General features: G+C 39.3%; 1 protein-coding gene across 5 annotated transcripts; it reads right to left on the bottom strand.

Annotated features, from left to right (window-relative positions):
- Positions 1–44,821: 44,821 nt before the first annotated feature.
- On the bottom strand, positions 44,822–107,926 carry TMEM67 (transmembrane protein 67). 5 transcript variants are annotated; one of them, XM_050800480.1, is made up of 28 exons: positions 107,647–107,926; positions 106,924–107,012; positions 104,250–104,343; positions 96,626–96,725; positions 95,110–95,179; positions 94,939–95,013; positions 87,933–87,995; positions 82,435–82,589; positions 82,203–82,311; positions 81,456–81,542; positions 80,632–80,697; positions 77,740–77,896; positions 76,467–76,590; positions 74,556–74,661; positions 71,153–71,209; positions 69,561–69,659; positions 67,383–67,481; positions 66,928–67,014; positions 65,716–65,815; positions 65,482–65,621; positions 63,231–63,371; positions 58,984–59,064; positions 57,809–57,925; positions 53,622–53,738; positions 53,413–53,517; positions 52,685–52,787; positions 47,508–47,650; positions 44,822–46,560 (listed from the first exon to the last, which is right to left on the bottom strand). In XM_050800480.1, the coding sequence occupies exons 1-28, from the start codon at positions 107,867–107,869 to the stop codon at positions 46,480–46,482; spliced, it is 2,988 nt and encodes a 995-aa protein (XP_050656437.1). In that variant the 5' UTR covers positions 107,870–107,926; the 3' UTR covers positions 44,822–46,479. The 5 variants fall into 5 exon arrangements, with proteins under 5 accessions (XP_050656437.1, XP_050656442.1, XP_050656441.1 ...); XM_050800485.1 differs by lacking the exons at positions 106,924–107,012; positions 107,647–107,926 and adding an exon at positions 99,105–101,786 and having other exon boundaries at positions 104,250–104,342; XM_050800484.1 differs by lacking the exons at positions 106,924–107,012; positions 107,647–107,926 and adding an exon at positions 97,041–101,786 and having other exon boundaries at positions 104,250–104,342.
- Between the last annotated feature and the right edge of the window lie 209 nt (positions 107,927–108,135).

Consider the following 108,135-nt stretch of genomic DNA (forward strand, 5'->3'; position numbering starts at 1 on the left):
CTTAGGAAGCATTGAGCCTCCTCCCAGATTGAAAGTGTAAAAAAGAGGCTGGATCGACCGGCACGGTGGCTTACGCCTGTAATCCAAGCACTTTGGGAGGCCAAGGCGGGCGGATCATCTGAGGTCTGGAGTTCGAGACCAGCCTGGCCAACATGGTGATACCCCGTCTCTACTGAAAAATACAAAAATTAGCTGGACGTGGTGGCAGGCACCTTAATCCCAGCTACTTGGGAGGCAGAGGCAGGAGAATCGTTTGAACCGGGGAGGCGGAGGTTGCAGTGAGCTGAGATAAAGCCATTGCACTCAAACCTGGAGGACAAAAGCAAGACTTCTCTCAAAAAAAAAAAAAAAAAAAAAAAAAAAAGCTGGATCCCACGCAGGAGATGGTGGGGCAGGAATTCTAATTATTACTGGAGTTTGGATTATATGATCTGGAATATTCTTTTTGAAACAAAGACATTGTCTCCAGTATGCCTTAGCGCAGGCACACACAGACTCAAAGACTCAAAAACTACTCTGTAGAAGAGAGAATTTCTAGGTTAGAAACATTTCAGCTTAATGATATGGACCAGGACACCTTCGGTCTCTAGTTTAATTCAGTGTCAGATAAATGTGCTTGCTGCATTTGAAAGGCTTAATGATTTAAAAAAAAAAAAAAAAAAAAAAAAAAAAAAAGAGGCTGGAGGGAAATATGTGACTTTATATGCATAGAAGAAATCTGGAAGGGCATACATCAAAATGTTTCAACGTTTCATCTCTGAGATTGGCTACTATGACTGTGATCTGGGATGTCAGATCCAGATGGATGATTTCATTGTTTAATTTTTGTTATTCACTATGTTTCAGATTTTCTGCATGAAAACAAGAATTATGTTTACAAACTACTACCCACCCACCCCATCTCTATCTCTTATCTTTTTTTTTTTCTCTTTTGACAGGCTGGAATACCAGTGGCATCAGGACTGACTGGTGGAGGGCAGGTCAGAGAGCTGTAAGCAGTGTATATCTAGCGGAAAAAGATGCCGAGGAGCAGAGAGCACTACAGACACTATGCTGACACCCAGGGCTACACCCACAAGGAGTTGTCTGGGGACATCAGGTATGGCAGAAAGACCCGAGGGGAAGCCAAGCGTGGTGGCTTACACCTGTAATCCCAGCAGTTTGGGAGGCTGAGACTGAGGATTACTTGAGCCCAGGAGTTCAAGACCAGCCTGGGCAATATGGTGAGACCCCATCCCTACAAAAAAATTTTGAAAAATTTAGCCAGGCATGTTGGTACATATCTGTAGTCCCAACTAGTCGGGAGGCTGAGATGGGAGGATTGCTTGAGTTTTGGAAAGTGAGACTGCAGTGAGCCATGTTTGCACCACTATACTCCAGCCTGGGGAACAGAGAGAGACGCTGTCTCAAGAAAAGAAAGAAGGAAAGAAAGAAAAAAGAAAGACCCGAGGCCCATGGAGTTCATGTCAGAGAGGGAGCAGACTGGCTGGCTGTCATACAACTTGGTTTTAACTCAATGAAAGGAAGAGCTCTGTCACCCTCAGAGCTTGCAGAAAACCAAATGGAGATCCCTGTAAAAAGTGATCTCCTAAGGGAGCCAGGACACGATGATCCACTGGGGTACACAGGAAGCAAATAGGTCTTTTGTCCCTTACACACCTGAGATGTCCCAAGGGAAGAGCAAGGGTTCCATAGTGTGGAGGGTTGACAAAGACAGCTGCGCTCCTTGGCTGGCTCTCAGAGTTATTGTGGTGTGTGGCCGGCTAAGTGGACCCAGTGAGGATATTGTCTTGATTTAACTAAAGTAGTTCCAACAAAATGGCTAAATGTCTAAAAACTGATGACTGCAAAACATCTAAGCACAAGAGAACAGCAAGGAAAAGGCAGAGCCGGCACTTCTCCAACACTGAGAATTAGCTCTTTGTCAGCCACATTGTGAGATAAATTCAAATCTGCTTAGAAGTTGGCTGAACACAGTTGAAGTGCACAGAAAGACTATTTGAACGATGGATTTACATCTGCTGTCACTAACAATAAATCAAGCTGGAAGGGCATACCATGTCTTGAGATATTAGCCCGTCATACTGTGAGGCCGTCATGATTAAGCATTTAGAACATTATTAATAATAGTATAATTATAATGAGGGCAAAGGGGGTGGAGAATGTTAACAAAATAAACTTTGGGATCATTTCATAAGTATTATATCTTTCATCTTTATCTCATCATTTCAATTCTGGGTTTTGTTTTTTGTCTTTTTGTTGTTGTTGTTGTTGTTGTTATTGTTTTGAGACAGGGTCTCACTCTGTCACCCAGGCTGGAGTGTAGTGGCACAATCTTGGCTCACTACAGCCTCTGCCTCCTGGGTTCAGGTGATTCTCCCACCTCAGCCTCCTGGGTAGTTGGGACAACAGGCACACACCACCATGCCTGGCTACTTTTTGTATTTTTTGGTAGAGGCGGGATTTCACCGTGATGGCCAGGCTGAAATTCTGGTTTTTTGTTTTGTTTTGCTTTTTTTCTTTTTTGAGATAAAGTTTCGCTCTTGTTGCCCAGGCTGGAGTGCAATGGTGTGATCTTGGTTCACCACAACCTCAGCCTCCTGGGTTCACTCCCACCTCAGCCTCCTGAGTAGCTGGGATTACAGGCATGCGCCACCTCACCAAGCTAATTTTGTATTTTTAGTAGAGACGGGGTATCTCCATGTTGGTCAGGCTGGTCTCGAACTCCTGATCTCAGGTGATCCACCCACCTCAGCCTCCCAAAGTGTTGGGATTACAGGCATGAGCCACCTTGCCTGGCAAAATTCTGTTTTTGTAAATGTTTTGATATTACTTATATAGAACTCTAGACATATATAGAAGAAGTATTCCTACATATTAGCATGTAATAGATTAGTGACAGGTGTGCCCAGTGCCACATAGGAAAGGAGAGTGGATTGCACCAGTGATTAGACATGGGATCTCACATGCACCAATTGACAGGAGAAAAATACACAGTTTAGAAATAGGAGGCTTGGAGGTAATGAGTTCCTGTCATGGGAGCTGTTCAAACATAAGCTATGATACATGGTCATTTGATGTCATGGTAGAGGGGATTGTAGGAATCTTTGGAGACTTGGACTGGAGGACTTTTAAAGACTCTCCACCCTGAATTCTACATTTCTATGTCTCTTCTGTATTCTCAATGTACTTTGGTCAACTTATTTCATGGAATTTATCTCACTCTGCCTTTCATTGTGTTGGATTTATATGTTTATTTGCCTCTTATGGTAGGTTAAGTTTTTTGAGAGAAAAGGTTATTTTGTGTGTCTCTTTGTAACCCCAAGTTACCCGAAACCATGCTTTGCACATTGGAGGCATTCAGTAAATGCTTGTTAATGTAAATAGTAAGACATCATTATTTTTAGTAAAGCAAATAGTATTTTCTGACTTCTTGGAGAATAAAATGATATATGAAAGACCGATGAAAGCAGTGGAGGAAGTTGTTCACAGATTACCTTTTAAGATTGTTTTCGGTATTGAATGCAGATCATTTTCAGTATTGAATGTACCATCACATATTAAAATGCTGTTTTTGTGCAAAGACGGTGGGACTGCTCCATCTTAAGTAAGATGTGGCATCACATGAAGTTTTACTCTCCCAACAAGAATAAATCCACATGTATTTACTGAGCAGTTCTCCTGTGTCAAGAGCTGTGTTGTGCACTTTGAGGATTACACAATAACCATCAATATGGCTTCTGTCTCAAAACGCCCAGGATTCATTTCAGAAGATAACAGAGAAGAGGCACACATGAAGCCAAGAATGCTGAGATACCAGGTATTACAACATCATAAACTGGTTCCAACTGAATGCTCTAGAAACCAAGGGACAAGAGGATCCCTGCGGGTCAGAACAATCGAGGAAGAATGACTTTAGCAGGGCAGGACTGTCAGGACGGCATCCCATGTGTGGGACCAGCCCTTTCTTTGTGATCCATTCCAGACATTTGTTAGGATGCTGGGTAGAATGTGAGCCACAAGTCAGAGAGCTTCTTTGTTGTCAGAATCATCAACGATAGCCTTTTGTTTGCTGCCACGATTAAGCCCCTAACCCAATGTTTGTATCTATAAATGTGGCAAATTGTGGTTGGGATGATGTTGAAAATTCCTTCCAGCTATTAAAAAAATCTGCAATTATATAAGAAAAGATAATTTCCTGAGAGAGGGACAGATCCAGAGAACTTGGCTTGCCAGATAGGTCTGTCGAGGTATGTCCTTCCTTGCCTGAGGAAGGAAACCAAGCCTGAGAGCTACGTGGAAGAGAACACAGCCACGCTGTCTTCAGGACAACTTGAGCTGCTGTGTGACCCTCGTGAGCCCCCTCTGTCCTGGCTGTGCTGTCGGTGTCTCCAGGATGGGTGGCCCTGCTGAGGCTGTCCTTGCTAACTTGGGTTTGGTAGCTGGCTCTGCAGTAGCGGCAGTGCGGCAGCCACAATGAAAATTGATTTTGTTCCATCCTTCAGTCAAATCCATCTCTGCTGCTAAACATAAGAGCTCAGCTCTTATGGCAGAGACTCTAATATGACAGTTTCTGAAGGGAGGCTTTGCCATTAATGGATTCAAAGAGCAAGCTATTGTGAGCACAGCAGAACTAGAACAAGTAGAGCTCAGGCAAGCAAAATTGTTTTTCTATTTGTTATTATCAGGGATGAGAATGGCTACATAGAAAACCAACGACCAGAGCCACTTGTGTTTTGTTTCTTGTTCTTGTATTTAACAAGTACTAATTGGGCAGTACTTGTTCGTTTATGTAACTGTTCATCGGCTCATTAATTCAACAAACTTGTTGCTGCTCCAACACATCAGGCACTGTGCTATATGTTTGCAATGTAGAGACCAATAACATCCTGTCCTGCCCTCTTGGAGACACCAGTTTATGGGAAAGGCAGGAGAGAACAATGCACTGTGACAAGTGGATGTCAAGGGAATACAGGGAATGGGTGGTGGCAGCTCAAGGTTTGTAATCAGGGAAGAATTCCAGGCTGAAGCCTGTGTTAAACCTGGAAAGTTTGAAGGTGAAATAGAATAAGAGAGTTGAGGCAAAAGGACCAGCTTAGACAGACACAGAGACAAATACGGTGAGTTCTCATATGAAATTTATTCATTCAACAAACTTGTATTGAGCATCTATTATGTGCCAGACACTGTTCAAGGTACTGGGGATACATCACTGAATCCAACAAAGATTCTTGCCTTCATGGAGCTGATATTCTAGCAGGGCAGACAAATAAGAAATAATAAACATAATAAGTGAAGAATGCAGCATGCTAGAAGGTGCGAAGTGTCTGAAGAAAGGGAAGAAAGAAAAAATAGACCACGGTGTGGAGCGGGGAATGCCCAGGATAGGTTCAGGCCTCTAAAGGGCAGGATGCAAGGGTCAGGGAGACCGCTCAGCGTTGCCGCTATCCTTAACCTTCCAAGTCCTCCTCCCCAGTCCTTCCTCCAACTTGTGCTTGAGCCATTTTGCTGAAATGGATTATGTCCCTCCTCTGATTCGAATGATTCCGTGGTTGTCCTCTGGTTTCAGGCTCAGGTCTAATCCCCTGAGTGTGGCTCGCGTGGTCTAACCTCTACCCACATCAAGCTTCTCTTCTGGGGTTGTGTAGCAGGATGAGCCACAGACAAAACTCCTCAGACACCGAGTTAAAGAAGGAAGGGATTTATTTGGCCAGGGGCATTGGCAAGACTCCTGTCTCAAGAACTGAGCTCCCTGAATGAGCAATTCCTGTCCCTTTTAAGGGCTCACAACTCTAAGGGGGTGCACGGGAGAGGGTGGTGATCGATTGAGCAAGCAGAGAGTACGTGACTGGGGGCTGCAAGCACCGGTAATTAGATCAGAACAAAACAGGACAGGGATTTTCACAGTGCTTTTCTATACAATGTCTGTAATCTATAGATAACAGAACCGATTAAGTCAGGGGTTGATCTTTAACTACCAGGCCCAGGGTGTGATGCCGGGCTGTCTGCTTGTGGATTTCATTTCCGTCTTTTAGTTTTTACTTTTTCTTTCTTTGGAGGCAGAAATTGGGCATAAGACAATATGAGGGGTGGTCTCCTCCCTTAGTTGGAGACATCTGTTGACTTCCTCCCCACCATCTCTCTTTTTTCTTTTCTTTCTTTCTTTCTTTCTTTCTTTCTTTCTTTCTTTCTTTCTTTCTTTCTTTCTTTCTTTCTTTCTTTCTTTCTTTCTTTTTTCCTTCCTTCCTTCCTTCCTTTCTTTCTCTCTCTCTCTCTTTCTTTCTCTCTCTCTCTCTCTCTCTCTCTCTCACTCTCTCTCACTCTTGTTGCCCAGGTTGGAGTGCAGTGGTGCAATCTCAGCTCACTGCAACCTCCGCCTCCTGGGTTCAAGTGATTCTCCTGCCTCAGCCTCCCGAGTAGCTGGGATTATAGGCATTAACCACCATGCCCAGCTAATTTTTGTATTTTTAGTCGAGATGGGGTTTCATCATGTTGGTCAGGCTGGTCTCGAACTCCTGACCTCAGATGATCCGCCTGCCTTGGTCTCCTTAAGTGCTGGGATTATAGGCATGGGCCACCGCGCCCAGCCGCCGCCATCTATTTCTCCCCCGATGCTTCCCTTGGGATCCAGTAGTTCCAGGGAAGTTGGAGGCACCCCCAGCACCAAGCAGAGGCCAATCCACAACCTCCACACCTGGCCAGGGTAACTGGTTGAAGGGGGCTTCAGATCTAAAGTGATCTAGTTTGGCTTGTTCCAGGAATGCTGGGGACGCAGGGCGTTTCTCCTGTTCTAGACGATGTGGTGTGTAGATGTGAGACCTGGAGCTGGGGCAGATACTTTAGCTCTCGTGGGGAGAATCAGCTTGCAGGTAAATTGGAAGATGGAGGAGAGAAGCAAGAGACTGGGGAAGCAGAGCCCCAGACCCGTGACACATGCACGTTCCAGGACACAGGGCTCTCAGAGCAGCCTCGGTGTCCCATAGCAGTGGCTGCAAAGCCAAACCCTCGCGTCCCACCCCAGCCCTCCTGGGTCAGAAGCATGGCATGGGGTCCAGCCAGCTGCATTTTCAAAAGCTTCGCCTGCTCCCAAGTTTGATAACCACAGGTCTAGAGCAGTTGTCTTAGCCAATAAATTCACTTTATAGTTTAAGCCCATTTGAGTCAGTTTTTCCATACTTGTGTCACTTGCCCTTTGAACCAGAAGACTCAGGTGCTGTAAAGAAAAATGGGACTTCACTTGTGTCCCTCATGTTCTTGTAAACCTGCTCAGTGCAGGCTGTCCTCTTGCCACTGGGTGAAAATTTGGGCAGGCTGCATCACTTTTCCACCCTGTCTTTTTCTTTCTTTCTTTTTTTAAAAAAATTATTTATCGTGGTAAAATACATGTAACATAAAATCTATCACCTTTAAGTGTATAGTTCCTTTGCACTAAATATATTCACATTCTCATGAAACCATCACCATCATCTATAAGCAGAAAATTTTCACCCCTAATTGAAATCCTGTTCCTATTAAACACTATTTCCTTCTCTCCCCACCCCTGGAAACGACCATTCTATTTTCTGTCTCTGTGAATTTGACTATTTCAGGTACCTCATGTAAGTACCTACAATAGGTACTTATAGGAAACATACGACATTCCATACAACCTTCCAGGTACCTCATATAAGTACCTAGAATAGGCACCTAGCAGCATCATCTGTTCAAGGTTCATCCATGGTGCAGCATGTGGTAGAATTTCCTTTCTTTTTAAGGCTGAGTAACATTCCACTGTGCGTGCATTCCACATTTTGTTTATGCATGCAGGTGTCAGTGATCACGTTTTGATTATTGTGAATAATACTGCCATGAACGTGGATATTCAAGTACCTGTTCCAGTCCCTGCTTTCCCTTCAGGGAAATTCTTATCACAGATTCACTTCCCCAATCTGCTCTCACTCTCTTTCTCTCCCCTTGGAGTGAGAGGTGTCCTGAAATTGGTTCTGGATACTTGGAATACTTTCTCTTGCATCTCGAAGCCTCAGTTCGAACAAGCAACTCAGTATCCTGTAAAGCCCATGAACTGTAGCTAATCACCTGTTATCTCTCTGAAAGTCTGAGTCATAGCCTTACCCTCAAAGAGGAAAGAAACTCACATGTGTTTTAGAGGCTGCCAAGCACTCTGGAAAGGGCTTTACATGTTTTTATCTCATTGTACTGTGTAACGACCTTGTCAAATAAGGATTCTTATCTTCTTTTACAGAACAGGAAACAGCTTCAAGAAGGCAAGTAGTGTGTCTGAGTTCTCACAGCCAGAAAATAGAATCAAAACACAGGTCTGGGTCGGGCACGATGGCTCATGCCTATAATCCCAGCACTTTGGGAGGCCAAGGCGGGTGGATCTCCTGAGGTCAGGAGCTCAAGACCAGCCTGGCCAATATGGTGAAAATACATCTCTACTAAAAATACAAAAATTAGCTAGGTGTGGGGGTGCACGCCTGTAATCCCAGCTACTCAGGAGGCTGAGGCAGGAGATTCACTTGAACCCAGGAGGTGGGGGTTGCAGTGAGCCGAGATCATGCCATTGCCTCCAGCCTGGGTGACAAGAGTGAAACTCCGTCTCAAAAACAAAACAAACAACAACAACAAAAAAACACAGGTACTGTTGGCCTGCTAAGCATTTCCATGATTTCTTCATTCTACTCTATATTTTTTTGTTGTTGTTTGTTTTTGAGACAGGGTCTCACTCTATTGCCCAGGCTGGAGTACAGTGGCACAATCATGGTTCACTGCAGCCTCAAACTCCTGCCCTCAAGAGATCCTCTCACCTCAGCCTTTCCAGTAGCTGGGACTACAGGCACACGCCACCATGCCTGGCTAATTTTTGTATTTTTTGTAGAGACAGGGTCTCACTATGTTGCCCAGGCTGGTCTCAAATTCCTGGGTTCAAGCGATCCTCCCGTCCTCTCCAAGTGCTGGGATAACAGATGTGAGCCATTGCACCCTGCCTGTTATACTCTAGTTTCGTGTCTAACTGGAGAGACGAAACTGTGAACAAATGAAGTGTGGAGGACTGACCACATGTTAACTCTTAGAAGAGAGAATACAGGGTGGACTACACTGTTTTGAGAGTAGCCTATGGTGAAGGTTGAACTTGATCAGGACCTTGGAGAATGAATAACATTTAGATAAACAGAAGGTAGAAGAGAGAACATTCTGGGGTGAGGGGTACACTAAGGCAAAGGTAGGGAGGAGAGCATTCAAAGGACAGACATTGGACCTTCCTAAGTAGTAGGTGCCTGTCAGAGAGAAGTAAGCAATAAGGTTAGATCAGAAGGTTCTGCTCACATTTGAACCAAACTGGAAATCCAAGCTTTTTGAAAGCAACATGGCATAACACATACAGTACGGGGTTAGACTTGGACTTGGAACTCTGCCCTGTCCATGTGGAAGTCATTTAAATGCTCTGATGCTCTGTTTCCTTCGCTGTGAGCTAGGGATGATCATAGCTACTCCGTGCGGCTTTTGTAAAACTCCGTGATGGTGCGTGTATAAAGTGTCTGTCCCAGGCCTGGCACAGAAGTGCTCAGACGTGGCAGAGGTTGTTGCTGTCATCACTGTTATTGTTATACTCAGCAGTGCATTCATTGGTAGGGAAGCACTGGGAGTTCCCAGAAACAGAAGAGGTTGACTAGGAAAATTTGTCTAGCAACAGAATGTAGTCCGGATGGTTTAAAGATAATGTGGGAGGCAAAGGAGACTAGGAAGAGGTTCTTAGGTTATTGGGACACAAAACCACAAGGGGCTGAGGCAGGGTGGAAGGAACTGAAATGAAGAGGAAGAGATGGCAGAGCTCACTGGGGCTTGGAAGTAAAGTATTAAGTAGAGGAAAAAGTCCAAAACAACACCAAGCTTTCTAGTAAGAATGATGAGGAAGAGGATGGTGTCTACTAGTGTCAGACACTAAACATAAGGAGGGAGAGCTGATTGCCTGGGAAGTACAGAGGCCCCAGGGAAGCTATGAGGCTCAATTCTGGGCATGTTGAATTTGGGAGGATGATAAGACATTAAAATAAAATAAAACCCACTTTGTTTTATACATGGGGTGAGTTGGAATTGACACCAGAGTATATGGGGAAAAATCAGAGTGCCAGAGAGAACATAGCAGGAGTGGATTGGGGAGTGAACTGACAACACTCTTCATATAAAAAGTTTTCATTGCCTGAAGTTAGTGGCAGAAAAACCATGCACTTGCTTGACTGAGAAGGAAGCCACAGACCCCCCGGCACCATGAGACCTGAGTGGCCGTCCTTTCTTACCTAGTCCGTGGATAGTACTGCACCAGGCAGAGTGGCGCGTGCTCCATGCTATGGCTGAAGGAGGGAAGCCCGTGTTTATGGAAAGTTTCATGTCTTCACTGCTGGGGAACTCTGATCTTTTGTCTATATATACCTCATGTGTCAGTTAATATAATGCAAAGTTAATACAACAGCACTGATCCTCATGTGACGATGCTGGCATTCAATATATATTCTATTGGAAATTTCCTGAATATTTCTAGTTTGCTAGGATACTATTCAAGACCACTGCAGTATATATTACTTGAAAGAGTTAATATCGGTCCCCCAATACTTTAACTATGACCCATTGCTTTAGAAAATTAAAATGGAATTAATTTGGTTTAACAATCACCTGATTTTATCTTTCTTAGCTTTTTAGAAAAAAAAGCTTATTTCAGCAAAAATTACCTAATGCAAGAGCTGTTCTGTGAGTGAAGACTTTCTTTTGATTTCAAATCATGTCTATTTCTATGTAAATCACAGTGTTGATAATTTCTCCAAAGAGCCAGCACATCAGAATGTGGTCCATTTATTATTTAAATGAAATGGCATGCATCATTAGTTGAGTCCTTGAGATAGGTTCCATCTTATTGCTACTCTGAGTTCAAGCAGATTGTAAATAAAAGTCTAAATTTTATACAAGCAATGCAATGTCTTTAAAAGTGCCTTCCGGGTAGGAAGGGGGTGAAAGGAGAGAATTTCATTCTTGCTTTTGTTTCAGGGCTACACTAATGTCCAGTGTCAACTTGAGCATTTATTTGTATGTACAAACAGACAGCAAACACAAACCTGAAATTTCAAATCTCTAACTTTTCTTTTTGGCACATATTGCACTATCATAAGCTGCTAGATCAGGTAAATGGAAAACCAAGCATACAGAAGGATGTTTTGATTTTTATTTAGAGAATCTGAATAATAACATTTAAGATTTACTGAGGGTGTCCCTTCTATGTACTCCCATTATACCCTAACAATCTCCGGCATAGACACACTGGGGTGTGTCTATGTAACTCTTCTTCCATGAGATTGTTGGTTCTATGAGAGGAGACCACATCTGCCTTGCTCACCATCAGATCCCCAGTATAGTTCTTGTGTCAAATTGTAATATGCATGCAATACATATGTGAATATCTAAATCCATGAACGATGGCAATTAAGCTGTTTCATTTAACTAGTTGCATGGAATTCTAAGATATCTTTTTTTATTATGAAAGGCTGGGTGTGGTGGCTCTTGCCTGTAATCCCAGCACTTTGGGAGGCCGAGGTGGGCAGATCACTTGAGGTCAGGAGTTCGAGACCAGCCTGGCCAACATGGTGAAACCCTGTCTCTACTAAAAATACAAAAATTAGCCAGTCCTGGTGGCATGCATCTGTAGGCCCAGCTACTCGGGAGGCTGAGACACGAGAATTGCTTGAACCTGGGAGGCAGAAGTTGCAGTGAGCCGAGATTGCACCACTGCACTCCAGCCAGGGCAACAGAACGAGACTCCATCTAAAAAAAAAAAAAAAAAAAAAAAAAGGAATGATAGAAGCTTACAGCTATATAGGCCTTATAAGTGATTTAGTGCAGTGGTTTTCAACTTCAGATGCACTTTTTTTTTTTTTTTTTTGAGATGACTGCAGTGTGGTAGCATGATCTCGGCTCACTGCAACCTCTGCCACCCGGGTTCAAGCAATTCTTCTGCCTCAGCTACCCAAGTAGCTGGGACTACAGGTGCATGCCACCATGCCAGGCTAATTTTGTATTTTTAGTAGAGATGGGGTTTCACCATGTTGGCCAGGCTGGTCTTGAACTCCTGACCTCAAGTGATCCACCTGCCTTGGCCTCCCAATGTGCTGGGATTACAGGCGTGAGCCAGTGTGCCTGGCCCACTTACTTATTTTTATTCATTTTTAGAGTGTATATTTGCTGCATACAATATGTTGTTTTGAAATACGTATACATTGTAGAATGGCTAAATCGAGCTAATTAACATATGCATTACTTCACATACTTTTTTGTGGTGAGAACACTTAAAATCTACTCTCTTAGCAATTTTCAAGAATGCATTATTACCTATAATCACCATGTTGTACAATAGATCTTTTTAATTTATTCCTCCTGTCTAACTGAAATTTTGTGCTGTTTGACCAATATCTCAGCCCCACTCTCAACTCCCAGGACCCACCATTCTATTCTTGCTTTTATGAGCTCAACATTTTTAGATTCCACATATAAGTGAGATTGTGTGGTATTTGTTTTTCTGTGCCTAGTTTATTTCACTTAACACAATATCCCCCAATTCCATCCATCTTGTTGACAGAATTTCCTTCTTTTTTCAGGCTGACTAGTATTCCACTGTGTATATGTGCAGTGGACCCTTCATATCTGTGAGTTCTGCATCGGTGGACTCAACCAACTATGGATTGAAATATTTGAGAAAAATATGAATAGTTGCATCTGTACAGAACACGTACAGACTTTTTGTCTTTGTTTCCTAAATAAGACAATGTAATAACCATTTACAGAACGTTCACATTGTATTAGGAGTTATAAGTAATCTAGAGATGATGTAAAGTGTGCAGGAGGATATGCACAGGTTATATGCAAATACCACACCACTTTATGTAAGGGACTTGAGCATCTGTGGATTTTAGTATCTGGGGAAGGTCCTATGGATACTAGGAGAAAACTGTACCACATTTTCTTTATCCATTCATTTATTCATGGACACTTAGGTTGATTCTACATCTTGCATATTGTGAATAATGCTGCAATGAACATGGGAGTGCAGATATCTCTTCAATATACTGATTTCATTTCCTTTGTATATACACCCAGTAGTGGGATTGCTGGATCCTATGATAGTTCTATTTTTAATTATTTGAAGGACCTCCATAGTGCTTTCCGTAATAGCTACACAAAGTTACATTCCCACCAACAGTGTGCAAAGGTTCGCTTTTCTCCACTCTCTCTCCAATACTTGTTATCATTTGTCTTTTTGATAAGAGTCATTCTAACAGGTGTGAGGTGATATTTCTTTGTGCTTTTAATTAGCATTTCTTTGATGACTAGTAATTTTGAGCATTTTTTCATAAACCTATTGACCATTCATTGTATGCCTTCTTTTGAGAAATGTCTATTCAGATCCTTTGCCCATTTTAAAAATCAGATTATTTGTTTTTTCCTTTGAGTTGTTTGAGTTTCCTACATTTTGGCTCTGCCAAGTCATATGTTGAAATTTGATCTCCATTGTTGGAGGTGGGGCCTGGTGGGAAGTGTTTGGGTCATGAGGGTTCTCCCATGAATGGCTGGATGCCATTCTCAAGGGTCTGAGTTCTCACTCTTAGTTCCCAAGAGAACTGGTTGTTGAATACTATAAACACCTCTATACAAATGAACTAGAAAATCTAGAAGAAATGGATAAATTCCTGGACACAGACACTCTCCAAGACTAAACCAGAAAGAAGTTGAATCCCTGAATAGACCAATAACAGGCTCTGAAATGGAGGCAATAATTAATAGCCTACCAACCAAAAAAAGTCCAGGACCAGATGGATTCACAGCTGAATTCTAACAGAGGTAGAAAGAGGAGCTGGTACCATTCCTTCTGAAACTATTCCAATGAATAGAAAAAGAGGGAATCTTCCCTAAACCATTTTATGAGGCCAGCATCATCCTGATACCAAAGCCTGGCAGAGACACAACAAAAAAAGAGAATGTTAGACCAATATTCCTGATGATCATTGATGTGAAAATCCTCAATAAAATACTGGCAAATGAATCTAGCAGCACATCAAAAAGCTTATCCACCACGATCAAGCTGGCTTCATCCCTGGGATGCTAGGCTGGTTCAACACATGCAAATCAATAAATGTAATCCATCATATAAACAGAACCAAAGACAAAAACCTCATGATTATCTCAATAGATGCAGAAAAGGCCTTTGAGAAAATTCAACAGCCCTTTACGCTAAAAACTCTCAATAAACTAGGTACTGATGGAATGTATCTCAAAATAATAAGAGCTATTTATGACAGACCCACAGCCAATATCATACTGAATGGGCAAAAACTGGAAGCATTCCCTTTGAAAACTGGCACAAGACAGGGATGCCCTCTCTCACCACTCCTATTCAACATAGTGTTGGAAGTTCTGGCCAGGGCAATCAGGCAGGAGAAAGAAATAAAGGGTATTCAATTAGGAAAAGAGGAAGTCAAATTGTCCCTGTTTGCAGATGACATGATTGTATAGTTAGAAAACCCCACTGTCTCAGCCCAAAATCTTCTTAAGCTGATAAGCAACTTCAGCAAAGTCTCAGGACACAAAATCAATGTGCAAAAATCACAAGCATTCCTCTACACCAATAACAGACAAACAGAGAGCCAAATAATGAGTGAACTTCCATTCACAATTGCTTCAAAGAGAATAAAATACCTAGGAATCCAACTTACAAGGGATGTGAAGGACCTCTTCAAGGAGAGCTACAAACCACTGCTCAACAAAATAAAAGAGGACACACACAAATGGAAGAACATTCCATGCTCATGGATAGGAAGAATCAATATCATGAAAATGACCATACTGCCCAAGGTAATTTACAGATTCAATGCCAGCCCCATCAAGCTACCAACGACTTTCTTCACAGAATTGGAAAAAAACTACTTTAAATTTCATATGGAACCAAAAAAGAGCCCACATTGCCAAGAGAATCCTAAGCCCAAAGAACAAAACTGGAGGCATCATGCTACCTGACTTCAAACTATACTACAAGGCTACAGTAACCAAAACAGCATGGTACTGGTACCAAAATAGAGATATAGACCAATGGAACAGAACAGAGCCCTCAGAAATAATACCACACATCTACAACCATCTGATCTTTGACAAACCTGACAAAAATAAGAAATGGGGAAAGGATTCCCTATTTAATAAATGGTGTTGGGAAAACTGGCTAGCCATATGTAGAAAGCTGAAACTGGATCCCTTCCTTACATCTTATACAAAAATTAATTCAAGATGGAGTAAAGACTTAAATGTTAGATCTAAAACCATAAAAACCCTAGAAGAAAATCTAGGCAATACCATTCAGGACATAGGCATGAGCAAGGACTTCATGACTAAAACACCAAAAGCAATAGCAACAAAAGCCAAAATAGACTAATGGGATCTAATTAAACTAAAGAGCTTCTGCACAGCAAAAGAAACTATCATCAGCATGACCAGGCAACCTACAGAATGGGAGAAAATTTTTACAACCTACCCATCTGACAAAGGGCTAATATCCAGAATCTACAAAGAACTTAAACAAATTTACAAGAAAAAAGCAAACAACCCCATCAAAAAGTGGGTGAAAGATATGAACAGACACTTCTCAAAAGAAGACATTTATGCAGCCAACAGACACATGAAAAAATATTCATCATCACTGGCCATCAGAGAAATGCAAATCAAAACCACAAGGAGATACCATCTCGTGCCAGTTAGAATGGCAATCATTAAAAAGTCAGGAAACAACAGATGCTGGAGAGGATGTGGAGAAATAGGAACACTTTTACACTGTTGGTGGGACTATAAACTAGTTCAACCATTGTGGAAGACAGTGTGGCGATTCCTCAAGCATCTAGAACAAGAAATATCATTTGACCCAGCCATCCCATTACTGGGTATATACCCAAAGGATTATAAATCATGCAGCTACAAAGACACATGCACATGTATGTTTATTGCGGCACTATTCACATTAGCAAAGACTTGGAACCAACCCAAATGTCCATCAACGATAGACTGGATTAAGAAAATGTGGCACATATACACCATGGAATACTATGCAGCCATTAAAAAGGATGAGTTCATGTCTTTTGTAGGGACATGAATGCAGCTGGAAACCATCATTCTGAGCAAACTGTCGCAAGGACAGAAAACCAAGCACTGCATGTTCTCACTCATAGGTGAGAATTGAACAATGAGAACACTTGGACACAGGGTGGGGAACATCACACACCGGGGCCTGTCGTAGGGTGGGGGGAGGGGGGTAAGATAGCATTAGGAGATATACCTAATGTAAATGAAGAGTTAATGGGTGCAGCACACCAACATGGCACATGCGTACATATGTAACAAACCTACATGTTTTGCACATGTACCCTAGAACTTAAAGTATAAAAAAAAACCCACAAGAAAAAAAAGAGATTTCTCTGAACAAATTGTATGCCAACAATTGGATAAGCTAGAAGAAATGGATTAATTCCTCAACACATATAACCTACGAAGACTGAATCATGAAGAAATAAAACATATGGCCGGGTACGATGGCTCATGTCTGTAATCCCAGCACTTTGGGAGGCTGAGGTGGGTAGATCATCTGAGGTCAGGAGTTCAAGACCAGCCTGACCAACATGGTGAAACCCAGTCCCATCTAAATACAAAAAATTAGCTGGGCATGATGGAGCATGCCTGCAATCCCAGCTACTCACGAGGCTGAGGCAGGAGAATCGCTTGAACCCAGGAGGCGAAGGTTGCAGTGAGCTGAGACTGCACCATTACACTCCAGCCTGGGCAACAAGAGTGAAACTCCATGTCAAAAAAAAAAAAAGAAAAATAGAGAATATATGAACAGATCAGATCAATAACCAGTAAGGAGATTGAAACAGTAATAAAAAAAGTCTCTCATCAAATAAAAGTCCAGGATCTGATAGCTTAATTGTTGAGTTCTATAACCACTTACTCTTATCATTTGATATTTTCCTTTATATTGACTCCCTTTTAGGCATTACAACTATTTTAAAAGAAAACTGTATATCATTTGATAACTGGGCAATCTGTTTCAACTGCTATACATAGATGAAAAATGAAAATAAAAGTAAGGAAAATAAAATGTAATTAAGTTCTAGGTAGATAAAATTGTCTGCTGATGACACTCAGCCTGAAACTTGTATCATTAAAAAGAAGTACTTGGAAAAATGTCATTAAGTTGAAACTTTCTCCTTGACAAAATGATTCAAAGAGAATCGAAACGGGGTGACTTTTCTATTGTATGTGAGTCATATAATAAATTCTGAAATAATTAATTCTGTTATTAATAAATACATCCTGCATTCACATAGCACCTATAATTACCTCAGGAACCATGGTGTTCTACATAACATACTCTGTAAAATACCATGCTCCAGGCACAATTGGAGAACTGCTTGTTTTATGGATATTTTTGCAATGGCTGTCTAATCAGAATGATTAAAGATCGAAATACATTAAGGATAGAATTCTGGCATTAAAAAATCTGTAAAAAATGGGGAAGAAAATAAAAAGACAACTTTCTTTTGATATGCCCCCAAAAGGAAATGTCTACTGAGAACCTCTTTTATTGAGTTTCAAGCTCTTTACAGATTACTAAGTAATCAAGTCTGATGCCGATTACACACCAGTACACACTGTTTCAGTGCTCTCTTCAAGCAGAAGAAGCAAAAACACTGAGTGCGATTAAAAAGGTGACAAGAAAGAGATGGAAGACCCTACTGTTACTTGCAGCCAAGTCAAATGCAATTAACCTATGTTTTCTAAGGCAAAAATTTTTTTCAGGCAAAGTTTTTCTTATCAGACATCCCTCAATGGGTTGAACCAGTGGTACAGGACAAATCATGAAGGGGCATGAAACTGATGTGTGCTTCCTCAAGCATTACTCTATAATGAGAAAACATTTGCTGGAACAAGCCTTATACTCTCCATCAAATGCAGACTTGGCACTCATTCCATTTCTTTTTTGGAGGCTGAAAATGCCTTTGTCTACTGGCGCTGTTTAAAAGTTGTCTAATCAACATCATCATAATGCTGTGTCCCTCCTGCGAAAGCCAGCTGGGATCTCTGGTTCTATCAGGGAGCAAGTTTTAATACAGCCACTTTCCTTTCAACATATTGGCTGGGAAATCTCCCCTGCTGGGAAGTAAAAAGCTTTAATTTTGTGAATCATCAAAGCTTTTTCTTATACATGGTGTAGAATAACCTTTCCTTTGCAGAAGGTCTAATCCAATAGCCTCCCAGACCTCAGGATGTCACCAAATGGCATGTGCGTGCAAGAAGAACAAAGGAGGAAGCCATTCAAAGCCCAGCTGCATATTGCATAACACCTTGAATTAGAAAATCCACGACCCATAAAACGCTTACCTACTTTGTGGAGTTTAAATAAAGCAGAGTGCTGCTCCTCTTTAAAGAACTGCTTTACAGTTATCTTCCTGTCAAAATTCCAATTATTCTATGACTCAGTGGGTAAGTGTTTAGCTTTTTGAAAACTTTTTTTGGGGTAAGAATGTGAACAAGTTTTTATGAGAAGTTTGTAAAGGAAAAGTTTATATAATAATGCTCAGCTGCAACAAATACAAATATATTTTATTTCATTATTTGAAATAAAATACTTTCTTAATGTTTTAAGAATTAGATCTTATCTATGAAATTGATGAACATTTTCTTTGGTACCTCTGAAAAACATAGTAATTCCCTCCTATCTAGGAATTAACTGGTATCTGTGACAAGGTTGGGAGTATTCAATATGCACCTCTCTCAGACCTTCGGACTAAGATTTCTGTATAAGAAGAATCCCAGGCTGAAAATTTTTATGTACCAGGGATTCATTTTTCCTCATTTTTACAAAACCTGTGCATGGGCACTTTTTGTTTCATCTGTACCAAAGACCAGCTGCTGCTCACTTTCTCCACTTCCATTTAGCTCTGGGGACAAGGCTAGATGATACTTCTCAACCCCCCTTGCAGATAAGCCTGGCTCTGTGGCTCATTCTGGCCGAGGGAACGTGGAAAGAAGTGATGCGCTCACCTTCAGCCTGGCCCATAGAAACCTCTCCCATGCAGTCTTCTCATCCACAATCCACTCGCTAAGTGGCAAAGGATCCAGGCAAAGAAGTAGAGGCTCTAAAAACGTATCCAAGTCACAAAATGAACCATTACATGCTAATCATAAATATCCACAACGTTGAACTTTGAGTGAGAGATAAATTTTTATTGTGTTAGATCACTGATATGTTAGAGTGCTATTGTTTTTGTTTTTAAAGTAGCTCTTAATATAATCACCCGGTGTCCTTGCTTCTTTCTTTTGGCCTCCCTCTGCTCTCCTCTTTTTCTTGCTCCTATTATCTTTCCTTATCATATGATTAAGTGTTTCTGATTTAATGACCAAATCAAAATACCTTAGTGGATTTAGGATTAAACCCTTGATGGTGTTGAAATAATAAGCAGACTCAATTGATTTAATTTGGAGAAAAGGTTTCGCCAATTCGACTTCTTAAAACATTTACAAGTTAAATATTTAAGATAACTTTTATTAAACAACTGCCTGGGTGGATGGGCATTTATCTGGTTTAGAGATCACATAAGAATCAAGGTAATTAGGACTAACATGGTGATCTCAGCGCGAATGACCCAGAGGATGTGTACAAGACAAGCCTCTGCTGATAAGAAGGAAAACTAATGTGCATGAACTTGGAAAGACAGACTTGGAAACTCAGCCAACTATCTTTATTTGAATGGCCCTGCGGCTTCTGTTGGGCACACATAGATGTTGAAACACAGGGTCAAACATCTGTATGAGCAGGCCAGAATGAGTATCAGTACTGCAAATAACTGGGTGAAGCTTCCAAAATCATTAAAGTTTCAAAAAAGCTTTTCACAAAAAATCTAAAATGAAAATTCCAGTCTGATTTTGCACAAGCTGCTTTCTTTCAGACTCCGTTTAGTGGTTATAACTCACCCTCTTCTCTTTTCCATGTAGGCGGTTCTCAAACTGGGCTCAGTTAAACCTGTTCAAAGGCTGTCTCAAGAAGTGGGCTCCAGGCAATTCACTCTGGATTTAACCAGAAAAGCTTCATTTTGAGCTGTTTTGCAAACTGGGTTTTAGCATAAGCATTTATTTTTGTGTGTGAGTGGAAAGGTTCCTTGACTTTAAAGGGGCACAAACCATTGCTTTACATCTTAGCTGGACATTACATCTATTGTCAGAGTTTTAGTCTCACAAATACCCAGTGATGTCCAAATCTGAATCTATGGCACATCTCTTTTCTGAGCACCCCCCTCATAGTCCCACTCACATTTCACATGTCCGCTTACTGGATGTCTCATAGACACCTCATCACAATATTCCTGAAATAGAACATATTATGCTGCCTACTCTTCTTCCTTAATTAATGACATCACCATTCACCCGATTACTCAACATAAAACTCTGAATCATTCTGACCCCCTTTCCTCTCCCTCTCTGTATCCAATCTGTCATTAGGTTCTGTTTTGTAAGGCGTCCTAAATATCCTTTAAATATGTCCTTTCTCTCCACCCTCACTACCACTGCCTTGGCGTAGGCCCTTGTCATCATCCTTCATCTGGATCATTAAAATAGTCTCCAGATGGCTCTCATATCACTCTGCTTCATGGCTGCCTTGGGGGTTTATATAAAATACAGCAGAAAGCATAACAGTTAATATTTACGTTTAGCTTTGTAGTCAACCGATGCTTTCATGTACATTGTCATATTTAAGTCTCACAACATTCCAGCAAAAAGACATTGTGATTATTCTTAATTCAGAACAGGAAAATGATGCCTAAGAAAATTACCTTGAACAAGGAGTCTCACCAGGTCATAGTGATTTGAACCCAGATCCAAAGGCTCTAAAGTTTATGCTGATGACTTTAAGCCATACCTCCAAACAGGCATCACCATGCCTAAAAGAGAAAGTGCACAACCTTTAGTCTGAGAAAGCCTCTTTACAGTCATGCCCCACAGAGCATATTTAGTAGTTAATAATAGAGTTCTAGAGTTAGAACTCACATTATAGCGTGAAACCTTAGAGAAATCATGCAAACTCTCGAATCTGCAGTTTCTTAATTTCTTAATCTGTGAAGTACGGCTAATAATAGAGTTTATCCTACAAGGTTGTTGTGGGGCTTAAATAAGGTCGTGAGTGTGAAGCCCTTCACACTTGGCCTGTTCCAGAGAAAGTGCTCAATGAATGTTGGTTCTTGGTACCGATTTATCAGCCTCATCCTGCACCATTTCCTTTCTGTCCTCCACCCTTCAAACAGACCAGACCACATTCTCCACTACTTCTTCTTTGAAGCCTCAAAAATTCAGGTTGATGACTCCCTGACCACTTTATACCACCCCTACAGTTATATACTTGGTCGGAGAGTATAGCCTTTAAGTCAGCAGTGGATTGTTCCCTGGGGTTGGTCAATAGGGCCTTGAGAAAGTCCCCACACAACAGAATGTTCTTCCCACAAACTCTCACTGGTCTCCTGCTTTAGGCTTCCCATCTCCTTGCCCTGCCTCTTCCCCATCCCCTACCATTTCTGACTTTAGATGTGTCCCCTAGGCTTGCCCTGGCTCCACTTCTGATCTCAGCTCCACACCAGTGCTGTGCTGCTGGGCAAGGCTTTGGCATCTTGGTCCTACTGTCTCTGGCGTCTGACCTCAGTCTGTCCTGTTTCTAGCTTTCCTGGAGCTGACAACTCCCAGGGACTGATAAACAATGGTTCAGATGGGATGATCATAGTTCTTATCATACTGTTTCGTGTTATTTCTTTGTCTTTCTTGTCCATTAGGATAAACTCTTCCAGGACAGAAAGACCTTGTCTTTGATCTTAGCAGATCCTTCATAGCACCAGGTTTAGAATAAGTGAGTGCCTGTTGATTGAATAGACTATTCTTTCTCCACATAGAGGCATCTGATAGCACAATCTTCTGAAACTGCTGTTGTACAACCACATTCAAATTAATGGGAGGTACATACAACTGTGGTCATATGTGAAGTTTTTTTCCCCACCAGAATAATATTTTAAAAACCTCACCCCTAAAATAGTTTTAACAAATTATTTTCCTGCTGGGTGCTGTGACTCACACCTATAATCCTAGCACTTCGGGAGGCCGAGGCGGGTGGATCGCCTGAGGTCCTGAGTTCAAGATCAGCCTGGCTAACATGGTGAAACCCTGTCTCTACTAAATATACAAAATTAGCTGGGCATGGTGGTGCATGCCTGTAATCCCAGCTATTCGGGAGGCTGAGGCAAAAGAATCGCTTGAACCCGGTAGGCAGAGGCTGCAGTGAGCCGCAATCGCACCATGGCACTCCAACCTGGGCAACGCAGTGAGACTCTGTCTCTAAAAAAAAAAATTATTTTCCATCATGTGCTGACAAGTTTCTATAAATTCGACTATGTCATCAACTGTCCTCATTAATTTAGTTTCATTCTACACATTTTCACTGTTAACCCTTTGCTTTTCATCAAGCACTTTGTTGATACTAATCCCTTACTTCTGTACATAGAGTCCTTGAAAGGAGTTTTATGTTTGTGTTTTCTTGCTGCACCTTATTGAGTAACTTTTTCCAAGTACAGTATATGCTACATAATATTGCTTAAATTGAAATACACAGACATTTTTGCAGCTACAAAATAACCTCATTTTGTGTTTGATTAAACTATCACAGCTTTCATTAGACACATGTTTCTTTAACCACTGGGCCTTATTTTTATTTATTTGTTTATTTATTTATTTATTGAGACGGAGTCTCATTCTGTCACGAGGCTGGATGCAGTGGCATAATCTCGGCTGATTGCAACCTCCGCCTTCGAGGTTCAAGCAATTCTCTTGCCTCAGCCTCCTGAGTAGCTAGGATTATAGGCATGGACCACCACGCCCAGCAAATTTTTGTATTTTTAGTGGAGACAGGGTTTCACCATGTTGGTCAGGATGGTCTTTATCTCTTGACCTCATAATCTGCCCGCCTTGGCCTCCCAGATTTCTGGGATTACAGGCGTATGCCACCACGCCCGACCTAGTTTTATTTTTTTTACTTTTATGTTATTATTATTTCTCTGAGACAGAGTTTCACTCTTTTTGCCCAGGCTGGAGTGCAATGGCGTGTTCTCGGCTCACCGCAACCTTTGCCTGCTAGGTTCAAGTGATTCTCCTGCCTCAGCCTCCTGAGTAGCTGGGATTACAGGTATGCACCACCACGCCTGGCTAATTTTGCATTTTTTAGTAGAGACAGGGTTTCTTCATGTTGACCAGGCTGGTCTCGAACTCCCAACCTCAGGTGATCCACCCGCCTTGGCCTCCCAAAGTACTGGGATTACAGGCGTGAGCTACCGCGCGCCCGGCCTTATTTTTTTAAATCTGTAAAACAGTAAGGTTGCTTAGATGAGCACTTTCTTTTCAGCTCCACTGCCTGTAGTGTGTGGTTGTGAGATGTGACTAAAAACTCTGGTGTCTCCTTGTCTCAGGTGATCTCAGAATAGAGGAAAATTTAAAAATTCTATTGGTTTACTAAAAAGAAAAATGTACTTTGAAATTATTACTTTTTAAAGGAAATAAACTTTAGAAAAATGCAAATTAATGCAACAACGAGATACCACTTTTTATCTATCACCTAAAAACATATGGGTTAGGGAAATGCGCATTAATGAAATGAGATACCACAAATTGCCTACCAAAAACATGATTATCCCTGGTGTTGGGAGGCATTATTGTACACCACTGGTGGGAATGTAATTTGGTGCAATTTTCATGGAAGGCAATTTGACAGTATGTATTCACCAGACTTAAAAATGCATATAACAGCTGGGCGCGGTGGCTCATGCCTATAATCCCAGCACTTTGGGAAGCTGAGGTGGGCAGATCACTTGAGGTCAGGAGTCTGAGACAAGCCTGGCCAATATGGTGAAACCCCATCTCTACTAAAAATACAAAAAATTGCTTGAACCCAGGAGACGGAGGTTGCAGTGAATCAAGATCGTGCCACTGCACTCCAGCCTGGGTAACAGAGTGAAAGTCTATCTCAAAAAAAGAAAAAAAAAGTATATAACCACCCATCTGCAAGGGGTTAATAACCAGAATATACAAGGAACTCAAACAACCCTATAGGAAAAAAAAATATCTAATAATCTGATCAAAAGATGGACAAAATATTTGAATAGATATTTCTTAAAAGAAGACATACAAATGGCAGAGGCATATGAAAAACTGCTCAAGGCTGGGTACATGCCTGTAATCCCAGCACTTTGGGAGGCCAAGGTGGGTGGATTACCTGAGGTTGGGAGTTCGAGACCAGCCTGACCAACATGGAGAAACCCTGTCTCTACTAAAAATACAAAAAAAATTAGCTGGGCATGATTAGCGCATGCCTGTAATCCCAGCTACTCGGGAGGCTGAGGCAGGAGAATCATCTGAACACGGGAGGCGGAGGTTGCGGTGAGCTGAGATCATGCCATTGTACTCCAGCCTGAGCAACAAGAGCAAAATTCCATCTCACAAATCAAATCAATCAATAAATAAATAGAAAAGCTGCTCAATATCATTGATCATTAGATAAATGCAAATCAAAACTACAACGAAATATCATCATTGATAGCAATGAGATATCAGCTAAAACGGCTTTTATCCAAAAGATAGGCAGTAACAAATGCTGGTGAGGATGTGGAGAAAAGGAATCCCTGTACACTCTTAGTGGAAATGTAAATTTGTACAACTACTATGAAGAACAATTTGGAAGTTCCTCAGAAAACTAAAAGTTGAGCTACCATTATGATCCAGCAATCCTACTGCTGGGTATATACTCAAAAGAAAGAATATCAGTATATTGGTGAGATATCTGCACTACTATGTTTGTTACAGCACTGTTTACAATAGCTAAGATTTGGAAGCAAACTAAGTGTCCACTGACAGAAGAATGGATAAAGAAAATGTGGTACATATACACAATGGAGTACTATTCAGCCACAAAAAAGAATGAGATGCAGTCATTTGCAATGACATAGATGGAACTGAAGATCGTTATGTTAAATGAAATAAGCCAGGCACAGAAAGACAAACACCACATGTTCTCACTTATTTATGGGATCTAAAAATTGGAGCAATTAAATTCATGGACTAGAGAGTAGCAGGATTGTTACCAGAGGCTGGGAAGGGGAGTGGGGGCTGGAAATGAGTTGGGGATGGTAAATAGGTGCAAAAAAATAGTTAGAAAGAATGAATAAGACCTACTATTAGATAGCGCAGTAGGGTGACTGTAGTCAATAATAGCTTAATTGTACGTTTTAAAATAACTTAAAGAGTATAATTGGACTGTTAATAACTCAAGGAATAAATGCTTGGGGGATGGATGCCCCATTCTCCACGCTGTGCTTATTTCACATTGCATGCCTGTGTTAAAACATCTCATGTACCCCATAAACATATACACCTACTGTGTACACACACAATTTTAAAAAAAAAAGTAAAATTGTTCTCATTAAAACAAAATAAAGAAATAAAAAGGCATATAACCTTTAAGCTAGAACTTACTCTTTTAGAATGTTCTCCTAAAAATATAATTGAAAATAGATGCAAAGCTTTAGCTAAATGGTGGTTCACAGCAGTTTGATTAGAAAAGAAAAGCTCTTTGAATGCTTGCAAATTGAATGAAGTACCATTTCCCAAACAAGCAAGGACAGATGTTTGGGGCTACTGCTCTGTAAAAATTGTGTGGCTGGACACACAATAGAGAAGAAATATCTAATCACTCCTCTCTGAGGCTGAACCATTGGCGGGAAGGAGGTAAAGGCCACTTTTCTTTATCCCTTCCCCAGCTCCATTTCAGGACAAACCAGAGGAAATTGCACATCTTACAAGCTGAGCAGCAAAAAGCTAGAAGGTAGAAGAGGAAGAAAGGAGGCCAGGTCAGACCTACTTCCAGACCCCATCTGAGGGGGCGGGTTCCGGAACACCAAGAAGACTGGGGGCAAGGAAAGCTCTCTTGTGCCACCTTGTAATCCCCACGTGGGTATGCATCAAATAGAAAGGCTCCCTTCTGTTCATAGGCTGTACTGATGTTTCTTCTACATGGTTAGAATTTATTTTAAAGTTTATGACAGAAAATAATTTAAAGGTCCAACAATGGAAGATGGATTGAAAAAAATGTTTATAGAAGACTTTACTAACATGAAATAATATTTACAATATATAGATGAGTGAAAAAAGCAGGTTACAAAAAAAGTATGCAAAGTTATCTCATTTCTATGAAAAACAATACATACACACACATATATATATGTACAGCCACAAACAGAAAAAAATATGGAATAGTGATATGGTTTCAATCTGTGTCACCACCCAAATTTTATGTAGAACTGTAATCCCCAGTGTGGGAAGTGAGGCCTGGTGGGAGGTGATTGGATCATGGGGGTGGTTTCTCATGAATCATTTAGCACCATCCTCTTGGTGCTGTTCTAGTGACAGTGAGTGAGTTCTCACAAAATCTGGTTGTTTAAAAGAGTACAGCACCTTCCTTTTTCCCTCTTGCTCCTACTCTGGCCTCCTGCTTCCTCTTTCCCTTCCACTGTGATTGTAAGTTTCCCGAGGCCTCCCTGGAAGCCAAGCAGATGCCAGCATCATGCTTCCTGTACAGCCTGTAGAACCATGAGCCAATTAAATCTCTTTTCTTTATAAATTACCCAGTCTCAGGTATTTCTTTATAGCAGTGTGAGAATAGACTAATACTGATAGCATACTTTAAGGTGTCAACAGAATTCTAGGTACTGGTGTTAGATTCAGTAGCTAATAAGACAGACAAGACCCCTACTCATAGTGCTTTTATTCTCATGGGGAAATACATAACATAAAAAATAAGCCAATAAATAAACATATAATATGTGCCACATACTGTTGTCCGTACTGGGGATACAATTTTGTGAACACACTAGGCAGTTATGGTCCCTGTCCTAACAAGTTTTCTTGTCTGCCTTCTGTGTCTGCTATGAATAGCGAAGTGAGGAGGCTGTGGGGACCTAGGAAAGGGACGCCTGACCCGGTCACGAGGGATCTGGGAAAGCTTCCTGAGGAGAGAAGTGCAGACTAACAGCTAAAACATGAGTAAGGAGTAAAGCAGCTGCAATAAGAGAGAGCTTTCCAGAGAGAGACCAGGGCAGGTTTTCAGACCTCAAGGAGAGAGGGAAGGAAGGAGGGCAGACAGACACACGGACTGGCTGAATGACTGACTGCTTTATTCCAGGAATTCATTCTGGTATCTGTGGCACTTAGGGTTTGAGCATGGATGGAACAATGCGGAGTAAAGCAGCCCGGGAAGCAGGTCATGAAGCCATGTTAAAGAGGGCTTGGGCTTGACCTGGAGTGATCTCTCAAAGGTCATCATGAGTAGTTCAAGGGCTCAGTAAATCAACTTAGCCCTAGTGTGTACTTCTTTAGGAAGAAACCATTTTTTAAAATAATAGTATCTTTGAAACCCATTTCTGAAGAATATTTAATTACAGGGAGATATACTTATGCTGTGGTGCTTAAAAGAGCAGGCTACAAAACAATGTGTATAGTATACATGGTAACACCTTTATGGAAAAAAGTACAAATATGATATATGTTATTTGTAATGCAAAGAAAAATGTCTTAGGGAAATACGCTAAAACCAAAATGTAATCTGTGGTTATCTCTAATGATGGAATTACAGGTAGTTTTTGTTTTCTTTTCTTTATGTTTTCTATAGTTTTCAAAATTTCTACAATGAAGTGAATATAAACTCTTTTTATAATCAGAAAAAAATATTTGAGTGTGCTTTAGGGACAGAGAGCAGAGCCATAAGGGTTATACATCACCAAGTGACCTTGCCTATAGGCAATTATTCAGGAGAAAAAAATAGGCTCAGCATTGAAGTCTGTCCAGGCACAGCAGCACACGCCTGTAGTCCCAGCTACTTGGGAGGCTGAGGTGGGAGGATCGCTTGATCCTGGGAGGTCAAGGCTGCAGTGAGCTGTGATTGTACCACTGTACTCGATCCTGGGCATGGGCAACAGCGCAAGACCCTATTTCAAACAAAACAAAACAAATAACAAAAAACACTGAAGTCCGGGTGGGACTCCAGGACTCACATTTTTTACTTGCAGGAGATTTTACTCACATTTTTCTGTAACAATTTGAATTGCAATGTGAGCTGCACTAAAGGAAGCGCTGTTTTTTGACAGCACACATAAATTTCTCTATTGGCAGATAGGTTTCACCAGTAAAACTAATATGTATGCACATATTTTTGCATGCCTAAGCATATCATTTGTATATGCTTTAAACTTTTAAGTCCTGTTTCTAAGAATTCTGTGCCACACTCGTACTTGACAAGCCAGGTAAAACAGCTAAATTAGATCATTTCTCTATTAAACTATTCTCAGCCTGGCTATGGCTGTCCTAAGGAGACTTGAGTGCTAGCTCTCCACTGAGGGGCTTGCCAGCGACCTTGGACCTACCACAAAACTGCTTTGGGCTTCAGCTTTCTGAACCACAAATGAGCGAGGTAAGCTACCATTGCTAAGGTCGCCTAAATTCTATGATTTTGGGACTTCTTTCCCATTGAAAAACTTGACAACATCCTAAAAACAGAGTGAAGACTGAACACTCTTTCATTTGTTGACTAAAGAAAAAGCGTCAGGCTTTTTTTTCTGAGATGGAGTCTCCCTCTGTTGCCAGGCTGAAGTGTGGTGGCGCGATCTCGACTCACTGCAACCTCTGCCTCCAGGGTTCAAGCAATTCTCCTGCCTCAGCCTCCTGAGTAGCTGGGACTACAGGCGCATGCCAACACGCCTGGCTAATTTTTGTATTTTTAGTAGAGACAGGGTTTTACCGTGTTGCCCAAGCTGGTCTCGAACTCCTGAGCTCAAGCAATTTGCCCACCTCGGCCTCTCAAAGTGCTGGGATTACAGGCATGAGCCACCGCGCCCGCCCGAGCATCAGGCTTTTAAAGAATTAAAGCTAGCTTTATTTAGAAGTCTTCCTGGGGACTGTGGACCAAGGCCTGGAGCCTGGGAGCAGTCTCTCGGCTCTGGCACAGTTTTTCATCCCACTGCTTATATATAGGTGGTGGGGGTTCAGTACACACAAAATCACATCAAACTTCCTCAGAAGTTACATTAAAGAAGAATCACATCACGGTTCGGGTGTAAGAGTACATCTGGTTATAAATTACAGAGGCATAATCACTAACCCCATCTGACGTTATCTTATGTGTAGGACAAGGCAAGGACCAGGTCATTTATCTTTTAAGGAGTGTAGTGACTCAGGCAAGAGACATGGGGGGCCTATGTGCTCTCTCCTGTTTTGTCTTCAAAGCATCTTTCCAGAGAGCTGCATGTCCCACAGAGTCAGGGACTTTATGAAATTGTGTTGCCAGGAAGAAATGAACAAATATGGCTTCTTATGTTTGCTACTTTGTCTCATATATTTTACAAGTTTTACAGAAATGAATCAAGTGCTATTTTATTATGCTTAATTTTTTTAAAGTTACTTATTTATTTATTTATTTTTTGAGACAGAGTCTCACTCTGTCACCCAGGCTGGAGTGCAGTGGCGCGATCTCGGCTTACTGCAAGCTCTGTCTCCTGGGTTCACACCATTCTCCTGCCTCAGCCTCCCAATTAGCTGGGACTACAGGTGCCTGCCACCACGCCAGGCTAATTTTTTTGTATTTTTAGTAGAGACGGGGTTTCACCACGTTAGCCAAGATGGTCTTGATCTCCTGACCTCGTGATCCACCTGCCTCGGCCTCCCAAAGTGCTGGGAGAATTTGTAATTTTTTTTTTTTTTTTTTTTTTTTGAGATGGAGTCTTGCTCTGTCGCCCAGGCTGGAGTGCAGTGGCCGGATCTCGGCTCACTGCAAGCTCCGCCTCCCGGGTTTACGCCATTCTCCTGCCTCAGCCTCCCGAGTAGCTGGGACTACAGGCGCCCGCCACCTCGCCCGGCTAGTTTATTGTATTTTTTAGTGGAGACGGGGTTTCACTGTGTTAGCCAGGATGGTCTCGATCTCCTGACCTTGTGATCCGCCCGTCTCGGCCTCCCAAAGTGCTGGGATTACAGGCGTGAGCCACCACACCCGGCCCAATTGCTATTTTAAAAAGAAATGTCTGAAGTTGCTTTCACATTCTGGAAGGTGGAATAAACGTCTGCTCTTTTGCTTGAGAAATACCTAGAGGGGTCTTTTGATTATAGAAGGTGGTCTCTCCAACGCATATTCTGGAAAAAGGGGATTCTGGCAGATAACTAAATTGTACTGTAAGTAGAGAGATGGTGGAGTTGCAGTGCTAAAATGAGGGGTGGCTGTATCAATGGAAGTGACTTTAGCTCTTTCCTGTAGCCTCCATTGGAGCCCCTACCCAATCCAAGTAACATACAATCTAAGTAAAAATAGTGTGCTTCAAAGCAAAGCAGACTTTGAGGTAAGACCTCTAGCCCCAGTTCCCAATCAGGCTGTTCTTGCTGAGCTCCTTCTTCTGTATAGAGAGTTTCTGAGTCTCTGCTGGCGAAGGAGAAAGGTACAGGAACCCTGGGGACTCCAAGAAGATGATACAGAGGAATGAGGGTAGAGAGGAAAGTCGGCCCTAGGAGCACAGCAGCAGGCAAGGCCCTAAAAGGACGGATAGTAATGTAAATTTCCTGTGCTGGAGAGTTGACTAAACGACTTGGAGGATGGCAAGACCTGATGTACAGCTTGAAGTTGTTTTCCAAGCAGTGCCCCTCTCCATCACCCCTGACTTTCAGCAAAGGTTAAAATATGCAATTGTCTAATGTTAATGGTGCTTCGGAGAATGAAGGAAACGGAATCCGTGTAGGGGATTCACCCAATGAGGTGAAGTGGTAGAAGTAAGAACAATAGCTGCAGGGCAAGATGAGAAACGGGAATTCAGCAGAACCTTTCAGAGAGAGATTACTTGAAGAACAGAAGCCACCAGGCCTTCTGCACACTCTGCTCCTCTGCTGTGACGTCCACCACACACACAGGCTAACAAGCACACGCACACGCACACATGCACATGCACACAAGCACATGAATGCACTCATGCACACCCTCCCAGGAATCCTGAGAACCCTGGAAGGAGGCAGGGCTTCTCATAATATTTGGTTTGGGAACTGGATACTCACCATTTCATTTGGATATTACACGACAGAGTATTCTCAATAGATTGGAAGATTGGCGAATGGCTTTCATTTGACTGTAAATGACAGAAAAAATAGTCCCGTTATATTAATAATATTAAACCATCAACAGCTGTTATTTTTCTTCAAAAGAGAGTCAAAATGTCCATTGTAATAGAAATCATTTGTCCAATTGTTGGCAAAATGTTCGACAAGTTCCATGTTTTAATCTCTTGCTTCATCAGCTGAGCTAAATGCACACCTTGCACTCACATGTGCTTGTTAACCTGGTCATTCTTTCATTCTCAAGGCCCCCTGTCTTCCTTGGGCCTTTTCTAAGATAACTTAAATTTAAGGGGGCTCAAAGAAAGGCCTGGTCGACTCACATGGGTTGTCTCCTCTTACTTGGCACAGTGATTTTAAAACTGGAAATGATTTTAGTGCTGGGTGCTTTCTATGCTCCCCATGTGGTGTGTGTGAAAGTGGGAGCACTGAACATGTGAGTGTAACAGGAGTGAATATTCCAGATGTGCTGCGGGTCTCAAGGACCTGGCTTCACCTGGATTTACTCTGTTAGTGTCCACGATCATCACAAGCTGAGGAAGGTCCAGACCCTCACTGTACTGTCACTTCTAAAATCAAAATACGAGATCATGAAATGATTGTGTGAAGGCAGAACTTTCTTGGATTATTCATGGAAATATGTGGGCAAATGCCTTTTGTGTATGACAATTATAACAAGAATTCCTGCCAGGGAGAGCTTGGCCTGTGTTAGGAAAATACCATCCTGCCTGAGGTAAAAACAGTCTACAGAAGCTGGGCTTGGCTTGTTATATTATAAGAAGCTCCTGGGTGAACCCAGAGGGAGGGTCTAAGTGTGGATAAAATGATACTCAGTGTGCTTTTTCTTATTGTCTTACAACAATCAACACACAAGATTTCTGTGATCAAATGTCTGGGAGTTTCTCCCCAACAAGCAATCAGTTCTGCAGCAGACACCAACCTGGCGCTACAGTTCAATTTTGACACTATCTGTCTGGAGATAGTGTCAGATCCCACAGGTTGAAGGCTCAGTCCCCAGGATCACCCCAGCTCCCAGATACCAGTCACATGTCAGGGCCTCCCGAAGTCCTGACAGACTGGCTTCAATTTGGGATTGCTACAACCACTCTTTGGGTTGGGTTAATTTGCTAGAGTGGCTCACAGAACTCAGGGAAACACATTGACCAGTTTGTTATAAAGGATATTACAAAGGATACAGATATATGTAGAGTGAGGTATGGCGGGAGGGGTGCAGGGCTTCCGCAGGCACTCCACCCTCCAGTTATCTCCTGTGCTCAGCCATTCGGAAATTCCCCAAATGCTGTCCTCTTGGGCTTTTTATGGAGACGTCCTTGGATAGACATGATTGACAACCATGTAGAAATGTGTTTGGACAAAAGGATATGATCTCATGCTCATAGACTGAGTGGGGAGACCCAGCAAAGCCTGTCTGTTCAGGTTCTCCTTGGCTTCTCTGTGCAGCGCTCCTTCCTCCAGGTTATGGGGCAGGACCCCTTCTGAAATGGGAGTCTTACGGCCTGCAATCACATAAGGTAGCTCAGGGAATTTATGGTCAGCTCCAAGATGGAAAAGTAGGGGAAGATTCCTGTCTTGGGGAGAGAAAGAAGGGTGGGGGAAGGTCAGAGAAAGATTCTATTTTCTAAAGCCTGATTCTGAGGCCTAAAGTGCCCCCCCAAGATTATAACAAAATACGGTAACAAGGGCTATGGGAGTTATGAGCCAGGAACTGTGGATGAAAAAATATATATATTTATACATTTATATAAATTTTAATATATTTATATACATTATATTTATATATTTATGCTTTTATATAAATTTTTATATATTTATTTATATATTATTATATTTATATATAAATATATATATGTATATATTTTCATCCACTATATATTAAAAATACCATGGAGAGAAGGGGAGAGAAAAAGAGAGAAAGGAAGAAAGGGAGAGAGGAGATGTTGTGCTGTTTCATAATGGGGCCTCTTGAATCCTCAGAAAGTTAAAAAAAAAAATCACAGAATGCTTGGTGAGACTGTATTTCTTGTGGGAACCATAGAGGAACCGAGGAGCCAACCAGCTCTAAGCCTACGTGATCACAGGGAGCAGAGGCCCCTGGCTGCATTTGAGGGATATGGCCATGCTTAGAGGGAGTTAGAGGAGCAGACCCAGTGAGCAGGAGTGGAGGTGCTGTAGCAAGTGTTAGTGCTTGGGAAGTGAACACGGCTCATTAGTGAAAAGATACACACACACACACATACACACACACACACACACAGAGCACCGATAAAGGAAATCTCCTGATTTTGAGGAAAGACTTGAGTGAGAGAGCTCAAGGAAGTAGTTTGTTCTGTCCATCTGGGACATACGGTGACAAATCCTTACAGGAAGAAGAAAACTATGCCTATTTCTGCGCTTGAATGGAGTGCAGGCATTCCTGGAAACTGCGGCCGGTGTACTACTACAAAGAAGAGTCTGTTTTCCCCCTGGACAATGCTTATAACAGAGTGGCATCCTGACCAATAACTCAGCATCACGTAAGCCATAAATAGAACCAACTGCCAGTCACAAAAGCAAAGTATTAACTTATATAATTACCTCAAATTGTAAAATTATTTCTTAATTTCTATAAAATAGGCATAAATGTACTGTACACATAATGTTACAAGAGACTCCAATATGCTATAAAATGAATAACCATAAAAACAACTAGTGTTAACATGAATATAACGTGAAATGTTATAATAAAAATGAACTAAACACTTGACTAACGATATTTTGTTTGCCTTCTTAGCAGTTAAATATAGTTTTATGGCCCAACATATAGGTATAATCTTAAAAGGGCTATTCAAGAAAGTGAGTTAATACTTTTTTTTTTTTGAGACAAGGTCTTGCTCTGTCACCCAAGCTGGAATGCTGTCGTGTGATCTCAGCTCACTGCAACCTCTGCCTCCCAGGTTCAAGCGATTCTCCTGCCTCAGCCCCCCCAGTAGCTGGATGTTGGTCAGCCTGGTCTTGAACTCTTGACCTCAAGCAATCCACCCACCTTGGCCTCCCAAAGTGTTGGGATTACAAGCGTGAGCCACTGCCCCTGGCCTCTTTTCTCTCGATAAGTGTTCCCGAAATAAGCAGTGCTGTTTGAAGTCAGTCAATTAATCAAAAGTTCCTTAAGACACATGGTAAATACTTACTACTTGTTTGTTGCTCTTGTTGTTGTTGAGGGTGATGATGATGATGGTGGTGATGGTGGTGGTGACTTCTCCAAAAACACTTCATGGCATATAGCTACATGTTCTTTTAAGAGGTAGGACCTTCTGGAGGGTATCAAGTGAAATAAGTTCATACTATGGTGTACCTGACATGGAACAACTGGGGAGCAGTGGTTTGGAGGTACTTTATGAGTCAGGATTGCATTAAGCTGCATGGAATGTAATCCTACCTGTCTGTAAATAGGGCTTTGTCCTTCCCAATAACAAGAAGTGGATGCAGCCTGGGGCTGACACAGCTGCTCAAGATAGTGGTCAAAGACCCAGCTTCTCTACCCGCCTACTGTACATCCTCACGCTCCTGCATCTCCAGACATCATGAACACATTCCAGGCAGGAAGACAGAAGAAGGGCAAAAAGTGTGTACCAGCATATTTATTCCTTTTTTTTTTTTTTTTTTTTTTGAGACAGAGTCTCGCTGTGTCGCCCAGGCTGGAGTGCAGTGGCGCGATCTCAGCTCACTGCAAGCTCCGCCTCCAGGGCTCACGCCATTCTCCTGCCTCAGCCTCCCGAGTAGCTGGGACCACAGGCATCTGCCGCCATGCCCAGCTAATTTTTTTGTATTTTTAGTAGAGACGGGGTTTCACCGTGTTAGCCAAGATGGTCTCGATCTCCTGACCTCGTGATCCGCCCGCCTCGGCCTCCCAAAGTGCTGAGATTACAGGCGTGAACCACCGTGCCCGGCCATTTATTCCTTTTTATGAGGAAATCAATAGCCTTCTCAGATGCCCCATCAGCAGACTTCTCCTTGCCTCTCATTGGCCACCATGAAACAGGGCTTCTTAGCCACAATGGAAACTAAGAAGATTCCATCCCAAATGAAACCAGTGTTCCATAGTAAAAAAAAAAAAAAAAAAAAAAAAAAAAGAAGAAGGGGAGCCAGGCACTGTGGCTCATGCCTGTAATCTCAACACTTTGGGAGCTGAGGCGGGAAGATTGCTTGAGCACAGGGGTTCAAGACCAGCCTGGGCCACACAGTGGGATCCTCATCTCTACAAAAAATACAAAAATTAGGCAGGCAAAAAATTAGGCAAAAAATATCAAAACAAACAAACAAACAAACAAAAACAGAAAGAAAGAACAAATACAAAAATTAGGCAGGCGTGGTGGCACATGCCTGTAGTCCCAGCTACTCAGGAGGCTGAGGCAGGAGGATCACTTGCCAACCGCCCAGGCTGAGCCTGGTAGGCTGCAGCTGCAGTGAGCTATGATTGCACCACTGCACTCCAGCCTGGATGACAGAGTGAGACTCTGTCTCTTTTTTAAAAATTAAAATAAAATAAAATGAAGAAGGGGAGAATGGATATTCCACAGGCAACTATCAATATCCTCCTACAGGTTGATTTATTTTGAGGTAATAAATCAGGGCTTTGCTGCAGCATAATTCATACTATGAGTCATGTTTAAATGGCAAGGTCATAACAATTTTTTCGCATATGTTGTCTGAGTTTAAACTGCTGTACTTTTTATAAATTCTGCCATGCTCACCTTCTCAAGATTATTATCTGCCATTTAAAAATATATAAAACTGGCCGGGCATGGTGGCTCATGTCTATAATCCCAGCACTCTGGGAGGCTGAGGTGGGCGGATACCTGAGGTCAGGAGTTTGAGACCAGCCTGGTCAATATGGTGAAACCTTGTCTCTACTAAAAATACAAAACATTAGCTGGGTGTGGTGGCATGCACCTGTAATCTCAGCTACTTGGGAGGCTGAGGCAGGAGAACCGCTTGAGCCTGGGAGGCAGAGGTTGCAGTGAGCTGAGATTGCGCCATTGCACTCCAGCCTGGGTGACAAGAGCGATACTCCATCTCAAAAAATAATAATAAATAAAAATAAAAATATACAAAACTAAATTTTAGGATAAATGACATGTCCAAGAACAAGTGGGCTCTAATGAACATGAATCATCTTCATCCAGCATTTTACATGTAGAACATTATCAATTGCAGATCATGACATTAGAGAAAGAAGAGGACTTAGAGATCATTGGACTTATAAATGAAACAGAAGCCTAGAAAGTGTACCTGATTTAGCCAAGGTCTAGTTATCAACAGAGATAAGACTAAAACCTAAACTTTAGAACTTCCAGTTCAGTGTACTTTCCACTACCCAATTAAATATATATCTAACTTTGGAGCCCATTTCTTTTGGGAGGAAGAAGAATTGAGTCACACAGCTTTCACTTTATCCCCATCATTTCAGATTCTTTTCTAACCCACTTACTTACAGAGTCCCTCAAGACCTGAATAACAATGCTTGTTACTTAATGACTTACTGAACACATCATTATGGAATAAGTTATACTTCCCAAGATAGTACAACTATATAAATGAGTCTATTATGATCCGGTTATTCTGCCTGTAAGGCAGTTAGCTTTAAGGTTTCTTATTTCAGTTCTCAGAGCTCACCATCACAGGAGGCCAAATAGGCAGCCTCCTTCGATGTTGTAATTTTGTATGGGAAGGCTTTATGTGTACACCCAAATGGTCAATTGGGAAAAGATGGTGCAATCCATGTGGTCTATCCCTCCCTCAAGAGAGATAACTCCTTTCAGCATCCCTGTCTCATTTCCATAATGCATATGCAGAAGGATGTAAATGTCAGGAAGCCACTATTATTTGAGCAGCTCTAAATTATCTAAAAATTCTTCCCTCTTGAGCCGAAATTCACCATTTCATAGCTTTCATTCATTGAGCCTAGTTCTGCACCTGGGAGCTATATGGATATCAGCTCCTTCTTCTATGGGACAAATATTTGAAGAACACCATCATGGTTCTGGTTCATTTTTTCTCCAGTTCCTTCTATTATGCTTGGGCATCTCAGCATCCTTCACCATCCTGATCACCACCCTCCCAATAAAATCCAATTATCAAAGTACTGATACCCAGACACGTTCAGAACCAGAAACAATACCATGAATAAGGTTTGAATAGCACCCAATAGGGCCATTTCCTCCTTTATTTTGGACACTCAATTAATGTGGCCTTAAATTACATTAACAATCTCATCCCAGTGTTGTTCCATATTGAGCCTGTGGTCAGTTGAAACTGTTATTGTTTTTTCTGGAGCACTGTCCTTGCACCAGCTTTCCTTCTCTGGAATGTTGTACCTATACTCCCCTCAGGCATACCACAGAAGCGGTCAAATAAGTAAATGTGTCACATGAATTTGTTTTGTGGCTGTCAAAATAATAATTCAGTCAAAATGACGTACTGTATTCGTTGTATGCTGACCTATTCCAGGCACTGTGCTAACAACTGTACTTCTATTATCTCCCTCAATCCTTATGACAACCCTTTTGAAGCAGATATTATCCAGGTTGACAGACAAAGAAGAGGCTCATAGGCTGGGTGCGGTGGCTCATGCCTATGATCCCAGCACTGTGGGAGGCCAACGTGGGTGGATCATTTGTGGTCAGGAGTTTGAGACCAGCCTGGCCAACATGGTAAAACCCCATCTCTATTAAAAACACAAAAATTAGCTGGGTATGGTGGCGCATGCCCGTTAATCCCTGCTACTCGAGAGGCCGAGGTGGGAGAATTGCTTGAACCTGGGAGGCGGAGGTTGCAGGGAGTTGAGATCGTGCCACTGCACTCCAGCCTGGGCAACAGAGTGAGACCCTATCTCAAAACAAACAAACAAACAAAAACAACAACAAAAAAAGAGACTCATAGAGGTGGGAGAGTTTGCTTATGATCATATGCAAAGGAAATAGAGAAGTTGGGAAATCAAAGCCAGGCCTGTCAGAATTCAAAGTCTTTGCTCTTAGCTATAATTCTACTGTGCCTCTTTATCCTTAGCATACAGAAAAAAAAAAAAAAGTAATTGAATGATGGCTCTTCCTGCAGTTTTATAACCAAGGAGAGCAGACAGAATAAGAGGAATGGGTTTGGAGTTCCATTTTGTTTAGATTACAGGACAGATACTCTTGGGCGTAAAACCTTATAGCCTTTTACTCTCTGGGAGTTAAAGCTAAAGTGTTCTAGTCATTTACAGAAATATTTAAAATGTCAATTTAATGAGTCTCCCTGGCAGCTGGCATGGTTGTGCTCATGCGATACAAAGTAGCTAAAAAAATATATAGAAAGGCATCTAAATTCTTATTAAAATATCAAAAATCAAAGCACCATGCAAACACTGGCCACGATTATCTCCAATCAGCTGGCTTGAGTTTCAAAGCTCAATAAGTGACATAAGAGGAAAAAGAGCTCTATGATTCATTTTAAAATCTTTTTTTTAAAGCCCTGGTCTGCTACCAGCTGTCCCTTAACTCCTCACAATGAGAGCAGCTGCAAAAGAAAACTGCCAACATGAAAACATGATCAGAATAATAGCTGACCCCAGCAAGGAGCAGACCTTTCCCAAACAGGATTAGATCACTGACTTTGGCTTTGTGTTCTGAGCTTGGTCTGTCACCCTTCTAGGTAACAATCCTTTGAAACTGTGTGTAATGACGGCTTTGAGAGAGGTTCCAAAAAATGAGAACTGTTCAGTGGATTGAACGACATTCAGCTAGCTAAAAAAAAAAGACAAAATCTTGTTCTGTTTGCTGTAATGGGGAAGACTGAAAACCCGAAATTAAACGGAATAAGGCACTTAGTTTTTTTCTTACTTTGAAACTATATTCTTAACTCTAAATAAATCCCTTTTTGAATCCGGTCAATTCTGTCAAATGGTCAATCTAGACCCTCTGTAGACAAGGATACCCCCATATCAGGGCCTTTGCACATGCTGTTCCTTCTATCTGGAAAATTTCAAACTCATTACCATCCTATAGTCCTCGCTAGCTACTGCTCTTGCTTTGTCTCAGTTAAAGTATCCCCTCCACAGGCCTTTCCAGACTACCCAAACTATCATAAGTATGCTAGTTTTATGTTCTTGTACCCTACAGATGGATAGTGCTCTATAGTAGGCAAAATAACGCCCTCACACACCCCCACCCACCCACCAAAAAAAAAAAAAAAAAAATCCATATCCTACTCCCCAGAGCCTATAAATATGTTACCTTACACAGCAAAGGGGACTTCGCCAATGTGATTAAGCTAAGGATCTTGAGATGGGAAAATTATCCTGAATTATCCAGTGGGCCCAATGTAATCACAGAAGTCCTCGCAAGTCAAAGAGGGGGTCTTCCTTAGAGCCTCCAGAAGAAACCCAGCCAGGCTGACAAGTTGATTTCAGTGCAGTGAAACCCATTTCAGACTTCTGCCACCCAGAATTGTAAGATACTACTTTTATGTTGCTTTAAGTCACTCAATTGTGGTAATTTGTTACAGCAGCAATAGGATAAGAACACAGTACTTACTGTGCTTTTATTAATTTGTTGTTCTGTCTTTTCTGTTTAACTATAAGCTCTGTAAAAGTAAAGGCAAGGTCTTATCTACTTCCAAATCCTTAGCACCTAGTGTCCCATTGGGGACATTGTATATAGAAAAAGGGCGTTAGATACTTTTGATAAGAGTTTGATTTTTAAAGAGATTTTAATGTAATATGTATTTCATTAAAATGAAGGAAGATTCTCGAATCATTAGATAATTCATTCTTAAATTTTTTCTGAAGCATGACCTGTTTTGTGACCCTATTCCCTAGGAGATGGATGAAAGTATATCATCTCTAATTTTAGCATTCAATTCCCTAACCTGGGTTTTAAAAACTCAGCACTAGATTTAGAATGCACTGTAGTCATCTGAGCTGCCCAGCACTCTGGTGCAGTAAAGGGAGAGACGACAGAAGTTAGGAGGCGGACAAAGAGTGAAGTGGAGGACAGGGAGAATGGCGTCCCTCTTGCCTCCGCCATCCTGTGAGCACACCTACCTGTGAGCTACAGTCAGAAGGGCCCCAGCCCGGTCCTGAAAAGCTTACTGTGCGCTCCGCTGCCATCTGCTGTCAGCCATGGGTTTGGTTAAATACAAACTGCAAAGGCTTCAGGTCTTCCTGTCTTTAAGATTCAGGATAGTCCAACCAAAATTTACAGATTAACGCGAATCCCCTCACTTTACATAGTAAACGGTATGAAAGTTCTTCTGCTCCACACATTCTTGCCCACACATGGGATTTTAAGTTTTTAACTTTCAGCCATTTTGTTGGTTTTGTAGTGGTATCACATGGTTTTATTTTGCCTTCCTATGACTAACAAAGTTGAGCACTTTTCACAGGTCTTTATTGGTCATTTGGAAACATTCTTTTGAGGGATGGCTGCTTAAGTCTTGCTCATTTTTCTATTGTGTTGCCTGTCTTCCTTATTGATTTGACGAGTTCTTTATTCAGGACAGGAGTGCTTTGTCCAATCTGTTTGCAATTTGTTTTTCTCATATCGAGGTTTGTCTTTTCATTCTTATAATGGGGTCTTCTGATGTACAGTGTTCCTGATTTTAATGTAAATTCCAAATTTACACATATAAATTTATAAAAGTATAATTTAACGCAAATTGTAAAGTCCAATTTACAAATCTTTTATTTTATGGTTCATCTTTTTTGGGTCTTATTTTGAGACAGACAGGGTCTCACTCTGTCACCCAGGCTGGAGTTCAGTGATGCGATCTCGGTTCACTACAACCTCCACATCCCTGGGCTCAAGTGATCCTCCCTCCTGAGTAGCTGGGACTACAGGCACACACCACCATGCCTGGCTAAGTTTTTGTATTTTTGGTACAGACAGGGTTTCACCATGTTGCCCAAGTTCTCTTGAACTCCTGAGATCAAGTGATCCACCCACCTCGGCCTCCCAAGGTGCTGGGATTACAGGCATGAGCCACCGTGCCCAGCCTTTTTGGGATCTTAAGAAATTTTGGCAGGCTAGGTGCAGTGGCTCACGCACAGGTGTGTAATCCTAGTGCTTTGGGAGACTGAGGCTGGAGGATCGCTTGAGGCCAGGAGTCTGAGTCCAGCCCGGGCAACATAATGAGACTCTGTCTCTACAAAAAAATTTAAAATTATCCAAGCAGGGAGGCATGTGCCTGTAATCCCAACTACTCTGGAGACTGAGGTGCGAGGATCGTTTGACCCTGGGAGGTCAAGTCTACAGTGAGCCATGATTGTGCCACTGCACTCAAACCTGGGCAACAGAGAGTGACCCTGTCTCAAAACAAAACAAAAAACTAAAAGACCTACATGAAAGTCATGAATATATTCCCCTTTTATCTTCTAGAAACTTTACCATTTACCCTTTCACATTTAGATTTAGCATCTACCTGAAAGTGATTTTTGTGTAAGTATGACATAGGGGCATGCGTTTTTTCCACTGGGATATTCAATGGCACATCTATAAACACCTTTCCCTTGTTGCACTGCATGCTACCCTTGTCATGTGTGTATATACATATCCACACACCTGTGGACTTCTTCCTGGACCTCATTCTACTGATCATCTGTGATTATTTATTTATCCTTGGGCCACAGCCATGTATTCCTTGTAATGATAATAATTACAATGGAAGCAATAATTATTATAAAAATAACAGAAGCAGTTATTTTTTAAAACCCACAGACAACTGTGTGGCAGGCAGTTTGTCTACCACTACTTCTAGCACACTCAGTAAGGAGACAATGTCTTAATATAGTCTCTAGTGGGTCTAATCTGGGTCTCTCTTTCTGCACTAAATATTAATGGGCACTACTACTACTATTACTACTACATAGCTTATATTCACATAGCATTTACTACGTGCCAGGCACTTTTCTAAGCACTGTACACAATAACTCATTTAATCTTCCCAATACGTCTTTGAGGTAGGTGCTATTTATCTCTTTTACAGATGAGAAAATTTAATCATGACTTGCTCAAATTGCCCAGCCAGTAAGTGATGCAGCCAGGACTTGAACACAGACCAGTCTGGCTCCAGGGTCTGTGCTCTCAACTACTACCCTTGGTGCCTCTCTTATGGGTAGTGGGGCAATGTATTTTCTTGCAAACCACAATATGCAGCCAGGCAACAGAGAGCAAGAGCACTTATCTCCAACTTGGTTAAACATTCCATGCAAGTGATGGAGATGTGGCCCAACATAAAAACCTTTAATGATGTGACTCCTGTTTTCCTTTCCAACCTCATCGCCCTCCAAAGCCTCCAAACATACTGTTCTGTGTTCTTTTATGTAGTGATGAGTGAGGAATGACAAGGGGAGACAGGAAAAAGTTTCTTACACTCACAGGTCCTAGAAACAGATGGCGCAGCACACCATGTACAGCCACAGGGGAAAGCGCCAGTCAGGAGGCGGGAGCACCAGGAGCCAGGGGAGAGCCTGGGCGCTTACTGGAGTTTCCGAGGAAATGGTAAGGCAGGGCGGGGTCAACAGTTTGGGATCGGCTCGTTGGAATAATTTCAGTGTGCTGTAAACTACAGAGGTAGTCCCTAGTTGCCTGTTACCTGGCCCTGGGATGATTTAAGGAAGAGGAACATTGCCTCCTGGGGTTTCAGGGCCACAGAGGAGGTGTGGCTCAGGGCTATAGTTCGTATATCAAAGGTATGCTCCCACCTGAGTCCTTTGCTGTCTAGAAGAATTGGGGACCCCCAGGAGGGGCAATCACTCCCCAGAAGGGAAGTTTCTTAAAATGACAAAACATCTTATACAATTTTTAAAATATAAGTAGTACACATACTCTGTATTCAAACTGCCCGTAGTGCCCCAAACTGCCATGTGCTGCTTTGTCTCTGAGCACATACTGTTCCATGCTTTGGTTGCATTTTTTTTGTTTGTTTGTTTGTTTGCTTATCTTAAAATCTTAGATCAAATCCGCTTCCCTGAGGTCAAAGCCCTGATGACCCAGAAGTACAGTTAAGAGCTTTCCTTACATCACACCACGGAACTGCAGCACGTTTCATATTGCTGTCATTATTGGTTAATTTACCTGTTTCTCCTGCTAATTATAAGACCCTTCTGAGGTGCTGGGAGTGGGAAGAGGTAGAAACATTGTTGGAATGAATGAGCAAATGAAAAAAACTCTCCCTCCCAGAGACAATACTACACTCTTCCTGTTCTCTCCACACTCTGTCATGAACTGTGTCTCCCACAGGGGTGTTTTCTCCTTTTATGTTTTACGGGTATCGCTGACTTCTATCTGGGCCTCTTCCTGGTGGAGCTGGGGGTGGCTGAGGAAGAAGGTGGGCTCAGAATTTTCATTGGTCAGTTATTGAGATCAGTAATCTGAGTTTTAATATCATATTATTAATTTATTAGCAATATAAAAATATACTTTGGGGCAGATATTTTGAACTAAAAATAAAAATTCCAGCATTCGTATTTACTCAACGTTAAAATCACATTTTAAGAAACTAATCCTGGCCAGGTGTAGTGGCTCACACCTGTAATCCCAGCACTTTTGGAGGCCGAGGTGGATGAATCTCTTGATCAGGAGTTCAAGACCAGCCTGGGCAGCATGGTGAACCCTTGTCTCTACAAAAAATCCACAAAAAATTAGCTGGGTGTGGTGGCGCACACCTGTTGTTCCAGCTACTTGGGAGGCTGAGGTGGAGGACTGCTTGAGCCTAGGAGGTGGAGGTTACAGTGGGCTAAAATCATGCCACTGCATTCCAACCTGGGTGACAAGAGGGAGACCCCATCTCTCTCTCTCTCTCACACACACACACATGAAACTAAGCCTTACAATAAGTGGTAAGCAAAAAATATTATTTTCATTGTAGAGATGTAGAATGAAGCTCAATGATGGCAAATTACTTTGTTCAAGATACCAAAGTTTGTAAGTGACGGGCAAAATTCTAATTTGAATCCAGGTTCTGTTGCTAAATTTGGAGGATTTTCCATTAAGCCGCACTGCTCACTGCTCCTTGACTTACATTTGTTTCCCCTCAGCTTTTATTTGTCACTATTTACAAAAAAGATACATGCTTCACGCTTGCAAGCGCTGAGTTAATGATCATTTTGAATGTTCCTCAATGTAGGTAATCAGCAAAGCCTTCTGAAAAGGCAGTTAGGACAGCAATGCCAGAGAAGCAAGCATTTACAAAACTCCCATAACAGAGACACTGGTCTACAGAAGTATTTTAGGGCCCTGTACATTTCTAAGGAGCACACAAAGTACACAACAGCTTATAAAGAACCTCTCTAGGTTTTGTTTCATTATGAAATGATGAAGAGACATCAAATGTTTCTAGAAAATCAGTAAAATCAGGGATATAAGATTCAAAGTACAGTGATTGGGTACTACAGAAATAGACAAAGGGTAATGAATCTAGTGAATAATTATGCACATGATCAGGAAATGTAAATTGTGACAATGTGAACAAAGGAGTCGACAGTGTATGAAAATCTGAACACATTTTTATGCATCTAACCAAAATAAAAATATCATACAAAATTAATTTAGAATGATTTTAAATGTTTTCTCTGTTTTAATTTATCAGCAAGTAAGCCAATTGATCCTTTATTGTGAAATTTAATACTTAAAAACATTTGCACTAAAATTAACTTCTTCTATGTTGAATGATGGTTGAATTTCTTTCATACGTTTCTGACTGAGTGGTTTTAAAAATCCATGCCGGTACATGTATTTATCTCTGCAGCTTTTATAAAGGCATTCCTGTACTGTGATCCTTCAGAAACTGCACTTTCAAAGACTTCCTTTTCAGTCATCCTCAAGATTCAGGGAAATGTAAAAGATTCAACTTTGGCAATGGCTGGGACCTCTGCCCCAATAATGCTATATTCCTAAATGCTACTCCGTGAGATATACATTAATGAAATAGAAAACAGAAACACCAAATGTTTTAGTATATATTTTCAACTGAGAAAATATAAACAATATTTATACAGTATTCCATTTTAAGTATTTACACAGCATTAACATAGAAAGCAGTGAGAAACGATACATTTACAGTTTTTTGTTTTTGTTTTTTTCTGAGACAGGGTCTTGTTCTGTCGTCCAGGCTGTAGTGCAGTGGTGCTATCTGGCTCACTGCAGCCTCCACCTCCTGGTTTCAAGCAATTCTTGTTCCTCAGCCTCCCAAGTAGCTGGGATTACAGGCCACCACATCCAACTAGTTTTTGTATTTTTTGTAGATATGGGGTTTTGCCATGTTGGCCAGGCTGGTCTTGAACTCCTGACTTGAAGTGATCCACCCGCCTTGGCCTTCCAAAGTGTTGGGATTATAGGCGTGAGCCACAGCACCCAGCCTTACTGTTTGCTATTTACAATCTTTAAACATAATTGAAAAGCAAAGATAACTCTTAAAATATTAAGTAATTAAAAAATATAAAAAATGATATTGGGAAAAATGTCATATATGATAACTTAATAAATGTAAACTATATTAGAAATGCAAATATATTGCATGGAAAGAGCATACTGACCTAATACAGGTATACAAAGGAATGAAAAGGTATCATTTCATGAGATGCATATCAATCCAACAGTGAATTAATCCACTGCCAACTAGGGTAAGCAATTAGAATAAGGCAAATTGAATCAGCAATAATACAATTTAAAATTTCTAAGTAAACTTGAAAATATCTTTCAACATTTATTTAACCACAAGCACACAAAACATGAAAATATCAAACTGAAAACTAGTCTTAAACTTGGAATCGAATTACTTTGTCAATGTGAGAAAATTCAGGCAGCTGTCAGTTTATAAAATAATCCACAGAGAAAATTGATGGGGACTGTTTTAATTATCATTAAAAAGTATTATGCTGAAAGCAACATTTAGATTTTTTTTTGGCCTCACTGTCAGTGTTAATTTATTATTTACTGCATTAAATACCACACACAATGGGAAAACAATATTTTCTGTTTTATCACATTATATATTCCAAGTTATAAAAATAAATCTTTCTGCAAATAAAAAACAAAAACAGAATAGTTTGCATTAAAAGTTTTTAAAATATGGCAAACTAACCTGATATCATGACATTTTTTTGGCCATGATTATACTGAGTCTTTAAGTTATTTATTCAGGAAGTTAAATCAAAAATCTTTGATCCACCAATGTTTTGGACACCAAATTCTTTTGTCCTACTGTATTACGGATATATCTAAAAATCTGGAAAATTAAAATAATTCAGAATGAAAAGAAATATAAACAAAATTAAATATGCACATCAGTTAAAACATCTAGATTAAATTAGCTAATTCTCTCAACTATTTTCATGTATCAGGCATCTGAATCCCATGGTGATACACAAAATTATTTCAAGATGATAATTTTGTTCATAGTTTCAAAGCAATGTATGTTCCCATTTAGAGTAAATTCTTATGAATTAATAATACAAATTCTCTCATGTTCACAGGGATACATTTTAAAATATTTAGAAAGGCAACTTTCTTCTAAGTCTAAAACTAAGGAAACATCAAAAGAATCTACTCGCTAGGGAGAGAATTTCTGCACAATTCTAGATCACTGTCAAGGACTAATAAATTGCATCTTACTCATATATACTTCTTTGACATAGTGGAGAATATTTAGTTGATAATAACACCATTTCAAGAACAGATTTGCCATTTCTTGAAATCTCTATTTCAGGGTCCACACTCATACAAAAAGTTGCTTTTCATCTACACTGGTAGACGAGGTGTCAAAGCTGCAGGCTAAAGGGGGCTTCCCTTTGGTGCTGAGCCCTGAGCTAGCTTTCCAGTGCCTGTTTTTTTGTTACTTAACATCTGGTGGAGAGGGTGGATGGGACTCTAATTACTGTTCACTTGTAGCATCTAGGAGACTAGTAGTTAAATGTCTTCCTATAGGATTCCTCTTCCATGTATAATCAAGCAACTGATGCCCTCCACTAGACCTCAGTATTTCATTGACCCTAAAGGACAGAGTACAGTTGTTTGAAATGTTATTCCTCCTTTTGGTGGGGTTAGTCATATTCTAAACCTTTACAAAATTGTAGTAAAAGTAGACATTGTTACTCTCTGCTATGAAAATATCTACTTCTAACATATTTCTCTCAAGAAAATGAAGGGAAATGTAGAAAAATTTTTAAAATTTACCTCTTGTTGTAGATATGTAAGGAAGGATGCTAAAATAAAATTTTGGCAAGCCAAATCCACAACACAGAAGAACAGCAGATCAAAAATAAGAAGGGTAGCTTCATTTCCATAATACAGGACACTGCTGAAAGAATAACCTTCATCTATTAAAAAAGTTTAGAAAATATAAATTAGAAATTTAAAAAAGGAACAAGTCTGTGATAAATTTCTGGTGACAAAATCTGGATATTTAAAAATAGCACATTAGAAACATACTATATACAATAATTCATGGCTTACACAAAAATAAACAAAATAATTAAATTAAAAATAAACAAAAATTTTAAGATTTGCTCATCTAAAAGAGGTTAGTTAAAAAACTCATAACACCTCCTATAAAGCAGTTTTAACATTAGGACCAATGGTTGGTAACTGCTAGTAGTGTAAGTTTCAAAGACCAGTTAATAAATAGCCTTTCTCTATTTCTTTATGTAACTAAAAGCTAAATTAATCTTACAAACATTCCCTAAGATAGAGTATATTAGAGAAAAAACCCAGCAAGGCACAGAATAGTACACAGTGTTCAAGAGTTCAATAATTTATTTCAAATAGTCCCCTTAAGGTTTTGCTCTAAGTTCTCTTCTCACTCCACCAGCGGGTTTCATCCTTATTGGGATGTGAACACCCTTTTAAAAAGATTATGATGAGGCCGGGCACAGTGTCTCATGCCTGTAATTCCAGCACTCTGGGAGGCTGAGGCAGGAGGACTGCTTGAGGCCAGGAGTTCAAGACCAGCCTAGGCAACATAGCGAGACTCCATCTCTACCAAAAAAAAAGAAAAAGGATCTGGTGGTGCACACCTGTAGTCTTAGCTATTTGGGAGACTGAGACGGGAGGAGTGCATGAACCCAGGAGTCTGAGGTTATAGCGAGCTATTAATATGATTGCACCACTGCACTCTAGCCTGGGCAACAGAGCAAAAACCTGTCTCTAAACAAACAAACAAACAAACAAAAAACTACAAAAGCCTGATGCAAGCTAAAGACCCTTCCACCAGGAAAAAAAAAAACAAAAAAAACTATACATATACAAGTCTTGCCAACAATTTCAGGGAAATCCAGAAAACCACTGAAGCAGCCCGGGGATACCCAGTTAGGAACATCTGCTTTATACAAGGGGGCATCTGGAGTGCTGGTAATGTTCTCTCTTGAAAGGGTACTAGTTACAGGGGTATATTCAGTTTGTGAAAATTCACTGACCTATAAGTTATATCCTTACAAAATATGCACATTATACTTGCATATATAATCTTAAAAATAAACCTGTTTTACATACTGTCTCTTGGTGATTTTCTACTAACACTGCTCCAGCAATGACTTCATATGATAGCAACTCCTCAATTTATTGTGTGCTTCTACTTTCTCCTACGACCTGGTCCCTTATATTTAATGCCTACTGGATACCTCTTCCTAGATGTCCTAAAGTACCTCAAGATGCAACATACTGAAAACTAAATTCATCCTCTTTCCCTCAAAACCTGGTCCTCCTTCTGTATTGCCTCTGTTATTGAAAGGCACCACCACCCACTTAGTCACACAGCCAGAAGTCTGGATAATTTTTGACTAGTCTTTTCCCTTAACATTTCTGGCAATCCTTTCTTCTCTAGCCCCACTGCTACTGCCTTAGCTCATAGTCTCATCAGCTCTTGATGAAGACGAAGATAGTGAGGCCAGGAGCGGTGGCTCACACCTGCAATCCCACTTTGGGAGGCTGAGGTGGGCAGGTCACTTGAGGTCAGGAGTTCGAGGCCAGCCTGGCCAATATGGTGAAACTCCATCTTTACCAAAAACACAAAAATTAGCCAGGTGTGGTGGCAGGCACCTGTAATTCCAGCTACTCGAGTAGCTGAGGCAGGAGAATTGCTTGAACCTGGGAGGCGGAGGTTGCAGTGAGCCAAGATTGCGCCACTGCACTCCAGCCTGGACAACAGAGCGAAACTCCATCTCCAAAAAAAAAAAAAAAAAAAAGAAGAAGATAGAGAGATGGAAGAATACAGTTAGAAAGAGGAGGAAGAGGAAGGAAGACTGAAGGAGAAAGGAAGAAAAAAAGCAGGAAGAAAGAAGGTGACTATTGTATTATTAAAAATAATAGGGCCAGGCGCGGTGGCTCACGCCTGTAATCCCAGCACTTTGGGAGGCCGAGGCGGGCAGATCACCTGAGGTCACGAGTTCAAGACCAGCCTGGCCAACATGGTGAAAACCCGCCTCTACTAAAAATACAAAAATTAGCCAGGTGTGGTGGCACACGCCTGTAATCCCAGCTACTTGGGAGGCTGAGGCAGGAGAATCACTTGAACCTGGGAGGCGGAGGTTGCAGTGAGCCAAGATCACACCACTGCGCTCCAGCCTGGGCAACAAGAGTGAAACTCCATCTCAAAAAATAATAATAATAATAATAACATTTCCTTTTCTGAGTGCCTGTCCATAACAGATACTTTACTGGGTTCTTTATATTAACACATAATAACTCCACAAAACTTTTAGAGGATTGTAACCAATTTTACAAAGAAGGCATTAAAGTTCAGAAAGGCTAAGCAAGTTTCTCAAAGTTCACAAAGCCAGTAAATGGTAGAGTCAGGTTTTGAATCCAAGACCAGAAGACTTTGAAAGCTACAATATTTTTGTTTGTCTGTTTTTGTTTTACAGAGACAGGGTCTTGCTCTGCCACCCAGGCTATAGTGCTACGGCATGATCATAACTCACTGCAGCCTTGAACTGCTCAAGTGACCACCTGCCTTGGTCTCCCAAAGGGCTGGTATTACAGGTGTGAGCCACTATGCCCTGGAGGAAAGCTATAATCCTAATGTCTAAACTATGCTATTACAATTTTGCATCTATTTAAACTCAACTTGTAACCTACTAACAGAGTAATTCTCCAATTTACAAATCAGATCTGCTTAGCACCCTTCAGTGATATATCCATGTTCATTAGCAGTGGTTTCTTTTTCTTTTCTTTTCTTTTTTTTTTTTTTTAAGACAGAGTTTTGCTCTTGTTGCCCAGGCTGGAGTGCAATGGCGCGATCTCAGCTCACCACAACCCCCGCCTCCTAGGTTCAAGCAATTCTCCTGCCTCAGCCTCCCAAGTAGCTGGGATTACAGGTATGCACCGCCACTCCCGGCTAATTTTGTATTTTTAGTAGAGACAGGGTTTCACCATATTGGTCAGGCTGGTCTTGAACTCCTGACCTCAGGTGATCCGCCTGCCTTGGCCTCCCAAAGTGCTGGGATTACAGGCATGAGCCACCGCACCCGGCCCCATTAGCAGTGGTTTCTAAATCATTTTGATCATGCATCCCTATCAGAATAAGATGTTGAGCATGCAACCCATAATAGATATAATAGAAATATTTTATTAATTACTACTCCATATAAATTTAAAAATAGATTAATGGTGATTAAATTGCAAATTTATACAAATAGACATTTTAATATTTTCTTCTCATGCCTCCATGGATCAACTTATATACATCTTGTGGGGCAAAAAATTTAAAAAAAAATTTTAGAAACAACAGGTTTACAGAATAGAGTGAAACTCCTTAGTGTATCAGGCAAGGCCTTTGTAATTTGGTCTCTGCCTTCTTTATCTTTCAAGTGCTCTCTTCCACTGTGTCCCACTTCATATCAGACTTTATAAAGTTTGAAAGTGCATAATGCACTTTGTGCACTGTTTTTGAATCCCCTTTTCCCTGTCTGCATGAATGTCTTTGCCTCCCTCTCTTACCTTAATCCTCTCGGTTGACAAACAGCTACTGAGTTTTTAAAACTCAGTTCAAACTTCTCCATGTTGCCTCTTCTGGCTTTACCTCATATCTGGTTAGATTTTCTATGCTCCCTTCTGTCCCCGGCACAACCTGTGCCTGTACAGACTTCTATGCCAGTACCACCCTCTTTATTCACATGTTTGTCTTCTATAGTCTGTTAAACAAGATACCCAAGGTAGGGATCATTCGTCTGTGTATCTCAGACTGACACAATATCTGGCATGCAATAACATATGGGTAAAGGATATCTAGGCCAGGGCATTGGTTATACCACTTCCATTCTTACTCATACGTCATCAGTCATACTACAAATGACATGTATACTATCTTTTTAATATGAAACCAGGTTTAATCACTATTCCTGTCACAAATATTAGCAATTTTTACAAACTTGGATAAGATAAAAACTTAAGTATTAAAGATTAATCACAAATGTTATTCTTCTTTAAGTGTTTCATATGTTTGGCATTAAATGAACGTTCCAATAAAATCTGAATTTTATTTGTTTTACTATCTCTTCCATGTGGACTGTTGATTCTGAAATTCACCTTTTCTACTTTCTTATAGAATCTTTTATGTGTTTGTTTCCTGCTATATGACATAATAAAATAGAACACAGAAAAGAATTATAATTCATGAGGTTAACTGAGTTCATTGTATTTCCTTTGTTTTTATGTAAAGTTGTTATTATTATTTGAAACAGAGTTTCACTCTTGTTACCCAGGTTGGAGTGCAATGGAGTGAACCCAGCTCACTGCAACCTCCACCTCCCAGGTTCAAGTCATTCTCCTGCCTCAGCCTCCCAAGTAGCTGGGACTATATGTGCCTGCCACCATGCCTGGCTAAATTTTGTATTTTTAGAAAAGGCAGGTTTCACCATGTTGGCAGGTTGGTCTGGAACCCCTAACCTCAGGTGATCCACCTGCCTCAGCCTCCCAAAGTGCTGGGATTACAGGTATGAACCAATGCGCCTATCCATAAAATTATTAAATCAAAAGAAAAATATCAGCTGGGCTCGGTCGCTCATGCCTGTAATCCCAGCACTTTGAGAGGCCAAGGTGGGTGGATCACGAGGTCAAGACATCAAGACCATCCCGGTTAACATGGTGAAACCCCGTCTCTAGTGAAAAAAATTAACCGGGCGTGGTGGTGGGTGCCTGTAGTCCCAGCTACTCAGGAGGCTGAGGCAGGAGAACGGCGTGAACCCGGGAGATGGAGCTTGCAGTGAGCTGAGATCATACCACTGTACTCCAGCCTGGGCGATACAGCGAGACTCCATCTCAAAAAAAAAAAAGAAAAAAAGAAAAATATCTACAAGCACTTTTTTCTCAAACTTTGAAAACAGTTATCAAGTTCTACAAAGGGATTTAAAAGATACCATTGTAAAAGATGCTTTTTTCCATTGGTTCCATGAATTCCATTCCAAGAATTCTTTCAAGAAGCAACTTATCTTTTATAAAGTAATCCATTTCCTTATGAACCTAATAAAAAAAAAGACAGCATCATTTCAAAAACAGCAGTGAAATAAATGCTTTGCAATTAATGTAAAATCAGCAGGAGAGAAAATGAAAAATGAACAGTACACAAAGAAAATCTGTTCTTCAAAAAGACTGAATTTACTACACTGAAACCTGTAACAAACTTCTCTATAGGAATGTTTTAAATTTTAAATGCCCTTACTGGTATTTAGGGCTAGATATACTGAAAATCAATTTATAAAATGCTTTTCAGAAGTACAATCATAGCATAACACAAGGATTTCAATAATGAATAATGCAGTAATATTTTGGGAACTGGCTAACAAAATTCCAGTGCAGATATAGTATAAGGGAATCATCATTATGTTAACAGACAAAGAAAATTTCATTTTACTTTTGCATAACCTAACTCTATCCCTAAGCCATAGTTTGTTAATGGCTAGAAATGTCTTTTAAAAATATATTATTCCTAAGTATTGAATGTGACAGACAAAAAAAGGGAAGGTCCTAAGCAGGGGAGTTCTAAGTTTACTGACTTGGTTGACTTGGAGAAATAATTGACATTCTCACTTAACCTTTTAAAAACTGCATTTGATCCCAGCTTAAATATAAATGTTGACATACATACATGGTCAATGAAGGAGCCAAGAAATTTATTCATCATATGATATGCCTTTATACTCTGCTCAAAAGTATTTTCTGATGAACTCAATAGTCTAGCAGGACCATTTTTCTAACGTAAAAAAGAGAAATGAATAAATACAAAGTCTTATGTTCTTGGTATCTAAAAAACATTAAATATTGACAGAATATATCTGAACTGTACTTTATACAAACCCTTATTAGTGTCTCATGAATTCTGTCATAATGTTGTCTCATCTGGTTAGAAATTGCAATCTCAAAAGTCTGACCATCTGTGTTGGGTACCAAACCTCGCTGGCTACACAAATTTTCCTGAAAAGTTAAAGAATTTAAGTTAAGATCAAAATTATAAAAAATTTCCTGCCTCAAAAAGAAAATACAGACTGTTTTTTAGCTGTTATCATGTATTACAAGATTCAGGTGCTAAGTGAAATTCACTGAAACTGTATTTGAGAAACAGATTCTACCATTATCCAAGGTTCCCAGATTTTGCTAATTTCTGCTTTATTCTAATTCATACTCCCTTACAGGTCTTTATATCATCTCCTTTGCTCTAATTAAAAAAAAAAAGAAAAATACATGTATATTTATCTATATATTTACATGTATATTTATATTTATATTTATGTATATTTACATGTATATTTATCTATAATATCTAAATATATATATTTATATATTTATATTTATCACATATACATTTATATATTTAAGTAGAGCATATATATATTTTTAGGTAGAGTATATATATTTAAGTAGAGCAAAGGAGATGATATAAAGACTATATATATGTTTATTGTATATTGATATTCTTAGCTTCCCTTATAATGAAGATTATTGCTCTTTTAATGTATGCTGAAAGGTCTTGCTTTGGAGTTAACTAGTTTTATAATTGCAAATGATCTTTTTTGTTTTCTAAACATTTTTGAGATGCTTCCTTAATTAATTCCAATAAAACATAGTGATACATGACCAAACAGTTAATGTTATGAACCAGATATCCATATTCATTTTGGGTTTCCCTGATACAACTTGGATCCTGACAACCACAAATATGTAAAAAATTTTTGGCCGGGCGCGGTGGCTCAAGCCTGTAATCCCAGCACTTTGGGAGGCCGAGGCGGGCGGATCACGAGGTCAGGAGATCGAGACCATCCTGGCTAACACGGTGAAACCCCGTCTCTACTAAAAATACAAAAAGAAATTAGCCGGGCGTGGTGGCGGGCGCCTGTAGTCCCAGCTACTCCGGAGGCTGAGGCAGGAGAATGGCGTGAACCCGGGAGGTGGAGCTTGCAGTGAGCCGAGATCGCGCCACTGCACTCCAGTCTGGGCGACAGAGCGAGACTCCGTCTCAAAAAAAAAAAAAAAAAAAAAATTTTGATTGGATTGATGCTTCAAGGCTCGACTCAAGTTCTCTGGCCTATATAAAGCCTGTCCACCTACTCCAGAGGTTAATATTTTCCTTCTTTGTCTAAATCTAACCTGAAAACATAATATGGCACTTGGCTTTCTACACAGTTAAAGGGAGAATACATATAGTGAACTTCTTTATTGAAATTTTTTTTTTCTTGATTAAAAACATGCATGCCATTGCAGAAAATTTACAAAATAAAGAGAAATACAAAAAAGAAAAGAAAAAGAATTACCTAGTCTCAACACCCAGAAATATAGATATATTAAGGAATTTCATTTCCAGTCTTTTGTCTAAGGGATGTACATATAAATCGCATAAAATTGGGATCACAATGACTTCTTTTTCACTTAACGTTATAGCCTGAGCAATTCCCCATGTCATTAAATATTCTATAAAACATGATTTTACCATCTACTTAAGATTTCACCATAAAGGTAAGAGAATTTATTTAATATTCTCCAATTTTTACATACTTTTTCCCTTATAAATAACTCCTGTGATAAAGATCCTGAATTTAAGTAGCTGTTCATATTGTTAATTTTTCCTTGAGTTAACATTCATAAAATCAGTGAATTAAAGATCATGAACCTTAAAAAGCTCTTGGTATATACGTTGCCCAAACACTTTCAAGAAGGTCTGCATAAATTCAACCTGCCACCAGTAGCTTTGTGGTTGCCCATTTCACTGTGTCCTTGATGCTATTAAGTATTAGCTTTTCTAAAAAAATTTTGCTAATTTGAAGAGGGGAAAATCATTATTTTTATATTCAGCTCTTTGATTATGAGTTAAAATCTTTTTAGAGGTTTATTAGTGTCTATTGGTCATTTTTCCATTGAGATTTTAATTTAGTGTTTTCTTAGTGATTTGCATATCTTTCAATATTGTTATCAATATCTTTGTCATATTTATTATAAGTATTTTACTCTAATTTACTACCTTTTATTTATGATTGCTTGATATGTAAATGTACTATATTAATAAAGTAACATCAATTAATATTTTTTTGATGCTTTCTATTCTTTATCCTTAGAATATCATCCTCCAGTCTGAAATATTCTTTTCTAGGTTCTTATGGCTTCATGTTTTACATTTAACTTTTTAATCACAAGGTAATTTCTAATGTTTAATCAAGTGATCCAGTTCAATGTATTAAATAAATTCTTCTCTGAAATGCCATTATCACGTATCAAATTCTTACAAGTCACAGGTATGGCCCTTAATCACTAAATCCTCTTGGTTTTTCTGCTTAAGCACATCCTATTCTCTAAAAAATTTTATTATGGAAGTTTTCCAAATGTACATAGTAGAGAGAATAGTAAACCACTCACTACCTAGCTTCAGCAATTACTAATATTTTATCAATTTTGTTTCATCTATCCTCCCAAATTTTCTTTTTTCTTAGAGTATTTTAAAGTAAAACCCAGACCATGTCATTTCATCTGTAAATGCTTTGTATGTATTTCTAATAAGAACTTTAAAATAAATAACTACCATGCCATTTTCATACCTAACAAAATTAGTTATTTCTTAACATTTAGTCCACTAAAAATCTCCCAGATTTTTTAAATAGTTGGTTTGTCTGAATCAGGATCCAAATAAAGTCCACATATTGTATCAGATTGGTTTGTTTTTCAAATCTTTCTTATAATGTAATAGTTCGTACACTGCCACCATCATCCTTCCTTTTGTTTTCATGCCATTGATTTGTCTGGAGACACTAAGTAATTTATCCTGTGAGGCAGCCTATACCCAGACCTGGCTAATTACTTTCTATGGCGCTATTTAATTTGTCCCTTTATCGCTTGTATTTCCTGTAAACTGGTGATTAGGCTAGAGGGTTGATTATACTCAGGTTCAGTTTTTTAGGCAAAAATACTTCATTGGTGTTATATACTTCCTACTGCATCATGGCAGGAAATGTATATGTCAGTTATCCTTATTTTTATTTACAGGGCGTCTAAATTACGTCAACCTGATCCCTCATTATAAAGTTCCCTGTCAACAATGACTTAATTGTTTAGCATCCACTGATGATGGCAGATTACATTCATCAATCCATTAGTCGCTGCAAAATGTTAATTTTTCTAACTTAGAATTCCTTCTACTTTCTTCTATAAAGAGAAACTTTCCCTCATGAATTATCTGGTTACTGTGAAATACAGTTCATATAGGAACTACAAGATAAAATTAGATTCTTTGCCTTTGTGGATGTTCAGGGTGAGCTGGTCCCTAGCAATTTTTTTTTTTTTTTTTTTTTTTTTTTGAGACAGAGTCTCGCTCTGTCGCCCAAGCTGGAGTGCGGTGGTGTGATCTCGGCTCACTGCAAGTTCCGCCTCCTGGATTCAGGCCATTCTGCCTCAGCCTCGTGAGTAGCTGGGACTACAGGCGCCGGCACAACGCCCAGCTAATTTTTTTTGTATTTTTGGTAGAGACGAGGTTTCACTGTGTTAGCCAAGATGGTCTCGATCTCCTGACCTCATGACCCACTCGCCTTGGCCTCCCAAAGTGCCGGGATTACAGGCGTGAGCCACCATGACCGGCAGCCTCTAGCAACTTTCAAAGTGATCAATAGGCCAGGTGCGGTGACTTACGCCTGTAATCCAAGCACTTTAGGAGGCCAAGGTGGGTGGATGACCTGAGGTCAGGATTCAAGACCAGCCTCGCCAACATGGTGAAACCTCGTCTCTACTAAAAATACAAAATTAGCCGGGTGTAGTGGCAGATGCCTGTAGTCCCAGCTGCTCAGGAAGCTGAGACAGGAGGATCACTTGAATCCAGGAGGCAGAGGCTGCAGTGAGCCAAGATTGGGCCACTGCACTCCAGCCTGGGTGACAGAGCGAGACTCCATCTCAAAAAAAAAAAAAAAAAAGTTATCAATAAAGACTTTAAAAAAAAAAAAAACAAATCCAAGATTTATAAGAATCCATTTCTCAACTTAAAAACAAAAAGATGTAAAACATTTTCATACCGCTTCTCTTTTAAGGTTCATATTCATTTCTTCCATATTAGTATCTGCATGCCCATGTACTGATCTACCATGAATGTAATATCCAAAACATTTGTGGGATAATAGAAACACTGATATCTATAAAAAGAGAATAAAAAGAAGCAATTAGCAACTCTTATGCAAAACAACAAAAAATTAAGTTTTCCTTAAAATTGCTTTCTTTTTCCCAAAATAATGAAGATTGTATTCTTGGGAAATATATAAAGAGGAATATACAGTAATCAAGGATAATAAGGTTTTTTTTTAAAGTGTTTGAAAAAGAGATTGAAGATATTTTCCAAGAAAGGGAGAAATAAGTCTGTGCAACATAGGGAGACTCTTTCTCTACAAAAAAAAAAAAAAAAAGTTGAGTCGTTGGTGGTGCACACCTGTGGTCCCAGCTACTTGGGAAGCTGAGGTGGAAGGATTGCTTGAACTCAGGAGGTCAAGGTTGCAGTGAGCTACGACTGCACCACTGTACTCCAGCCTGGGTTACAGTGCGAGCCTTTTCTCGAAAAAAAAGAAAAAAAAAAAAGAAAGGAAAAGAAGAAACAGCGTTGATATACAAACAATTTTCAGGGGTGCTGGAATTAATGAACTACTTGGAAGCATAAGAAATTCATAATTAAGAAACTGTAAATAAAGGTGAAAAAAACAGGCTGGGCACAGTGGCTCACACCTGTAATCCCAGCACTTGGGGAGGCTGGAGGCAGGTGGAGTTCAAGACCAGCCTGGCCAACATGGTGAAACCCCATCTGTACCAAAAATACAAAAAAAAAAAAAAAAAATTAGTCCAGCAGAGTGGTGCACACCCGTAATCCCAGCTACTCAGGAGATTGAGGTGTGAGAATTGCTTGAACCCGGGAGCCAGAGGTTGCAGTGAGCCAAGATGGTGCCACTGCACTCCAGCCTGGGTGACAGAGCAAGACCGTTTCCAAAAACAAACAAACAAACAAACAAAACACACAAAAAAAGATGAAAAAACTAAGGCAGTAAATATTAACTTGTAGCTCATTATAATTATCTCTGGAATTAACAACCAGTGGAAAATTGGACCAAAAATTCAGTCATACCAAATGACTTTTAAAGCCTCTCTTAAACTCATGACCTTTAAAAAGGGAAAGTAAAGTTGCAAGATGAAGTCAGAAAGTACTTACATTACTCATAGAGCATAAATCAACGAACTGTCGAATTTTATCTTCTATAAATCTCTCATAAAAGACAGCAAAGAACACGATCTGAAACATTAAGCCAAGTTTATGTTTATTAGCTTTTAGGATTTTAATTTTCTGTTACAGCCAGTGTAGTATCTTAAGAAAAAAAAAGTTCCAACCAAAAGCACAGTGGTCTTTAACAGTTCCTATGAGATAAAGTCCTACTTATCATTTCTGAGTCTTCTGTCGAAGGGAGGAGGATTTTGAAATTGTGTTGAGTCATTGAGGGAATCTATTTTGAGTTTTGAAAACTTTCTGTGTCATTAAAACAAGCTATGACAAACACGTGGGAAGAAAGAAAAAGTCTTTTAAAAATGTAGGACAAATCAATGCATCGATGGTCAGATTTATGTTTGGTTTTGTCATTTTGCTCATCTAAATTCCAAGACATGAGAAAATTCTCTACTTTTCAAATTAATTTTCTCTGCCAGAACAGCACATAAAAAGCATATATCTAGTATTCTAACTATAAAGTATTAAAAATTCATATGGAATGGTTTCCAGTATTTTCTTAGATTTAATAGTAGAAACAGAAATTTTATAAATAAAAATTTTACCTGGTACATCTTTTTAGACATGTTTCACAAAAAGGTAAAATTTCCTAACTCCCCTATTTAAAGCTGTCCCCACTGTCCCCCATTCCTACCCTCCACTCTCCTCCCTTCTTTTTACTCTCTATCTCATGTCCCTGCTGCATCTCTTCACAGCACTTGGCACAATCTGTCATTTGTTCCTGTAACAGCATATCCATAAGCTCAGCACAGCATCCAGTACATAAAATGCACTTAAATATGTGAATGAATAGATAAGTGAATCTACAGTAGCTGACTGCTGAAAATGTTTTCCTACATACTCTATATACATATTTTATTTTATTTTATTTTTTTTTTTTTTTTTTTGAGATGGAGTCTCGCTCTGTCACCCAGGCTGGAGTGCAGTGGCCGGATCTCAGCTCACTGCAAGCTCCGCCTCCCGGGTTTACGCCATTCTCCTGCCTCAGCCTCCCGAGTAGCTGGGACTACAGGCACCCGCCACATCGCCCGGCTAGTTTTTTGTATTTTTTTTAGTAGAGACGGGGTTTCACCATGTTAGCCAGGATGGTCTCGATCTCCTGACCTCGTGATCCACCCGTCTCGGCCTCCCAAAGTGCTGGGATTACAGGCTTGAGCCACCGCGCCCGGCACATATATACATATTTTAAACCTCTTTAAAGGATGTCAAAAACAGCAATATTCAAGGTTTAAAAATTAAAAGACACCACTTAAAAGCTGAAGAGGCTGGGTTTAAGGAAATAGAAGGAGTGAACAATAAAGCCTGACATCATTAGAATCAAGAAGAGTTTAGACAAATTTACAAAACTGTAACAGGTTGTTAAAGGAACTCTCAAAGATTCTTGACAAATATATAAACACTGATCATTTTAGAATATTACCATGGAGAGAAAAGGTTTACTATCCAGCTGACAGCAAAGTGAGATGCAAAGAATGAAGTTAGATGGTGGTGTCTGAGATTGCTAGGTGCTGTCCCAACAACCCTTTCTCCTTAGTAACAGATCCCTTCCTTGAGCAGGATATACTGCTGCCCAGCTGAAAGGTTCTAGTGCAGTTAGGTGTGGCCATGCTATTAAGTTCTAGCCAAGAAGATGTTGAAAGGCACTTCTGAAAAGGCTGTTAAAGAAAAGGTGACCTTACCTACTTCAATTCCCTCCTGTAACTTCATTGACCATTATGGACCATGAAAGGACTGTGGAGATGGAAGTCCCTTGTGGCTGGGCAGAAGGACAGGCTTCTGGGTCCTGACAGTAGCACTAAGCCACCATTCCACTCCAGCCCTGTACTTTGGACCTCTGCTCATCTTTTTCATGGGAAAGACAAGGTTCTCTTTGATTTCAGCCACTCTTATTTTGTTTTTGATTGTGTTATATTCAACCAAATATGAAAAGTTTCAGATGATACTGCTTTAGACTATCTACATCCAGATGAATCTGATATACTCACAGAATACATTGGTATATTGTACAAAATATTTCCTTACTATTACATTGATGGTAAACATCAAACCCCATAGTCTTTTGATTCTATCTTGTTTCCAATTCTAATATGTTTGTTTTCTTTTTCTGGTTGTCAGCTGTCCTTTACTAACTCTATCCCTGTAGTTTCAAGTTTGAGTAAGTCTCATCAATTTAAAATAAATATATATTTAAAAAGTTAATACACAGATTACTGAATACCACCACCTGGACCTAATTCTCTAAGAATATGCTCTCTTAAAAATATTTCAATCTGGCTCAGACCTGTAATCCTGGCACTTTGGGAGACCAAGATGGGAGGATAGCTTGAGCTCAGGAGTTTATGACCAGCCTGGCCAACATGGTGAAACCCCGTCTCTACTAAAAACACAAAAATTAGCTGGGCATGGTGGCAGGCCCCTGTAATCCCAGCTTCTTGGGAGGCTGAGGCAGGAGAATCGCTTGAACCTGGGAGGCGAAGGTTACAGTGAGCAGAGATCACGCCATTGCACTCCAGCCTGGGCAACAAGAGTGAAATTCTGTCTCAAAAAAAAAAATAAAATCGCTGGGTGTGGTGGCATGTGCCTATAGTCCCAGCTACTCAGGAGACTGAGGCAGGAGGATTGCTTGAGCCCGGGAGGTTGAGGCTGCAGTGAACTATGATTGCATCATTGCTCTCCAGACGGGGAGACAGGGGAAGACTGTCTCTAAAAACAAAAACCAAACAAACAAAAATCTCAAAAGATCCTTAAAAGTAGGCTGTTCTAGGTAGATAGCTATTAGCCAGCTATAGGAAGTTAAAATTGGTCTCTCTAGAGGTCCTATCTTCATGTGCTGATTATAAAAGTTAAGGAAATTTTAAACAGAAGGACTCTTTCTGTTTATGAGTACCTGAAAGTTAGATGCTTGCTGCTGCTTCTTTCTTTTTCCTTTTTTTCTTTCCTTTTTTTTTTTTTTTCTTTATAGCCTCTACTAGATCCATGGGACCTGAGGCTAAAAAGACTTATTTTTACTTTTAGTCATTTTAATAAATATTTCAAGAAAAACTCCACAAGGGGTATGAGCAATTTGAGTAAGGTTTCATGATATATAAATAAATGTAAACAATAAGTTATGTTTCAAAAGAAAACAACATATTTAGGGTAGCTTATCTGTCCCTGTATTTACATATAAACTAAACAAGGAGTCTGTCCTATGACTATAAAGCTGCAGACTCTCAAAGGCCCTTCAGAGCCCCACTATCGACAAGAATGTGAACTCTGAAATCAGGCTGTCTGAGTTCAAATTCCAGTTCTGTCAGTTACTAGTCACATGACTTCAGGCAATTTTTTTAGCCTTCCTGTGTCTCAGTTTCCTCATCTATAAAATGAGGATAATAACAGAGCTTATCTCTGAGGGCTATTATAAAGATTGAGGCATTATTAGGTATAAAGCAATTACAATTGTCCTTTAGTATGTTGGGATTGAGTCCAGAACCCCCAAGTATACCAAAATCCACCCATATTCAAGTCCCACATTCAGTCCTGCTGGAACCCATCTATACAGAAAGTTGACCCTCTACAGATGCAGAATTTGCATTCTGTGAACACTGTATTTTCTACTGTCAATGAGTTCAAGTAGTTTAACCCCATGTTGTTCAAGGATCAACAGTAATTACACTTGATCTTAGCCTAAAGGCCAAGAAGTGATGGATCAACAGTAGTTAATTAGTACAGTGACTAACACAATGTAAGACTTGACTACTGGCTGGGTGCGATGGCTCACACCTGTAATCCCAGCACTTTGGGAGGGGAGGAGGGTCACCTGAAGTCAGGAGTTCAAGACCAGCCTGGCCAACATGGTGAAACCCCATCTCTACTAAAAATACAAAAAAATTAGCTGGATGTAGTGGTGGGCGCCTACAGTCCCAGCTACTCAGGAGGTTGCGGTGGGAGAATTGCTTGAACCTGGGAGGCAGGGGCTGCAGTGAACCAAGATCATGCCACTGCACTCCAGCCTGGGCGACAGAGTGAAGACTGTTTCAAAAAAAAAAAAAGAACTGACTATTAGCTTATTGCTCTTGTCACCTTCTTTCTGCTACAGAAAGAAGGATGTGGTCAATGTTTGATGATAATCAGTAAGTAAGCAGAGTTATAAATAAGTAATGTTACTTAGAAGTAATATTACCTGTATAATTCCTTACCTGTATAATTCCAATGGCTAGCCAAAGAGCAGCAGACACTGCATATCTCAAAATGCGGCTATAAGGAGCTACATAGCTAGATGGACTTCTAGAAAGACTAGAAGATGAGTCCATTAATGCCAAGTTCTTGAATCCCACAACCTGGAGTAAAAAGGAAAAGTAATAATTTAAACAGACATGGATAAAGAAAACTACTCGACTGAAAATAGAAAACCTCTCCCTACTCACCTTGAAAAACTAAAATATCCAAGTTTGTATAAACAGTAGAAAATCTAGATAAAAATAATTATTATCCAGTATCTTAACTACAAAGTATTTATTACACAATATTTAGTTAGTTCATTTGGCATTCTTCTCAATATGACTAAGGGTCAAATATAACCTTATTGTCATACACACTGACAGGAATACAAATTTAATTCAAAGGATAAAACTTTCATTAGTAAACTACCCATGAGTGAAACCAACAACTAGTATTTCATGAGTATTTGACATGTGCCAGGCACTGTACTAAACATTCTTATACTTTAAAACAGTATATTACAAAATGTCTTCTAAAGGGCATAAGTTCTTTGAAAAAATAATCTATGTTTAAATACATTTGGTCCATCCATTACACTCACCTCCATGCTTCCCACCCTTGTAGAATAAAGGCTCTGAGAAGTTTTACAGTAAAAGGTACTACATGATTATACTGAATCCAATATTTTCCAAACTTACTTGACTATAAAACTTTTTCATGTAACATCTTTTAAAGCTGAGGAAACTCCTAAACACACACACACACACACACACACACACACAACTTCAAAAAGAAAAGAAGTATGTGAGGTAACAGATAAACTAGCTTGATTTAGCCATTCCACAATGAATACATATATCAAAACACTGTATTGTAAACTATAAACATATATAAATTTTATCTGTTCATTTAAGAAAAACCAAAATACTACTTCAAGTGAATTTTGGAAGTATTGCTCATATTATTTAAAGGCTCTAAGGATACAAACAGTCTTCTACCAGTTTTACAAAAATAAAGGAAGGGAAAGGGGAAAGAGAATGGAAAGAAAGAAGAAAAAAGAGGGAAGACAGACAGACCTAAGAGTTAATGATTTATATTCAATCTTAATTAAGCAGATAATTCCTGAGAAAACCTATTCCCATATAAACGGTTTCCATGTTCAGTCTTATACTTAGTACTGAATACTTTCTTTAATAATTTCAACTAAATCCATGAAATAACTGCAAATGTATAATAAATATGTTGCATCTTGTTCATTTTAGCCCCAGCTCTTAGCACAGAACATAGTCTATAGTAAGTTTTCAATAAAAATTAGTTGAAAAATATCAAACTTATAATAGTGATTCAAATGCAGGGGAGAATACGGATCAGGGAGTAGGGAGCTTTTTCAAAATATAGATACCTGGGGTTACCTCAAAGCTACTAAATCAAACATAGTCTCTAAGGGTGAGCCCGAGCATAGGTATTTTACAAAAGATCCCCGAGGGCTTCTGATACAAACTATTGGTTTTAAAGCCACTCCTTACACCTAGAGCAGTCAAACACACAGAGACAGGAAGTATTATAGAATGGTGGTTGCCAGGGGTTAGGTGTAGCAGGGAATGGGTACAGGGTTGTTTAAGGGGTATGGAGTTTCAGTTTTGCAAGATGAAGAGTTCTAGAGATGAATGGTGATGATGATTTTGCATGACAATGCGAATGTACTTAACACTATCTTTTTTTTTTTGAGATGGAGTTTCGCTCTTTTTGCCCAGGCTGGAATGCAATGGCGCGATCTTGGCTCACTGCAACCTCCGCCTCCCGGGTTCAAGCGCTTCTCCTGCCTCGGCCTCCCGAGCAGTTGGGATTATAGGCATGTGCCACCATGCCCAGCTAATTTTGTATTTTTTGGGAGAGACAGGGTTTCTCCATGGTGGCCAGGGTGGTCTCAAACTCCCGACCTCAGGTGATCCGCCTGCCTTGGCCTCCCAAAGTGAGGCGTGAGCCACTGCGCTTGGCTGACTTAACACTATTAAACTCTACACTCAAAAATGCTTAAGATGGTAAACTTAAAAAAAAAAAATTGTGGTAAAATATATAACATAAAGTCACTCCTTTTTAATGGCTTCACAACAATATTTCAATCTTTAGAGAAATCTTCCACTGTCATGAAAACTTAGTTGGAATTATATTAGTTTAATATTTATAAGGTACATGTAAGTTGCATATAATCACATCAAAAGTTTATACCTCCAAAAAGAAGAGGACAGTAAGTACTTGAAATAGTGAATTAATTTTTCTCACAGTCTGAATTTCATTCCATTCATTTGCTACAAAATATGTTCTCCATATGCTTACAGGAACAGTGGCACTTCGTACACCACCCTCACCTGGTCAGAAAAATAAAATGAGTAAAAGAATTCTACCTCCTTTGCTCTGCAAGGATAGCAAAAGAATTTTGGTACAAATGTATATTTCACTTACCTTCAACAGCTTTAAGAACCTTTCCTTTAGGTCGCTCCCAATCAATAAAGAATACATCTATTGTAATCTGCGATATGAGCTTATGCAAAAATTGTAGTGCCTGAGAATGACATATAATAAAACACCTGAAAGAGTACCAGCATTAAGCCTGCTTATAAAACCAATATTGACTCTTTAAGAAACATACTGTTATCACAAGAACATATACGTTTATAAGTGAATTCACATGAAGTTATAATACCACTAGGGGATCATTAGAAGCTCATCAGATAACCTGGAATCACCAAATTCACAGAATTTTCATATACATTTTACTTTACCTTCCCTTTTTATTTATTTCTTTAAAATAGGAATATGAAAAGAGGAGACATTTTTCCTCCTCACATAGGGACTTATATAATTGACTCTTTCCCAAAGATTCTAGAAGCACACCTCGTTTTGTAGATCAGTTGACTTCTTTATAAGTAAAGATATTTTCAACTATAGCTTGTTTTTCCTAAAGTTTTTGAATGCTCTGTCTGTTTTTTCTATTTCTGCTATTAAGATTTCTGATTTTTACAGAATGCGTTGTTGAAACACATCTTTCTCATTTATAGAAGCAATATGTTTAAACTGAGGCATTCTTTCTAGTTGCTGCATTATTGATCAAATAAAGGATAAAAATCTAAGTATGGGATACTTCACTTCGAGAAGCTCCCAGCCAGTGGAAAAAGGAGACACTTAATATTCACAGTACAATGGGATAAGGACTATCAAGAGGCATATAAAGAGCTTCACCTACATTGATAGAGAACACTAAGTTGAGGATGGGGGTCATAGGAAGAAAGGAGCAAAGGAATCTGGAGACAGACAAAACAGCTTTAAGATCTCAACACTTTATCCTTGATTAATGGAGACAAAATTCATGCCTGAAGACATTTTGTCCCATTGTGAATGTATCATCAGACTTTAAGGAAAGTTATATACTGAAATATCATTTTATCAAATAAGCCATACAAATTTATGGCTTCTTTGAAAAAAATATTTAAGGCAGATTTTCAGACTGAGCATCTACTACAAATAAAAGTAAATTTACTGCATAAAATAATTAATGCTTTCTTTCAAAACCAAAGTGAATTTCAACCAAAGATTTTTGAAAGCATTTTAATTTTAAAGACTTATTAGTTCATTAGCAGGCCTTTTAAATTTGGTAACCTGTCCTTTAAAACTTACCTTCAGAGCAAAGGCACATCCAACATAAGTGACAAAACGTTCTTCCTGAACTGGCATTGGTAGCAAAACAGAGACAGACTTCTGTGCCTATAATAAAAATTACTTGATTAAATATAATCACACAAAGTGTTTTTTTTTTTTTTTTTTTTTTGGGAAAGGAGGGTCTCAGTATGCTGCCCGGGCAGGACTCGATTTTGGACTCACAGGATCCTCCCACATAAGTCTTCCAATTGAACAAGGTTTTTCTTAAGCACAATTTAAAAACCAAAGAAAGCATAAAAGAGGAAGATAGCGATGTGATCGATAAGCTCAGCACACTCAAGGAATGGAGAGTTGGGCACTTTTCTTAATACTGTTGATCAAAAATTCTCCCAAACAAAAATAGTTCCTTTATAAAGAAAATTTTTCAATTATTCCGATATTGGCAGTTGGGGTAAATTCAGAAACTCACTCACTTTGAAGAAAATAAGCCAGTAAAGACCTGTTCCCACTGTGATGATAAAGAAAACATTGGCCAGATCACCAGCATAGTACACCAAGAATTTCATAACTGTCTGCAATTAAAAAAAACGAATTAACAGCTGTTTAAGACTCAATGTATAAACCACTTTTAGTAATATTACCACTTTTATACATCATCCACTACGTTTCTTAAGCCTGAAACCTCGTTTCACATATCCACATATGATCTGGCTATAAAGACCACCTGCTTCCTCCTCCTTGCTACCTTTTGGTTCCTTACCTTTCTGGCCATTCCTGGTAGCCTCTTTTTTCAACTCTTCTCATGTTTCACTATCTAAGAAAATTGAACTGCTTCCTAATTTTCTCTTAGTCCCCTTTAATCTCTCCTCCACACTAACACCAGAGTTAGTTTTCTAAAATGTGAATTGGATTGTGTCACTTCCCTTGTTAAAAATGAACAACTCCTCACTGCAATATAAATTCCTGATCCACAAGGTCTTTCACAATATGGGCCAAAATTAACTTTTTAGCCTCATCTGCCAGTTCTAGTCATGTAGTTAGTCAATGACTAACCACTCCATACTTTCATCTCGAATATTTTGTGGAATAAAATGGGCATTGTTTTACCAAATATTCTTCTCTTCCTCTCTCTGGCAAGCTCTCATGATTTCTGAGAGCACAGACTATGTCTGTCTTTGCTCACTATCACATCCTCTAGTTCCTGGCAGAGTGCCAGACACTTAGACAGTAGAGCCTCAGTGACTACTGTAGAATGAAGAGATAATCCCACTTAAAGTTCACTTCTCTGGGAAGCCTTTCTGGACTATCCCAAGTAGTAAATCAAGTCCCCCTGCTGATTCCTTAGCTCACTGGCTTTGGAATCAGAAATATACTTTGGTTAAAGTTACCCAGTAACCTTTCTCATGTTCTTCATCGGCAAAATGGAAATGTCTATTACTGAGTTGCTGTAAAAATCAAGCGAGTAGAAAATTTAACCTTTGCCTCAATTTCATCATGTGTAAAATGCGAATAATGATAATAACCTAACTTCAAAGAGCTACTGTGAGGATTAAGAAAATTACATACATAAAGCTTTAAAAAGTGCCTGGTACATGGTAAATATTTTTTAAATGTTTGATAAAAATAAAAGGTTAAATATGAAGTGAAAGTATAAAGTTAATAGAATAAAATGTGGACTATCTTTGTGATCTTGATATAGGGAAGGTTTTCCTAAACAAGATCCTAAAAGCACTGAAAAAATATTCAGATATGATGATATCAAAACTAAAAGTTTCTGGCCAGGCGTGGTGGCTCATGCCTGTAATCCCAGCACTTTGGGAGGCCGGGTGGGTGGATCATGAGGCTAGGAGTTCAAGACCAGTCTGACCAACATGGTGAAACCCCGTCTCTATTAAAAATACAAAAATTAGCCAGGCAAGGTAGTGCATGCCTGTAATCCCAGCTACTCAGCAGACTGAGGCAGGAGAATCACTTGAACCCGGGAGGTGGAGGTTGCAGTGAACCAAGATCGTGCCTCTGCACTCCAGCCTGGTGACAGAGTGAGACTCTGTCTCAAAAAAACAAACAAAAACAAAAACAAAATCAAACCTGAAAGTTTCTGTTAAACAAAGGACCACATGGATAAAAATGACAGATGGGTCACATATTTATTTGTTCATATATTTCAACATCAGAAACCAAAAAGGGGTTACTATTTAGAAAATAAAAAAAATCCTTCACATAAACAAGAAAAACTGGAAACATAATAGAGAAGTAGGCAAGGGATATAAACAGGCAGTTAACAGAAGGAAAAACCTGAATGATTAAAATGTATATGAAGAGTACAGAGAAATGAAAATGAAATCAACAGTGACATACTACTATATGCCATGAGATTGGCAAAAATTGGAAAGGCTGGAAAAATATCAAGTGTTGCCAAGTTTGTGCAGAAATAAGAAGAGCATTGCTGGTAGGAATATAGACTGGCATACAGTATGGTGGGAAGAAAATGAGGTACGCATATACCATATGACCCAGCAATATTTATCCTAATTACATACCCCAGAAAAATTCAATGCAACTTCTTTACTTATCCTCTAGCTGTGTCTTATGAAAAGGATCCAGAAGAGTCAAAAGATTAAAATATTATTTAAAAACCGCTGAGATTATACCTGTAAGTCAATCATGGGACTCCCAATGCGCCTCTTCCATCCTGCTGTCTTCAAAAGAGATGCTAAAACAGCTAGCCCACCCAATACACCCAAAGCAATCTAAAAAACAAAAGAACAATTGAGAATTTATGTAATTTCTCTCATTGGTGTTCAAAAACACTGTGAACAGAAAGTAAGGAAGTGCTCAAAAAAATGGTGGGGTGGGACATGTTGAAAGGACACAGGAGTCAAGTTGGAGGAACTTGTAATGGCCAAATGTGGGACAATTTGAACAAGAAAACAAATAGTAACATATTATAATTACTAGAATAAAATAAATACGAGTTCACACTGATTTAAAAATAAATAATTGAATAAATAATGTGAGCAAAGGGAGAGTTTCTCCTTATAGTAAAGTTCCAAATAAATAAAAAAGTAATTAGGGAAACAGAAAATCACCATCAGGCAAATATCACAGTGAAACTTTCTGCAGGTAAGAATCATCAATCGATGCTATTCAATAAAATTAGAGGGCTGGGTGTGGTGGCTCACGCCTGTAATCCCAGCATTTTGGGAGGCTGAGGCGGGTGGATTGCCTAAGGTCAGGAGTTCAAGACCAGTCTGGCCAACATGGTGAAACCCCATCACTACTAAAAATACAAAAAAATTAGCCTGGTGTGGTGGCATGCACCTGTAATCCCAGCTACTAGGGAGGCTGAGGCAGGGGAATTGCTTAAACCAGCAAGGTGAAGGTTGCAGTGGGCCGAGATCACACCACTGCACTCCAGCCTGGGCAATAGAGTGAGACTCCATCTAAAATAAAATTAAATTAAATTAAGAGGGCCGGCTGGGTGCGGTGGCTCACCTGAGGTTGGGAATTTGAGACCAGAATGACCAACATGGAGAAACCCCATCTCTACTAAAAATACAAAAATTAGCTGGGCGTGATGACACATGCCTGTAATCCCAGATACTCAGAAGGCTGAGACAAAAGAATCACTGAGATCACGCCATTGCACTCCAGTCTGGGCAACAAGAGCAAAACTCCATCTCCAAAAAAAAAAAAAAAACAAAAAACGAGAGGGGGAGAATAAGAAGAATAGAAGCAGGATGTTTGCATAATTTCAAAGAATCTTCCCCATGAGATACTTATTTTTATTTATTATTATAGCATCACTTTGATGGCATCTTTGCCAAAACTATATGAACTCAATTTGATCATGGGAAAATACCAGACAAACCCAAATTAAGGGCCAAAATAATGGACCAGTACTCTTCAAAAGTATTACGGTCAAGAAAGACTAAGAATCTGTCACACATTGTAAAACACTAAGGAGCTATGACAGCTAAAAGCAATATGTGACGCTAGATTGGGTCCTAAAACAGAAAAAAATTCAATAGTGAAATTCAAATAGCATGTAGATGAGTTAATAGGACTACATCAATATTAATTTCCAGATTATGATCATTGTGCTAAGGTTATGTACGCTAACATTAGGGGAGGCTGGGGAAAGAGTATCTGGCAAATTTGTTTTAGCAACTTTCTTGCACATCTGAAATTATTTAATTATAAAATACACTGTATATATTTTAATAGGTTAAAATAAACTTACATCTGTCTGGACATGTGCTTCTCCATGATCCATTTCGTATGTGACTGAGAAAGAAACCTGGTATTTAAAACAAAACAAATTAGCTATACTGAAATTATGTAATACAAACTTACTTTTCTTATAAAAACACATTTGTAGCTGGGTTTTACCATAAACACTATAGTTTCTAACTATCAATATTATTAGAGTTGACCTTTACTTACATGTAAATAGATATGCTTTTGAGAATTATTTGTGCTACTTTAAATATCTCTTTCACGCACATTAAAAACGGGGCTTGTTAGGAGATAAGTTAAATTCATGCACAGACTAATCATATTTCATTTTCTGATAGACTTCTGTAACTGAGGAATTTGACTAAACTTGTACATTAGGAATTTAGCAACTGGGTAAACCACCAGTTGCTAAACCGTAGATTAATCAAAGATCTGAACAAAATCTTAAAGATACCACTACGTTAAGAGACAAGAGAAAGAAGAACCTAGTAAAAGGTCAGAGAAGAGGACTGTGAGGGGTAGGAGAGGAAGATACTTAAGTCTTACCATGGTCACAGAATAGGGAGTTTCAAGAAGGAGGAGGACATTGAGTACAGTTTCAAATGTTGTATAAATGTCAAGGTAAAGAAAGCCACTATACGTGGAAACCATCGCTGACTTTCATGAAAGAGGTTTTCAAAGAAGTAAATGGCAAGAGCCAGACTGCAAATGATGAAAGAGTAAATGGTTGGGAAATGAAGAGATACATTAGCAAGCTGGGCAGCTGGCAGAACTGAGTAAAATGTTTGTTTGGTTGGTTGGTTGTTTTAGTTTGTTTTTAAGATAAGGCAATCTGAGAGTTTTTATAAACAAAGGAAAGGGACTCGCAGAGAGGCTGTCTGAATAAGACATTAGGGATGGAACAGGATATTGGAAAATGTACTATAAATGAGTTTAGATAGAAGATTAGTTTAGGAAGAGAGGGGGGGACCTTCTTTCTTGGAAACAGGAACAAGAAATGGGAAGGACAATGAAACAGAGATTCTGAAATATTAAAGAGGAAATCTTAAGGAATTCATGTTAGATGGTCCTGATCTGCTCAAGACTAGATAAAGAGCAGAGACATAGTTGGATGTTTACAACTGATGTAAAATTTTGCAACAGCTGCCATGAGAAATTAAGAAATGATTAAAGAATTGTATATTTTATAATTAGAATAATTTGAGGTAGACTTCATGTAGTTTCATGACTTAACTTTTTTTTTTTTTCTTTTTTGAGACAGTCTCACTCTGGAGTGCAGTGGTGCAATCTTGGTTTACTACAATCTCTACATCCCAGGTTCAAGCAACAAGAATTCTCCTGCCTCAGCCTCCCAAGTAGCTGGGATTACAGGTAACCACCACCATGCCCAGATAATTTTTTTTTTGTTATATTTTTAGCAGAAACAGGGTTTCACCATGTTGGCCAGGCTGGTCTCTAACTCCTGACCTCAACTGATTTGCCCACCTCGGCCTCCCATAGTGTTGGGACTACAGGCGTGAGCCACCACAACCAGCGGACTTAACTTTTTTCTATTTGTTATTTTTCAATTTATCAAGGCTTAGTTTAGAATTATTTTGGACAAGAATAATATTTAAAGAAAAGACTCAGAAGTGTTTTACATTAAAATAAATATATATATATACATACACACACACACACACACAATTATTTTATTTTATTTTTTTTGAGACAGAGTTTTGCTCTTGTTGCCCAGGCTGGAATGCAATGGCACGCTCTCGGCTCACTGCAACCTCCTCCTCCCGGGTTCAAGTGATTCTCCTGCCTCAGCCTCCCAAGCAGCTGGGATTACAGGCATGCACCACCATGCCTGGCTAATTTTGTATTTTTAGTAGAGACAGGGTTTCACTATGTTGGTCAAGCTGAAAATAAATATATTCTTGATTACTCATAACACCACTCCAGGAAGTTTTAAACCAGGCAGTCTTTTGTTGTTACCAAGTATGTTTTGGATTTTCTTCTCCTCTCATTACAGTGTATGCAAGCTCGGTCAATGGAAACTAATTTTAGCACTGGATTAGGTAATACAAATGAGGATGGAAAATCTTTAAAAGTTATACTACATATGTATTTTTACTTAATTAAAGTTTGAATCCAATAGCAGTCAAGTACAAGTACAAGCACAACAGAGAGGCCAAAAGCACCGGCTGAAGGAACTAGAATATTAAAATACAGAAGTAAAATAGTAGAAATTCAAAGTTCTTACAGAGTTTGGAGGTAAGAAATGCTATGCTCCACTTCTCATGTTTTTACAGAAAGAAGGGAATAGCCACTTAATCTCTAGGAGGAAAAATATAGAAGAATTACCTCTGTTTTTTTACCTCTATCCCTCTCTCATTTATCCCTCCTCAAAGCAAGATGCTTTATCTGACTGGAGAAGTTGAGAAGAGGAACTGAGCATGTGTAGCTCAACCTTCTCTAAGCTCATTCTCTGTAGTGCAGCCTAAGAGGTCTCGCTTCCATATACAGGCCCACCCAGGCAGAAGAGGCCTTCTGTCCTGTAGTTAAGTTTAATTTAGTTGACGAAGTAGTGGGAAACCTATTTGGCTGCAGGTCCAAACTACATCCTCTAGTTCATGTTAGCTGTACTAGTTATAATGCTGATAATTATCATCTCCTTCTGCCTGTTGAAGTATGTCTCTATTAAGTAGGTCACAGATTGGTGAGCACACATATGCCCACTATAAAGTCTGAGTTCCTGGCTTAATTGGGCAAAGACATAAGATTTTTTTTTTTTTTTTTTTTTTTTTTTTGAGATGGAGTCTCACTCTTTTGCCCAGGCTGGAGTGCAGTGAAGTGATCTCGGTCTCGGCTCACTGCAACTTCGCCTCCTGGGCTCAAGCGATTCTCCTGCCTCAGCCTCCAGAGTAGCTGGGATTACAAATGCGTGCCACCACCCCCGGCTAATTTTTGTATTTTCAGTAGAGACAGGGTTTCACCATGTTGGTCAGGCTGTCTCAAACTCCCAACCTCAGGTGATCCGCCCGCCTTGGCCTCCCAAAGTACTGGGATTATAGGCGTGAGCCACCGCACCCAGCCCACAAAATCTTAACAAAAGCAAGGTGGCCAAAAAGAACAGGAGCAGACATTGCACACCTCAGCATACCCCAGTATCCCGAACAAGGATACTAGGCTGCTGGTGAGACTTCTACTGAAAAACAATCCATTCTTACTTTTTTATACTCAGGATCCATACGAACTCACCTCTCACCATTATTAGTAAAAAATAATTAAGACTTGACTATATGTAGAGAAAGGTTTATTTAGAACTTAAAAAAAAAAAAGACTGTCTTTTGACCAAAATGTAAACTGAATCAGTATTATACTCTATTTATACATACAAGGGCACTGATTAGTCAGGAACTCACCTTCACAGACTGGCTATTGGCGTCTTTGATATCAATGTCACTGTAGGCAATGGTGATTAAGGGAGGGTAGATGTTTCCATTTATTGTGTTGGGTACAAGGTGGACGCTATTTAAAAGAAAATACATTTATAGTAATCAGTATATCTAGGCCCTTAAACATACATTTAATTTACCATTTGTTTTGAATTTAATATGAATTGTCTGATGATCTCAGAACCAATCAGTTAACAAGGACTAAGGAAGGTTACACATAAACTAATGATGACAACATAAGCCATCTTCAGTGATCAAGACTTGAACATTAAAATATACCATCTGATGGTGTAAGATTAAAGAAAAAACAAACTAAAAATGTACCATCTGAGATAAATTAGAAGCTCAATCCAAGTCCTATGAAGTTTACAGATGAAATCACTGAAGAACTATAAACTATCTTTGAGGAATAATCAAAAGTACAGTGCTACATGAAGCCTAAAGAAAGGCAGATAAGATCTTGATTTCAAAAGAGAAAGATGAATTCTTAAGAAAATAATATATGTCAAGCCAGGTGCAGTGGCTCATGCCTGTAATCCCAGCACTTTGGGAGGCCAAGGTGGGAAGATTGCTTGAGCCCAGGAGTTCAAGACCAGTCTGGACAACATAGCAAGACCCTGTCTCAAGATAAACAAATAAATAAATTTTTTAATTAAAAAAAAAGTGTCAGCTGTAATATGGTTATGGCACAAAGTGAGGTTCATTTTGCCAAATTCAATGCATTAGTACTGTATAGTTTGTGAATTCAAAAGGAAAGTGCCAATCACTAGGGGCCACCATGGTTTCATCAAGAACACATCAAGTCTGACTAGGTGCATTTTCATTTTTACTAGAATACCGTATTAGCAGATTGAAGAAATGCTGAAAACACAGTACATTTGGATTTCAGCATGATACATAACAAAGTTTCTGCACTGTTTACCTCATAAGATTATGAGAATCAAAATGAAACAACTGAAAAAAAAAGTATATTGAAGTACTTCAAAGTACCAAACTACTGTGAGATGATGGTGTTGATTTTTTTTTTTTTTTTGAGACGGAGTCTTGCTCTGTGCCCCAGGCTGGAGTACAGTGGCGCGATCTCGGCTCACTGCAAGCTCCGCCTCCCCGGGTTCACGCCATTCTCCTGCCTCAGCCTCCCGAGTAGCTGGGACTACAGGCGCCCGCCACCTCGCCCAGCTAATTTTTTTCTTGTATTTTTAGTAGAGACGGGGTTTCACGGTGTTAGCCAGGATGGTCTCGATCTCCTGACCTCGTGATCCGCCCGTCTCGGCCTCCCAAAGTGCTGGGATTACAGGCTTGAGCCACCGCGCCCCGCCTATGGTGTTGATTTTTATCAGTGTATTCAAGGTACACATCATAAAACATTACAGTGGGAAAGTCAGTAAGATTTTAGAGATCTCACACTGGAAAAGAAAGAGAAATTTAAGTGGTGCAGTACTAACCTAAGGTACGATCACAGTTAGGTTATCCTAGGAAGAGGGGGGTGTGATAATTAATCTGGGTAAACCCAGAACAAAAGTCACTGAAAGAAATGAGGATAGGGGAGTCCTAAATATCACCAACCATCTGGCAAGCTCTTTCTAAAACACCAATTTCAGCTCACTGGTATTTACTTAGCTATTCACAGCCCATTCTAATTCAGCAGGTCTAGAGGGGGACCTGGCATGTGAATTTTGACCTAACTCCTCACACTCTTCTGTTATAGTTTCCCCCTTGGCTATTCACTTTTACTGGTCTATGCCAATCTACACATATACCTAAAATAACCTGACCAACTGTTCCAATTCAGTTGTCCTTATTGTTTTCATCTACTAATGACTGGCAAACACTTCCATTATATTTTCCCATAAATAATATCATTAGACATTTGTTTACCTCAGTGATATTTGGGTAGCAACTCGAATTACTCTTGGCTGACTTCCTAAGTCATTTTCTCGTCCACTTACTGCATCCACTAAGAAAATGCGCCGAGTTAGAAGCCACTTGCCAGAGTTGCTGTCTTTTATTATAAAAAGAAAAAGTTTACTGTACAAATTTAAAAGATAAAATTATTGTTTTAGATAAGATGGCTGCAAAAAGCTACTAGTATAAGAAACACCTGACAATGGCCTTCTCTAACTCATGTGAATGTCTTCTGATTTTTTTTTTTTTTTTTTTTTTAAGAGTCTCACTCTGTCGCCCAGGCTGGAATGCAGTGGCGCAATCTTGGCTCACTGCAAGCTCTGCCTCCTGGGTTCACGCCATTCTCCTGCCTCAGTCTCCCGAGTAGCTGGGATTACAGGTGCCTGCCACCACACCCAGCTAATTTTTTTGTATTCTTTAGTAGAGATAGGATTTCACCATGTTAGCCAGAATGGTCTTGATCTCCTGACCTCGTGATCTGCCTGCCTCAGCCTCCCAAAGTGCTGGGATTACAGGCGTGAGCCACCGTGCCCGGCCTCTTTTGTTTTTTTTTAGACAGGGTCTCACTCTGTTGACCAGGCTATAGTGCACTAGCATAATCATGGCTCACTGCATTCTCAACCTGGGCTCAAGTGATCCTCCCACCTCTGCCTCCAGAGTAGCTGGGACTACAAGCTTGCACCACCACACCAAGTTAATTTTTTTTTTTTTTTTTGTAGCAACAGGTTCTCATCATGTTGCCTGGGTTGGTCTTGAATTTCTTGGCTCAAGCAATTCTCCCCTCTTGGTCTCCCAAAGTGCTGTGATTATAGGTGTGAGCCACTGCGCCTTGGACTTGAATGTCTTCTGATTGTTTGAACTTTGCATAAATTTGGAAGGCTTTTCCCTGCAAATTACCTGAAAAAGTGGAATTTTATAATATGAGTAATAACAAAAGAAACTAATTTGTCCAAAAAAGCATATTCAGGACAGCTTGAAGAAAAAGCCCCAATTTACAGTTATACTAATGTTTCTCAGGATATACCCTCAGCAACAGTATAATTTCTTCACGATATGTCTGGTAATAAAATTAGTAAAAGTTTCTAAATCCACCATCAATATATTGTTTTATTTTTTGGTACATTGTATAGAACCATATAAGAGAGAATTCATGACCTTTCTTATGTGGTTTATTAAATTATCGTGTAGGTTAACTTATTTATTGATTTCTGCTCAGGGAAAAAAGTGGTATGTATGGATGTCTTACCTTGGTTCACAAATATCTTATTGTGTTGAAGATTTAGGTTTAACACAGGCACAGCCAAAATATATTGATGTTGATTTTCATCAGCATATTCAAGGTACACATCATAAAATATAGGAGTGGGAAAGTCAATTAAGATCTTAGAGATAGGAATCTCACACTGAAAAGTAAAATTAAAAATAAAAGCACATAAAACAGCAACTTAAAGTACTAAAAAGCAAAAAAAAAATCACAGTTGAAAATTAGCAAGCATATTTATTATCTTCAGAATGTTTTTCTAGTTGTGCAAAATATCTTTATACTACCTTGTTTATATGCATTTCCATTTGCCTTCCAAAACCTGAATACTGTAAATATGATTATTTTATAAGGACCAAAAACACTAACAGTAAATAACTGCTTTGAGAACTTTGAAAACTTTTTAAGCCTCAACTCAGATGAAGGAGGTATGTTTTCATTCTCAATATTAAGTGTACATCAGTGAAAAGGTTTAAAACTACTGTCCTATGGGATAAATTCCCAATTTTTTCTCCTGCTGTACAATGATGTCTATGATCTGCCTTCCATTAACCAAGCCAGGTTTCTCTCTCATTACTCCCTATCTGTCTATGGTGGTCCATTCATACTAATCTACTTGTAGTTTCTAAATATGCCATGCTACTGTATGCCTCTCTGTCATTGCAAATGTGGCTTCTGTCTGACATTTCATTCCCCACTGTATTCTCCTGGAAAACTCATATTCATTATACAAGCCCAAGTATCACTTACTTTGTGAAGCCTTTCTATACTTCCCCAGGAATCAGTACCTTATACAAACCTATAGAATGACACTTACATTCTTTGCAATTCTTTGTCTATATAACTGTTTTGCCTACTACACTATGAAGAACTTGAGAGTTGGCCAGGTTCAATGAAATAAAAATGCTTTTTAAACCTGATGGAACATTGGCTCCACAGTTTATGTGACACAAGTCTTTGAGTAAATTACCTAATTACTTGGCATAATTTCCTCATCTGTGAAGCACAGATATTATGTATCTCACATAGTTATTTTATGAATCAAATGGAATAATAATGATAAAATGCTGAGCACACAGAGACAGGCATTACATAAATGTTGATCTTTCTGGCCTATGTTAGAAGCACAATAACATTTATTTTAAAAACAACAACAACAACAACATGTAAATCATTTCTGACAAAAGAAGTAAATTCATGTTCATGGTAGAAAATTTGGAAATTATAAACAAGAAAACAAAAACAATTTCTGACCCCACTATCCAGAGGTAATCACTGTTAGTAGATTCTTCCAATCTACTTTCCATAATGGTATTTTTTGTTGTGGTTTTGTTCTATGGTTGTGTGTGGAACTTTATCAAGATGTATTTTTACAGACTAATGAATTTATATGGTTTGGCTGTGTTCCCACCTAAATCTCATCTTGAACTGTAGTTCCTATAATCCCCATGTGTCATGGGAAGGACTGGAGGGAGGTAATTGAATCATGGGGGCGGTTACCCTCATGCTGTTCTCATAATAGTGAAAGAGTTCTCATGAGATCTGATGGTTTTATGAGGGGCTTTTCCCTTTTTTGCTCAGTATTTCTCTTCCTGTCACCATAAGTTTCCTAAGGCCTCCTCAGTCATGCTGAACTGTAAGCCAATTAAACCTATTTCCTTTGTAAATTACCCAGTCTCGGGTGTGTTTTTATTAGCAGTGTGAGAATGGACTAATCCATGCATGTCTTTCAAGTATTTAATGGCTCATAATATTCCTTAGTAAGATAATGTAATTTCAAAATAGGTACCAAAGTAAGGAATGTCAGAGAAGGAAGGAGAAAGAAAAAAATGGAGGAAGATGAAGGAATTATTTTTGTTTGTTATTAGGGGGTAGAAGAAGGGAGTAACCTTTATTAGTCATTTAAAAAAAAGTAGCATTTTTACGTTATTTCAAAATGCTCAGAAGTAAGCATTACTTTTTAAGACCTATAAGCCTAGAAGCAGATAAACAATTTATTACGAAGATGTATTATATGATGTTTAAGACTCTAGGCTGGGCGAGGTGGCTCGCACCTGTAATCCCAGCACTTTGGGAGTCCGAGGCTGGTGGATCACTTGAGGCCAGGAGTTTGAGACCAGCCTGGTCAACATGGCAAAACCCCATCCCTATGAAAAACACAAGAATTAGCTGGGTGTGGTGGTACATGCCTGTTGTCCCAGCTACTCAGGTGGCTGAGGCACATGAATTGCTTGAACCCAGGAGGCAGAGATTGCAGTGAGCCAAGATTGCAGTGAGCCAATATCGCACCACTACACTCCGGCCTGGGCAACAGAGTGAGATTCTGTCTCAAAAAACAAAACAAAACAAAACAAAAACCTCTATAGATAACAAGGTGCTCTGTTTATGCCACTGAAATTAAGCTTTTCTGTACCCAGGTAATAAAAAATTATATTAATTAGTGAAATTATTCATCACTATTAAAAACATTTCCGGCCAGGCACAGTGGCTCATGCCTGTAATCTCAGCACTTTGGGAGGCTGAGGAGGGCAGATCACCTGAGGTGGGGAGTTCGAGACCAGACTGACCAACATGGAGAAACCCCGTCTTCAGCCGGGCATGGTGGCACGTCTGTAATCCCAGCTACTCGGGAGGCTGAGGCAGGAGAATCGCTTGAACCTGGGAGGCGGAGGTTGCAGTGAGCTGAGATCGCGCCACTGCACTCCAGCCTGGGCAATAAGAGCAAAACTCTATCTCAAAAAAAAAACACAAAAAACAAAAAACAAAAACAAGAAAAAAAAAATTCCAATCTCAAAATTTAAGTATTATTCCAATTACTGCTGATATGATATTTTGAAAAATAAAGCTAAAATATAGTCTAATATAGTTCAAACTTACATTTTGTTGGTAGGTTGTTCCAAATGAATAAGCAGCATTTAGCCTTGTTTCTGTGTCTGGACAAAGCTACAGTAAAATAATACAACACATAAATATCTCTCACAACTGTTTTCTATTCTTATACTCACCCAAACATGGATATATGCTCTACATCATACTTATGTAATGTATCAAGGATATGAAAAGTTAAGGGAACATCTGTTATAAATTAAAGTCATAACTTTAAAGAAATAAAGCTTTGCCAGGCACGGTGGCTCACGCCTGTAATCCCAGCACTTTGAGAGGCCAAGATGGGTGGATCACGAGGTCAGGAGATCAAGACCATCCTGGCTAACACGGTGAAACCCCGTCTCTACTAAAAATACAAAAAATTAGCCGGTGCTGTGGCGGGCGCCTGTAGTCCCAGCTACTCAGGAGGCTAAGGCAGGAGAATGGTGTGAACCCGGGAGGTGGAGTTTGCAGTGAGCCAAGATCGTGCCACTGCACTCCAGCCTGGGTGAGAGAGCGAGACTCCGTCTCAAGAAAAAAAAAAAAAAAAATTAGCCAGACTTGGTGGCTGGCGCCTGTAGTTCCAGCTCCCAGTTATTCGGGAGGCTGAGTGAGCCAAGATCGCGCCATTGCACTACAGCCTGGGCGAAAGAGTGACACTCCCTCTCAAAAGAAAAAAAAAAAGAAACTTAAGAAATTCTAATTTAAAGCATCAGAAAAAAAATCAACTTTAGTATGTAACTGATGCTTTATTCATACAATAATCTAATCTTTTCCTCTTTGCCTCAGGCAAAAGTAATGCACATTATTAATTCTTTAACTAGAATTGTGCTTACCTGTAAAACACCTCCTTCTAAAGTTTGCCACTTGAGAAAATTTCCTCTTATATCATAGGAAGCAGCAACAAACTTCAGTTTTGTATTCTGATTAAAGAAAACAAGAGCAAAATCAGGTCAAATACTCTGAAAGTCATACACATCCTATAAAGAAATGTTCATCGTTGACAAATTACATTCAATTACCTTTATTTTGAGGCTCAATTAATCTATTTCTATGACTAAATACACCTAAAATAATTGGACTTTTTTTTGCATGAAAATTATTATTCTAGAATTGAGAGGCAGCACTAGTGACAGATAGACTCCTTTCGAACCTGTTAAATAGGAGGCAGTGTGGGAGAACAGTATCTCCTCATTCTGGAAGGTCAAAAAATTAGAGGTGGGAATTTGGCCCTGTGAAGTGCTGAGCAATGTCACAGAGCCCCAGTCAATCTTTGGAAGCACTTCTTTAAGGTATGGAAAAACAGGACAGAGATTTTTTGCATTTGGTGTTGAAAACTACTCTTCCCAACCCTACAAGTATTAGTTCTTGTCATAACCACATAATCCAGAAGTATCCACATATTCAATACGACAGCTAAACTCTATACTGTTTAGTTCTTGTAAGTTGTTGACATTTATATTTAGTTTAGTAACTGAGTTTGTAGCAATAACCTAAAAAGGTAAGAATTATAACTTTCTTATTACCTTTTAAAATTATAAATCAAAAGGTAGTTATCCTCGAATGATATTAGACATTTTTACCTGGTTTTCTCCTTTAAAACTGAAATTTGTAGGAAGAGAGGTAGAACTGAGCACTTGAGGTGCTAATCCTAACTGGTCTCCATAAAACAGCCAAGGAAGATTCTGTCTCCTATAAACAGTTACAACTGTTTTAATAATGGAGAATAAATATTTCTTATTAATATTTGTGAATATATTAATAACTGCACTGAATTCAGTCAAAATAACATTTCATCAATCAAAATATCCTTACCAAAATGAAATAGAATGAACAGTGCTCAGTCCAGCAGTATTTTCAAAGATAAACTGAAATAGTCGACATGCATCAAATGTGGCAAAGTCGTAAGAATTCATGTTCATCACACATATATTTCCAAGAGCTTGACAAGATGTTAGATTGGCATATACCTACAACAGAACAATGGCAAAGAAAAGTAACATGAACCTGAACAGTCTATGCAAAAGTTGATATAAAAATTTTACTTTGTGCAGGTCCGTTCCAAGACGGCCAAGTAGGAACAGCTCCGGTCTGCAGCTCCCAGCGTAATCAACGCAGAAGATAGGTGATTTCTGCATTTCCAACTGAGATACCTGGTTCATCTCATTGGGACTGGTTGGACAGTGGGTGCACCCTATGGAGGGTGAGCTGAAGCACGGTGGGGCATTGCCTCACCTGGGAAGCGCAAGGGGTCGGGGGATTTCCCTTTCGTAGCCAAGGGAAGCCATGACAGACTGTACCTGGAAAAACAGGACAACTCCACCTAAATACTGCGCTTTTCCAATGGTCTTAGCAAACGGCACACCAGGAGATTATGGGTCCCATGCCCACGGAGCCTTGCTCACTGCCTGCACAGCAGTCTGAGATCCACAGCGAGGCAGCAGCCTGGGGGAGGGGCATCTGCCATTGCTGAGGCTTGAGTAGGAAAACAAAGCAGCCAGGGGAAGCGCGAGCTGGGTGGAGCCCACGGCAGCTCAGCAAGGCCTGCTGCCTCTGCAGACTCCACCTCTGGGGGCAAGGCATAACTGAACAAAAGACAGCAGAAACTTCCACAGACAAACGTCCCTGTCTGACAGCTTTGAAGACAGCAGTGATTCTCCTAGCATGGCGTTTGAGCTCTGAGAATGGACAGACTGCCTCCTCAACTGGGTTCCTGACCCCGTGTAGCCTAACTGGGAGACACCTCCCAGGAGGGACCGACTGACACCTCATACAGGCAGGCAGGCACCCCTCTGGTACGAAGCTTCCAGAGGAAGGATCAAGCAGCAGTATTTGTTGTTCTGCAATATTTGCTGTTCTACAGCCTCCGCTGGTGATACCCAGGCAAACAGGGTCTGGAGTGGACCTCCAGCAAACTCCAACAGACCTGCAGCTTAGGGACCTGACTGTTAGAAGGAAAACTAACAAACAGAAAGGAACAGCATCAACATCAACAAAAAGGACATCTACACCAAAACCCCATCTGTAGGTCACCAACATCAAAGACCAAAGGTAGGTAAAACCACAAAGATGGGGAGGAACCAGAACAGAAAAGCTGAAAATTCTAAAAACCAGAGCATCTCTTCCCCTCTGAAGGATCGCAGCTCCTTGCCAGCAACAGAACAAAGTTGGATGGAGAACGACTTTGATAAATTGACAGAAGTAGGCTTAAGAAGGTCAGTAATAACAAACTTCTCCAAGCTAAGGGAGGATGCTTGAACCCATCGCAAGGAAGCTAAAAACCTTGAAAAAAGATTAGATGAATGGCTAACTAGAATAAACAGTATAGAGCAGACCTTAAATGACCTGATGGAGCTGAAAACAATGGCACAAGAACTACATGATGCATGCACAAGCTTCATTAGCTGATTCGATCAAGTGGACAAAAGGGTATCAGTGATTGAAGATCAAATTAATGAAATAAAGCGAGAAGACAAGGTTAGAGAAAAAAAGAGTAAAAAGAAACGAACAAAGCCTCCAAGAAATATGGGACTATGTGAAAAGACCAAATCTACGTCTGATTGGTATACCTGAAAGTGATGGGGAGAATGGAACCAAGTTGCAACAGAGCAAGACTCCGTCTCAAAAAAAAAAAAAAAATTAAAAAAAAAAAAAAGAAAACCCCATTGTCTCAGCCCAAAATCTCCTTAAGCTGATAAGCAACTTCAGCAAAGTCTCAGGACACAAAATCAATGTGCAAAAATCATAAGCATTCCTATACACCAATAACAGACAAAAAGAGAGCCAAATCATGAGTGAACTCCCATTCACAATTGCTACAAAGAGAAAAAATACCTAGGAATCCAACTTACAAGGGATGTGAAGGACCTCTTCAAGGAGAATTACAAACCACTGCTCAATGAAATAAAGGAGGACACAAATAAATGGAAGAACATTCCATGCTCATGGATAGGAAGAATCAATATCATGAAAATGGCCTGACTGCCCAACGTAACTTAATAGATTCAATGCCATCGCCATCAAGCTACCAATGACTTTCTTCATGGAATTGGAAAAAACTACCGTAAAATCCATATGGAACCAAAAAAGAGCCCACATTGCCAAGACAATCCTAAGCAAAAAGAACAAAGCTGGAGGCATCACACTACCTGACTTCAAACTGTACTACAAAGCTACAGTAACCAAAACAGCATGGTACTGGTACCAAAACAGATACATAGACCAATGGTACAGAACAGAGCCCTCAGAAATAACACATCTACAACCATCTGATCTGTGATAAACCTGACAAAAACAAGAAATGGGAAAAGGATTCCCTATTTAATAAATGGTGCTGGGAAAACTGGCTAGCCATATGTAGAAAGCTGAAACTGGATCCCTTCCTTACACCTTATATAAAAATTAATTCAAGATGGAGTAAAGACTTAAATGTTAGACCTAAAACCATAAAAACCCTAGAAAAAAGCCTAGGCAATACCATTCAGGCCGTAGGCATGGGCAAGGACTTCATGACCAAAACACCAAAAGCAAAGGCAACAAAAGCCAAAATTGAAAAATAGGATCTAATTAAACTAAAGAGCTTCTGCACAGCAAAAGAAACTACCATCAGAGTGGACAGGCAGCCTACAGAATGGAAGAACATTTTTGCAATCTACCCATCTGACAAAGGGCTGATATCCAGAATCTACAAAGAACTTAAACAAATTTACAAGAAAAAATCAAACAACCCCATGAAAAAGTGGGTGAAGGATATGAACAGACACTTCTCAAAAGAAGACATCTATGCAGCCAACAGACACATGAAAAAATATTCATCATCACTGACCATCAGAGAAATGCAAATCAAAACCACAACGAGATACCATCTCGTGCCAGTTAGAATGGCAATCATTAAGAAGTCAGGAAACAACAGATGCTGGAGAGGATGTGGAGAAATACGAACACTTTTATACTGTTGGTGGTATTGTAAACTAGTTCAACCATTTTGGAACACAGTATGGCGAATCCTCAAGGATCTAGAAATACCATTTGACCCAGCCATCCCATTACTGGGTATATACCCAAAGGATTATAAATCATGCTACTATAAAGACACATGCACCCGTATGTTTATTGCGGCACTATTCACAATAGCAAAGACTTGGAACCAACCCAAATGTCCATCAATGATAGACTGGATTAAGAAAATGTGGCACATATATACCATGGAATACTATGCAGCCAGAAAAAAGGATGAGTTCACATCCTTTGCAGGGACATGGATGAAGGTGGAAACCATCATTCTCAGCAAACTGGTACAAGGACAGAAAACTAAACACTGCATGTTCTCACTCATAGGTAGGAACTGAACAACGAGAACACTTGGACACAGGGCGGGGAACATCACACACCGGGGCCTGTCTTTGGGTGGGGGACTGGGCAAGGGATAGCATTAGGAGAAATAAGTAATTTCTTATTTCTTATAAATGATGAGTTAATGGATGCAGCAAACCAACATGGCACATGTATACCTATGTAACAAACCTGCACGTTGTACACATGTACCCTAGAACTTAAAGTATAATTTAAAAAATAAATAAATAAAAAGAAAAAAATTACTTTGTTTTCATTTTGCCTATTCTAGGGCAGGCATGGTGGCCCACAGCTGTAATCTCAGAACTTTGGGAGGTAGAGGCAGGCAGATCACTTGAGGTCAGGAGTTTGAGAGCAGCCTGCTCAATGTGGTGAAACCCTGTCTCTACTACAAATAGAAAAATTAGCCGAGTATGGTGGTGGCATGCACCTGTAGTCCCAGCTGCCCAGAGGCTAAGGCAGGAGGATCTCTTGAGCCCAGGAGACAGAGGTTGGAGTGAGTCAAGATTGTGCACTCCAGTCTGGGCAACAGGGTGAGACTCCGTCTCAGAAAAAAAAAAAAAAATTTTTTTTTAACCTATTTTAATGATAATTTATTTTTGTTTGTATTCTCTTGCTTGTTAAAACCTTTCCTCTAGCTTAAGTAGAAAATAAACTTTCCGCTTGGGAAGAGAAATAACACAAACATTTTCATTGTAAATTTTAGGCTAAAATATAAAGACAAGAAACTGAAAGAAGAACTAAGGAAAAACTCATAGTATGACATTAAAACAAACTCAGACTATATTTGAAAGAACAATAATTTATATATTAGATCTTACACATAAAATCTAATCCATTTTGTTTAAGTAATCTGCTTTATAAATAACAAAATGAGATCACTTGTTGAGTTTGCCTCTCAACTTTCTTTCTCAGTTTTCCCTATCAGGAAAAGGCAATTCCATTTTTACAGTTATTCATGTGAAAAACTTGGAACTTTTTTTCTCTCTTGCCCCTTATCCAGCTCATGAGTAAATTCTGCCAGCTAAATCTTCAAAGCAAAGCTGAAGGTAAACGCTTCTCTCATTTCTGTAATACCACCCTTGTGCAATGAATGGTCCACTGCCTCTCACTCAGATTACTCTAATATTGGTCTAAATATTACTCTAAAATGGTCCCTTACCCCAACAAATTCTATTCTCCATGCTACAATGATCCTTTCAAGAACTGAAGTTCTATCATGTCGTCCTTTGCATGAAATCCTTCTATTTCCCTTAAAGTAAGCTCCAGGGCTTTGCCGTAGCCACTCCCTACATCCTTGACCTCATTTCCACTCGTTTCCCTGCTCACTCTGCTCCAGCCACTCCAGCCTCCTCCTCCTCTCTTAGGCATGAATAAGCCAGTAAACTCTGCTTTCAGGTCTTTGCTCCTGCTATGGTTTCTGCTTAGAACATTCTTCTCCTTGATGTTTACATGGCTCACTCTCACTTTTTTCAGTTCTTTGCTCAACTATAACCTTGTCAGAGATGTCCGTCCTGATCACTATATAAAATATCATCCCCCACCCCCTCTATGTACTTTACTCTTAACTATTTGCCTTCATAGCAGTTAGCACAACCTGACGTTTACTTAGGCTGTGACTCCATGAAGGCTTGTTTTTTTCTTTTTCTGAAATATCTAACCTGATTTAAGAATTGGGCCTGGCACACAGTAGGTCATCAATAAACATTTACTAAATGACAGTCAGTTTCCCCTAACACTCCATTTCAGCTAAAAAAGCTTGGAGACATTCAATATATGTACACTAAATAACATCTTCTTTATATATTCCCTTTCAGCCCATAAGAAAGGGTTTATTCTTCTTATAAGATTATGACCAAGAAGCTATAGCTACTTAGAAATAAAACTTTTATTATCTGGGTAAATAAATGGTATAATTCTTCAAAATAAAATGAAATTTATTTTTAAAAATTCAAACTTACCCAACATGCAGCTGCTGATGATTGCAAATACTTTGCAAACCATTCTGAAGTTAAAGACACGCCCTGTAAACCAAAAGATAAATTTTAAGTTCAAATGATCTCAATATGCATATTGTTGAATGGGAAATGTCTCACATTACTTTCACAATGTTAGTAGAAAAAAGATACCAATAGGAATACAAGAATTGATTTTAACCAATGTCAGTTATTATAAATAGGACAGCATTACAAAATAATCACACTTAGGCAAAAGATATAACAAGACAAAATGTGTCTATAATCCAAAAATACTACATGCCTATTTCACTAACATAAAAAATAAAGTGGCAAAAGAAAAAATAACAGATCCTGACTTAGTATTGAGTGGTTAACATTTACTGGTTTAGAATTATTGTAAATACTGTACTGAACTGGCAAGCTATAAAACAAAATGGGGGGAAATAATTTCACGTCTCCAAAGTGGTGGTGCTCAAACAATGGTGGGCATCACAATCACCTGCAGAACTTTCTAAAAACAAAACATGCCTGGCTTCATCCCAAACAAAAAGGAATCAGTATCTCCAGATGAGACCAAAGCAATTACATGGGTTTTGAAGGCTACAGATAAAAACCTCTAGTTAAAAAACATTGCTTTAAAGCTTATCTGCACATCTTGCTAAAATATGAGAAACTAAGAAGCACCATTCAGAGAAAATTATCTGGGCACACACATAAGTGATACAACTAAATTATATTAATATGGCACCACAGTGATCAGAGAAATCTATAATAAAATTATGAGGTACTATTTTTGTATATTTAATAAGCAAAAGTTATTTTGTAAGAAAAAATATGCATAGAAGGCTGGGGAACACATGCACACGAACTGGTAAAAAATGAAATGCAACAAAACAGTACTGACAAATGTATGTAAAATGGAGCCACATACAATGCCACTGATAGTGTTAAAGTTGCTTGATACTTTTATAAAGCAATATCCATATACTCTAACCCAGAAATTTAGGAACACTTAGGAAATTTATCTAAAAGCAATAATCCCTCTAAATGGGAAAACATTTATGTGCATAAAATGGTTGATGGCAATATAGTTAATAACTGAAAACCTAAATACTCTCTGGAGATACCATTATACAAATTTTAATGCATAAGCCAGAATATTGTGGAACTATTAAAAAATATAATTATACAAGGTGAATCTGGAACATGGTATAGAGAAACCAAAGAAATCCCTAAAGTCTAAAGTCATGTCAAAACAACACAGGAGCTATGCTGAAAGGAAGTTCAAATTTGGTACAACTTGAATGTCAAAAAGAAGAATAACAGTAACAGATTATAACACAATGAGTAAACAAAGATTCTATGAGTTCATAATAAAGCTTTTTTTTAAAAAGAAAAAAAGCACAGAGAAAAAGTAAAGTGCTTCTACAGACAATTGCTAGCTAATAAATGTAGAGGGAATAATAGGATTGTTATTAGAAATGACCAGTTTAATAACTGATACAGGCAAGATTCATTAATGAATACTAAAATGGATATGGATAATTTACAATGTCTCAGACTAACATATTAATCACAATACCTTTACAATGGAGAGAAGTGACAGACATAACTATGAACAAGAAATCAATTTTTTTTTTGAGACGGAGTTTTGCTATTGTTGCCTCGGCTGGAGTGCAATGGCGCGATCTTGGCTCACTGCAACCTCCGCCTCCTCTGTTCAAGCAATTCTCCTGCCTCAGTCTCCCGAGTAGCTGGGGTTACAGGAGCCTGCTGCCATGCCCGGCTAATCTTTGTATTTTCAGTAGAGCTGGGGTTTCACCATGTCGGCCAGGCTGGTCTCAAACTCCTGACCTCAGGTGATCTACCTGCCTCAGCCTCCCAGTGCTGGGATTACAGGAGTGAGCCACCACGCCCAGCCTAGCAATCAAATTTAGTACCACCAATAACTGGACAACCTGACAGACATTACATACCCCTTGTTGTGATGCAATGGGAGGTATACAACATCTATATAATATCTTGCAAAAATATGTTTCACTGAGTCTAATCACAAGAAAACAATCAGAAAAATAGAGGAGAAAACCACAAAAGCAAAATGAAGCAGGGATATGTTCTAAATTAAAGGACACTAGAAAGACTAACTGCAGTTAGTCCTTGATTGGATCCTAGGTATCCCTTCCCCCAAAAAAGGCAGGGAGAATAAAGAACACTTTTGAACAACTGGGAAAATTTGGGTATGAATGAATATCAGTTAATAATATTATGTTAATTTTAAATTCCTTGGGTGTGATTCTAGGAAAATGCCTTATTCTTTGGAGATTCACACTAAAGTATTTGGAGTGCAATGTCATTATGTCTACAACTTATTTTCAAATAGCTCAGGGGAAAAAAACATTGTGTGTGTGTATATATTTATATATAGAGAGAGATAAAGCAAATGTGGCAAAACATTAATAATTCGTTAACCTAGGTGAAAGACATATGCATAGTCATTGTTTAATTCTTTCAGTTTTTCTGCAATTTTGAAATTTTTCAAAATAAAAGTTGGGAAAACCAAAAACCACAAAGATAGTTCACTATTAATGTCTTCGAGGGAAAGGGAATGGGGAGACACTAACTCATGTATGTGAAAATTTTTTCTGATTGGCAAGTATATTCCAAGAGTAGGATGAGTAGGATTGGATGCCTTGTTATAAAATTATACAAACAGAATTATGTTCCAATTTTGTTCTCTAAGAAAACTTCCAACCTTAATGTTCAAAGTAGACTTTTCCAATTAGGAAGAATGTATGTTATGGAGTCAATACAAATATTTCAGTCTAATTGGCAATTACAGTCTTAACATAAAACTAATAAACATGTATTCTGGTTTATCAATTAATCTAATCCCGTCTGAGTTTAATTACTTTAAACAAGCCCTTAGAATCTGACTGACTTACAAGTACATGGATAAAATTGAGTTCTTATTCTTGCAAACTGAGACTACGCTAGGGTAGTCAAAACATCTTAACTAGATTTTGCTTACACGTTTTATACTCTGGCTACACGGCACCAATCTGAAAAGCAGCTGCAACATGACTTAAAATCAGGAATCTCAAATCTGTCCTTAGGAAAGAATCAGTGTTCAGAACTGGTATGTTCAGTGCACAATTGCTGTGGTGATGTCATGCTCTCCCTGGCCAGGTCTGAGCCTCAACAGATGAGAGACAGACATTCATGGCAAATGGAACCACTCTTCTCATTCCTCCTATGGGCCCCTCGCCTCTCCTCCCTGCCCTTGGGCAGTATGTGGGATGCAGGGATGTGGAATCCGGCTGACCTCGTTTCCTCCACCCTCTGCCTCACGGCATCTTGGCAGGACTGGGGGGTCCTCTAAGACAGCAGGCACCCCTTGCTGGCCTCTTATGGCCATTGCCTTCCAGGCAGCCTTTTTCACGGTGGCGAGAGCTACCCCATAAGCCCATCAGGCTGCTCTTCCCTGCTTGCACCAGTGTTGGCTCTGCTAGACCTTTGCTGTACTCCTGGAGTGCTCCAGGTTGTCCTTCAGGTGCCCCAGGCCGAGCAGTGGTGTCCTTCCTGTTTCCAGTGCCCAATCCTCCAGTCGCCACTGCAGTGTCTGCATGTGGGACCTGGAAAGTTTTGGGGAGGGTCGAGATGGTTTTTTTTTTTTTTAATTTAGTTTTAAATTATTTTTAACTTTAAAAAAATCTGGTATGTTTAAATGAAATACATTAACTGAATCAGAACAACATTAAGGATGGAACAGTTCCTCCCTACCCACCTATCAAAGAAGTCTATAATGGGTCAACTGCACGGTGCTAGCAGAGGAGGGAGAATGTGGGGGTGGAACAGAAAGTGAGGGGGTTGGAAGATTGGTCACATTGAGCATATAAATAAATTGAGGATAATGAACCCCAGATTTCTCACTCCTGGAGAAGATACTTCAAACCTATCAAACGGAAAGGTGAGAAAGAACCCTGAAGTATTGCTTCAGAATTAAAGGGATCAGTATGAGCTATTTTATTTTATTTTATTTTATTTTATTTTATTTTGAGACGGAGTCTTGCTCTGTCACCCAGGCTGGAAGGCAGTGGCGCGATCTTGGCTCACTGCAATCTCCACCTCCCAGGTTCAAGTGATTCTCCCGTCTCAGCCTCTCGAGTAGCTGGGATTACAGGAGCACACCACCACACCCAGCCAATTTTTGTATTTTTAGTAGAGACGAGGTTTTACCATGTTGGCCAGGCTGGTCTCAAACTCCTGACCTCAAGTGATCCACCTGCCTCAGCCTCCCAAAGTGCTGGGATTACAGGCCACCACGCCCAGCCCTTTTAGTATATATACATAGACACAGAAATAGTCATAGATGTGTGTATGTATATATGTGTATATTTCCTAGCTATGTTTGGTGAGAGGACATACTAAGTGTGTTAATCTCGGTTTCTAAATATTTATCCTACGAAACTGATTAAGGAAATGGCTGATTCCGGCCAGGTGCGGTGGCTCATGCCTGTAATTCCAGCACTTTGGGAGGCCGAGGTGGGCATCACCTGAGGTCGGGAGTTCGAGACCAGCCTGACAAACATGAAGAAACTCTGTCTCTAGTAAAAATACAAAAATTAGCTGGGTGTGGTGACGCATGCCTATAATCCCAGCTACTCGGGAGGCGGAGGCAGGAGAACCACTTGAACCCGGGAGGTGGAGGTTGCGGCGAGCTGAGATTGTGCCATTACACTCCAGCCTGGGCAACAAGAGTGAAACTCCGTCTCAAAAAAAAAAAAAAAAAAAAGAAAGAAAGAAAGAAATGGTTGATTCCAGGTCTGAGGCAGGAAAAGTACAAGCTTAGCCTAGAAATCTTGTATCATAAAGTAAGCAAATGTTCAAAGAATGATGGGAACATGTCAAAGAAAAAAAAAAAACACGCAGGAGCCAACTTGAAGGGACTTTTATTCCAGATATAGGACAATTTGAACACCTAAACAAATAATGAGTATGCTGGATTATAACTAACTGAATAAATTAGGAACCCACATATCCACGTGGACATTAATTTTAAAAAATAAGTGTATAAATTGGGAAGAAGAGATAGTTCTTCCTTATAATAGAATGTCAATTAACAAATGTGGAAGTAATCAAATGTGGATAGAAATAAAAAATTAACCTTTGGCAACCATCACAGTAGTGGTCAACAACGGAGACTAGTGCTAGTGAGTTAAAGGTTAGTGAGGAAGTGTAATCTCAGAAATACGCCTCACAAAATACTAATCAATTACAAATGGTAAATGGTAACTTTATGGTAGTCATGGTGACTTTAGGGCAGGTGATCAAGGTTAACAGCATCAGTGGTGGCACAGGTAGATACTGTGTGCCCCTGGATGTGATGCAGTCCACTGAGAAGAACATGACATCTTTTTTGTGGCTTTCATCCAAGCAGGTACTCAGTATGAGGAAAGTATCTATAGGATGGTAAGGCCTGTAATCTTCAAAACTGTTGCATTCATGAAAGACAGGAAAACACTGAGGACCTAGTTTCAGATTGGAGGAAGCTAAAGGGACATGACCACTAAATGATTGGGGATCTCAGACCAGAAAGAACAAAGAGTCATTGCTGGGACTTCCAGCAAAATTATTTCAACTTAAATTTTTTGAAAAAGGAAAAAAGGAAAATTAAAGGCCTGCAAATGTAATAATCATATACAGATATGCACTCCAATCTGGAGAAGAATGCCCCAGAAGACACATATCTTGTTACAGATCAGCCAATTTTTGGATAATCTCAGAGCTCCCTATGTATTTTAGCTTTTATTTTGCTGTCTTGTAACTACTTGGTACTTGCCTGTCTTCCTCACAAAACTATACTGGAGAAGAGGAATATTTGCCGGATTCATCAAGATCCTAGATCCCACCCTCATTATTGCTATCCTCGCAGTCCTCTTAATCACTCCTATATTCAATAATAATATTAACAATAATGATATTAACAACCAGATCACACTTTGTCCACCCTTAACTCTGGCGTACTAAGCATCTTCAATGTTTATTCATTAATTCCTATTCTAACTCTCAGTCATCTAACTCCTGTTCTCTCTGATTTGCAACTTCTGTAGTTCCAATTCCTCTACTTACTTTCCATTTTATACCCTAGAAGTGGTTATCACCAACACCTGCTGCCAAAGCTCTAACTCTAGGCCTCAATGCTCTCATCCATAAAATAAGAAACAATTGGCTGAGTGTGGTGGCTCATGCATGTAATCCCAGTACTTTGTGAGGCTGAGGTGGGTGGATCACGAGGTCAGGAGTTCGAGACCAGCCTGGCCAACATGGTGAAATCCTGTCTCTACTGAAAATACAAAAAATTAGCCAGGCATGGTGGCAGGTGCCTATAATCCCAGCTACCTGGGAGGCTGAGGCAGGAGAATCGCTTGAACTTGGGAGGCGGAGGTTGCAGTGAGCCGAGACTGCGCCACAGCACTCCAGCCTGGGCAACAGAGCAAGACTCCATCTCAAACAAAAATAAAATAAAATAATAAGGAACAATCTGGCCAAATGAGAATAATCCTGATTTCTCCAATGATTACTATGTACAGACACTGTGATAAAGGTATTTTTATTATGTCCAATTTACAGACAATCAACTGAAGCTTTGAAATCTTCTCAAGGTCCAAGGATACAAAACTAATGACTTGCAAATCCAGGGTTCAAATCTAGAGTTTCTGGTGCCCGTAAATGCATTATACTGCATCCTACACAGAACATATACCAGATATTTCTGGTGTAAACATTCTGTAGCACACTGAAAAACAAACAGGCTATGGTACAGACTCAGTACTGTACTTAGAAATTATAATGCTGAATTATTAGACTAATGTTTCTTAGATTGATTTTTTTTTCTGTTTTAAAATGATTTATACAAAAGTGTTTCTCATTCTAGCCTGAAATTAATTACTAATGGATGAAATGTAGAAAATTTCTTAACAACAGAACAAAAAAATTGAAGCATACTCACAACTTCTCCATAACGTGCAGTTGAAATTCTACGTAGAGGAAAATTCCCTGTGTTGCTGAAACATAATCCCCCTGTCTTCATAAATAAATGAGGGAAAAAATAGAAGCTTATGAAAAGGCATAAGCAATTGAATTAAAAATATATATACTTTATCAATTTGGTTAGCCTTACTAAAATGTTAGGTTCTGAACATGCACAGGACTTGCTGGTATTAACAAATGTTGGCTCACATCGGATGCACCTGTTCAATATAACAAAAATAATTTTTTAAATGTTAATAAATTATACTAAACCTAATTTAATAGAAAAGCTGTCTTTCTAAACAATGGATTAGAGTAGATTCATTCAGTGAGCAATTATGTAAATATGTTAAACAAATTTAAAATAACACGGATTTGAATAGTTTTAGGCCATTCTGTGTTACAAAGTATAAAGTAAGTAAAACTAATCAATAGAAGAGTATTTTTTAACTACATGGAATGTACAGAATGAATAATTCTGAATATCAAAGATAATTAAGTCACTCAACTAACAAAAGAGACCAACAAACTCATATAAATGAAACCCAATCAATTTTTACAATTAGTTATATCAAATATGCTTTCCTTATTTTATGTGCCACAAAGTAAAAAGGTAGCATAAGCTGAAGAGAAATGCATCTCTAGCTCCTATCAAAGCTACAGCCAACACTTTTAAATAAATTCTATTTATCATCTTTGCTTATTTTAGAAAAATACTTCATATTTTTCATTAATGAATGAGATAGATGGGGGAGGGTACTGGACCAGTGATAAGTGAATATATAGGTATTCTTCACTTGCAAAATAGAGCAGGTAGGAGTGGGGCTGGGGCATGACGTAAAACAGACGAGGCTTGGGGAAATATTAGAGGGGCAAAAAAAATCGGTATTTGGATGCCGTAACTCAGGTCAGCCTTAGAAAAAAGATGATCCAACACTAAGTAGCCCTCAGAAAAGTTGCTCAGCTATTTTCTATATTAAACTTGGAAACTAAAGAAAAAACTGTGCCTGGAGGGAAGTCATGATGTAGGCCTCTAAAAAAATTAAAGAAGCTGAAATTGGTATATATGCTTAAATTAGAGGGAAGTATATAGGCAGGCAGGGGTGTGTGTGTGTGTGTGTGTGTGTTTCACAAACACATGCACAAAGGGGGAACAGGAAGCAACAGAAAATGGGACTATAAATCAGGGTACCTGGGCTATTATTAGTATACATTAATGTTTTATGTATTATAAGAGCTTTAGTACAGTACTTAGCACATAATTATATTATAGATTATATACCAATTACATAACAACAAACAAAAATAGCTACCCTTTACAGAGTGGTTACTATATAGCACTATACTAAGAACTGTACTTACTTATTTCTGAGCCATTACAGCCTATGAAGTGGGTGGCAATAGTACCATTCCAAAGACAAGGGATTGTGAAGTAGTGAGCTATCCAAGGTCAGACAACTAATAGACTGGACCAAAATTTGAACCCTAGTGTGTCTCATGCTCTAGGCATCAGCTTCTGTATCTGTTAATGTCTACTTCTATCCTTCCTTGGGTTATTGTGAAAACTAAGTGAACTAAGTGATATGATAGGAAAACATTCTTAAAAGTACAAATTATACATTAGTATAAGATGATATTAATGAAGTCCGCCCCATCACACTGCTTACCTGTCTCCTAAAGCATTTGCTACCATAAAAGAGTTTTCATTTCCATCACAGAGCTCACAAGTTGCTTGAGACAACAATGTTCCATTAATATCTCTTTCCACTAAACAGTTTAGAAACAAAAGAAAGATGTAACTCATAGTAAACATATAAGCTTCTACATATTCAGAAAATATTTAACAAAACCCAAGTGTTACTATTATTCTATTAATTTTCAAAACACTTTATTTGCATTAAAGGCATAACAAGTATCTCCATAATAAAGTATAGAGAAGTGATCCCTTCATACCCATCCATGCCTCCAAAAAAAAAAAGAGAAGTGATGCCTTCCCTATTTTCACATAGTAAAATACAGAAAATCATTTTCCAAGTCATCATAACAATTAAGTCAGTATTTTTTTCCTCAAAATTGTCTTACCTCTTATCTATACATTTCTGTCACACTGGGATAGTGAAGCAAGTATTTTCGTAGATTACTGATAAGTTTCTGTAACTTAGAAGGCTTTTAGTAGTATCTATTAAAGTTTCAAATTCACATCCTTACAACACTACAATTTTGTTTTTAGATACCTAACCTACAGAAACACTTGAATATGTACATAAGTATATTCATTGAAGCATTATTTGTTAGAAACAACATGAATATTTAAAATAGCAGAATGGTGGTATATCCATGCTACAAAATACTATGAAACAGATGAAAAAGAATCAGGTAAGGCCAGGTGAGGAGGATCATGCCTGCAATCCCAGCCCTTTGGGAGGCTAAGCTGGGTGGATCACATGAGGCCAGGAGTTCAAGACCAGCCTGGCCAACATGGCAAAACCTTGTCTCTACTAAAAAAATACAAAAATTAGCTGGGCGTGGTGGCTTGTGCCTGTAATCCCAGCTACTCAGGTGGCTGAGGCATGAGAATTGCTTGAACCTGGTAGGTGGAGGTTGCAGTGAGCTGAGATCACACCACTACACTCCAGCCTGGGCAAGAGTGAGACCCTGTTTCAAAAAAAAAAAAAAAGAATCAGCTAAATCTAACAGAGTATCAGAGTATACCACTAACTGAAAAAAGTATGCTAGAACAATATTTGTGTATGAAACATTTATGTAAACATACCACTTATGTTTCCTGTGGCTATATAATGTAGATCCTTATAACAGGGAAAAAATTCTGAATGTGCACACACACACGCACACACACACGTACACACACACACACACACACACAAAAATAACCAGTTACTTTGGGGTTGAAGGAGCAATAGAAAAACAGTATTGGGAAAAATGGTCAAAAAGTACTTTAGTCTTATCCATAATGTTTTAAGTTTTTGCATGGTAGTAACAAGTAATTTTAACAAAAGTAAAGATGAGCAACTTGTTCCTCCTACAGTCATCCCTGTCTCAATAAATGACAGCTCCATTTGACCATTTACTGTGGTCCCAGTCCTTAAGAGTCTCCTCATGTTCCATATTAAAAAAATAAAAATAAAAAAATTAATGTGCAAATTCTGTCAGCTCTCTCTTCAAAATATATTCAGAAACAGAATTATTTTCTCTACCTCTACAACTAATATTGTGGCCTGCCGGGTACAGTGGCTCATCTCGTAATCCCAGTATTTTAGGAGGCCAAGGCAGGATGATTGCTTGAGGCCAGGCATTCAAGACCAGCCTGGACAACATAGCAAAACCTCATCTCTATACATACACACACACACACACACACACAGCCGGGTGTGGTGGCACGTGCCTGTAGTCCCAGCTACTCAGGAGGCTGGGGCAGGAGGATCACTTGAGCCCAGGAGGTCGAGGCTGCAGTGAGCTGTGATAATGCCACGGCCCTCCTGCTTGGGTGACAGAGCAAGAGCCTGTCCAAAAATAAAAAATAAAAATAAAAAAAAAGAAAGAAAAAAGAAAAAACTCTGGCCCAAGCACCATCATCTATCACCTGGGCTTTTGTAACAGCATCTTAACTGGAGTGCTGGTTTTGTGCTCCATGCAGAAGCTAAAGTGAAGCTTTTAAAACTTCAGTGTGATCATGTCACTCTTTTGCTTAAAACCTTCCAAATGGCCTCCCATCTCACATAGGACAATTTCAAAGGTCACTAACACAGCATAAAGGTCTTACATGATCTGCACACTATCACCCCAATTTTTCAGACCCAGATGCTTCTACTTTACTTTACTTCTTTGCTTTAGCCACATTAGTGTACTTTCTGTTCTCTGAAAAATGTCAAATATACTCCCATCTTAGAACCTTAGTACTTGCTATTCCCTCTGCTTAGAATGATGTTCCCCAGTCATCCTCATGGCTCTGTCCCTCCCTTCCTTCAAGTCTTTCTTAGATTTCACCTTTCCAGAGAGGACTACCATGATAATGTATGTAAAATAATACCCTATTCTCTCTCCCTTCTCTTGCACCATAGAGAATTTTAATCACGAAATAGTACCCTCTAAAATAGCAAAATACTGTTTCCACAGCTGTAACCTAACCCGAAGGGGCCAGAAGATGTCAGAGCCACTGTTTAGAGAAAGCAGCAAAGAACGTTCCTTTCCCCTACTTCTCATCCACAGATATCTCAAGAGCATCTAATTTAGGGAATGAAGAATTATAAGAATTACAGTAACATAGCTACAGTAATAGAAACATAACTTGAGTGGTTAACTATATAAGATTTCAAACTAGTTTTTATTCTTCCAGTAATTAACTGGCTTACACACATGGCTGATATCAAGTGTACCAGTATGTATTTTCTCTTGATATTAACTTGTGCTGTCCAATACAGTTACTGTTGACTGTGGTTACTAGCCACTTGTGATTACTGACCACTTGAAATGTGCCTAGCCAGAATTGAAATCTCAAAAATTTATTAAGAACAAAAGAACAGGCTGAGCATGGTGGCTCATGCCTGTAATTCCAGCAATTTGGGAGGCCAAGGCGGGCGGATCACCTGAGGTCAGAAGTTTGAGACCAGCCTGGTCAACATGGTACAACCCCATCTCTACTAAAAAAATACAAAAATTAGCTGGGCGCAGTGGCAGGTGCCTGTAGTCACAGCTACTCAGGAGGCTGAGGCAGAAGAATCACTTGAACCTGGGAGGCAGAGGTTGCAGTGAGCCGAGATTGTGCCATTGCACTCCAGCCTGAGCGACAAGAGTGAAACTCTGTCTCAAAAAAAAAAAAAAAAAAAAGAACAAAAGAATGAAGATATCTCAAAAATTGTTCACCTTGATTACCTGTTCAAAGGATAATAGTTTAAATAATATTAGGCTAAACAAAGTATATTATTAAAATTCATTTCATGTTTCTTTTTACTATTTTTAATGTGTAGACAAGAAAATTTAAAATTACATATTTGGTTTGCATTGTATTTCTACTGAACTGCACTACTTTAAACAAACGCCAGCATATTTGGCCTTAACAGTTTTTATTCCAAATTTATGATTAAATCTGACTTACCTTCATCTTCCCATAATCCTAAAATTTACAGTAGAAATAGTACATCATGAAGTGTAACAAATTTCATATTGCCATCCAACTCATAAAACTTTCATTAGCCCCATCCCTAAGAATACACCCCCCAAATACCGTGAGAATCAAGTTAATATTTTCAATGGAGGCAAGAGTGCCAATGAAACTACTAAGAAGCCAGATGCGGTAGATTGCTTAAGCCCAGGAGTTTGAATCCAGCCTGGGTAACATAACAAGATCTCGTCTCTAAAAAAAATAACACCAGGCAACTCTAATCCCAACATATGGGGAGGTCAAGGCAGGAGGACTGCTTGAGGTCATGAGTTCGAGACCAGCCTGAGATATATAGTAAGACCCCCATCACTACAAAAAAATTTGTTGAAACGAAAAAAAAAAATTGAGATAATTTAAAAATTAATCTTTGAATGGGTAATATATAAAATATAAAAATGAAAGGCACAAAAGGATTTATTTTATTTTTTGAGACAGTTTTGCTCTTGTCACCCAGGCTGGAGTGCAGTGGCATGATCTCACTCACTGTAACCTCCGCCTCCCAGATTCAAGTGATTCTCCTGCCTCAGCCTCCCAAGTAGCTGGGACTACAGGCCACCATGCCACCATGCCCGGCTAATTTTTGCATTTTTAGTAGAGATGGGGTTTCACCATGTTGTCCAGGATGGTCTCGAACTTCTAACCTCAGGTGATCCACCTGCCTTGGCCTCCCAAAGTGCTGTAATTACAGGCGTGAGCCACCGCACCAAGCACAAAAGGATTTAAAATGAAAATTAAGTCTCTTTCCCGCCATTCCCAGGCACTCAGTTCTTCACTCAGGAGGCAGCATTGTTACCAGTTTCTTATGAATCCTTTCAGAAATAGCCTGTGTATATACAAGCACATATGCATACATAATGGTCTTTAAAAAGCTAAATAGTGGAATACCAAATACATAAAATAGTGCTGATAAATAACAGGTTCTCAATAAATACTTGTAGATGAATGAATAAATTATTCTATATCTTGCTTTTTTACTCAATATATCTTAGATTTCTTTCCATAGTAATATGTGTAGAACTGCCTCTTTATTTTTCCACAGTTGCATTCTATACCATTGTATGACTATATCATAATTTATTTGGCTGATCTCATCTTGATAGACTCTTATATTGTTTACAATCTTTTGTCTCAGGAATAATGTTGCAAGAAAAAAACATTCAACACTTCTTCAGGCATATAGTTAAGTGTATCCAAGTAAGAAATTTCTAGATGAGAGCTTTCTAGGCAAAGATAATCTGTATTTTTAATTTTGATAAACACTGTAAATTTGCTCTCCACAGAGGTTGCACCAACTTATAATTTTCCCTATTAATACATGAATAACTATTTCCCTGTATCCTTATAAATACATTGTCAAAGTTGAAAAAGTTTCTTTTTGTTGTTTTCATATGGAGTTTCACTCTTGTTGCCCAGGCTGGAGTGCAATGGCATGATCTTGGCTCACTGCAACCTCCACCTCCTGCGTTCAAGCAATTCTCCTGCCTCAGCCTCCAAGAAACTGGGATTACAGGCACGTGCTACCATGTCCGGCTAATTCTGAATTTTTAGTAGTGACTAGGTTAGTCAGGCTGGTCTTGAACTCCTGAACTCAGGTGATCTGCCCACCTCGGCCTCCCAAAGTGCTGGATTACAGGTGTGAGCCACTGTGCCTGTTCGAAAAAGTTTTATAATAAAATCTGGTAAGTTAAAAATAAAATCTCATTTTAGCTTTAATGTACATTTTCTTACTCTGAGTAAGGTTCAACATTTTTTCTCATGTTTTTTTCTATGTGAACTTTATTTACGATTTTTGGCTATTTTTAAAATTGGGCTATTCATCTTACTTTTATTTATCTGTAGGACCTTTACATTTATTGAAGAACTTTGACCTCTGTCTATTGTACGCATTAATATTTTTCTTTAGTTTGTAGTTTGGTTTTTGGTATTATAATTTTTATGGCATTTTATAAATTCACCAATTTTTCCTTCTGTGGTTTTTCTTTTCTTTTTCTTTTTGTCTTTTTTTTTTTTTTTTTTTTTTGTAGAGACAGAGTCTCTCTATGTTGCCCAGGCTGGTCAGGAACTCCTTGGCTCAAGTAATCCTCCCACCTAGGCCTCCAAAGTGATTATTTTTGGTCACACTTAGACCTATTACAACAAAACTATACAAGTTTTTCCTACATTTTCTTTAAGAACTTTCATATATTCATATTTAGTATTTGACTCATTTGGAGTTTAATTTTCTCAGAAATAAGGTAGAAACCCAACTTGGTGTTTTCTCAGTTTTCCCAGCACCATTTACCAGTTTTATCCCCACTTGGATGAAATGCCACTTTTTGCACATACCAAATTCCCATATGAATTGAATCTATTCTGACTGTCTAAGTTCCATCAATCAGTCTGTGTACCCATAAGCCTGTCATACATGTGATTATAGTAGCTATATAATATGCATATTATCTGATGGGGTAGTTCCTTCTTTCCATTCCCAGAATTTTCTTAGATCTCATATATCTTTCCTGATAAACTTCAGAATCTATTTGTATATTACCCCAAAACAAACAAATAATAACCTGATAGAATTTCCGAGGGTCCTTTAAAATATACAGTCTGGTAGGAGAGTTGGCATCTTTCTAATATTTAATCTTCCCATGCAAAAATAGAGAATGCATTTTCACTTATAAAAGCCTGCCTTCATATCCCTCAGTAATACTCACAAATTTCTTCAATTAATTATATTGTACATTCCTTCTAAAGTATATGCCAAGGTCGGGCGCAGTGGCTCAAGCCTGTAATCCCAGCACTTTGGGAGGCTGAGGTGGGCAGATCACCTGAGGTCGGGAGATCAAGACCAGCCTGACCAACATGGAGAAACCCCGTTATCTACTAAAAATACAGAATTAGCCAGGCATGGTGGCACATGCCTGTAATCCCAGCTACTCGGGAGGCTGAGGCAGGAGAATCGCTTGAATCCGGAGGGAGGCTGCAGTGAGCTGAGATTGCACCATTGCACTCTAGCTTGGGCAACAACAGTGAAAACTCTTGTCTCAAAAAAAAAATCCAAAAATTAAAATTTAAAAAAAAGGATATACCTACTTATTTTTTCTTTTTTGTTGCTATTGTATATGAGGTATTTTCTTTCATCACTGTTTATAGTAATTTTTAGTCATTCTCTTGGGTGTTTTAAACATACAATCAAATCATCTGTAAACAATGACATTTTACTTTTTTTGCTTGTTTGTTTGAGACAGGGTCTTACCCTGTCGCTCAGGCTGGAGTGCAGTGGCACCATCTCAGCTCACTGCTGCCTTAACCTTCCAGGCTCAAGCGATCTTCCCACCTTTGCCTCTCGAGTAGCTGGGACTACAGATGCATGCCACCATACCTGAATAATTTCTTTTTTATTTGTAGAGATGGGGTTTCACTGTGTTGCCCAGACTGGTCTCGAACTCTTAAGCTCAAACAATACACCTGCCTTGGCCTTCCAAAATGTTGGGATTAACGGCCTACCTTTTCTTTTCCAGTGATAAATATTTTTTTTCTCTTACTTAAGTGCATAGTTTGCACCCTTTTCCAGGTCCTGACATTAATAGGAACGCTTACACTTTTTGCCTATTAAGCATCAACTTGGTTTTTGAGTTGAGACATACATATTTTATCATGTTATGTTAAAGAAGTAACCATCTAATCCTACACAATTAAGAGTTTCAAAAAACTCAGACAAAACTCTGTATTTTCTTCTCAATGCCTGCTGATGTCTTAAGTATCACTAAATTTGTACAAAAATAATTTTTATAAACACTATTAAGGGCTGGACACAGTGACTGATGCCTATAATCCCAGCACTTTAGGAGGTGAGGCAGGAAGATCTCTCGAGGCCAGGAGTTCAAGACCAGGCTGGGCAACATAACAAGACCCAGTCTCTACAAAAAATTTAAAAATTAGCCAGCTGCAGTGGTGTATGTGTGCAGTCCTAGCTACTCAGGAAGCTGAGGTAGGAGGATTGCTTGAACCACTACAAAAATATTAAGTAATCATTTAACTATTTAAATTAATGCCCTTTTCAAAAAACAAAAAACAAAAACACAAATGAAGATTTATCACTACTTCTTTGTAAGGAATCTAATTCTTACCTAAAATATGGCCAGCGGGACAGTGGCATTTTCCTTCGGCAGTTAAGCCACTAGGGCAAGAAATGCAGTTCCAGCCATCTTCTGTAACACCTTTCTAAATTAAAAGAAAAAAAAAAAGCTTTTCTCTTTTTTAATTAACTTTCTTCTTCATAATCATGTAAGTTCAAAATGCCATAAGAGTATGTAACTGCAGTGAATATTCAAATAAATCATACATATATGAGCCACATAAAAATTCCCTGGAGAGATAATTCATGCTTATATTCCAAAATTAAGCTCTATATTATTACTATGTCCTGACAACTATTAAAGGATTAACTGTGGATAATAGTTCTCTATTCTTCAGGATCTTTAATTCAAATGGATGCCTACTTTCATAATTATTTGTCATTTACTTTTTCTGTTTACAAATATAAAACACAACACAACACAAAAAGATTGAATCAATAGTCAGTTAATAGGTTAATCTCACCTATTCTAAAACATTATTCTAATTTTAAAAAATTCAAATACATAAAAAATTTAGTCCACGCACGGTGGCTCACATCTGTAATTTCAGCACTTTGGGAAGTCAAGGTGGTTGGATCACTTGAGGCCAAAAGTTTGAGGCTAGCCTGGCCAACGTGGTGAAACCTCGTCTCTACTAAAAATACAAAAATTAGCTGGGTGTGGTGGTGTATGCCTATAATCCTACTTGGGAGGCTGAGGCACCAGAATGGCTTGAACCAGAAAGGTGGAGGTTGCAGTGAGCTGAGATCACGCCACTGTACTCTAGCCTGGGCAACAGTAATACTCTGTCTCAAAAAAAAAAAAAAAATTCATTTATGATTCAAAATGGGTAAATTTTATGAAATATAAATTATACACAGTCGTTGAAATTGATTTATGAGAATATTTTCTTCTATCCATTTATGGCTTGTACTAGTACACTTTTTTTTTTTTTTTTTTTTGAGACAGTCTTCGCTCTGTCACCAGGCTGGAGTGCAGTGGCACGATCTCGGCTCACTGCAAGCTCCACCTCCCGGGTTCAAGGGATTCTCCTGCCTCAGTCTCCCGAGTAGCTGGGACTACAGGCACATGCCACCATGTCCAGCTAATTTTTGTATTTTTAGTAGACATGGGGTTTCACCACGTTTGCCAGGATGGTCTTGATCTCCTGACCTCGTGATTCGCCTGCCTCGGCCTCTCAAAGTGCTGGGATTACAGGCATGAGCCACTGCGCTCAGCCTGGTAAAGGTTTTTGATAAAGTATGACAGCATTCAAAATTGGGCTTATTATATTATATGGTTTAGGAAAAGCCTGGGGCAACAAACACAATAATTACAAACACAGTTGTACCCAAAGTTCATAAAGAACAAAAATAATGCCACAAATTATTTTAAATTTTGGTTGAAAAGACTGAATTTATCAAGAAATACTCCTATTTTGCAATACATTTATATAGGACTATTTATTTATTTATTTATTTATTTATTTATTTATTTTTTGAGACAGAGTCTCACTTTGTCACCCAGGCTGGAGTGCAATGGTGCGATCTTGGCTCACTGTAACCTCCGCCTCCTGGGTTCAAGTGATTCTCCCGCCTCAGCCTCCCAAGCAGCTGGGACTATAGGTACACGCCACCATGCCCAGCTTATTTTTGTATTTTTAGTAGAGATAGGGTTTCACCATATTGGCCAGGCTGGTCTCCCGAGCTCATGATCCACCAGCCTCAGCCTCCCAAATTGCGGGGATTACAGGCATGAGCCACCATGCCCAGCCTATATAGGACAATTTAAAGATTACAATAACTTAAAAAATGTCACTGAAAAATAAAATGCTTAGCAGCATTTTATCATGGGTAATTCAGGTAGGATCAACATCTGCAAAGATATAAAATAAATGGTAATCTATTATAATCTATTATAAAGATGTAAAATAAATGGTAATATAAAAAATGGTAATCAGACCTACAAGTAATACAGATAGCTGTAAATCAGGACAATTGATAACTTCAGATTAAATTCCCAGAATTAATATTTTTTATATGACAACGAGAAGAAACATTACTGTAAATGTCAGACTGTTACACAGACTTTTAATTATCCAACATGATTGAAAAATATATTTGTTAATTGAGAATTATCATATATAGTAACTACTAATTTTTCAAAAATTACGATATAATGAAATTACTAACAAAACAGAAACAGACATTATTTAACCTATTTATTAATGCAATTGGTATTTCATGAAATAATTACACCTCAGATATCATTATGAACATCAATCATCATATAAACTGTTGACATGATAGGTCTAAGACAACTCCATTTGCATCAGTCAAAGAATATACACATCCCAAATTGCACACATCCCAAACTGCTCTATATATTCCTTATTCATCTAATTTTCTTCATAATCGAGTTATTCTATGAGTAAAAACAAAAACTTAAATTTTTACAGCTTTGTGGTTTTTGGGATTTCAGATTTTAAAAGAAATACATTTCTGTTTTCTCCAAGTTTGCATAAAATTTCGCTGATTTCCCAAAACTTACTCTAGTAAAAATAAAGTTAGCATAGTAATTTTAAAGTTTGTGGGGAAACATTAAACATTACATTATAGTTTGAAAAATAAAGATATTTAACTTATTACTTTTACAGTTAAGTTATTTTAAAATAAATTATGCATACCATGTTTTCTGGGCACTTTTTACAAATAACAGCAGGTCCTCCATTATTAGAGATCATCTGAAATCCTGGTAGACATACACATGAAGTTCCTAAAAAAAAAAAAAAAAGCCAACTTTATCCTTGATAAATAAAAATAAAGTTCCAAGATAGTGAAACTTTTAATAAGTCTGAAGATCTTGAGAAGCAGTATAGTGATTAACAGCAGGATTCTGGAGCCAGTACTGCCTGGGTTCAAATCCAGAAACATACTTCTTGAGTTCCAATCTTAGTACTCCTACTCGGTTGCATGACCTTGAACAAGTTACTAAACTCTCTGCCTTGGCTTCCTCTACAATAAAAAGGAGAAAAAAAATCGGTACCTACCTCATAGTATTAGTATGAGTATAAAATTAGTTATTATACATAAAGGTCTTAGACTGTCACACACAGCTGGTATTGTGTTGCTACCATTTTAAGCGCAAGTATAACTAAACTATTAAACTACTTAACTGCTGCTGGAAATTTTACATTTCTACGTCACTAAACAATATATATGTATTCGGGCCAGGCGCGGTGGCTCACGCCTGTAATCCCAGCACTTTGGGAGGCGGAGGCGGGTGGATCACCTGAGGTCAGAAGTTCGAGACTAGCCTGATCAACATGATGAAACTCCATCTCCAGGGACTAGGGATCGACCAAGGCGGGAGTGTTACTTTTGCCAGGGCCCACCTCAAACCGTCTTACCTCGGGCATCCTGCCTCTGGTTAACTCCACACGGAACACAGGACAGCGCGGAGATATCAAAGTACTGGTTGTTGTCGCACTTCTCTGGCTGCTGGAAAGGGAAAGAGAAGGTCTGGGCCTGTAAGAAGCGAGGGAGGGACAACAGGAGGAACACGGTCACGGCCCGGGCAGATAAGAGGTACCAAGCCGCCATTGCCACCTCAGCCCCACCGCGCGTCGCCATGGTACCGACGCTGGCAGCCTCACAGGCGTCAGTCCCCCATCAGCCTCTGCAGCAGCTCCGCTGAGCTGATTGGACAACCCAAGTCTGGGTACCGGAAGTCACTGCTGGTGTTGCTTGGTTGCTAGGTTACCAACCCTGCGCGAAGTTGGCAGGTCCAGTAAAGAGTAGGTTAGAGGCCGGCTAACCCTGAAGCCCAGCGGTATTTTCAAAAGTGTATAGAGTTCCTCTACTTACGATAGGGCTGCCTCCTCCCCTCAATAAACCCA

This window comes from Macaca thibetana, chromosome 8 (genome assembly GCF_024542745.1).
Source record: "Macaca thibetana thibetana isolate TM-01 chromosome 8, ASM2454274v1, whole genome shotgun sequence".
Classification (NCBI taxonomy): Eukaryota; Metazoa; Chordata; class Mammalia; order Primates; family Cercopithecidae; genus Macaca; species Macaca thibetana.

Excerpts from the sequence above, each read along its gene's own strand:
- TMEM67 (XM_050800480.1), bottom strand. The coding sequence starts at position 107,869 with ATGGCGACGCGCGGTGGGGCTGAGGTGGCAATGGCGGCTTGGTACCTC. Across the intron at positions 63,372-65,481 it reads CTGTCCTCTTCTTTTTGGAG|GTTGTGGGATTCAAGAACTT; the intron begins GTATAAACTTTT and ends TTTTTACTCCAG. Across the intron at positions 52,788-53,412 it reads TTGGCTCCTTCATTGACCAT|GTTCATAAGGAAATGGATTA; the intron begins GTATGTATGTCA and ends TTTTTTTATTAG.